The 144179-nt window shown below is 43.2% G+C and overlaps 2 protein-coding genes, 1 long non-coding RNA gene and 2 pseudogenes across 20 annotated transcripts in view; 1 reads left to right on the top strand and 4 right to left on the bottom strand.

Moving 5' to 3' along the window:
* Positions 1 to 4612, bottom strand: part of LOC110490231 (transcription elongation factor A protein 3) — a 21288-nt gene extending 16676 nt beyond the window's left edge. For 3 of the 15 annotated variants that reach the window (XM_021563510.2, XM_036949199.1, XM_036949207.1), the window contains exons 1-2: positions 4171 to 4611; positions 268 to 330 (exon numbers count right to left, since the gene is read on the bottom strand). In XM_021563510.2, the coding sequence (XP_021419185.2) occupies positions 268 to 330; positions 4171 to 4239 (132 nt within the window). In that variant the 5' untranslated portion in view covers positions 4240 to 4611. Of the gene's footprint in view, positions 1 to 267; positions 331 to 4170 lie in introns of all 15 variants that reach the window. The other 12 variants (XM_021563525.2, XM_021563517.2, XM_021563502.2 and 9 more) reach the window with 11 other exon arrangements.
* A 22244-nt stretch (positions 4613 to 26856) lies between these two features.
* LOC110490218 lies at positions 26857 to 30868 on the top strand. The gene is made up of 2 exons (XR_002468679.2): positions 26857 to 27195; positions 29417 to 30868. It is a non-coding gene; the product is annotated as an uncharacterized LOC110490218 (long non-coding RNA).
* A 4781-nt stretch (positions 30869 to 35649) lies between these two features.
* On the bottom strand, positions 35650 to 37763 carry LOC110501593 (annotated as a pseudogene).
* A 954-nt stretch (positions 37764 to 38717) lies between these two features.
* On the bottom strand, positions 38718 to 64787 carry LOC110490199 (AT-rich interactive domain-containing protein 1A). Of its 4 annotated transcripts, none has more exons than XM_021563468.2 (20): positions 63022 to 64787; positions 56122 to 56340; positions 55352 to 55975; positions 55032 to 55139; positions 54076 to 54316; positions 52058 to 52147; positions 51561 to 51734; positions 50657 to 50975; positions 48220 to 48365; positions 47599 to 47705; positions 47270 to 47485; positions 46019 to 46223; positions 45060 to 45189; positions 44698 to 44885; positions 44447 to 44606; positions 44091 to 44216; positions 43766 to 43862; positions 42700 to 43564; positions 42366 to 42496; positions 38718 to 41911 (listed from the first exon to the last, which is right to left on the bottom strand). In XM_021563468.2, the coding sequence occupies exons 1-20, from the start codon at positions 63934 to 63936 to the stop codon at positions 39989 to 39991; spliced, it is 6984 nt and encodes a 2327-aa protein (XP_021419143.2). In that variant the 5' UTR covers positions 63937 to 64787; the 3' UTR covers positions 38718 to 39988. The 4 variants fall into 4 exon arrangements, with proteins under 4 accessions (XP_021419143.2, XP_021419126.2, XP_021419152.2 ...); XM_021563451.2 differs by having other exon boundaries at positions 55005 to 55139; positions 63022 to 64786; XM_021563477.2 differs by having other exon boundaries at positions 47276 to 47485; positions 63022 to 64785.
* Positions 64788 to 76139: 11352 nt separating this feature from the next.
* Positions 76140 to 83495, bottom strand: LOC110501584 (annotated as a pseudogene).
* Positions 83496 to 144179: the final 60684 nt, after the last annotated feature.

Below are 144179 nucleotides of genomic sequence, written 5' to 3'. Positions count from 1 at the left end.
CTATTCAGCGGAGAGAATGGTTTGTTGCATGTGATCCTTGAAATAATGAGTTTACACTTTTATAACGAGTTCACACTTATCATTTGGAGTAGGCATAACTATATAATTAATTCCCTGTTTGTGTGAAATTGCACTGACTGCACTGTATTCCCCATGCATTTGATAATATCTAATGTTGAATGTAGAAGTAGCCTAAAATATTAAACTTCTGTACACCTAAATAATACATAACAGGTGAGTGGGATATTCCTGTTGCAGGTCCTCTACCTGCAGAAGTTTCAGTGTCATGTTGAAGCTCTTCAGTTCATTCAGCAGGTCCAGGGCACCCTCCTATTTACACAAACATGGAAATGATGGTATTGGAAGTTGTAGCCAACAGGGAGAGGAGCAGAATTATTTATTTTCATTACATATATAGTACCAGGGGTGCAACTTTCACTGGGTATGGGGGGTCATTACCCCCCTCATTCTGAAATTGCATTTTTGTTACCCCCCAGTTTTATCATTTCATTCTGATACAAAAAGCGACATCGGTGTGCTTTAGGACCATGCGGACGAGTCGGAGTTGTCGGGTAGGCTGTTTGGAGGTTTTAACCAGCTGGATTTAGGACCGTGCGGAGACAACAGAGCATGCGAACAGAGGCAGCTGTTGTATGTGTGTGTTGTGCTTTTTTTCGTAGGTGTAAAAGCAAGCAGAAACTGGCTACTCTTTATTTGACTGATGTAGCTGGCAAGGTAACTGCTGTTTGACTTAACAGAATAAAAGTATTTATTCCCAGAGCTGAGCTAGAACTGTAACTGACATGTAATGTTAGCTAATGTTTAATCCCCTCTCGACTAAAGTTCTGTCTGAAGTGAATGAACTAACTTAGCTAGCTTGCTAGCTATCTAGCTAGCTAGTAGCTACCACAGCCAGTTCAGCCTAGCTACCTGTCAAGTAGCAATATCTGACAGCTGTTGTGCAGAAATATTTTGTAGCTTTTGTTTTGTCTCGTTTCAACAGAAGTAAATTAACTTGGCTCGTTTTCGCCAGTTGATGTACCATTAGAGCCAGCCAAAAGTTGGCTAACGTTAATTAAGATATTATTTTTTCCCCCAACAGTCAGTATACAGCAGCAATGAAACATTAATGATCTGTCAGCAACTCCCTACTTTTCACACTGACAATAATAAACAGCTCTAGAAGCTTCACTGTCATGGTGCACAGTTAGTACACAACACTATTCTCATCATGTCTTAGCAGTATCAGATGGTGACAGATGTCCCAGCAGGGTCAGACAACCAGGGAAGACCAGTCTACGGAGCTCAGATTAATTTTGTAGTATATTATAACAATCAATGAATGGATACAAAGTTCCATCTTGAGTTCATGGGTAGTCTACAATCTGGGATCTGGGAATAATGATCATTTCAATTATTGAACCATTGATTCTATTCTTGGATAATATAATGTATGAATGTACACCAAAGTAATTGTTTGTCATGCCTCATCTGAGCAGTATCAAAATGGTGACAGGGGTCTCAGCAAAGTCAGGCAACCAGGGAAGACCAGTCTGTGATGGCACTGAAGTGAACCTTTGCAGATGCAAATTTAATTTTACAAAAAGGTACAAGAACAAATGTACCTACTTCGGACATCCCCCAAAATATATTTTACTAACAAATTCCAAGAATCCTTAAAAACAAATTTCTGCAGCATTAGAAAAGATGTGATCAATACATGTTGATGATTTCATTCCTGTGCTGTTGTAGATTGACTGAACCGGAACCAGGTTGCATGCACTGGTTACAGTTTGAAGCTTTTTCTTCAGTGGGCAGCTGTATTGTTGTCTATCACTTGTTTTCTTTGGTGCAAATGAATTAAACTAAAACATAAACGTATTATCTCTGTGCAGCAAACACTTGACAAGCCAGAAGCTTCAAGTTGTAAAACACAGAAGGAAACATATTTCAATATGTTATGCTCTGTGAAGACTGGCTGAATTCTGGCATAGAGTATGTTCTTTTATGTCTACAGATTCGACCTTCTCCCTGTTTTTGTTGGCTTGGAAATGTTGATAATTGAGACTTATCAGAAGAAACTGTGTAACCTAGCATTTATAGTGGCTAAGAAATGCATTGCCATTAAGTTATGTATCACTAGATTTACATTTTTTACAAGATTAAGGCTATACTGTGAACTTTTTTTAAGGTCTGGATGCCTTATATGGAATACTGTATGACAAAAGGAGTCTGTATTGAAAACATGCCCACATCAGGGGAGATACCTATTTAGGCAATCCCCAGCTACTGGGCTGCTCAGTCCTGGCCCTGGGAGTCTGCCGTACTGTTTGTTAATAATTAATTTTTCACTAAGATCTAAAGCTGAGTGGGGTGTGTTGGGTTGGGGCTCTGCAGAGCCGTGGACCCCTAGGGGCATTAGGGAGCGATCCAGCTATATTGTGTGCAAGTAAAAAGAGCTCTACATACTATTAGGCCATGATATGAATTATAGTGCCCTCAGTAATTATTGGGACTGAACAATTTTTTCTCCTTTTGAGTCTAGACTCAGAAAGTTTGGATTTAAAATTAAACAATGACTACGAAGTTAAAGTGCAGACTGACAGCTTCCATTTTAGGTTATTTTCATCCATATGGGGGGAACCGTTTATAAATTTACAGCACTTTTTGTACATATCTCCCCCCCCCCCATTTTGGAGGAGCAAAAGTATTGGGACAAATCCCCTTATATGTGTATTAAAGTAGTAAAAAGTTTGGTCCCACATTCATAGCATGCAATGACGACATCAAGCTTGTGACTCCACACATTTGTTGGATGCATTTGCTGTTTATTTTGGTTGTGTCTCAGATTATTTTGTGCCCAATAGAAATTAATGGTAAATAATGTATTGTGCCATTTGAGTCACTTTTATTTAAATAGGAATATGTTTCTAAACACTTCTGCGTGAATGCTGCCATGATTATGGATAATCCTGAATGAATTGTGAATAATGATGCATGAGAAAGTTAGACGCACAAATAGCATACCCCCAAGACATGCCCCTCTTACTATATTTTTGGGGGGGTATGATATTTGTGCATCTATAACTTTCATCATTATTCCCTATTCAATTAGGATTATCCATAGTCATGGTAGCATCCACGTTCATGTAGAAGTGTTTAAAAATATATTAGATTCTTAAAATGAAAGTGACCGCAAAAGGGATATATTAGATTGTGTAGAAATGCAGGAAATGAGCTCTAGATGCCCAAAACATTCTGAGGGAGAACCCCCAGACCCCCACCGGGTTATGTCCCCCTACTTCTAAAACCAAAGTTGCACCCCTGTGATGGTGGGAGCATAGTATTCTTTCATTCATGCTGCAAGCAGGGTTTGTACTGTTGTTAGTAGGTCTACTGTAGCTGCTGCACATGTTTCTACAGTCTGTTTTTAAGGAGCATAGTATTATTGAATTCATGCTGCAGGCAGAATTTTGTATTGTAATTAGTAGGCCTATTGTAGCAGCTGCACACTTAAAATTACAATTGACGTGTAATCAATGTAATCAATTGTATTAATCATAATTACAATCGATAACAAACTGTGATATAATAACTACGTAAAAATATTGTAATAGTAATGTAGCCTAATTGTCAAAATAGTTGTGTTTGTGTAGTCTACAGCAGGCGCTGTTAATAAGGAAATTAATTCAAATGTATCAGTGAACGACTTGCATTCTACAATCCGCAAAAACAGCACTTCACAATTGGCCCATACTAACAACAAACAGCCACTGTCACGACCTTGCGTTGTTTATGTTCGGTTCCATGCACGGAGTTGTCGAATACCAGCATGCTTTAAAGTCTCACACTTTTGCATTAGTAGTTTTATTCAGTGTGTGTGTATACCACACGGTCTTGCTTAATAGGCTAAATCTTGACAATTCTGTGCCAAACACCTGTTCAGCATTTGCTACTTGAACAAACTGTTCCTCTCGGGACAGTGCACAACTTTTTAAAGCACAAACCTCGAAATGTAAAACTTTGTATTAATGTAGGTAACTATAAAATGGAATACGTCGTTGCAAATTCAAAATAAAGCATGCATCTACACAGGATTTCATACATTTGACTGCACGAGGTAACAGAAAAACATGCGACATAAAGAAAGGTGTCAAAATAGATTCTCACCGTGTTATTTCTAGACACCATCTTGTCCAGCTTTTTTGCAATCCGAATTAACTCCTCTTCTCGCGTCATAGTTTATGCATGGATTAAACGTACAATAATATATAGTATGTAAAATGCTGTATAATAAAAAATACGAAATGTAAATGTTCATCCTACATAGATATAACTTTACGTTATGGCGCGATCCATGCCATTCGGCGAAGGGGCGTGTCCTCAAGTTACAGGCAGAAGGACAGTTGTCGGATCGTCTGACCAACAGGTCAAAATGCCCATGAGACACATGGCAACAGCTAAATATAGACGTTGCTATGGGTTTGACACTAATATCGTCTTTACATGAAAAATATTGAATAACTTCAAAACGTACTTTAATACAGTGGGCTATGCAGACTGTTTCAGAGGACTTTGGAGAGAACCCAAATGTAAATGGGCCTTGCGCAATAGAGCTCACCAGTTTGTAGTCCTAAACACCTGAAATTAGTTACTCTGGTTCGTTCAGCAATTCTTATATGGGAAATTAATTGGGAAATAATGGGTATTTTGGGATAAACGTCAAAAATAAGGTCTGAGGTTAACACATCTTATATGTTTTGTTCTATGAGATAAAGTACATAAAGCCTTCATAATTCATGAAGGTCATGATATTATGTGCTTGTGTTGATTACATATATGCTTAAAAATTCACCGGAAGTGACGTTAGCTGATGATATTATCTCACAGAACAAAACGTATATGATCTCTTAAGTCTGTGTTAACAACATACCTTTTTCTGGCGTTTATCCCCAAAAACATTCATGTTCCCATTACTATTGCTCTCTATAGTTGCATATCCAACCACACAGTAAAATACCCCACTCTGTGTGTCTACACTTTAGTTTGAAGATATAATAAATAATTGTTGTATGATATACCTTAGTAGTAAACTATGTAGCCTAATGTTTGATTAATACAGTGAAATATGGCAATCATTTACATATGTACTTGATGACAGACAGGGGGCGCTGTTTTGAAGCCACCGCGCCTCCATCTTGGCAATACCCCCCAACCAGGGACGTCACTAGATATTCATGAATAGGGGGGTCTGGAATACCCCCTGTCCGTTTATTGTTAGCTAGCAGTCTCAAGCCACAGAAGTAACTAACATTAACTGAAATGTTAGCTACAAGTAGGCCTAACGGTGCATGTATACTAGATAGTGGTAAATTGCCGTGTGCCGCTTAGGCCGCCCATTGTGACTCGTTTGTGGGGGTGCTGGCAGCATATAGCAGCTCTTCGATTGTACGTCAAGAATTCAGCATAGCAAGTTTGTATGAAGTTCTGGTTATTACATGGGTACATAGCTCAATAGTAATATCCTCTAAAACGCTCTGGTGACAAACACACTTTGCTGCCCTGTTTCCAATTGTCCACATGGCTGGGAGAACCACTTCAAGTAAGTAAATACATTTCAAAAATGTTTTTTTTTAAACGACGTATTATTAGCTAACTAGCTACAGTGCAGGCTAACTCAAACGAGCTGCTAAATGAACTAGCTAGTTGGCTAGCTATCCAGCCAACGTCACATACTGAATAGATAGCTAGCCAAGTGAATTAAATATCAACAGCTACCTAACCTCATATTAGCTCGGTATCTTGATGTATTTATCACTGTAAAAAACTAACTCAATGCATTTGTTGGTAGCTAGCTAACAACTATGGAGGGTGAAGGGATAGCAGCCCCAACTGTCAAAGTGAGAGAGTAGGCTATTCTGGATAGGGCAGGTACTTTTGTGTAGTTCCTGTCCCTAGAAGTGAGGACAGAGATAATAGTAACATAATATTCAGTACGGTATAATTTGACTTTAATGAAGTCTGTTTCTTGTGAGGTTTTCTGTCCTCAGATAAAGAGAGTTATGAAAGCCTGTCTACATAGCTTCAAGTGGTATTTATGTATTCATTTATTCATTCTTTGATATGATCCTGTTATTGTCACATGCTATACATGCACATGTGTGCCCATGCATCTTGATATCCAATGTTTTCATGAGTTGTTATAAAGGATATTATACTTTAGTAATCCACAATGACCTGGTGATGTAAAAGTCTAATAATTACATTGTCTTCCATATTACTACAGATACCTAGTAACTGGAGATTCCTTCAAAAAGATTGCCTACAGTTAACATAGGGCACTGCAAGGTTGGGTGACCAGGGCCATCTGGGACTGCCTCATGGGGGAATTCAGGTGTGTGAAGGCTACCTGTGTCCTGCATAACTTAATGAGGATGGACTCGAGGACCAGGAGAGGATCTGCAGCTTGCCGCCGTGTGCCAGAGTCTGCTGCTCTGCGGGATGTTAAGGATTGGGTCCAACAACGCAACAAGAGAGGCAATCCATGTGCGGGAGATCTTCACCTCCTAATTCTTCGAAGAGGGTGCTGTTCCCTGGCAACACCATAGACTATACTATGCACAACCAACGGCTCTTTTAAGAGCCATTCACATTGCAATGAGAGTATTCTTCCATTTACTTAGCTATGTCAATTGCAGTTATTGAATTCACAGTTTCTCTCCCTTTTGATTTCTACTTCTCAGGTGAGGGTGCTGTTTAGCTACGGGTATGATGTCTGTACAAAAACAAAACAGGCTATTTTAAATCACCCATATTTTTTTATTTTTAACAATTAGACACCCTATAACCCCCACACTCATGTATCAATCTGATTGATGGATGGTGTTGTGCAGTAAGCAGACTCGGGTGTATAACTGTTGCTTCTTCCACATTCAAAGAATAGGCAAGAGGGCCAACCATGGAGAATAGTAAGACACTTCATTATTTCTATAACTACGCTAGATTGTTTGTACTCGTGTGTCCGTTCATGTTTTTCAGCATATAGTTCTCTGCAGCCACTTAGTGTGGTGTGGACACCAGGTGAGGCCACACCAGGATTCCTGTTGAAAACTGTCGCTTTTATCTACCTTATTTTCTCAATGAGTCACTCTCCTTCACTTCACTTCATCCCTTTCTCTTCTTCTCCCTAAATCCTCTAGGTTATATCAGCTGTGTCGGTGAACCCCTCCTGCATCTGAACTGGCTACATGGAGGGCTCAGCATGATCAGATGTGAGTGGTCACTTGGTCAGATTAACAGGAAGTGTTGTTAAAGAGATGCTTTACATTGATATATAGATAAAGTAGTCCCAGAGTTAATGATCCAAGGTCAGTTTTGCATTTCACCTCCTGATTGATGACTAACAACGTTAGAATAAAAACAAGGCTTAAACATGCTCTCTCTCCATCTGTCTCTCGGCTGCAGTTATGTTTTGATGTGAGAGAGGATGCCAATCCCCAGTCCTATCATCGCCATCTCACCCGCTTTTAAGATGAGTATCTCTCGACAGCCCAAAGGTTATGTAATTGTGATGAACTGAGAATATTTAGGTAGCACTGTGATTCATTAATCATATGCTGCCTTCCCTGCTCTTATGTTTGACCTCTTTCCCTTTGTCTTTTACACCTCTCCCGCCACCTCTTTCTTCCTCTGTTTTTATAATGCACAACAGATGTGCATTGAAGTACAGATTGAACTTGTATTTATAATATTACAATTATACTATTTATAATGCATGTATTTATAACACTTGGATAATGAGCTTTTCAATAAAGCATTTTACATTCTCTACTAGTTGAAATTGTGTCTAGTTTGATGAAATACTACACCTATCCTGTGTTTATCAGATCAATGCAGATGAAGGGCATTAGATATTGAGATGAACCTGTTTTAGACTATTTACATGATGCATAGGAAGTGTAGTGTACTGTTTTTCTGTATATATAAATTACAAATCAGCCTTTAACTATTTAAAACCTGTTTCTAGTCTACTAGTTTCAATGTGTAACCATTGATGTCCCAGAACCCAAATCAAATTTATTTATATAGCCCTTCGTACATCAGCTGATATCTCAAAGTGCTGTACAGAAACCCAGCCTAAAACCCCAAACAGCAAGCAATGCAGGTGTAGAAGCACGGTGGCTAGGAAAAACTCCCTAGAAAGGCCAAAACCTAGGAAGAAACCTAGAGAGGAACCAGGCTATGTGGGGTGGCCAGTCCTCTTCTGGCTGTGCCGGGTGGCGATTATAACAGAACATGGCCAAGATGTTCAAATGTTCATAAATGACCAGCATGGTCGAATAATAATAAGGCAGAACAGTTGAAACTGGAGCACCAGCACGGTCAGGTGGACTGGGGACAGCAAGGAGTCATCATGTCAGGTAGTCCTGGGGCATGGTCCTAGGGCTCAAGTCAGTTGAAACTGGAGCAGCAGCACGGCCAGGTGGACTGGGGACAGCAAGGAGTCATCATGTCAGGTAGTCCTGGGGCATGGTCCTAGGGCTCAGGTCCTCCGAGAGAGAGAAAGAAAGAGAGAAGGAGAGAATTAGAGAACGCACACTTAGATTCACACAGGACACCGAATAGGACAGGAGAAGTACTCCAGATATAACAAACTGACCCTAGCCCCCCGACACATAAACTACTGCAGCATAAATACTGGAGGCTGAGACAGGAGGGGTCAGGAGACACTGTGGCCCCATCCGAGGACACCCCCGGACAGGGCCAAACAGGAAGGATATAACCCCACCCACTTTGCCAAAGCACAGCCCCCACACCACTAGAGGGATATCTTCAACCACCAACTTACCATCCTGAGACAAGGCTGAGTATAGCCCACAAAGACCTCCGCCACGGCACAACCCAAGGGGGGGGGGGGGGGGGGGCGCCAACCCAGACAGGATGACCACATCAGTGAATCAACCCACTCAGGTGACGCACCCTCTCCAGGGACGGCATGAGAGAGCCCCAGTAAGCCAGTGACTCAGCCCCTGTAATAGGGTTAGAGGCAGAGAATCCCAGTGGAGAGAGGGGAACCGGCCAGGCAGAGACAGCAAGGGTGGTTCGTTGCTCCAGAGCCTTTCCGTTCACCTTCCCACTCCTGGGCCAGACTACACTCAATCATATGACCCACTGAAGAGATGAGTCTTCAGTAAAGACTTAAAGGTTGAGACCGAGTTTGCGTCTCTGACATGGGTAGGCAGACCGTTCCATAAAAATGGAGCTCTATAGGAGAAAGCCCTGCCTCCAGCTGTTTGCTTAGAAATTCTAGGGACAATTAGGAGGCCTGCGTCTTGTGACCGTAGCGTACGTGTAGGCATGTACGGCAGGACCAAATCAGAGAGATAGGTAGGAGCAAGCCCATGTAATGCTTTGTAGGTTAGCAGTAAAACCTTGAAATCAGCCCTTGCTTTGACAGGAAGCCAGTGTAGAGAGGCTAGCACTGGAGTAATATGATCACATTTTTTGGTTCTAGTCAGGATTCTAGCAGCCGTATTTAGCACTAACTGAAGTTTATTTAGTGTTTTATCCGGGTAGCCGGAAAGTAGAGCATTGCAGTAGTCTAACCTAGAAGTAACAAAAGCATGGATTAATTTTTCTGCATCATTTTTGGACAGAAAGTTTCTGATTTTTGCAATGTTACGTAGATGGAAAAAAGCTGTCCTTGAAATGGTCTTGATATGTTCTTCAAAAGAGAGATCAGGGTCCAGAGTAACGCCGAGGTCCTTCACAGTTTTATTTGAGACGACTGTACAACCATTAAGATTAATTGTCAGATTCAACAGAAGATCTCTTTGTTTCTTGGGACCTAGAACAAGCATCACTGTTTTGTCCGAGTTTAAAAGTAGAAAGTTTGCAGCCATCCACTTCCTTATGTCTGAAACACATGCTTCTAGCAAGCGCAATTTTGGGGCTTCACCATGTTTCATTGAAATGTACAGCTGTGTGTCAGTAGTTTAGTTGGAATAGGGTCCAGTATGCAGCTTGAAGGTTTAGAGGCCATGATTATTTTCATCATTGTGTCAAGAGATATAGTACTAAAACACTTGAGCGTCTCTCTTGATCCTAGGTCCTGGCAGAGTTGTGCAGACTCAGGACAACTGAGCTTTGAAGGAATACACAGATTTAAAGAGGAGTCTGTAATTTGCTTTCTAATAATCATAATCTTTTCCTCAAAGAAGTTCATGAATTTATCACTGCTAAAGTGAAAGTCATCCTCTCTTGGGGAATGCTGCTTTTTAGTTAGCTTTGCGACAGTATCAAAAAGGAATTTCGGATTGTTCTTATTTTCCTCAATTAAGTTAGAAAAATAGGATGATCGAGCAGCAGTAAGGGCTCTTCAGTACTGCACAGTACTGTCTTTCCAAGCTAGTCGGAAGACTTCCAGTTTGGTGTGGCGCCATTTCCGTTCCAATTTTCTGGAAGCTTGCTTCAGAGCTCGGGTATTTTCTGTGTACCAGGGAGCTAGTTTCTTATGAGAAATTTTTTTAATTTTTAGGGGTGCAACTGCATCTAGGGTATTGCGCAAGGTTAAATTGAGTTCCTCAGTTAGGTGGTTAACTGATTTTTGTCCTCTGGCGTCCTTGGGTAGACAGAGGGAATCTGGAAGGACATCAAGGAATCTTTGTGTTGTCTGTGAATTTATAGCACGACTTTTGATGTTCCTTGGTTGGGGTCTGAGCAGATTATTTGTTGCAATTGCAAACGTAATAAAATGGTGGTCCAATAGTCCAGGATTATGAGGAAAAACATTAAGATCCACAACATTTATTCCATGGGACAAAACTAGGTCCAGCGTATGACTGTGACAGTGAGTTGGTCCAGAGACATGTTGGACAAAACCCACTGAGTTGATGATGGCTCCGAAAGCCTTTTGGAGTGGGTCTGTGGACTTTTCCATGTGAATATTAAAGTCACCAAAGATTAGAATATTATCTGCTATGACTACAAGGTCCGATAGGAATTCGGGGAACTCAATGAGGAACGCTGTATATGGCCCAGGAGGCCTGTAAACAGTAGCTATAAAAAGTGATTGAGTAGGCTGCATAGATTTCATGACTAGAAGCTCAAAAGACGAAAACGTCTTTTTTTTTTTTGTAAATTGAAATTTGCTATCGTAAATGTTAGCAACACCTCCGCCTTTGCGAGATGCACGGGGGATATGGTCACTAGTGTAGCCAGGAGGTGAGGCCTCATTTAACACAGTAAATTCATCAGGCTTAAGCCATGTTTCAGTCAGGCCAATCACATCAAGATTATGATCAGTGATTAGTTCATTGACTATAATTGCCTTTGAAGTAAGGGATCTAACATTAAGTAGCCCTATTTTGAGATGTGAGGTATCATGATCTCTTTCAATAATGACAGGAATGGAGGTGGTCTTTATCCTAGTGAGATTGCTAAGGCGAACACCGCCATGTTTAGTTTTGCCCAACCTAGGTCGAGGCACAGACACGGTCTCAATGGTGATAGCTGAGCTGACTACACTGACTGTGCTAGTGGCAGACTCCACTATGCTGGCAGGCTGGCTAACAGCCTGCTGCCTGGCCTGCACCCTATTTCCAAGATTGGTAAACCCTGTTGAAGTGTATAATTGTAATACATACATGCAGACACAGAGTCATTCAAAGACTGGTAGTTGATACTCCTGGTATTGGATATGACTGAAAACTAATCTCAAAGACATTCATACCTGAACTGCACATTTATTTGCCAAGGTAGAGTACATGATCAGTGAATTTATTAAAATGTACAGGCTACAATGTGGGGATCTCATGTATGGTAATAACATGTATATACGACTTGCATCCTTGGCACAAAGTTTTATATTATATTCTACTCAATCCATAGGTTTCATTGATGTCATTCAGACTGTTTTGAAGTTGATACAACTGGCTATGATAGCTGAGGTTCATAGCTAGGTTCTGAACTAATATGTATACCAAACGTTTGGGTCAATACACAGATCGACTAGATAGTTAGTTACACATCCATAGGCATACAGGTATTTGTATCCTCCAGTGCACAATAAGCAAGAACATAGCTAGCTACGTTATTTAATCTATCTGCATGGCATATCAGCAAGGCAAGCTTACAAAATTGTACATTCAATTTGCAATAAATACTTAACAAGCTAGCTAGATTCTATACATTAAGGTGACCAGATTTCTGAAATTACAACCGGGGACATTTCCAGTTCGGCGGTCAATATATCATTAAAATATCCAATGTTATTATCTATGAAATAAAAAAGGGGGACAATTCCGGTCTAACAGGCACACTGATAGAGAAAACAACTATATTACAGAAACACTACAGACAAGACAGAACTGTCTGATCTGAACAGTCATTCAGTGGTCCTGGTAGTCTGGGTAGAATAAGAGCAGAAGAGAAGTGAAAATTTAAAAAAGACAAGTCTATGTGAAATACTTAACATAATAAAGAAATAAAATGAGATTATATTATGTAGTTACCACCTATACCAACCTAATCTGTATATTTCTCAGAAGAATGTATCTTATTCAGCATTGCTTTGTCTTGGCCAGCATCTCCATGAATTCCTGGCAGGGGAGGTTGAAGTTTGTCTTCACAATAAGCATGGCCTTGATGGTAGGAACAGTGAACCTATTTCTTGCTGATGTCCATATATCATTCATTTTGGAGAACACGCTCTCGACTGGTGCATTACTTCCAGGTAAACACATGACAACAGATGCTAATCTAGCCAGGTTAGCGTGTGGGATGTCGTTCTCTTTGAAGTGGGTAACCACCGTGCTCCATCTCTGACTAAGCGGTGTCTCCGATGTTTTCCATTCTTCAATCGATTTCTCCCCCCCCCCCCCCCCCCCCCCCCCCTTAGGAACTCTTGCAAGCCAGTAACCTCGTCACACAATGCATCCTCATTGATGGTCACATTGGGGCACTTTTCCTGCAGTGTGGCTGCTACCTTCTGGATCTCTTCACGCTGAGGTTGCCTTTTTAAAAGGAGACAATGTAAATATTTGAGATTATCTGTGTGCTTTCCCCAATGCCTGCAAGTAGTTCACAGCCGAAGTGAAGAATGATTGGGATGGTTTGAGAAAGCTCTCTTTAGACATTGCACCATTTCCCTCTAGCTCTCTCAGAAGTCCTCTGACCAAAACTGGAATGAAGTTGTCATCACGTCTTGCAGTCAATTTTGCCTCTGTTTCTCAGAATTGCAGCTGACTCCACAGCACAGTGGTCCTGGCCTTCAAGCATCTTGATCGTGTCACTGAATACGGTCAAGTTTCCATGGACAAAGTCCAGCTAAAGTTCAGTCAGTGGATCTTCGAACATTGTTCGCAGGACAACAGGGCATTTGTCTACAGAAAGAAAAAAGGATTTCAATGGCACATTCCTTTTCAGCACTCTTTCTAGAGCAGGATGCATGGACAGCCAGTAAACATTGCTGTGTCCTAAAATGTTATGGTACTCCTGGCCAACAAACGCTCTTTCTTTCTACTCTGACGGTGAAAATATGAAAATATCTTTGTGAGCAGGTACTCAACATCAAGGGGAATCATATCCAAAGCTGTTCTGGCCGTGTTATGAATGATGTGGGCAGGACAACCTAAGCCAATCACCTCCCGCTGCAGAGCATTTTTAACTTTGGTATGGACATTGACCCTCCCCAGCCTATTCAGTCCTCCAAAGTTGGTATTTGTGTTGTCGGCAGAGAATGCCACGACTTTGTTTTGCAAGTTACATTCTGCTAAACTTTAGGAACCCATACTCAAGGATAAACCAGACTTGTGGAGGTCTACCATTGTTTTTCTGAGGTCTTGGCTGATTTCTTTTGATTTTCCCATGATGTCAAGCAAAGAGGCACTGAGTTTGAAGGTAGGCCTTGAAATGTATCCACAGGTACACCTCCAATTGCGTCAAATTATGTCAATAGCCTATCAGAAAATTCTAAAGCCATGACATTTTCTGAATTTTTCCAAGCTGTTTAAAGGCACAGTCAGCTTAGTGTATGTAAACGTCTGACCCACTACAATTGTGATACAGTGAATGATTAGTGAAATAATCTGTTTGTAAACAATTGTTGGAAAATTAAATGACTTGTGTCATGCACAAAGTAGATGCCCTAACTGACTTCCCAAACTATAGTTTGTTAACAATACATTTGTGGAGTTGTTGAAAAATGAGTTTTATCCAACCTAAGTGTATGTAAACTTCTGACTTCCACGGTATTTATATGTACATATTCTTATTAATTCCTTTACACTGTAGCTACTCTCGCATTAACATCTGCTAACCACGTGTATGTGACGAATACAATTTAATGTGGGAGGCCCGGGTGCACAACTGAGCAAGAGGACAAGCACATTAGAGTGTCTAGTTTGAGAAACAGACGCCTCACAAGTTCTCAACTGGCAGCTTTATTAAATAGTACCCGAAAAACACCAGTCTCAATGTCAACAGTGAAGAGGCGACTCTGGGATGCATGCTGGTCTTCTCGTCAGAGTTGCAAAGAAAAGGCCATATCTCACATTGGCTAATAAAAAGAAAATATTAATATGGGCAAAATTAACACAGACACTGGACAGAGGAAGATTGGAAAAATGTGTTATGGACAAGCTAACATAAGTTTGAGGTGTTCGGATGACAAAGAAGAACATTTGTGAGACGCAGAAAAAAATGTAAAGATGCTGGAGGAGTGCTTGGAGGAGTGCTGTCAAGCATGGTGGAGGTAATGTGATGGTCTGGGGGTGCTTTGGTGGTGGTAAAGTGGGAGATTTGTACAGGGTAAAAGGGATCTGTGGACGGTGCTTAATTGGAGCCAATTTCCTCCTACAACAGCTCCAAACTATGCAATAACTATTTAGGGAAGAAGCAGTCAGCTGGTATTCTTTCTATAATGGGTGTGGCCAGCACAGTCACCGGATCTCAACACTATTGAGCTGTTGTAGGAACAGCTTTACTGTATGGTATGTAAGAAGTGCCCATCAAGCCAATCCAACAAATTGAGAACTAGAATGTCTGCAAGGCTGTAATTGCTGCAAATTATTCTTTGACAAAAGCTAAGTTTGATGGACACAATTATTGTCTTTGCTATATATCCTATTCATTTTTCAACACATTTCATGAATGTTTTCATGGAAAACAAGGACATTTCTAAGTGACCCTAAACTTTTGAACGGTAGTGTCTATACAGTGGCATGAAAAAGTATGTGAACCCTTTGGAATTACCTGGATTTCTGCATAAATTGGTCATAAAATTCAATCTGACAACAATAAACACAAACAGTGTGCTTAAACTAATAACACACAAATGAATGTATTTTTCTTACCTATATTGAATACATAATTTAAAAATTCACAGTGTAGGTTGGAAAATGTATGTGAACCCTTAGGCTAATGACTTCTCCAAAAGCTAATTGGAGTCAGGAGTCAGCTAACCTGGAGTCCAATCAATGATATGAGATTAGAGATGTTGGTTAGAGTTGCCCTGCCCTATGCAAAACACTCACAAAATTTGAGTTTGCTATTCACAAGAAGCATTGCCTGATGTGAACCATGCATCGAACAAAAGCGATCTCAGAAGACCTAAGATTAAGAATTGCTGAGTTGCATAAAAGCTTGATGTTCATCAGTCCACGGTAAGACAAATTGTCTAAAAAGAAAGTTCAGCACTGTTGCTTCTCTCCCTATGACTGGCCATCCTGCAACAATGACTGCAAGAGCACAGCGCATAATGCTAAATGAGGTTAAGAAGAATCCTAGAGTGTCAGCTAAAGACTTATAGAAATCTCTGGAACATCTCTGTTGACGAGTCTACGATACGTAAAATACTAAACAAGAGTGGTGTGCATGGGAGGACACCACATCTGAAGTTCGCAAAAGAGCACCTGGATGTTACACAGCGCTACTGGCAAAATATTCTGTGTACAGATTAAACTAAAGTTGAGTTGTTTGGAAAGAACACACAACACTGTGTGGAGAAAAGAAGGCAGAGCACAGCACACCAACATCAAAACCTCATCCCAACTGTAATGTATGGTGGAGGGAGCATCATGGTTTGGGGCTGCTTTGCTGCCTCAGGGCCTGGACAGCTTGCTATAATCGACGGAAAAATGAATTCCCAAGTTTATCAAGACTTTTTGCAGAAGAATGTAAGGTTATCTGTCCGCCAATTGAAGGTCAACAGAAGCTGGGTGATGCAACAGGACAACGACCCAAAACACTGAAGTAAATGGCTTCAACCTATGACAATACGCCTTCTGGAGTGGCCTAGTCAGAGTCCTGACCTCAACCCGATTGAGATACAGTGGAATGACCTCGAGAGCGGTTCACACCAGATATCACAAGAATATTGCAGAACTGAAAGAGTTTTGTAAACAGGAATGGCCCAATATTCCTCCTGACCGTTGTGTAGGTCTACAGAACTACACAACTACAGAAAATGTTTAGTTGAGGTTATTGCGTCCAAAGGAGGGTCAACCAGTTATTACATCCAAGGGTTCACATACTTTTTCACCCTGCACTGTGAATGTTTACACTCTGTGTTAAATAAAGACATAAATGTATAATTGTTTGTGTATAATTAGTTTAAGCAGACTGTGTTTGTCTACTGTTAACTTAGATGAAGATCAAATTGTTGATCCATCCTCAGTTTTCTCCTACCACTGCCAATAAACACTGTAATTGTTTTAAAGTCAGTATTGGCCTCATGGTGAAATCCCTGAGGGGTTTCCTTCCTCTCCTGCAACTGAATTAGGAAGGACGCCTGTAGCTTTATAGCGACTGGCTGTATTGATACAGGGAGAACTAACAGAGTAGAAAGCTAATGACTTTTAAATGAGCAATGGTGTAGTTCCTCCATTTAATCCTCACAGGAATGATCTACAGAATACAAAACCAAATCAAACAGCCCATAATAGTACAAGCACAGCTTGTCATACATAATAAGTTGTAGGAGCGCTGAACATCTTTGATACAACTGACCTAGCTATACGCAGTTTCAAATGAATAAATACATAAATGGTTGACTACCAAAAAGCGGTTCTCCACAACTATACACACGGTTAATTTCAGTATATTGAAGGAAAAGTAGGCATCAATGGACCTACCCCAATTCCTCTACGAGCTATAAAAGGTATCTAGAATGTACTAATGGTGTTATGTGGAAGTAGATAACACCCCCTTGTGGCCAACAGCATTACCTTCAGTGTAATGTCATGTTACAGATTAGTAGTAGTCTATGATAAACGACCAGTCCAAGGGATATATGGTTTCATGCCACTAGTAGCACAGGCAAAGGTCACTTCAAGGCAAAATTACAACTTGCATTGCCTACAAGCGGTATCATCTTACACTTCTAGAAGTTCTGTGCTTCAAACATAATGTAAACCCTTACATATCACATTAATCTGTACCTTACTTCTCTATGACAAAAACATAATGTGACATTACAGTAAATATACATGAGGAAAAAGAGGGAACCAGGCATCACATTTCAAAATGTGTTAATATGTATTAACTGGCCTCAAACACAGAAGAAACTCAGCAGGCAGTAGTGAATTTGTATTCGTGCTTAAATGAGAATAAATGTAAAAGGAACATTCAAAGGCCAATCAAAAATGCAAGCTCACGATGAACTCTTTTCTTAAAGCACATGCTTATTTAGCTTGGAAAGTCAAAGTCTAGTGCCAGTCAGTTCAAACAGAATACCATAACAAATTCTCTCTGCCTCACTGACACTCTCTCTTAAACATAGTGAGAAATAAATATACAAAAGCAAGTCTGAGTTTAAATCCAACAATCAATCTGAACACTTTTTGAGCCTAAGAAGAAGAAGAAAAAAAAGAGGTCCAACAGATTACGATGTCTGTAGTGGGAAACAATAGCTCTTGTCCCATCCAATCAAAATGAGTCACTGTCTCAACTGCAGTCAATGACTAAAAAAAATATAACAATATCCACGACATGGCCGATCCAAAAGCCAATTGAGCAGAATGGGGGGTGGAAAGTAACTTCAAAGAGCACTTTACACTGGGAGACCCTGGGTGTTTTCACTACAGCTAAGACCAAGAGCATATGAAGCTAGTTTGCCCAAAACCCTACTTATCCACTAACAAAAGCCCTCTCACACACCCCTATTCTGCCATAGGTGTATGAATTATTTGCATAAGAGGTAATACAACAGAGTACATAAAAGGCAAAGAGACTTCTTCCTTAGTTATTATGCTGGAACACCAGCCATGCAATTAAGTGCATATGGCTTGAAGCTTTGTGAAACAAATGTTCTATGAATCAGTGTTTATAAGAACTTTTATCAAATAGTTGTGCTTGTCAGTGTTACCAAGTTTAACTTGCTACCAGCAGGAGATCTTTCCTTTGAGGAATAAAACAGTCTATGAAAATAAATGTTTGCCAGCTAATTCATCACCAACAATACAGGGGGAAAAACTGGCTTAAGTCTGGCTTAAGTTTAGAAGAAGACGCAGTAAGTGCCATGAAAAAGTTAATGGTTAATAAAAAAGCACTTGCAAAGGTTCATGGCAGTGTAGCCACTGTAATGTGTTCCAGGGATCTGTGTGGAAGGGGAATGTTCTCTGAAGCAGTCCTACTGGAGCCACTGCGTGCGCTCAGTGCAGTGGGATGAAGCCCATGTCAGGAGCGTCTCCCAGGATGATGGTATTGTGGGGGAAGGAGGGTGAGGGGCAGGCCAGATGGAAGGCCGGCTTGTTGGAGTGCAGTGAGGGTCTCTTGCTGCTGCTCACAGGGGGACAGTCCATGGACGGGGCCTGGCGCCCTGAGCACTCTGTGGGGGGAGGCCCATTGGCAGACCCAGAGCAGCCCGTGGGAGGAAACCCAGAGCAGCCGGTGGGGGGATGCACATCAGCAGACCCTGAGCAGCTCAAAGGGGGAGCCCAAGCGAAGGAAGAGGGGGCTGGGGACCTGAACTCGGGTATAGCTCTCAACGCCTGGCCAGGGGCAGTCTTGGGGGTGCCAGGGGGCCACAGGCCCTGGAGCTCAGAAGAGCGGATCACCCTCGCCAGAAGGTCCTTAGTCTTCGGTGTGCACTGTGTGAAGAAAGGAGGAATGCAGAGAAGTCAAGAAAAAGGGAAATGTGAGAAAAGGAAAAAACGAGGGGATATGAGGAAGTGAGACGGACAGCAATGGTATGGCAGAACATGGTTAATGAAGGGAAATGCACAGGAGCTGAAACAAGCATTCGTTTGGAGCAGCACAAGTGAGATTGATGTGAGCGCAATAGCTAGGTTAGGTGTGACAGCATGGCATTGTGGAGAAAGAGTGAGTAACCCATCCAGTTAGCATAGGACAGGGAGAAACAAAGACAAAAGAGACAATTCGACACAAAGCTTGGGGAAGCTTCCCTTCCCTCTTCTGTTAGGGGAATGAGGATATGTAGGACAGGACAAGGTGTATGGTTGATAGGATAATTATGTTCTCCAGGTACAATTAAATTATATTACTCTGTCTGCAAACCAGAATTTGTCCTGGTCGAATGAAACAGACGGAGGCCCAGTCTACCACAGTTAAATGTTTATTCACGGGAACGTTCTGGAGTCAAGAATACAAACAATTCATTTTATACTGACTTCTCACGCCCACACATACACACAAACATACGCACACACGTCCTGCTACGCACACACTGTCTGTCTCACTTCCCAGCCGACAGAGATAGTGACTTTGTCCTTGAAACATACTCCCCGTTCTCTCCCAAATCTCTAGTCAGGTCGGCACCAAGCTCAGACAGTCTGTGTTTAAAATACCATAAAGGCATATTGTTTTACCCTAATTCTAACTAGGACTACACATTTATTGATTATAATTTCATACATTCTAATCAATTCCATACAATTATACGTTTCAGGGCGGAATATTCTAATCATTCAATTAACAGACAATTTTCACCTATCAATGGTTCCCCTTGGGTCACCGGGGTTGACAAGATGGGCTTGTTTATACCAGGGAAAGTATCCATTATTAGCACCAGCAAGGAAGGCAATACTGAGGATACCAGTATCCCAACACAGATATTTCTCACAAATTGTGATGTCATTTCACAGTTACTTATGATAGCAGCCACACATGATGAACATGCAAACGGCACAGATGACAGCAAAAATAAATGTGTGGTGATGGGTTGGAGCTTGAGCCCTACTCTTACCATCGACCCTCTACATGTGAAAGTTAACCGTTAGGCTGTGCAGGACAGAGCAAAACCTATAGTGAGGTGGAAGGGACACATCACAAAACTGGGAGTTACACACAGTGGATCACAGAGATCTGTCAGTTTAGTCCTTGTATAAAAGGAGAATCACTCAAATATTAAAAAGCTACTATGGGAGAAAAGGCATCAGGACTGCAGGATAAACTGATGGTAATATGGAGTTACTGAAACACATCTTTTTTTAAATAAAAAAAATCAATGAATAAAACAGATAAAGATCATTACTAAGCCAAGATGAAGGAAACTTACACCAGAGGACAACCTTAAAAATACATATTTATTTAAGATAAGAACAATTCAAAAGTATGCCTCTACAATGCTCCATATTACAGGAAAAAATATAGCATTCAGTAGGGTGTCCACCCACTCTGCTCAGAGTGGGTGAAAACACTTTGGTTATGACATTTCACTTCCTTATGTTATAAAATCAATTTTACCAATATGATTTGTCATGTTCTGAATCATTCAGTGGCGTCTTTCTCTAACGTATTATGAACATTATATCTAAAAAGTCTGATTTTGTAAGCTAATGCATCTGATAATAAGCACTGAGGTCAGTTGACAGAGCAGTGCAGCTTTCGACAAAACTTAAGGATTTTACATTTTTTGGTCGTTGTCTTATAAGTTGTTTCCGCGGGCTGCAAATAGCTAAAATAGCATCACACGAGCTGAATTAAATGTAAAAGACTGAAAATAAAGAGCTTGCAGAATGCTCAGTGCTCCATTGACATTTCACAGAGTCTTTGAAACGAACAGGAACTTTGCAATAATATGAAAATACTACATCATGTCTCAAAATCTATATATATATACATAAAAATCCAATTAACTTCACAGATCTTCATTGTAAAGGGTTTCAACACTGTTTCCCATGCTTGTTCAATGAACCATAAACAATTAATGAAAATGCACCTGTGGAACGGTCGTTAAGACACTAACAGCTTACAGATGGTAGGCAATTAAGATCACAGTTCTGAAAACGTAAGACACTAAAGAGGCCTTTCTACTGACTGAAAAATACCAAAAGAAAGATGCCCAGGGTCCCTGCTCATCTGCGTAAACATGCCTTAAGCATGCTGCAAGGAGGCAAGAGGACTGCAGATGTGGCAAGGCAATAAATTGCAATGTCAGTACTGTGAGACGCCTAAGACAGCACTACAGGGAGACAGGACAGACAGCTGATCGTCCTCGCAGTGGCAGACCACGTGTAACAACACCTGCACAGGATCGGTACATCCGAACATTACACCTGCGGGACAGGTACAGGATGGCAACAACAACTGCCTGAGATACACCAGGAACGAACAATCCTTCCATCAGTGCTCAGACTGTCCGCAATAGGCTGAGAGAGGCTGGACTGAGGGCTTGAAGGCCTGTTACAAGGCAAGTCCTCACTAGACATCACCGGCAACAACGTTGCCTATGGGCATAAACCCACCGTCGCTGGACCAGACAGGACTGGCAAAAAGTGCTCTTCTCTGATGAGTCGCGGTTTTGTCTCACCAGGGGTGAAGGTGAGATTCACGTTTATCGTTGAAGGAATGAGCGTTACACCGAGGGCTGTACTCTGGAGCGGGATCGATTTGGAGGTGGAGGGTCCGACATGGTCTGGTGCGGTGTGTCACAGCATCATCGGACTGAGCCTGTTGTCATTGCAGGCAATCTCAACGCTGTGCGTTACAGAGAAGACATCCTCCTCCCTCATGTGGTACCCTTCCTTGCAGGCTCATCCTGACATGACCCTCCAGCACAATGCCACCAGCCATACTGCTCGTTCTGTGCGTGATTTCCTGCAAGACAGGAATGTCAGTGTTCTGCCATGACCAGCGAAGAGCCCGGATCTCAATCCCATTGAGCACATCTGGGACCTGTTGAATCGGAGGGAGATGGCTAGGGCCATTCCCCCGAGAAATGTACGGGAACTTGCAGGTGCCTTGGTGGAAGAGTGGGTTAACATCTCACAGCAAGAACTGACAAATCTGGGGCAGTCCATGAGGAGGAGATGCACTGCAGTACTTAATGCAGCTGGTGGCCACACCAGATACAGACTGTTACTTTTGATTTTGACCCCCCTTTGTTCAGGGACACATTATTCCATTTCTGTTTGTCACATGTCTGTGGAACTTGTTCAGTTTGTCTTAATTGAATCTTGTTATGTTCATACAAATATTTACACATGTTAAGTTTGCTGAAAATAAACGCAGTTGACAGTGAGAGGACTATTCTTTTTTTGCTGAGTTTACATATATGGACGAGCGATGTCAGAGCAGACCTGACTAAGATACAGTAGTATAGAATACAGTATATACATATGAGATGAGTAATGCAAGATATGTAAACATTAAGTGACAATCGATCCATTCCTTAAAGTGGCCAGTGATTTCTAGCCTATGCCTATAGGCAGCAGCCTCTGTGCTAGTAATGGCTGTTTAACAGTCTGATGGCCTTGATAGAAGCTGTTTTTCTGTCTCTCTGTCCCAGCTTTGATGCACCTGTACTGACCTCGCCTTCTGGGTGATAGCGGGGTAAACTGGCAGTGGCTCGGGTGGTTGATGTCCTTGATGATCTTTTTGGCCTTCCTGTGACATCGGGTGCTGTAGGTGTCCTGGAGGGCAGGTAGTTTACCCCCGGTAATGAGTTGGGAAGACCCTCTGGAGAGCATTTTTTTTTAACCTTTATTTAACTAGGCAAGTCAGTTAAGAACAAATTCTTATTTACAATCTATTGGGGCGGTAGGCAAATTGAAGTGGGTCTAGGGTTTCCGGGATGATGCTGTTGATGTGAGCCATGACAAGCCTTTTCAAGCACTTCATGGCTACTAACGTGAGTGCTACGGGGCGGTAGTCATTTAGGCAGGTTACCTTTGCATTCTTGGGCACAGAGACTATGGTGATCTGTATGAAACGTGGGTATTACAGACTCGGTCAGGGAGAGGTTGAAAATGTTAGTGAAGACAGTTGTCAGTTGGTCCGCACATGCTCTGAGAACACGCCCTGGTAATCCTTCTGGCCCCGCGGCCTTGTGAATGTTGACCTGTTTAAAGGTCTTGCTCACGTGGCCTACGGAGAGCGTGATCACACAATCGTCTAGAACAGCTGGTGCTCTCATGCATGCTTTAGTGTTGCTTGTCTCGAAGCGAGCATGAAAAGCATTTGGCTCATCTGGTAGGCTCGCGTTACTGGGCAGCTCGCCATATCCAACAAATGTCAGAGCCGGTGTCGTTCGTAGGATTCAATCTTAGTCCAGTTTTGACACTATGCCTGTTTGATGGTTCGTCTGAGGGCATAGCAGGATTTCTTATAAGCGTCCAAATTAGTCTCCTGCTCCTTGAAAGCGGCAGCTCTAGCCTTTATCTTGTTGTGGATGTTGCCTGTAATCCATGGCTTCTGGTTGGGATATGTACGTACAGCCACTGTGGGGATGACGTCCTCAATGCACTTATTGATGAAGCCGGTGACTGAGGTGGTATACTCCTTAATGCCATTGGATGAATCACGGAACACATTCCAGTCTGTGCTAGCAAAGCAGTCCTGTGGCATAGCAGTCGCGTCATCGGACCACTTCAGTACTGAGTGTATCACTGGTACTTCCTGTTTTAGTTTTTGCTTGTAAGCAGGAATTGGGAGGGTAGAGTTATGGACAGATTTGCCAAATGGAGGGTGAGGGAAAACTTTGAATGCAGGTGGTCTAGAGTTTTTATTTATATATATATTTTTTTTTATTATGTTTTTCCCTTCACACCCTCTGGTTGCACATGGTGGTTTGGATCATAACCTATAAAATGTACAATTTATTTCCTCTAATTGAAATTGTGCGATTGCAAGCTTTGCTAGCAAACAGTACGTCACTGTTGCCAAAAATACAGGACCTGTTCAGCAGTAGTAGTTAAATGTTTTCTGTAGACGGAATCGTGTCAGGTCTGTGCAATAATCAAACACTTCAGAATTGAACAGTAACATGCAGATGAAGTATGATCATTTCCAGCTAATAAAGTTTGTAGCAATATTGTAGTAGTTTAGAGACCTGAGAATTCTTCATTACGGAACCAAATATTAATGTAAAGAAATTCTACTAACGCTGACTGCAAACTAACTTTGATAGTACACACGTAATAATATTGAAAAACAATATTAACTGTGTATCAGAACAATTGTAGTGTCATGGATCGAGGCACACCTTGTTGTCCTCCCTGGTCTCATTGCATATTGACAGGCTACATGTCTGTTTATGAACTGATGAGCATTTATGAAATATTTTTCAAAAACCTTTTTTGTAGAAAAGATTGGTAGAGCATGGCAGTTGCAACGTCAGGGTTGTGGTCAAGTACGAGAAAAAAAAAATGACGCACTGCAAGTCACTCTAGATAAGTGTCTGCTAAATGACTTAAATTAAATAATTACAGAGTGGCTGCGGTTCGGAATTCTCTGGGACAGGTATTTTCTGGACTAAAGATGCTGAGATTTCTGCGCATGTGCAGGAACCGCTACCACTTCCCTTTGAGTCTTTTTAGCTACTGCTCAGTGCTTACACCCTCCATGACTCTGCTGCCTCTTGTACATGAAAGACTGTTTGAACAAATTGTCATTCTTTGTCTGTTGTAACAGCAGTCTATTTGCAAACATAAGCAAAGCAATATCTACAGTACCAGTCAAAAGTTTGGACACCTACTCTTCCAGGGTTTTTCTTTATTTTTTACTATTTTCTATATTGTATAATAATACTGTATAGCCAAAAAAAGTGTTCAACAAATCAAAATATATTTGAGGTTCTTCAAAGTAGTCACCCTTAGCCTTGACGGCTTTGCACACTCTTGGCATTCTCTCATCCAGCTTCATGGAGTAATCACCTGGGATGCATTTCAATGAACAGGTGTACCTTAAGTTAATTTGTGGAATTTCTTTCCTTAATGCGTTTTGTGCCAATCAGTTGTTGTGACAAGGTAGGGGTGGTTTACAGAAGATTGTCCTATTTGGTAAAAGACCAAATAAGTAAAGGGTAACAACAGTCGATTATTACTTTAAGACATGAAGGTCAGTCAATACGGATAATTTCAAGAACGTTGAAAGTTTCTTCAAGTGCAGTCCCAAAAACCATCAAGCACTATGATGAAACTAGCTCTGAGGACCGCCAATGGAAAGGAAGACCCAGAGTTACCTCTGCTCCAGAGGATAAGTTAACTGTACCTCAGATTGCATCCCAAATAAATGCTTCAGAGTTCAAGTAACAGACACATCTCAACATTCACTGTTGAGAGGAGACTGCATGAATCAGGCCGTCATGGTCGAATTGCTGTAAAAAAAAATTTTTAAAAACACTACTAAAGGACACCATTAAGAAGAGACTTTCTTGGGCCAAGAAACATAAGAAGAGACTTTCTTGGGCCAAGAAACACGAGCAATGTACATTAGACAGGTGGAAAACTGTCCTTTTGGTCTGATGAGTTTGGAGATTTTTGGATCCAACCGTTGTGTCTTTGAGAGAAGCAGAGTAGGTGAATGGATAATCTCTGCATGTGTAGTTCCCACGTGAAGAATGGAGGAGGAAGTGTGGGGGTGCCTTGCTAGTGACACTGTCATTTATTTAGAATTCAAGGCACACTTAACCAGCAAGGCTACCACAGCATTCTGCATTGATACGCCATCCCATCTGGTTTGGGCTTAGTGGGACTATCATTTGTTTTCAACGGGACAATGACCCAACACACCTCCAGGCTGTGCAAGGGCTATTTGACCAAGAAGGAGAGTGATGGAGTGCTGCATCAGATGACCTGGCCTCCACAATCACCCGACCTCAACCAAATTGAGATGGTTTGGGATGAGTTGGACCGCAGAGTGAAGGAAAAGATCCCAACAAGTGCTCAGCATATGTGGGAACTCCTTCAAGACTGTTAGAAAAGCATTCCTCAGGAAGCTGGTTGAGAGAATGCCAAGAATGTGCAAAGCTGTCATCAAGGCAAAGGGTGGCTACTTTGAAGAATCTAAAATAAAAACATATATTTTTGTTTAACACTTTTTTTGGTTAATACATGATTCCATATGCATATTTCATAGTGTTGTCTTCACTATTATTCTACAATGTAGAATATAGTCAAATAAAGAAAAACCCTTGAATGAGTAGGTATCAACTTTTGACTGGTACTGTATGTACACAGCATATCAAAAAAGCTAGACACAGCTTTAATGTGCAAACATTGGCTATTGGGAGGCAGAGTTATTTTTTTCAGCAACTCTGGCTATATGACAGCATAACTATAAAGATTACCTCACACAAAACGCGGATAGTTTTGCCCCCATTCTTCCGCTATTGCAATATCAGTTACAACAGACAGCTTTCATAATACAATTTTGGAATGTTACTTAAAATCGCCACCATTTTTATTTCTGCTGAAAAAGGAATCAGAGACATAAGCTACATCATTATGGCCGCATTTAACACAGGCATCCCAATTCTGATATTTTCTTCACTAATTGGTATTTGGACCAATCACATCAGATATTTTTCAGAGTTGATCTGATTGGTCAAAAGACCAACTAGTGAAAATAAAAATCAGAATTGGGCTGGCTATACAGTGAGGGGAAAAAAGTATTTGATCTTCTGCTGATTTTGTACGTTTGCCCACTGACAAAGAAATGACCAGTCTATAATTTTAATGGTAGGTTTATTTGAACAGTGAGAGACAGAATAACAAAAAAATCCAGAAAAATGCATTTCACGACAATTTGCCCTCACAAACTAGATTATTGATTCTGTCTGCGGAGCTTTCCAGTGAGGGTCTGCGAGGAAAAACCAGTGGCACATTTTATGAAGGGTGAGGGAAATTCCCGTCTGACCATAAGACGACGAGGACCTGCCCAGACCCTTAATGTGAGCTGCCCAGGACGAGACACATCATCTGCAAACAATTGAGGAACACGGCGACTGAATTTTCAGTAAGTCAATTTAAATGAATTTGTATAAAAATACAAGTAAAGATGCTGAGGGACTACAGATGCTATAGGGACTGTAGACGAATGATCTGTTTTCATTATGGGGAACAATGAAAGGCCCACAAAGTAGATTGCAGGCTGAGTTTATTTTATGTTAAAGGGACAGTGTACGTTTATCACAGTTGTGTGTGTCTAATGGCAGGGTGTTTAAGAAGTATTTTGGGGAGACAATTTGGAGAAACACGAATGTAAGACATGAAACATCGAGGAAATTTAAAACGAATTATTTGAGTTTGAGGGGATTATCATAATTATTAGGTTTTGTTTTTGTAGTAAACGTTTGGGTTAAGGGGATTTCCATGTTCCCAGAGACATGATATCTTAAAGGGGTACACTCACATATGAAATATTAGAAGTTTTTATTTTCTGAGTCTTAATTAAATAGGTGAAATCTTTTGATAAAGGAATGTTGTTTAATATAGTAAGAAACACTTCTTTGGAGGGGTGGTATGACTTATGACCTCCATTGTAACTTTCCTTTGTGGTCTGATCAGCCTCATTGGATGAAGAATCTAGGGTAATTTGTAATACTGATATTAAGGTAATTTAATACAAAAAGGCAGTGAAATTTACATTATAGTGTCAATATATTTTCGCTGATGAATGTGGTGTGAAAATGAGCTAGGATAAGTTTTAATTATGGTAGACTCATGTTAAGTATTTGGGACATATTTTGAACCAACAGGGCAGGGAAGAAATTGAGATATTGGTGTTTGGTTTTGACACCTGTGTACAGGAGTGCCAGTGTACCTGTGTAATGGGGGAGGGTGTCCGTATGGGGATTACATGATAACCAATTTGGGACTGTTCTGGGATTGGAGAAGAGGGTATCCTTATAGCATAGGGGATCCCACAAAGGTGGATAGGTTTTCCATGATATGGGGAAATCCTGGGAGCACTGTTGAACTTTGTAAAGGTGATGAAATCCTACTAACCATCAAAACTATTAAAGCTCTCTGATGCAGGCACTTACACCCTCGGACTACAAAGGACTGGGACAGATACGATGGGTGTGTTTTCTATTAAGGTGCTGCCAAAACCACAGAGGTCCCAGACGAACCAGAGCCAGACACACTCCTCTACCAGCCCTGGACCGCACCTGCCACCTACCACCACTGTGTCAAATCCCATTCAGGTAATTAACGTTAGAGACTATTCAGCTATTGATCAATTAGGCACAGAGACTGGTTTTGATGGTAGTGACAATTTGTGGCAGTCCTATATGAGGTATACGTATAAGAACCTGAAACCTGTTAAGGCATATGGGGGCAACCACAGTTGCATCACGGGTACAGGTAATGGCATTGATTATGGGAGATTGCCTGAAGCTGATTGCAGTAGTAACATAACCATTAATGCCACTTGGCCAGTTGCAGGCCTAAACCAAACTAGTGGTCTGGCTGATGTGTGGTGGATCTGTGGACCCAAAAATAGTACTGAGACCCATTCTTAGAGGAGACTGGCAAGGTACGTGTGCTCTGACCAGTTTGATAATTCCACTGACCATTGTTGATGTTACTGCTGAGCAGCTGTTGGGTTCTGTATCCAGGGGACCTGAAAACATTCCATCCGATGAAAGACAGACGTAGTGCTCCATGGACGGAGGATGGAGTTGACATACACACTAATCTGTTGGGGGTGCTTGTTGGGGTTCCTCATGAATGTCAGGCATTAGGTAGGAACGATGGACTCTGGCACTTACTACCTATTATGGGTCCAGCCATAGTGGATGCTAGACAGACTGCATGGATTAATTATATCTACTATAATTAACAGCGTTTTGTGAATTACTCCCGTGATGCACTCACTGGTATGTCTGAACAGCTTGAGGCCACATCTAGGGTTGCCAGACAGAATAGACTTGCTTTAGATATGCTTCTTGCCAGTCAGGAGGGTGTCTGCAAGATGTTCGGTGAACAATGTTGCACGTATATTCCTAATAACACCAGTACAGATGGTAGTATATCTAAGGCCCTTAGTGGGCTTGATGCACTATTTGCTGAGATGAGGACCATGGCGGGGGTGGAGGAGTCTGGACTGTTCTCTTGGTTGGGAGCCTGGTTTGGTAAGTACACTAGTATGGTGGTTACTGGATTTCTGACCCTAATTCTTGTATTTTTTATTATTGATGTGTTGTGCTGCTTGCATCATACCGTGTTTTAAGAAGTCTGTTACAGATGTGGTGAAGGCTTCAGGCATGATGCCTTTGCTTGATGCTCCAGTTGGAGATGCTGATACTGAATCAAGCTTTCAGGGGAGGATGGGACTGACTGAGGATGACCCATGGTATGCTGTGGGTGAGGTAGTAGAATAAATATTACACCACCACAGTTCCTTCTTTTACATTTTTGTTATATGTTAAGTTCTTTCCAGTATGTTTGTTCTCTCTGTTGTGAAGGTTTGGAGTCCCTGGGTGGCATGGTGCCCACCTGGTGCAGGATAAGAGTAGCTGAGAGGACCAGATGGTTTATAATAATGCTTTGCTCTGCTTTACTCTGTTTTCCATGACCAAAGTTTTATCCTACATCTTACATGTCAATAAACAATAAAGTTGTATCCTGTTTTTGTCAAAAGGGGGAGACAAAAGCATATATCACTTGTTGATTTTTTTTTCTATTTTTCTGTAAAAAAAAAATAAAAAATTAAGTTAATAAACTTTTTATTATTTTCATGAAATGCTATTAACATATTACTATGTTGGGACCGCTGACAAAAAAGGCTAATGAGTGACACCCTAGCGGGTGTCAAAAGGGGGACTTAAATTTAACACTATTTTCTTTTATTCTGTTTTTAAATGAGCTGTTGTTCTCTTTTGACATGAGGGTTTTAAGTTCTTAGGTGGCTGGTAGCCAATCTAGTACATAGTGGGATCGAATGGAGGACATGAAGGTATTTTAAACTTTGTAACTGTTATATGATTCATTGCTGAATTTTTATTCACACCCTTTGGGGTGTGAAAAAGGGGGATTGTGGGATTCTGTGTTTTACATTATAGCCATTACCATATATATGATTAAATATTATCTTATGTTGGTTGTGTGAGGTATCTGCATTTGTGCACTGGAGCATCATTATGAGATTAAACAACTGCTTGTTTAACATGAGTAACATGGTGTGACCTGCATGTTGCAAAACTGTAGATAACAGCCCAGCAGATGCTTTGTCCTTGTGTTTGTATGTAACAATATTGAGCACATGGTGTGACTTGCTGTATCTTACAAAGTTGTGATAGGGAGGGGTGGTCATCGAGGTTTAACTGAGATGGAAAAATACTGAACAACACAATAGCAGGAACTGAGCAACTGTTATAACTAGGCTGCGATACCAGAACAGTAAGAATCTATACATCGACGGAGGGAGGACTCCAAGAAGCTCCAAGAGGCGGGGACCCGGCTGAGTGCCTGCGATAGGCTGAGCAAGTTTAATCCACGCCCAGCCTCTACTGTGATAGGCCAACAGACGGGTTGGACCGATGTCCATCACAGTATAAGAACACTGTTTACATACATCCTGTCAGTTCTCTGTTCTGCCCTGCGTGGTATTACAGTGAGCCCTTATATACGAAAGTTTCATTTGCCATTTATTACTTCGCTAATAAAAAATACATAGTATACAATCGGTGACTCATTGTTATATTTATCCTGATACCAGATTCGAATTTACGCAACTCTAACACTAGATGACATCACAGCACCAATTTACCCTGCTTTGGTCCCCGACATAGTGGTTTTGGCCCCTCTCCCGCCGCACCCCACTCCCCTTGTGCACCATTTATGTGATTTATGTTGCAGACAGATTCTCCTTTGGCTACTTCCCCCCCTCAATTCTGCCACAAATGAAACCATGGGTGTCAACACTCCCTAAGGGTAGCTTGAAACGTAGCTGAATGTCACTATAATCTTTTACCCCCCCACCCCAAAAATAGCTGAAGGGGTCTGAACTCACTAAATAGGCTATAGGGGGCTTGCATTTGTGTCACAAATCATCTAGCAACTGCGCCAGGCGCCATGTTGGAAGACCAGAGTCAGTGTGTTCGATGCCTCCAATGGTCCACTTGACTAGCTGCGTTCTGCTACCACTGTAAACTTCGGGAAGATAGAAAAAATGTGCAAAGGACCCAGAAAACTGAGGCAGTGGGAGAACCTAGAAAATTATCAAAAATTATGTATTATTAGCTAGCTTTGGCTACCGTAGTTAGCTAACTTTACATACTGTATGACTAGCTAAGTGAATTAAATATCACCAGCTTGTTAACTTTATATTAGCTAGTTAGCTAGCTATCTTAATGTATTTATCGTTGTAACTAAATGCATTTGTAGCTAGGTAGGTAGCTAGCTAGCTAACAACCATGGAATAGGATGAAGGGATTAGCTAGCAGTTCCAGCTGTCATAGAAGGGAGAGTAGGCTACTCTGGATAGGGCAGGTGAGAGGACATTGTAAAAATATTCTCCAGTTCCTAGAGAGAAAAACTGAGGACAGAGTGAGATAGCAACATACTATTCAGGGCTGTCTAATTTTAGTATAATGCTGCCTGATTCTTTGTGATGTTTTCTGTCCTCAGAGAGTTGTCTGCAGAGGTCCCAATGAATGTCCCAAGAGAATAAGGGTACATCCTTGTATACCATGGATTATATGTGTACCTATGTTGGCAAATTTTGTTTACAAAAAAAAAAGTTTCAAAGTCACACACAATGTATAAATCTATTACAACTGGAGCCGGCCAACCCTGCTGGGTGTGCACGCTTCAGTTTCAGCCCAGCACTAACACGCCTGGTTCAATATATCAAACTTAATAATCAAGTGTGCTATTGCTGGGCTGGAATGGAAGTCTGCTCACCAGGAGATCAGGGATCAGTGGCGCGAGGTTGGTCACCTCTGGTATTGACTTCTTGGGTATGATGCTACAAGCATGGCACACCTGTATTTGGGGAGTTGCTCCCATTCTTCTCTGCAGATCCTCTCAAGCTCTGTCAGATTGGATGGTTAGCGTCGCTGCACAGCTATTTTCAGGTCCCTCCAGGTAAGTCCAGGCTCTGGCTGGGCCACTTAAGGACATTGAGACTTGTCCCGAAGCCACTCCTGCGTTGTCTTGGCTGTGTGCTTAAGGTCATTGTCCTGTTGGAAGGTGAACCTCTGCCCCCAGTCTGAGGTCCTGAGCGCTCTGGAGAAGGTTTTCATCAAGGATCTCTCTGTACTTTGCTCTGTTCATCTTTCCCTCGATCCTGACTAGTCTCCCAGTCCCTGCCGCTGAAAAACATTCCCACAGCATGATGCTGCCACCACCATGCTTCCCTGTAGGGATGGTGCCAGGTTTCCTCCAGACGTGACGCTTGGCATTCAGGCCAAAGAGTTCAATCTTGGTCCGTGCTGGGGCCTATCCTGTTTTTAACTGACATGCTCCCTCTCGGGCCAAATCCTCAGACTATAACAACTGCTATGCTAACAATACCCAGGTTTACATTAACACCAAACTGGACACCATCTCTGCTCCAGTAAAACTCAGCAGCTGCCTAGGGCATGGATGAGAGAGAACTACCTCCAGTTGAACAGTAGCAAGACTGAGGCTTTGCTTATTGGGACACCCAAGCAGGTCACCAGTGTTGGAAACATTTGCCCTTTAATCAACAGCCAGGCCATCTACAGTGCCTTGCGAAAGTATTCGGCCCCCTTGAACTTTGCAACCTTTTGCCACATTTCAGGCTTCAAACATAAAGATATAAAACTGTATTTTTTTGTGAAGAATCAACAACAAGTGGGACACAATCATGAAGTGGAACGACATTTATTGGATATTTCAAACTTTTTAACAAATCAAAAACGGAAAAATTGGGCGTGCAAAATTATTCAGCCCCCTTAAGTTAATACTTTGTAGCGCCACCTTTTGCTGCGATTACAGCTGTAAGTCGCTTGGGGTATGTCTCTATCAGTTTTGCACATCGAGAGACTGAAATTTTTTCCCATTCCTCCTTGCAAAACAGCTCGAGCTCAGTGAGGTTGGATGGAGAGCATTTGTGAACAGCAGTTTTCAGTTCTTTCCACAGATTCTCGATTGGATTCAGGTCTGGACTTTGACTTGGCCATTCTAACACCTGGATATGTTTATTTTTGAACCATTCCATTGTAGATTTTGCTTTATGTTTTGGATCGTCTTGTTGGAAGACAAATCTCCGTCCCAGTCTCAGGTCTTTTGCAGACTCCATCAGGTTTTCTTCCAGAATGGTCCTGTATTTGGCTCCATCCATCTTTCCATCAATTTTAACCATCTTCCCTGTCCCTGCTGAAGAAAAGCAGGCCCAAACCATGATGCTGCCACCACCATGTTTGACAGTGGGGATGGTGTGTTCAGCTGTGTTGCTTTTATGCCAAACATAACGTTTTGCATTGTTGCCAAAAAGTTCAATTTTGGTTTCATCTGACCAGAGCACCTTCTTCCACATGTTTGGTGTGTCTCCCAGGTGGCTTGTGGCAAACTTTAAACGACACTTTTTATGGATATCTTTAAGAAATGGCTTTCTTCTTGCCACTCTTCCATAAAGGCCAGATTTGTGCAATATACGACTGATTGTTGTCCTATGGACAGAGTCTCCCACCTCAGCTGTAGATCTCTGCAGTTCATCCAGAGTGATCATGGGCCTCTTGGCTGCATCTCTGATCAGTCTTCTCCTTGTATGAGCTGAAAGTTTAGAGGGACGGCCAGGTCTTGGTAGATTTGCAGTGGTCTGATACTCCTTCCATTTCAATATTATCGCTTGCACAGTGCTCCTTGGGATGTTTAAAGCTTGGGAAATCATTTTGTATCCAAATCCGGCTTTAAACTTCTTCACAACAGTATCCCGGACCTGCCTGGTGTGTTCCTTGTTCTTCATGATGCTCTCTGCGCTTTTAACGGACCTCTGAGACTATCACAGTGCAGGTGCATTTATACGGAGACTTGATTACACACAGGTGGATTGTATTTATCATCATTAGTCATTTAGGTCAACATTGGATCATTCAGGGATCCTCACTGAACTTCTGGAGAGAGTTTGCTGCACTGAAAGTAAAGGGGCTGAATAATTTTGCACGCCCAATTTTTCAGTTTTTGATTTGTTAAAAAAGTTTGAAATATCCAATAAATGTCGTTCCACTTCATGATTGTGTCCCACTTGTTGATTCTTCACAAAAAAATACAGTTTTATATCTTTATGTTTGAAGCCTGAAATGTGGCAAAAGATCGCAAAGTTCAAGGGGGCCGAATACTTTCGCAAGGCACTGTATATGTCCTCTCATCTCCAACCTGGGAGTCAAGTTTGAGCCTTTCCTGTCTTTCGATGACCACATCAAAAAATATGTAAAGTATAATTTTTCCTTCGAAAAAACATTGCCCGGGTCATCACTCTCCCAGCCAGATGTATAGAAACTCATCCACGCCTTTATCATCTCTCAGAACGACTAAGGCTTGTATTTAAAGCCTTGAACGGATTGAGCCCCACCTACATCACCTCATCGAGCCACCTTGCACTCTCCGCTCCAGCCAATCCCTACTGCTTCAAGTCCCCAAGACACGTCTCCGAACTATGGAGAGCAGAGCCTTCTGCTCCCTTAACCCTCACCTTCGGAATACTCTCCCTGTCCATCTGAACTTTTAAAACAGGCCTTAAAGCCAAATTCTACAGACTCTTTCTCATAGTCCTAGTCCCAATCTGCAATGTATTTAGTGCCATCCCACTATTGCAATTTTACTTGGCTCAATTCTAAATGTGTTTTATTGGGGAATGGCCGTGGATGTCCGGCCTTTTCTGTACCTCCTTGGGGACCAATGGGATGCTGGAGCCTCAGGCACCCTCGAGGCCTGATGCGAGAGGGAGCCCAGGGTTAGAGGCCTGTGGTAGAAACCCCCTGAGCTGGACCCTCAGGAGACAGGGTAGATGATGGAGCAGGAATCTCTGGAAGCAGGTGGGCGAAATGGTTGGTCAGCAGCTCAGACATATTCCTCAATAAGCTGAGTTTCCACATTGGAAATTTGGCCAGTCAATTTTATCCCGGGACTGTGCAAAATAGGTGCAGCTCCTACATGGGATGAAATGTTCACCGTAGCCTCGGAAGGTGGTAGCCGCCAATCTGGAAAAAAACAGCACGATCATTGCACAGGTGCACCTTGTGCTGGGGATGGGCAGTTTTGACAACGTTTTATTCATGGCAATTTGAATGCAGAGGCCCATTATTGTGCCATTCATCTGCCATCACCTCATGTTTCAGAAAGATAATGCACGGCCTGCGTACTCACCAGACAGCTACCACTTCCAATTCAAATGAGCTCGAAAAAAAGTGAATGACATTTTTATTTTGTGTGATAATAGAGACACGTTCTAATTGAGCGATGTGTCAAAGCGGACAACCCACCCGCCCGGCTTCAGTTGGGTCATTATAATTCAAAACAATACATTCTAAAATAAACCTTGCACACTCTCCTTTGAGTTTAGACCGTTTGTTTTTAGACTATCCATAGTTATGTGCACTGCTCCCCTTTTCAAGTTTCAATGTCATTTGCTAGTAATGTTCTAGAGTAATGATGCAAGTTTTATCAGAAGGTCAACTACAGTAGCTAGACATGCGTGGTCTGTATTAAATTCAGTAAGCTCGCTAGCTAGCTTCATTTACTTTTGATTTTCACTTTCTAGGCGTTTCAACTAGAAAGGCTTGCTGTCTCTGGTACTGAAATCAATGGCTGAAATGCTGCAAGCAGAATCTATCAACAAAAAACGCAAATTATTTGTGATGCTTTATTACACAATATCTCTTTAGTAAACAAAAAATGTCATTAACATCTGCACTCAAAAGCACAAACTGCACCCTGTACTTTTTCCAGATACAATTTGATAGAATGGAACTTTCAAGTGAATGGAATAATTAGTGCATCAATGCTGGATTGCAAATCCGGGGGGGGGTAATATTAAAATAGGCAATTTTCTGAAAGTGAGATGGAGTGCAAATAAAACGCTTGAACCTTATTGCCTAACACTAACAGAGGTGAGTAGCCAATTGCTATCTAAAATGGCACTGTCTATTTATGAAGCGGGCAGAAAATATGGACACGCTTCAGAGCTATTATTATTGCCCTCAAATAGTATTTTGGGCACACATCAGGTCTTCAATAGAAAGTGTCAGGTCAAGTCCACTGTAAGAAGTTACAGGCCCATAAGCCAATAGGAGATGAAGTACCCTAGAATCCAACACGTGGGGATAGAGCATGTCTTCCAGCAGGACAGTAAATGAACAATGGGGTATTGGGATAAGTACAAGAAGACATTCTTGTGTAACCTGTTAAAATCCCCTTACATAAATATTTTCCACTGATTCGTTCCTTACCTGCACATGCATGCAGAATGTTCCAAATCCCAGGATCATTGTAGCATGCACCACATATAAAAACACCCTGGGGCTGTAAAATCCAGGTGTGGGTTTGTCTGGCCGTTTGTTTGCCCCTCTGTCCCACAGCCCCAGTCTCAGACACCTGGCTGGGTTATCCCTATAGTACATGTAGGCTGCCACCATGTCCAGAGTTGCCATGGGCAGCGCCAGCAGGAAGTTGGGTATCTCCTTAAGCTGGAAGTAGAGCAGGAAGCCCACATCCCAATACACATCCTGGATATGAGAGTAGAGCAGGGGGAGGGGTCGCAGGCACCAGAGGGGTGGGGGTGCGTTTTCGCCAGGGACCCTGTAGCCTTTATCCTCAGCAAGCTGGATGAGGGCAGGGGAAATCTGCTCCAAGGAGAGGGAGGGTGTACAGAACGCCCTGTACCCATACTACTGGAAGACCAAGAAGGGGAGGGCAATAACTGCTGTGCCCAATGCAGCCGTGAACAGGAGACGAGCGATGATCCAGGTGTAGTGTAGGCATTTGTTGTATCCTTATTGTCCTTACGCAGTCCCCAGTACTTGTAGAGCACCTGTTGCAGGGGCAGATACAGCAAGAATCCTACATTCACAAGTCCATTGGCTCGTGCAGCAGTGGCTATACTCAGAGCCAGGCAGGCTCGGAGGGTGTATCCTCTCTAGGAGAAAGAGGCCCCCCAAAGGTCAGTGCAGCAAACAGGCTCTCTTAGTAACCATCCATCATGAAGACATTGGCAGGGGTGAGACAGTAGAGCAAACTGGAGACTAGAGCAAGACGGCAGTCCTGCAGTACCACACGGCCGAGTCCATAGAGTGCTATCACACTCAGCAGGAAGAGGGCGCTGTTACCCAAGGCAACAGCCAGTAGCAGGCGTCCACGCAGTGTAAGACAGCCACTGAGGGGCAGCCCCCACAGTATTACAGGGAACAGGGGGAAGGAGGCATAGTTGTGCTCACACAGGTAGCCCCTCTCAGCAATGAAGAGGAAATGCTCTGCATCCCAGTGGGAAAGGCCCCCTAGAAACCATTGCACTGCAGGGTCCAGAAGCAGAGGCTCCTCCTCTGCGCATGGAGTGAATGCATCAGCTTCGTGATCTGGGATTGCAGCATTTAGGAGAGCCTGAAAGGGAGGCATAGCAAACATGAGATAAGCACATACCAATGATACTTTTCTAATTGACTAACATCCAAGTCTTTCAGTCTGTGGATGCCATGCTGTAGATAACCAGCAACTATTGTAAATAAATAATTATTACTGACCTGTATTAGTAGTGACAAGCCTCTTGTGGTTGCGGGGAATTGCAGAACCGTCTTTCACGTCCATCTGTCATTACTATGAACAGCCTTACCCATAACTATCTAGCGCGAGCTAGCTTGGTGTGGATGGAATGAAGGCAACACAATTTAAACTCTACAAATACTCAAAATAAACGGTGGCAAATGACAAAACGTTGACATTCATTTACACAGGGCTATTTTTCGCTTATTTATTTTTTTAACGTTACACATATTTACCTTTTTGATTAGAGAAGCCAGGTCAGAACCATAGACCATAAGGTCAGAAACCTTCCCAATCTATTGTCGGAACCAGTTGGTCCGCAAAATGTTACTTCCGGGGGAATTCTCGATTTCAAAATAAAAGTTGGAGTGAAAAAGTGATCGTCTCAAGCTGTTAAACAGAGGGGAATAATATTAGCTTTGAATGATGTTCAGTTATCATTACTGCATAATGAAATTCTACAATAACTTATGACCTTTCATAAATCAACTAATTATGATACCATATAAAGTATAGATTTATAATTGATCAACAATGGACTAGTTTGTCTTGATTCAAATCCTAGAAACTAGTCATAACCAAGGAAGCTGAGAAAGGGGGATTGCACACAAGTGTGCAGGATTTTATCCCAGCCCAGTACTAACATAATAACCTGATTCAGCTTATCAATTAGTTGAACCAAGTGTTATAGTACTGGGCTGGAATAAAAAAAATACATGTACACCCAGTACGTTCATAGAGCCAGGGATTGTAGAAAAATGGTACATCTGAGAAAGACACTGCAAGTGCAGTGGAACAAAACCAAACATCTTACGAAGATTTAATGTACATTTATTCTTACCACGTGGAACATATAGTATAAAGATTTCATACTGAATAAATGATATTCATTGAACCAAAAAAAAGGGGATAGGAGGAATTTACATGTTTTTAGCTACAGTCTGAAATACAAATATCCATATCACTGGAGAAAAGAATTGTCAAATGTGTGTTTCTTCATCTAGAGTTTTTTTTTGTACCAGGAGAACAGATTTGATCCGAGTCTGCCGTACTAAGGAGCCGTGGAGTGAGAGGCCGGAGGAGAGAGGGTCTATCAGCAGGGACTGGATGACAGGAACCAAACTCATGGGTCACCTTCCTTTCCTCATCAACAAAAAGTGTGTGAATAGTGACACAGACAGAGACAGAGAAAGGAAGTGTAATGTACAACATCATATATATACACCACAGCAAAGCTGCATCTTTAGTTGAAAACCAGTCCTAAGAGGTGATTTATTTTACACGGGTCAATTCATACAATCAAGGGCTAAAGAGAGGAGGTAAGGGTGTTGTAGTAGGTTCTCGGTACTTTGGGGAAAGCCTTTTAGCTTTTAACGTCAAAACTAAAATTACCTTTTAAAACTCTAGTAGAGCTGCATTGTCAACGTTTTTCTGTATGAAACTTGTTTACAGAATGCCTGACAATAAAGAGCAGTACGGTACAGAAAATGCCCTACAATCTACTGCACAGGCCTCCCAGTGAAGGTGTCTCAACAGCCAACTGAGTTGTAGGCTGACTGGTAAGCATCCAATTACAGACACTATACCATCAGATCAAGCTGTTCCTCAGTCTGCTTTACCTCCAAACATGAACCAGAGTCTGACTCACTCACTGTGCTCTCGAGAGAGCAAGGGCACACATTATGCCCAAACTTACTGTAAACAAGACAGCAACTTTGGTTACAGTTTGTTTTTCAGCTATTTATTCATCTTTATTAAAAATACACCCCCCCCAAACGTGTGTAACACTCCTAAACCCGGGTTCCCGCACTATGTCATCTAGTTGGCATTAATGTTACAAGTTGTGTCAGTTTGTGGAGTCTCTGGTTTGTAAATCCACCACTGCAGCTTTGTGACGTCCCTTCTCCTTGAGTGAGAACAGCGAGAGAAGGCTCAGAGAATGGAATCTGAAGGGTTTGCATAAATTAAAAACAGTCACTTGAACTTTCCCTGTCCCCTACACACATACAAGCCAGGTTGTAACCAGGGGGTGAGGGGGGGACGAAACCAAGAGGAGGTGGAGCCGAAGCTCCCTACAGCTGTCATGACTGGCCAATCAGAAAGAGTACATCGCAGATGACGTGAGACACCACCGAGTTCATGAGAGGTGACACTGAGAGGTCAAGGAGGCGTGACTCGTAGAGTGTGAACTCTGAGTGGTTCTCCTCCACCTTGGCCAAGGCGTGCAGGGCCCGGGCTGCCCGCCGCATCATGTCATTACTGGTGGGCTCAAAGTGCATCCCCTGCAGGTGCAGCAGAGAGCTCTGGCTCTGCTGTAGCTGGGTGGCCGCCAGGCTGTCCTCCAAGAAGCCCAGGAGGTTACCCACGCTTCCCTTCTGCACGGCAATGGCGCGCGCTGCCATGCTGTCTCCCTGGGCCAGGTTGGCCAACAGCACCACCGACATCTCCCTGCAGACGGCCACCTTTCTCTCCCCAACCAGCCGCACCAAGGTCCCATACAGCTTCTCTAACCGACCCAACGGTGGCGTGGCTAGGACCAGGTCCACATTGTTGTCTTGGATGCTCAGCTTGCTGAGAGTCTCCAGGACCAGTCTCTGGGGTGACATTGCGCTGTGGGGCCCCAACGTGGGGAAGGGGTCCTGGGCCTCAGCCGAAGGGCACACGGCCCAGTGGAGGAGGCCGTCCAGCAGCGGAAGGCAGATGCTCTCAGGGTAGATGGAGAGGTCCAGCTGGCCAGAGATGTTGGCAAGAGTGACCAGGCAGTTCTCCCTCAACAGCGACAGGCAGTCCCACCACCATTCGTCCCTCTGTCCAAGGCAGTCATCAGACTCCTCCTCCTTCTCGTAGGTGAGCGGGGCCTGCTTCCTCTCAGGGTGGCGGTGGTGCAGCAGCACTAGGCGACCCAGCAGCAGCATGAGGCCAGGGTGTTTGGACATCTCCTGGTCATTGCCAGGCACGAAGGAGAGGCTGCGCACGATGTTGGAGACGCAGACGCAGCGGCGGGCTAGAGCATCCTGCCAGTTGGCCAGTGTAAGCAGTGGGCCCTCGTCCTTGCTGTGAGGCTCGTCCTCCACCACACGCTGGGGGACTTGTTGATGAGGAGGGCCGCTCGGTTTGTCGTTCTCCTGCTGGCTCTGGGGCTCTTCCGTCTGTGACGTTTCCTCGGTCTCAGCGTCCGAGTGCTCGGACTTCCCCTCCTTACCGTCGGCTGAGGTGTTGGTTGTTGTTGAGGCCTTCTCTGTAGATGATGGCTGGGAGGGCCTCTGATCTCCCCCACCTTTCTGCTTATCTTTCTCTGTGGGGGTAGCATTGTCCTTGTCTCCCACCATCTCGGTTTCTAGCCTTTTCCTCTTGGCTGTTGGGACGACCAGCACTCGTTCTCGTGGGACCAGAAATTCCTCCCTCCTCTCAAAGTGGGTCTGGATGTGTTCTGTGCTGTCTCCCCCGCCGGCGCTCCAGTGGAGCAGCCCACTGTCAAACACCTGCACTTTTCCTCTCTGGCTTGCCCTGCCTGCCGGAAACGGGTCCTTCTTCCGTACCATCTTCAGGGGGACCTTGTCGAACTTGCTAGCCTGTTTGGGTCTCTCCTGGGGGGTAGCCGGGCCCAGGGCAGGAGTGTCCGATGAAGAGCTGGGCTGCTCAACGTTAGAGAAGCTCTTCTCCTCATCTTCAGCGTCCTTCTCTTTCAGAGTGTCCCGTTCTGAGCACGACTCCTGCTCATCCTCTTGCTTCACCGGAGCCTGTCCCTCGATTGTCGTCCCGGCCGGCTGTTTTGAAGGTTGCACCACCACCTCTTCTTCCTCATCGTCGTCATCCTCCTCTCCCTCTATGTCCTCCACCCCTGATTCCCCATCATCCGTGCAGCTCCAGTCTCTGTCCAGGGCGTCAGGGTCCAGTAGAGTCCTCTGGCCGGGGTCGCCCACCTCGTACTCGCGCAGGATGCCGAAGATCTCGATGAGGCAGCGCCGGAAGTACTCCACCACCAGCTCCAGCAGGCCAGGCAGCTGAGGAGGAGGAAATGTAGGAGAAGATCAAAAGTTTGCATTGTATGACAGAAAATATGGAAAAGGTTTTGGGAATAGGTGAAATTGTATAATTTGTGAAAGGATAAATGTAAAAACAAAAGAAGCCCTAAATAAGAAAATATTACACTTCTGATTGTATAGGTTTACCATGCAGGTGGTTTTTTTTTTTATTTTTTTTTTTATAAAACCTCTATCCCACATTGTGGCCAGTGTAATAATAATTTGGTGGGTGCTTATTTGTCCTATTTCACACATGTACAAGTGTGTAAATTGTTAAGCGTTTTGCATATCCGACTCTCCCAAAGACACCGTCAGAGAGTAGGGTCACAGCTAGGGTCTGGCAAAATTAGGTTTAAGCACCTTGCTCGGGGATTCGAACTAGCGACCTTTTGGTTACTGGCCCAAATCTCTAACTGCTGTCTTGTTAGCTCACCAAATTGAGGTTGAAGGTGGAGATGCTGTTGTCGTCATACAGGAGGATGTTGATGGTGTCGAGGGCCCACGTGCTCTCAGCCAACAGTCCAGACTTGAGGGACATCATCACCCTCCAAGCCTCTGGGGTCCCTATGGAGATAAACAAATACAGTATTTTAACTCATGCTGATACCCTTCACAGTACTGATGGACCACACAATACAAACACTTTCATATAGGGCTGAAGCAACAATTGTAGTGTCCAAATGGGATCATTAAATAGTTAATATTGTATACTGCATGTATAATAATATTGTGATTATGGGTGGAGTTCTGGGTTGTGATAGCCATACCGATATCTTTCGTGGTGAGGCGTCGGCGTGGTTTTAGGATAGGGTGGGTGGCCTCCACTGAGCCTGGGGGAAAGGGCATATCTCTACGGATCAGAGGGGACTGCACAGACTGGGGCACTATGTGAGAGGCAGGGACCGGGGGCCCTGCCTTTTGCATCTTGACGCCACTGTGCATGTAGGGAGATTTACTGGGCGAAGTCCGGCTCTCCATGGGGCCCCCACGGGGCATGGGGGAGGGACTGGACACCTGTGGAATGTGGTTCTGCATGGCCTGAGCTGATTGGTAGTTGGACTGCAGGGTGCGGGTCATGGGCGGGGCCGTCCCTCCAGGAACGTAGGGGGGCTGCCGAGGACCCATCTGACCTGGCCCCCATTGGCCCTCGTGGTTCATGCGTTGCTCCGATGACATAATTTCCTCCGAACCGCGGTTCATGCCAAGGTGTCCGGGTCCCTGGGCCGAGCCCCCTGGGGGGCCACCCTGCCGGTTGGGGTAATTGCCAGGATAGTTCATCTCCCCGCGGCCCTGCCATGCGCCACCCTGGGGGCCGTCAGGGCTTGGCTGCATCATCTGAGGGGGCATGGAGGGCTGGGCGTTGGGCCCAGTGGTGGCCTGCATGCGCTCTCTGTTGAAGGGGAAGGGGAACTGGCCCTGGGGACCAGGCAGGCGGCGGTCAGTGCCGGGGAAGGAGCCGCTGCTGTACTGTAGTTGGTACATCTCTGGCTGGCCAGCAGGGGGTGCAGAGGCCGCCCCTGGCTGCTGCTGGGGTTGTTGCTGCTGCAGCCCTGCACTGAAGGGCCCGCTGTACATCTCCCCCTCGTGTCGCTTCGCTGGTGGGTAGCCCCCTTCCACAGGACGCTTGTAGTTCTGTACAGAGCAAAGACGTTTAGGTAGGCGGTGCCATTACATTGCATCAAATGAATGTTGATGACTATTACTTTCCCCCTATGGCTATTACTCATCTATACAGTAAGTACTACTTTTTGGGGTAATAACACATGGCTAGTGGTTACCACTTTACAGTGACGTCACACTTCCAGTGCATACACAGTGAGTTGGAGCCATCACCTGTTGTTGCTGTGGGTACATTCCTGGCTGTTGATTGGGATAGGAACCACCAGGGGGAGTACCATGGCCAGGATATTGATTACCATAGGAATCATTCCTGTAAACAACCACAACACATCAGCAAGACATTCCACATAAGCCGAGTGTCTAATATTGCTACAGTATACTGCTAGTGTACCAATAAACCCTCATTGTGAAATAAACCCTCACTGTAAAAACAACCTTTACAATATTGCAGGACTATAAATGCTGGGACAGTCGGTGCATGGTGTCTGTCTGCACCAGACCGCACCTGAGATAGAGGGGTACTGGGTGGTGAACTGACCGTGGCTGCTGCTGTGATGGGTAGCGGTTTGGCGAGTACATCCCTGAGTCGGCGTTAGCGGGCATCAGGTTTGGCTGCGGTGCACCAGATCCCATGCTGCCCTCTGGGCCCATCCCCTGCTCTGGCCTGGTAAACACCACCACATAGGACAATGTTGGTTGACCACACTTAGTACAATTATTTCCATGAAAAAAAGGAAATGAGCAGACTGCTACACAGTCATGATGGTGTCTATAGCAATAGAATTATACTCAATATGGCCGCCAGTCCACCCATCGTAGACACATTGACTTGCATGTGGATGTCCTTTCTAGTAATTATATTTCTATGGCCTATAAGCGTGTGTAGGGTCTTACCTCCTCTCGTAGCCTTGTCCGTAAGGGCCTGGTCCATACTGCTGTCTCTGAGCCATCGACATGTTCCCCATAGCACCTGGTGGAGGCCCACGGTTAAACTGTTGCTGCTCAGCCATCCCACTGTTAGGACCCTGACTGGCAGGCAAGAACTGCTCCCCAACTGGAAAGAAATACAAACTACGTCAGCAAGGGACCCAGCTTCCCAGCACCATCAGTTTCTAGGGATCTTTCTTGTAGCCTCTTCTACCCACCTTTCCGCATGGCACCAAAGGGGTCTTTGTTAGGCCCTGGACCCTCATAGGGCCCTGGACCCATGCGACCTGGCATCTCTGGGGTGCTCATGCCAGACTGGTAGCCAGAGTTAGAGGTCATGGAGTTCCTTCTGGGGAAAGTAGGGTCACTACCATCAGCAAATGGGTCCTGCAGGGCCACATTGCTCCTAAAAGATAGAGGGACGTTTAGTGAGTAAATAGGGATTTATCAAAGCGTATATCAGAGTTGGGGTGAATTCCATTGAAATTCAATAAGTAAATTAAACATCCAATTGAAGAATTGAATCTCCTGAATGCAATTGATAACTCAAAGAGGATGAGATTGAAGCGCTGCGACCCACCTGGCCCCGGGTGGCATCTGGATGGGGTGTGGGGTGGAGGCAGGTGTGGGGGGCTTGAGGTCGCTGCCCTCGGCCATAGAGCTGCTGGTGGACTGGGGGGTCTGAGGGCCCTGGAGAGAACCTGATCCAGCTACCGGAAAAAAAGAGGGACATTTCAGTTAGAGTTGACTTTCATCGGGTGGTTCGAGCCCTTGGATGCTGATTGTCTGAAAGCCGTGGTATGTCAAACTATATACCACAGGTATGACAATAATTACTATTTACAGGTCTAATTACATTGGTAACCAGTTTATAATATCAATAAGGCACCTAGGGGGTTTGTGCTATATGGCCAAAATACTAAGGCTACGCGTTGCGTCGTGCCTAAGAACAGCCCTTTAACCGTGGTATATTGGCCATATACCACACCTTATTGCTTAATTATACAGGTCATTCAATCGACATTTCTACCAATACTAGACTGTGGCGACATTATCTATATGAATGCAGCTGCCACTTCATTAAAGCCGTTAGATACATTTAACATAGTGCACTTAGTTTTTATTATGGCATCAGGTTCAGTACACGTCACTGCATTCTTTACCAGATAGTAAGCTGGTCCTCTGAATTCAAGTAGGTCGATTCATTGCTTTATTTTGATTTATAAAGTTCTCTTACAAAAATACCGTCTCAAGGATGGCTAACTCTGGAAATCTCTTCAGTCTCCTCAGAGTTAGGTAAATCTACAGAGTTCCCTACAACTGGATGTTCTGGTGCCTCTCAGGCAGTTCAAAATGTTGACTGGGGACCTCTTTGCTGATGAATGTGATTATTTACAAAAATATGTTTTTATATTGTATTTTGTAAATTATACGTATGCAGGGCTCCCTTGTGAAAGAGATCTTGGTCCCAATGGGTTTCTAACGTTTGATGCCTAATAATTACGACCCAGCATAGTGTGGATAACCATCTGCACTGACCTGGGGAGGGTGGCTGGACCTTGGCCTGGTTGGCCTTCTTGTTGTCAGTGATGATCTCAGGAGGGGGGTCCTCCCCGCGTTCAATCTTGCACTCGAAGGCGTACAGACACTGGATGTACTGCTTCTTCAGGGAGCTGGCGGCGCTGCTTGACGTGCCAACGTTCAGGTTGGTGGACAGCTCACGCCACTTCTTGTTCTTGTTCACCTGGACATAGAGCATGAAGACCGGGACATTAAAACAGAGACCAGAGAGAAGGGGATGAGCAAATAATAACCAAGAGATTGTGCATGGTGTGTTTATACGTGTTTTAAGGTGTGTTTGTGCATGTGTTATACTTATTTATTGAACCTACTCTACCGTTCAGAAGTTTGGGGTCAGTTAGAAATGTCCTTGTTTTTGAAAGAAAAGCTAATTTTTTTGTCCATTAAAATAACATCAAATTGATCAGAAATACATTGTAGACATGGTTAATTTTGTACTAATGTACTTTTCCTCTTGCTCAGTTATGCACCAGGGCCTCCCACTCCTCTTTCTATTCTGGTTAGAGCCAGTTTGCGCTGTTCTGTGAAGGGAGTAGTACACAGCATTGTACAAGAACTTCAGTTTCTTGGCAATTTCTCACATGGACTAGCCTTCATTTCTCAGAACAAGAATAGACTGACAAGTTTCAGAAGAAAGTTATTTGTTTCTAGCCATTTTGAGCCTCTAATCGAACCCGCAAAATCTGATGCTCCAGATACTCAACTAGTCTAAAGGACGACAGTTTTATTGCTTCTTTAATCAATACAACAGTTTTCAGCTGTGCCAACATAATTGCAAAAGGGTTTTCTAATGACCAATTAGCCTTTTAAAATTATAAACTTGGATTAGCTAACAACGTGCCATTGCAACACAGGATTGACAGTTGCTGATAATGGGCCTCTGTACACCTATGTAGATATTTGATAAAAAAAATAAAATGATCTGCCGTTTCCAGCTACAATAGTCATTAACAATGTCTACACTGTAGACATTGTTAATGATCAATTTATTAATGATCAAGTTGATGTTATTTTAATACCCCAAAAATTAGCTTTTCTTTCAAAAACAAAGACATTTCTAACGGTTGTGTATATTTATCCAGGAATTCCCATTGAGGTCAGAAGACCTCTTTTATAAAAGGGAAACCTGGCCAAGAGGGCACCTCAATAGGGAAATAAATAGATCAAACACACTACAGTGCATGCATGCATAGTACAGCACAAACCTACACTGACCTGTGCGAAGCCTCCAATCTCCTTGACCGAGACGTAGAGTCTGAAGAGGTCTAGGGGTTTGCGGCCCACAGCAGGCAGGTTGGTCATGCCCATGGCTTTTTCCTCGATAAAGCCCAGGTAGCGGTCCACCCACATCTTCCTCTCGAGCTCGGGGCCCAACTCGTACAGACGGGTGATCTTCTCGTTGGTTGTCGTGGAAGAGCTCGACTTCTGGAAGGCGGCAAGAGAGAGTTTAAAAACAATATGGTTTATAACGTAGTTTCTTTTAACGTACACACAAGCCCTTAAACAAAATTGGACAGACAAAGCCATTATCTTATCACCTTGGATTTAGTCGGTTCCGCTTTCGGTGTTCCGTCCACTTTGTTGTTCATCTTCTGGCCCTGGTTCATTTTTCCATCCATACCAAACTCTGGACTTGGGGCCAAACCTAGGTACAAGGGTACATTGTGGGGTTGAGCACTGTTCAACAGCTTTTGAACAACAATTCTCGGGATCGGGACATATAACAAACAACTGCTGAACGACCAGAGGCAGCTGACATTTTAATGTATTCTAATTTCAGACATTACAGACTAACAAAGATTCCCCTATAGAACTTATTCATACCGCGGCCATTGTTCATTGACCAACGTTATCTTCAAACAGGATAGGAAGTGCTCTGGTGAAACCAATGCAAAAACTTTCCTCAAGTGTGACTTAGATTAACAACGACTGCACTAAAACAATATTTGTTTTGGAAAACTCATCCGTCTATGCTAGAACTTTCAGATTAGGAAAAAGGTCTAGTGTGAAAACACTGCAGACAAATTGCATCAGGCCTTACTTACTGGCCACCCCAAAGCAAACCTATGCCACTGACCACTGTCCCAACCAAAGTCATCCTGACATATCAGAAATACTTGGGGCACCATGGAGCAACAGTATTGGACAACAGTACTCACCACTGGAGTTATTGGCCATGTTGGGCCCCATAGGGAAAGGCGAGCCGCCCTGCGCGTTCATCATGCCAGGCATGTTGTTCATGGGAGGGCCATAGGGGGCGCCAGGGCCCATCATGCCAGGGGGCAAGTTGGGGTAGCCAGGCATCCTGAACGATGAGGGACAACCACACTTTTAGCATGTAGCATGATTTCAGAGTGAAAAACATTCCTCTCCTGCTGAAAAACAATCAGTTATGCAACAATATCACTAAATAAGAAAGACTTATGAGTGTCATTGCAAGGGGGAATTCCTTGTTCTTGATCTCTTGTGACTTTGTACACCTGTGAAGACCGTAAAGCCTAAAGAGAGAGAAAATATGCTGCATCTGAACTTTCCAATGTTTTTAATGTGTTTGGATGTAATGTGAGTCAGGTATTCCTCGTAGTGACGGGCTGGAGAACATCTCGTCTGCCTCTGCCTGTCTACCTCTCAGTGAGTCTGTCTTCATCTCATCTGCTCTCTCCTCTGTTCTTTATTTCCTGCTGCTCTAATCACTCCTCCTCTCACTGCCTTCACAGGACCTTCAAAGTATAGGAAAATCTACTAGTTAGGGCCAGATATCACATACTCAACACATTAACAATTATTTAAAAATAACATATTGGGTGGAGGCACACACCTGTCTATATAAGGTCCTACAGTTGACAGTGCATGTCAAAGCAAAAACCAAGCCATGAGATCGAAGGAATTGTCCGTAGAGCCCAGAGACAGGATTGTGTCGAGGCACAGATCTGGTGAAGGGTACCAAAAAAAGTCTGCAGCATTGAAGGTCTCCAAGAACACAGTGGCCTCCATCATTCTTAAATGAAAGAAGTTTGGAACCACAAAGACTATTCCTAAAGCTTGCAGCCCGGCCAAACTGAACAATCGAGGGAGAACGGCCTTGGTCAGGGAGGTGACCGAGAACCCGATGGTCACTCTAATAGAGCTCCAGAGTTCCTCTGAAGATGGGAGAACCTTCCAGAAGGACAACCTTCTCTGCAGAACTCCACCAATCAGGCCTTTCTGGTACAGTGGCCAGACAGAAGACACTCCTCAGTAAAAGGCAAAACAGTCTGCTTGGAGTTTGCCAGAAGGCACCTAAATGATTCTCAGACCATATGAAACAAAGATTGAACTCTTTGCCCTGAATGCCAAGCGTCACGTCTGGAGGAAACCTGGTGGTGGCAGCAGCATGCTATGGGGACGTTTTTCAGTGGCGGGGACTGGGAGGCTAGTCAGGATCGAGGGAAAGATGAACGGAGCAAAGTACAGATAGATCCTTGATGAAAACCTGCTCCAGAGTGCTCAGGACCTCAGACTGGGGACGAAGGTTTTATCTTCCAACAGGACAACGACTAAGCACACAGCCAAGACAATGCGGGAGTGGCTTCGGCACAAGTCTCGGAATGTCCTTGAGTGGTTCAGCCAGAGCCCGGACTTGAACATCTCTGGCAAAACCTAAAAATAGCTATGCAGCGATGCACCCCATCCAACCAACAGAACTTGAGAGGATCTGCAGAGAAGAATGGGAGAAACTTCCCAAATACAGGTGTGCCAAGCTTGTAGCGTCATACCTAAGAAGACTCGAGGCTGTAATCGCTGCCGAAGGTGCTTCAACAAAGTACTGAGTAGAGGGTCTGAATACTTATGTAAATGTGATATTTCAGTTCTTATTTATAATAAATAATCAAACATTTCAAAAAAACTGTTTTTGCTTTGTCATTATTGGGTTGTGTAGCTTGATTAGGAAAAAACAACAATTTAATAAATTTTAGAATAACATGCTGACCACGCAAGCATTGCAAAATTAATATACATATTATACATGTTATTCAAATCATTGAATCCAGACTGCTCGCACATGTCTGCATAGCCAGACACTAAAATAGAACTTGGTTCTATTTATGACGCACTGCAAGTCCTTCCTCTCCCATCTCCTCATTGGTTTATAGGAGCATATAACCACATGGGTGGTCCAGTCCAGTTGGTAATGGTAATGCACCTTAAAGTTGGTTGCCAACCACCATATACAGTCTAAAGAAGAAGCCTGAAGGAGGAGAGATTACTAGAAAAAAAAACTTGTTTTACCCTTTTATCTGTGGATTAATTGTCGGAGTAGAGGACCTTGTGCATTTCAGGTAAAATAACAACCCAATGTTTATATCCCAGGACAAATTTTTATCCTTTTCTTTTATCCTGTCCCCAAATGAATATTCTTGGTTCATTTTGATATTTTAACCTGCGTGTCCTGATAGCGTGTAGTGTGGGTGGACAAAATCAACATGCGTGCGAGTAAGCTGTCTGGTCAGCCTGTAAGGCTGTAACGTAACAAAATGTGGAAAAAGTAAAGGGCTCTGAATACTTTCCGAATGCACTGTACATGTGTAATATGGTTTAGTAAAAAGTATAGTGTACCTGCTGTGTATGGAGTTGGTAGCAGCGTGTTGCATGACTACAGCTGCAGCCTCCTGGGCCTTCCGGTTGAGGCCGGGGGGAGGGCACATCCCTGAGCCCACCTGAGGTGGCATGTTACCCATGTTGGGTGGCATGTTGGGCCCCATGTTGGGGCCATAGGGACGCACTCCCACCTGGCCCGGAGGCATTCTACCAGGGGGGATGCCTGCAAATGGCAGCCCCCCTTGCCCAGACATGGGGTTGCCAGGGTTCATGGGGTTGCCCATGCCAGGGTAGTTGGCATTGGGCATGTTGTTGTATCCAGGTTGCCGGGGATAACCTGTAATAGAATGGACAAAAACAATGTGTGTAAAAAATGTACGTTAAAAAATAAAAATAAACACTGCTCTGGTGACATTGGGAAGATAAGTTATATGGGCAAAACAACAAACTAAATATTTAATCAACTTGGGGTTCTATTGTGAAAGGTGTACATGACTGCTAATGTCTGTTGAAGCTATGCAAGGCACTATTCCGAGCTGACAGTGGATTTGTGCACACTGAGCTATGAGCCCGCCATCATAGTGGCAGCTCTACTGACAGGGGGGCTCTGCTATGTCAGCTGACTGTTCTCCATGGCTAAAAATAGCTGCGCTAGGCTCAGAGAGGGAGGGATGAGCTGATAGGAGGGAATTCCTATGAGGCAAAAATACATATTCCATGGATTTGGCTGGGGGAACAAACAAGAAGCAACTTGACAGGATGGTGAGATAATTAAGTGGGAAGCATTTATACATTGGCAGTCAAAATGATTAAAAGTCTATTTGGTATATCAACTGAGTTGTTATTTTTCAAGTGCACCAAATGTTGATATTTTGCCACCAGCCCCTTTCCTTTGTTGCACAGTGTAACCCACAGAACTCACCTTGTGGGCCATACTGCCCACCCTGAGGTCCGTAGCCCCCCATGGAGTTGTTCTGCTGCTGATAAGGTCCCATCCCAGGGTGCATCTGGCCTCCAGAGGACTGTCGGGGTGACAGGGGAGAGGCAGACTGTGGTGAGCCGTAGGGGGGCATCTGGGGGTTTCTCTGCATGAACCCTGGCAGGGTCAGAGAAGAGAGGGTGAAAGAGATGTTAATCCTCCAACAAAACACTGGAAATCTCTCATAAGACACACCAGAAGGCTTCGGTACAGAAATGTGCCAGTATTTACTTAGAACGTACATGGTAAAAAATGGCAATTACATGTAATATTATTTGAAGTACCAGAAAGTACCTATTGTTACCATACAATTTTCTGGTAACTACCAGGTACCATAAAAGAAAGTGCAGCCAAAGTTGCATTAAAACAGAACACTGTCAATGATCCCTGCAGAGCGGGGTAGTACTGTGTGAGGGGATTCTCAGTTAGGGTGAACTCACCTCTGTCCTGGGCCATGGGAGACTGGCTCATGGCGGGGTGCAGACTCCCGTCAGACTGAACACTCGATGGTCTAGGGGGCATCTGGGTCCCTAAACAACAGAAGGGTCGTCTCAGTATGTACAGTGCCTTGCGAAAGTATTCGGCCCCCTTGAACTTTGCGACCTTTTGCCACATTTCGGGCTTCAAACATAAAGATATAAAACTGTATTTTTTTGTGAAGAATCAACAACAAGTGGGACACAATCATGAAGTGGAACGACATTTATTGGATATTTCAAACATTTTTTAACAAATCAAAAACGGAAAAATTGGGCGTGCAAAATTATTCAGCCCCTTTAATTTCAGTGCAGCGAACTCTCTCCAGAAATTCAGTGAGGATCTCTGAATGATCCAATGTTGACCTAAATGACTAATGATGATAAATACAATCCACCTGTGTGTAATCAAGTCTCCGTATAAATGCACCTGCACTGTGATAGTCTCAGAGGTCCGTTAAAAGCGCAGAGAGCATCATGAAGAACAAGGAACACACCAGGCAGGTCCGAGATACTGTTGTGAAGAAGTTTAAAGCCGGATTTGGATACAAAAAGATTTCCCAAGCTTTAAACATCCCAAGGAGCACTGTGCAAGCGATAATATTGAAATGGAAGGAGTATCAGACCACTGCAAATCTACCAAGACCTGGCCATCCCTCTAAACTTTCAGCTCATACAAGGAGAAGACTGATCAGAGATGCAGCCAAGAGGCCCATGATCACTCTGGATGAACTGCAGAGATCTACAGCTGAGGTGGGAGACTCTGTCCATAGGACAACAATCAGTCGTATATTGCACAAATCTGGTCTTTATGGAAGAGTGGCAAGAAGAAAGCCATTTCTTAAAGATATCCATAAAAAGTGTCGTTTAAAGTTTGCCACAAGCCACCTGGGAGACACACCAAACATATGGAAGAAGGTGCTCTGGTCAGATGAAACCAAAATGGAACTTTTTGGCAACAATGCAAAACGTTATGTTTGGCGTAAAAGCAACACAGCTGAACACACCATCCCCACTGTCAAACATGGTGGTGGCAGCATCATGGTTTGGACCTGCTTTTCTTCAGCAGGGACAGGGAAGATGGTTAAAATTGAGGGGAAGATGGATGGAGCCAAATACAGGACCATTCTGGAAGAAAGCCTGATGGAGTCTGCAAAAAAGACCTGAGACTGGGACGGAGATTTGTCTTCCAACAAGACAATGATCCAAAACATAAAGCAAAATCTACAATGGAATGGTTCAAAAATAAACATATCCAGGTGTTAGAATGGCCAAAGTCCAGACCTGAATCCAATCGAGAATCTGTGGAAAGAACTGAAAACTGCTGTTCACAAATGCTCTCCATCCAACCTCACTGAGCTCGAGCTGTTTTGCAAGGAGGAATGGGAAAAAAATTCAGTCTCTCGATGTGCAAAACTGATAGAGACATACCCCAAGCGACTTACAGCTGTAATCACAGCAAAAGGTGGCGCTACAAAGTATTAACTTAAGGGGGCTGAATAATTTTGCACGCCCAATTTTTCAGTTTTTGATTTGTTAAAAAAGTTTGAAATATCCAATAAATGTCGTTCCACTTCATGATTGTGTCCCACTTGTTGTTGATTTTTCACAAAAAAATACAGTTTTATATCTTTATATTTGAAGCCTGAAATGTGGCAAAAGGTCGCAAAGTTCAAGGGGGCCGAATACTTTCGCAAGGCACTGTAAATAAGAAGTCTGAGTAGGAACAAGGCCACAAATGTCACTACTTAAATATTGTTAACTAAGGGACACTCAAATTAATCCAACAAAATTACCATAGATTGAAACAGTGGAGCAACTGCAGCCAAGCACGGTATCGTTTTAAAAGATTATTGGCTGCAGTAGCTCCACTGTTTCAATCTATGGTCATTTTGTTGTCATCGTGTATATGTATAACAAATTGCTTGTGTCCTAGTACATGTCAGAAAAACCCATGTATGTGTGCGCACTCGTGTGTTCACCTGGCATTGTGGCGGGTGAGAGGGGTCCCGTGCGGGAGGTGGTGGCACTGGCAGGGGAGCCGGCGGGCGACGGCGAGGGCCCTCGGATGCCTGGCAGATGGGGAGAGGTGTGGGGCGAGAAGGGCGACTGGGCCAGGTTGCTCTGCTCACCCTGGCTGCTTGAAACACCTGAAGTGCTCACGCCAGGACTCAGAGCGCCATCCGTGCCCGTGGGCAGGTCATCGATGGAGCCTGAGAGATCCTGCAGACACACAAGACAGGAGAGAACGGGGCCTATGGTGAGGAGACGCTGTGGAAAAACGCCGGTCTGATGGAATCGACATGACAGCCATTAGCTGACTGTACAGTTAGCAGTGAGACGTCTTGATAACGACTCCATGCACTTCCTGTAGCTTCTGCACAACAGAAACACATACAGGATGCAAGCACAATTTAATCTCCTCAGTCTTGGAAAGCATGGCAGCACACTTTCTACTAGGTTTGGAGACATGTGACACACATCGTTATGGTTATTGATCTTGTCGAGGAAAAGAGAGAGCATATTAGAGCAGAGGGTTGTCATGGTTACGATGGATGTCTGCCGACTCAGCACGGAGCAGCCCCGCCATGTAAATTTGATACAATCTATACCGTCGCTTTCGCTCTCATTTTATCCAGGCCCGAGCTCTGCTCAAATGTACTAATATTCATCTCCCAGACTGCCACACAACATTTCTGCAAGTTCGCTACGCATGCCCAATGACATCTACAGACACACACACTCAAATGCCATACAAAATAAACACGGGTAGCATTAATTAACCACAACACCACACACACCGGTTTGACTATGTTAAGACTAAAATGGGTCATGGAATCACGCAAACATGTTTCAATGCATTATGATTTCAGAACAATGTAATAATTAGATTTATAGGCGTATAGTATACCTTTGCACAGGTTGGGTGAGGACTCACCGGTAGGCTGGACGGCCGGCCTTGTACGCTGACGTCCTCCGAGCCACTTTTGGGCTGGTTGGAGGGAGGGGCGCTAGACTGGGAACTGAACGAGTCCTGGGATATCTCCTGGGGGAGAGAACGAGACAATCGGAATTGAAGAGCATTCACATACACATATATGCGTACATGAGAATACACAGTGACCATACCAATGCCTTCCATCTGCTGAGCAAGTATGGCAACCGGTACTGCACGTTCAATGACGATATCAAAGGTACCTCAATCATAAAACATCAATTGTGTGCGTGCACACACATACACACCAAATTCAGTTGTACCTGCTGTGGTGGAGGAGGGAAGCGTTGGTAAGGTGACTGCTGTGACTGTTGCTGTTGTTGCTGTGGAGGATTCTGGGAGTAGGATGCAGGCTGGACCTGTGGATGCTGGCTGTGACCTGGTGGTTGCTGAGGGGGTTGAGCGGGTGTCTGGGGTTGCTGCTGCTGTGTGGAGAGCTGCTGTGGGCCCTGCGTGGGTGGATAGCTAAGCTGGGGCTGCGACCCTGCTGGGACCTGGGAGCTGGCCTGCTGTGGTGGCTGGCTGGGAGGCCCCTGCTGCTGGGGGTAAGGAGGCTGACCAGACTGGGTCTGAGCCGGGACAGGGCCCTGGGAGTAGGGAGTTAGAGACTGTGGGGGCCCTTGGGATGGACCTGGCTGCGGGCCCTGGGACTGGGGGGGCATATGGGGCTGCGGATAGGGCGGCCCACCCTGGGCATGTGAGGATGACGTCTGGGAAGGGTGGGGCTGCTGAGGGTAGGGTGTTTGACCACCCTGCTGTCCTGGAGATGCTTGGGGGTAGGGCCCTTGCTGCTGGCCTGGGTGTGAAGCCTGGCCCTGTTGGCTGTAGTAGGGCCCTTGGCCCGGAGGCCCATAGCCTCCTGGTCCCTGCTGTCCATAAGATTGCATCTACACACAAATACATACCAAAGTTAGAAATCAAACAAATGGGTAGGCATATGATAAGCAAGCCATATAGTAGTGTGTGAAGAGAAGGAGGGCTGATTTCGGTGTGAGAGAATGTAGGATCAAGTCAGCTTGATGACACCACTGACCTGCTGCCCGTAATGCATGCCTCCCATAGCCCCAGGGGTGCGGCCCTGAATGGCCACCGGGTATCTCTGGGAGCTAAGTGGACCGTAGCCTTGGCCCGGGTATGCATGACCCTGCTGGGCTCCTGGGGGAGGCCCCTGCCCAGGCTGTTGGGAGTATGGACTGCCCCCAACATACGGCTGGCCTCTCATTTTAGCTATCGGATCCATTGCACCTGGGGGCTGTGGAGCAGAAGATCAAATACATGAACAACACTTCATAACATGAACACTATAAAAAATTATGAGAGGTGCGGGTGACAGGATGTACCATAGATCACAAAAGACTTGGATACGGGCAGATGACTACACTATAGTTTATAGGCACTTTAATTATCTAGCAGGGGTCTCTCATGCAAGCCAACTCACACATTTCAAGTTTCCCAACACAGCAAGAGCTATAGGGATGCATTTTCCCATCCGGATAGGTACAAAAGCAGAAAATATGACAGAAGGCAAGTCATTAGAACACGTGAATGCATTACAAGAGCCAAGGGAACGAGGGGAGTTTTATTTATTACATTTTTCCCACGATCATTAATCTTTTTTGTGCCATAGTTATGGAGCAATATATATATATATATATGGCCAATACGGAGCTATATATATATATCAAATTGTGTTAAACTATAGTTTTGGCAAGTCGGTTAGGACATCTACTTTGTGCATGACAAGTCATTTTTCCAACAATTGTTTACAGACAGATTATTTCACTTATAATTCACTGTATCACAATTCCAGTGAGTCAGAAGTTTACATACACTAAGTTGACTATGTCTTTAACAGTGTGGAAAATTCCAGAAAATGATGTCATGGCCTTAGAAGCTTCTGATAGGCTAATTGACATAATGTGTCAATTGGAGGTGTACCTTTGGATGTATTTCAAGGCCTACCTTCAAATTCAGTGCCTCTTTGCTTGGCATCGGAAAACCAAAAGAAATCAGCCAAGACCTCAGGAAAAAAAATTGTTGACCTCCACAAGTCTGGTGCATCCTTGGGAGCAATTTCCAAACACCTGAAGGTACTACGTTCATCTGTACAAACAATAGTACGCAAGTATAAACACTATGGGACCACGCAGCCGTCATACCGCTCAGGAAGGAGACACGTTCTGTCTCCTAGAGATGAACGTACTTGTGCGAAAAGTGCAAATCAATCCCAGAACAACCGCAAAAGACCTCATGAAGATGCTGGAAAAAAACGGTACAAGAGTATCTATATCCACAGTAAAACGAGTCCTATATCGACATAACCTGAAAGGCCGCTCAGCATGGAAGAAGCCACTGCTCCAAAACCGCCATAAAAAAAGCCAGACTACAGTTAGCAACTACACATGGGGACAAAGATCATACTTTTTGGAGAAATGTCCTCCGGTCTGATGAAACAAAAATAGAACTGTTTGGACATAACTACCATCGTTATGTTTGGAGGAAAAAGGGGGAGGCTTGCAAGCCGAAGAACACCATCCCAAATGTAAAGCAAAGGGGTGGCAGCATCATGTTGTGGGGGTGCTTTGCTGCAGGAGGGACTGGTGCACTTCACAAAATAGATGGCATCACGAGGCAGGAAAATGATTTGGATATATTGAAGCAACATCTCAAGACATCAGTCAGGAAGTTAAAGCTTGGTTGCAAATGTGTCTTCCAAATGGACAATGACCCCAAGCATACTTCCAAAGTTGTGGAAAAATGGCTTAAGGACAACAAAGTCAAGGTATTGGAGTGGCCATCACAAAGCCCTGACCTCAATCCCATAGAAAATTTGTGGGCAGAACTGAAAAAGCGTGTGCGAGCAAGGAAGTCTACAAACCTGACTAAGTTACACCAGCTTTGTCAGGAGCAATGGGCCAAAATTCACCCAACCTATTGTGGGAAGCTTGTGGAAGGCTACCCGAAACATTTGACCCAAGTTAAACAATTTAAAGGCAATACTACCAAATACTAATTAAGTGTATGTAAACCTCTGACCCACTGGGAATGTGATGAAAGAAATAAAAGCTGAAATAAATCATTCTGTCTACTATTATTCGGACATTTCACATTCTTAAAATAAAGTGGTGATCCTAACTGACCTAAGACAGAATTTTTACTAGAATTAAATGTCACAAATTGTGAAAAACTGACAATAAATGTATATGGCTATGGTGTATGTAAACTTCCGACTACATGTATGTATGTATGTATGTATGTATGTATGTATGTATATACACATACACAGTGGTGCAAAAAAAGTATTTAGTCAGCCACCTGTGCAAGTTCTCCCACTTAAAAAGATGAGGCCTGTAATTTTCATCATAGGTACACTTCAACTATGACAGAGAAAATTAGAAAAAAAAATCCAGAAAATCACATTGTAGGATTTTTAATGAATTTATTTGCAAATTATGGTGGAAAATAAGTATTTAGTCAATAACAAAAGTTTCTCAATACTTTGATATATACCCTTTGTTGGCAATGACAGAGGTCAAACGTTTTCTGTAAGTCTTCACAAGGTTTTCACACACTGTTGCTGGTATTTTGGCCCATTCTTCCATGCAGATCTCCTCTAGAACAGTGATGTTTTGGGGCTGTTGCTGGGCAACACAGACTTTCAACTCCCTCCAAAGATTTTCTATGGGGTTGAGATCTGGAGACTGGCTAGGCCACTAGGCCTTGAAATGCTTCTTATGAAGCCACTCCTTCGTTGCCCGGGCAGTGTGTTTGGGGTCATTGTCATACTGAAAGACCCAGCCACGTTACATCTTCAATGCCCTTGCTGATGGGAGGTTTTCACTCAAAATCTCACGATACATGGCCCCATTCATTCTTTCCTTTACACGGATCAGTCGTCCTGGTCCCTTTGCAGAAAAACAGCCCCAAAGCATGTTTCCACCCCCATGCTTCACAGTAGGTATGGTGTTCTTTGGATGCAACTCAGCATTCTTTATCCTCCAAACACGACGAGTTGAGTTTTTACCAAAAAGTTATATTTTGGTTTCATCTGACCATATGACATTCTCCCAATCTTCTTCTGGATCATTCAAATGCTCTCCAGCAAACTTCAGACGGGCCTGGACATGTACTGGCTTAAGCAGGGGGACACGTCTGGCACTGCAGGATTTGAGTCCCTGGCGGCGTAGTGTGTTACTGATGGTAGGCTTTGTTACTTTGGTCCCAGCTCTCTGCAGGTCATTCACTAGGTCCCCCCGTGTGGTTCTGGGATTTTTGCTCACCGTTCTTGTGATCATTTTGGGGCGTGGAGCCCCAGATCGAGGGAGATTATCAGTGGTCTTGTATGTCTTCCAGTTCCTAATAATTGCTCCCACAGTTGATTTCTTCAAACCAAGCTGCTTACCTATTGCAGATTCAGTCTTCCCAGCCTGATGCAGGTCTACAATTTTGTTTCTGGTATCCTTTGACAGCTCTTTGGTCTTGGCCATAGTGGAGTTTAAAGTGTGACTGTTTGAGGTTGTGGGCAGGTGTTTTTTGTACTGATAAGTTCAAACAGGTGCCATTAATACAGGTAACGAGTGGAGGACAGAGGAGCCTCTTAAAGAAGAAGTTACAGGTCTGTGAGAGCCAGAAATCTTGCTTGTTTATAGGTGACCAAATACTTATTTTCCACCATAATTTGCAAATAAATTCATTAAAAATCCTACAATGCGATTTTCTGGATTTTTTTTCTCATTTTGTCTGTCATAGTTGAAGTGTACCTATGATGAAAATTACAGGCCTCTCCTATTTTTAAGTGGGAGAACTTGCACAATTGGTGACTGACTAAATACTTATATATATATATATATATAATAATAATAATAATAATCTAAAATGGAGGGCAGTCTGCCCAATCTTAAATAAAAACATCCTTAGCTGTGCTTCTGTTTGGTTCGGGGCCAAGCCGGTTTCCCATTTTGGAGGGGGGGGGGGGGGGGGGGGCAATTCTGGCTCTGAATGAATGACATCATAAATGGAGGGAGAAGTAGCCTACTCACTGTTCTCTGTTATGATGCGAACACAACTATGAGTCAGGTGTCGTCTCAATGGAGAAAGTTTTCTTAAATCTCTAGGCCTCCATCTCCTCAACGTTATAATTTCACTCTGTAAATCGCTAACCTTAGGCCTATCCGTTTAACTTGCTCAACTCAAAACAACCTAAACAAGGGTCATCAAAAGATTCCATGTCGATAACAACATAAAAAACAACAAATGGACAAGCTAATTAAAACATAAGCATTCATTTACCACAGTCGATTCTTATGGGCTTGGATTCTTTATCTGTACCCTTGTCAATGCACACTGCTAAACAAAGGCCTTTAGAAATGGAGGGCAAAAAGCGTTTCTTGACATTTCCCATCTTCCAGATAATTAATTGAAATAAATAAAAGCAGCACATGGCTAATCTGCATAAGACAGAGTGGAGACTCCCTAGGCGGGGGAGAGGCGGCTGGATGGTCTCTGTGATTGGCCAAGGGGGTTAGAAGGAATTCTTAGTCACACAGAGACAGAGTGGCACATGAGATACAGCAGCTACTCATGCCACACACACGGCTCATGTTCACCTCACTATGCAGTGTCAACACAGGAATGTCATTGATAGATAAACCCATCAAATGGGACATAGTGGATGATGTCTCCCTAACATGTTAACATTGGCATGCATTACCATTACCAACCTAACAAAGATCCTATTGATGACCAAAACATTGTCAGGTAGAAGTAAAGGTGAGTGAGTATTACTGCTTTAATATGCTAGTGAGTTATGGCATGTAACCAAAGACAACTGGGCATCCATCAGATTGGCCACACTGTAGTTTCGAAGCATGTATATATATACACATATTTCATGACAGTTGGTTAGTTCTGGGCGATATTCATGCGTAGATAAATCTGCTCTGACGACCTCAGCTTTCTATGATATATAAAGTGGTCACGCCCAAATATGATTGCGCCAGATTGGGTTCTCAGGTACTGCAGCAAGTTCTTGTTGTAGCCTACATATGGGTTCCCCAAACTTGGTCCTAGGCCCCCCACCGGGTGCACGTTTTGGTTTTTGCCCTAGCACTACACAGCTGATTCAAATAACCAACTCACCATCAAGCTTAGTATTTGAAATCTGCTGTATAGTAAAAGAGCAAAAATCAAAACGTGCACCGAGGGATGCCCCATGACCGAGTTGAGGAAACTCTAGCCTACAGTGGATCAAATTCAGTTGCTTCCAAATGTGAAAAATCCTGTCAAAATGGTCTGCGAACCTGACCTTGTCAAATAATGTTATTTTAGCAATGTCTTTATTTCATTCATATCACACCCAGTCTTTGATCCTTCAAATTGTTGTGTTAAATGTTTAAATGTGTATGATGGATTGCTCATCATCTGGCATCTAGTGTACACATCTCAACCACTAAGAAAAATTCCTTCGTTTCAAATTTGTAGCTCATAAATGCATGGTGCAGATACAAAAACTATTTAAAAGGACTGTAATAATACATTATTAACTTGAGCGATTTACCTTGTCACTTTACTTTGATCCAAAATGAGAGGAGATAGTGGATGCTTAACAATGAGGGTCAAGATACTATAGCCATTTTCATCTGCCTTTTTTTATAGGATGGTGCAAATACGGTTAGGAACTTATACGTGAAGGCTACAAAGTTCCGTAAACTCTTCTATTTGCCATGTTGGTCACGGTTGCAGTTTTGTTTATGAATCTAGAAATTCAACAGGTATGGGTTAGGCTATAGCATGTAAAATAAAATAAAAAAACAGTGCCACAGAAAATGGCACACAATATCAAACTGGATTGACAAAAGTTAAATGTAATTAACTTGATCAATGGGCCAAACTCTGATCATCTCTCATAGAATGCATGTGGAATAGTGCAAACAGGCGTGTCATACGTGTGGGAAACAGATGATTGCAAAGTAGTAATTTAGAGAAATTGTCAAAAATGCGTTAAGTATGAGCACTCATGGATTTGTGCAGTGTGGAGGAGTGCACTTATCAGGATTTTTTTTGCTTTACAGCATATGCAATTATAAATGGCCAAGAGCACAGGATGAGGAGCCAATCAGATCTCAGCTAGCATGTCAAACCAAGACCAACTGTCTACTGGGTTTGACAGCAGGATTTTTACCTCCACAATTCAAAACCCAAAGCAAAGCAACCTGCAGTCAGTCACTCAAATCACTAGGCCAATGTTTACATGCAGAATGCAGTGGTGGAAGCAGTTCCTGACAACAGAGGCGCCAAATGACACTCATAAATAGGCCAGTGTGTGTTGATTAAAATGTAACATTTGACATAATTGAGTTACTCGTACGGTCCACTTAAAATCACTTTCAAACACTTGAGTCTAGGCAAAATCTGTGTTCTGGGCTTGCTAATGCTGTGCATTGACTTCACAATTTCCATAATGATCAAAACAGACTCGTGGACATAAAAATGTATAGTCTATTCATAAACATTAAACTGTATTCCAAAACGACTGACGTTAGCATTGCAAACGATAAGAAATACACTATTAAGGAATAACTGTTTAATTACGTTATATACCGTCCTGCCGAGAAACAAGTCTGAGTAATGAATATAGGCCTTTGGAGCTTTTTCACCTCTTTCAAGATTCGGGCCTCACTTCTCTCAACGTTCTAAGTTCAATCTCATAAGGAGGATTGCCGAAGAAGAGTTGCCTGAAAGTGATAGAATTCATACCAACTAAATAAATACTGTTTAATGTGATGGTGTAGGAAAAACGAGAGGCAGCCATTTTAGAGTGTCTTTGCAAGCGAACTGGCTTGCAACAATGGCTGGCCTGTTACGTTGTGAATTACATACATAAGATTACACCAAATGTACAGTAAAAAATATTCGTTAGAACATGGGCCTTTACCTGGCTTCTACCTAGGGGTTGCCCTGTACTTCCAGGGCTCATAGGCGGCGGATGATGGGTCCTTTGTTGCCAACCCGGATTTCCCCCTCCATACTGACCGCTACTGCCCGTGTCTGTTGGTCCCTTACTAGCTCCTTCCTGATTACTATATTCACTAGATGGGTAATTTGGATATACCCGCGTGGAGCTCGGAGAGGTTAGGAGCTGGTTGAGGGTTGGGGTAGATGTTGGCTGTGGATTCCCCATATTATATCTCTGATTGTTGTAAGATGCAGCCATTGCTGTGGGTCCTCCTGCTGGTTGCTGCTTAACGTTAGCTGGCTGTCCCCCAGCAGCCGGAGCCTGGGTATTACGCGAGGGGTTCATGCCGTATCCTTGGCCAGAATAGGGAGTTCTGTTCGGGAATGGATTGTAATTGTTAAACTGGTGGTTAGAAAAGCCATGGTCGTGCGAATTGGGTTGATATGGGTCCATCATATTGCTCGACTGCACGGCTGGACCTGCAGCAGCTGCCATGCCAGGGCTTTGTTGTCCGCCATGTTGATGAAAAGGGGCCCGGCCGTAGTGTTGACTGTATCCATAAGAAGGTGGAGGAAAACCGGACCCATGGTGGTGTACCATCCCGGGATGGTTATTCCCCTCGGATCCGATGGAATCATTCTGATTATTAATAGTCCTGGACGGGTTCCCGTTCCCGTTCTTCATCTCAGGTTCCCCTCCTCCCCCTGCATTTCCAACATCGGCCCCGTCCTGCAGATCCCCCCGGCCCGGAGATCCGCGCTCTAATCCCGAATGCTTGTTTTCCTGCTGCTTTTCCCCCAGTATAGAATCCTCATTTGGGTCTCGATCCGGCTTCTTTAGTTCGGAAGGCGGGCTTGTGTTGAGAGTGGCGGCGCTGGCGACCTGAGCGGCCATAATACCCCCCTCTCTCGGCGAGTCAGTCACAATCAAACGCTAGCATTGAATATAAATAATTGTTTATAACCATTTATCCTTGTCCCGATTCATTCCCACCCCTTTCACCGGACCGAATCCGGTTGTCTCCTGATTCCGATGTGAAAATAATTGGACACGTAATAATAAACCTCAAGGATGCATAAACAGACATATATTCTGGGGGTTCTATTACTGAGCGAGAGTAGACGCAAGGAACGGAGCGAACCAGCACGAGGCTCCGCGAGATACAGCCATTTTACTGAGCCGTACAGGCAGAAGTAAAGTACGGATTGCGCACAGTGGGAACACGGAGTGGATTCGTTCATTTTACAATTGCATACGGGCACAAGAGTGGTTGCATTTGTAAAGTAATGTTTGGGTTTTAAATGTAACTATTCTCAAAACATGCATAATTTCTTTGTTCCATTCTATCGACAGTTTTTTAACAATTCAACATGCGACAGGCCAAGCAGGCACCTGATGATTGAGTGATTATGTTTCATGATTTGGAAGTCTGAATAATAATTACTATTAAATACATTGTTTCATTATGATGTATCCACGTTCAAGGAATATCGTTTGGTTGAAAGACTCCTGCTCTGGGCAAGGACTGAGGGGGTAGCATTTCACCAGTGTCGATGTGTCATCGTGTGCGAACTACGGAGCGCATACTATGGGATGAGGTCGCAAGAATGAATGAGGAAGTGAAAACAATTAATAAGATAGTCACACAAATCAGCTACAATCTGGTCACAGCATGTTCTAAATATCAAAATTCAGTTGAGCCTAAAATTAATATTAGCTCGGAATTTTAGAGGGAAAACCTTGCCTGAACGAGACTAATGCACCCTCTCACTAATTCCACGCCCTCTCCTTACCCACCCCCTCTCTCTCTCTCTCTCTCTCTCTCTCTCTCCTAACGGCAGCCGCGCAAGCAGAAACACTCCTCTTGTGAGTGTGGGGGATGGGCAGTGAACACAGCTTTCTCAGCCGCCAACATTGAACTACGCTGGCCAACCCTGACCTTGCCCTGAGGTGGGGAATCCCACTCACAACAAGAGTTAGTCATTTTTTAAATTAGCATTTTGCAGCTTGTTCTTTGAGCGTATCAAAATTCCTTGAGGGGTGGGGGGTGAATTGGGTTGTTGCATTTAAGCCATATTCTGATCAATGTGAGGTTAATCTACAGTCCCCCCATGTACACACACACACACAGTTGTAAAGGGAGAGCTAATGAAAAAGGCAGTAAGTGGCAGTCAGGAGGCACAATCACATGTATAAACATTGACAACGACAACACACTTCATGAATGATGGACTTTGCCCAGTACTCTAAAATTAACAAAATCCCTTGAGCAAGGCACTTAACCCTAATTTGCTCCAGGGTTGGCGTGCTACTATGGCTGATCCTGTAAAACAGTACATGTCGGTGCACCTATTCTGTCTATGTGAAAATAAAACATCTTATAGATTTGTATACCAGACAAGCAAAGTTACTTCTATGCTTGCTTCGAGGCAAGTAACACTGAAACATGCATGCTGTTCCGGACAACAGTGATCAAATCAAAAACTTTATTTGTCATATGCGCCGAATACAACAAGTGTTGACCTTACCGTGAAATGCTTACTTACAAGCCCTTAACCAACAGTGCAGTTCAAGAAGAGTTTACCAAATAAACTAAAGTAAAAAATAATAATAGAAAGTAACCATAAAAATAACGAGGCTATATACAGGAGGTACCGGTACCGAGTCAGTGTGAAGGTGACAGGTTAGTTGAGGTAATTTGTACATGTAGGTGGGGGTGAAGTGAATATGCATAGATAATCAACAACTAGTAGAAGCAGTGTACATGGGAGGGGGGGGGGGGGGGGGGGGGGGGGGTGTAAATAGTCCGATGCCGATTTTATTACTTGTTCAGCAGTCTTATGGCTTGGGGGTAAAAGCTGTTGAGGAGCCTTTTGGTCCGAGACTTGGCGCTCCGGTACCGCTTGTCGTGTGGTAGCAGAGAAAAGGGTGACTTGAGTCTCTGACAATTTTATGGGCTTTTCTCTGACACCGCCTATTATATAGGTCCTGGATGGCAAGAAGTTTGGCTCCAGTGGTGTACTGGGCCATACGCAGTACCCTCTGTAGCACCTTACGGTCAGATGCAGAGCAGTTGCCATAGCAGGCGGTGATGCAACTGTTCAGTATGCTCTCGATGGTGCAGCTGTAGAACCTTTTGAGGATCTGGGGACCCATGCCAAATCTTTTAAGTCTCCTGAGGGGGAAAAGGTTTTGTCGTGCCCTCTTCACGACTGTCTTGGTATGTTTGGACCATGATAGTTTGATGGTGATGTGGACACCAAGGAACTTGAAACTCTCAACCTGCTCCACTACACTGAGCTGTAGTCAATGAACAGCATTCTCACATAGGTGTTCCTTTTGTCCAGGTGGAAAAGGGTATTGTGGAGTGCGATTGCGTCATCTGTGGATCTGTTGGGGAGGTATGCAAATTTGAGTGGGTCTAGGGTGTCCGGGAGGATGCTGTTGATGTGAGCCATGACCAGCCTTTCAAAGCATTTCATGGCTACAGATGTGAGTGCTACGGGCGGTAATCATTTAGGCAGTTTACCTTCACTTCCTTGGCACAGGGACTATGGTGGTCTGCTTGAAACATGTAGGTATTACAGACTCTGTCAGGGAGAGGATTAAAATGTCAGTGAAGACACTTGTCAGTTGGTCCGCACATGCTTTGGGTACACGTCCTGGCAATCCATCTGGCCCAGCGGCTTTGTGAATGTTGACCTGTTTAAAGGTAAAGGTTTTGTTCACATTGGCTACTGAGAGCGTTATCACAGTCATCCAGAACAGCTGGTGCTCTCATGCATGCTTCAGTGTTGCTTGCCTTGAAGTGAGCATAAAAGGCATTTAGCTCAGCTGGTAGGCTCGCTGTCACTGGGCAGCTCGCGTCTGGGTTTCCCTTTGTAGTCCGTAATAGTTTTCAAGCCCTGCCACATCCGACGAGAGTCAGAGCCGGTGTAGTAGATACAATCTTAATCCTGTATTGATGCTTAGCTTGTTTGATGGTTTGTCTGGGGGTAAAGCTGGACTTCTTATAAGCATCCGGATTAGTCTCCCGCTCCTTGAAAGCGGCAGCTCTAGCCTTTAGCTCAATGCGGATGTTGCCTGTAATACATGGCTTCTGGTTGGGATATGTACAGTGCCTTGCGAAAGTATTCGGCCCCCTTGAACTTTGCGACCTTTTGCCACATTTCAGGCTTCAAACATAAAGATATAAAACTGTATTTTTTTGTGAAGAATCAACAACAAGTGGGACACAATCATGAAGTGGAACGACATTTATTGGATATTTCAAACTTTTTTAACAAATCAAAAACTGAAAAATTGGGCGTGCAAAATTATTCAGCCCCCTTAAGTTAATACTTTGTAGCGCCACCTTTTGCTGCGATTACAGCTGTAAGTCGCTTGGGGTATGTCTCTATCAGTTTTGCACATCGAGAGACTGACATTTTTTCCCATTCCTCCTTGCAAAACAGCTCGAGCTCAGTGAGGTTGGATGGAGAGCATTTGTGAACAGCAGTTTTCAGTTCTTTCCACAGATTCTCGATTGGATTCAGGTCTGGACTTTGACTTGGCCATTCTAACACCTGGATATGTTTATTTTTGAACCATTCCATTGTAGATTTTGCTTTATGTTTTGGATCATTGTCTTGTTGGAAGACAAATCTCCGTCCCAGTCTCAGGTCTTTTGCAGACTCCATCAGGTTTTCTTCCAGAATGGTCCTGTATTTGGCTCCATCCATCTTCCCCTCAATTTTAACCACCTTCCCTGTCCCTGCTGAAGAAAAGCAGGCCCAAACCATGATGCTGCCACCACCATGTTTGACAGTGGGGATGGTGTGTTCAGCTGTGTTGCTTTTACGCCAAACATAACGTTTTGCATTGTTGCCAAAAAGTTCAATTTTGGTTTCATCTGACCAGAGCACCTTCTTCCACATGTTTGGTGTGTCTCCCAGGTGGCTTGTGGCAAACTTTAAACAACACTTTTTATGGATATCTTTAAGAAATGGCTTTCTTCTTGCCACTCTTCCATAAAGGCCAGATTTGTGCAATATACGACTGATTGTTGTCCTATGGACAGAGTCTCCCACTTCAGCTGTAGATCTCTGCAGTTCATCCAGAGTGATCATGGGCCTCTTGGCTGCATCTCTGATCAGTCTTCTCCTTGTATGAGCTGAAAGTTCAGAGGGACGGCCAGGTCTTGGTAGATTTGCAGTGGTCTGATACTCCTTCCATTTCAATATTATCGCTTGCACAGTGCTCCTTGGGATGTTTAAAGCTTGGGAAATCTTTTTGTATCCAAATCCGGCTTTAAACTTCTTCACAAGAGTATCTCGGACCTGCCTGGTGTGTTCCTTGTTCTTCATGATGCTCTCTGCGCTTTTAACGGACCTCTGAGACTATCACAGTGCAGGTGCATTTATACGGAGACTTGATTACACACAGGTGGATTGTATTTATCATCATTAGTCATTTAGGTCAACATTGGATCATTCAGAGATCCTCACTGAACTTCTGGAGAGAGTTTGCTGCACTGAAAGTAAAGGGGCTGAATAATTTTGCACGCCCAATTTTTAAGTTTTTGTTTGTTAAAAAAGTTTGAAATATCCAATAAATGTCGTTCCACTTCATAATTGTGTCCCACTTGTTGTTGATTCTTCACAAAAAAATACAGTTTTATATCTTTATGTTTGAAGCCTGAAATGTGGCTAAAGGTCGCAAAGTTCAAGGGGGCCGAATACTTTCGCAAGGCACTGTATGTAAAGTCACTGTGGGGACGACGTCGTCGATGTACTTATTGATGAAGCAGATGACTGAGGTGGTGTACTCTTCAATGCCATTGGATGAATCCCGGGAAACATATTCCAGTCTGTGCTAGCAAAACAGTCCTGTAGTGTAAGCATCCGTGTTATCTGACCACTTCCGTATTGAGCGAGTCATTGGTACTTCCTGCTTTAGTTTTTGTTTGTAAGCAGGAATCAGGAGGATATAATTATGGTCAGATTTGACAAATAGAGGGCGGGGGAGAGCTTTGTATGCATCTTTGTGTGTGGAGTAAAGGTGGTCTAGGATTTTTTTCCCTCTGTTTGCACATGTGACATGCTGGTAAAAATTTGGTAAAACCGATTTAAGTTGGCCTGCATCAAAGTCCCCGGCCACTAGGAGTGCCGCTTCTGGGTGTACATTTTCTTCATTGCTTATGGCCTTATGGAGTTGGTTCAGTGCGTTCTTAGTGCCAGCTTCATTCTGTGGTGGTAAATAGACAGCTACGAATAATATAGATGAGAACTGTCTTGGTAGATAGAGTACCTTATAATATGCTGTAGACCACACTACCTCAGGCAAGCAAGGCGAGGGTCTATTCCAGTAAAGCAGTATATCCTACTCGTCGGACTCATTAAAGGAAAAAAAGTTTCTTGCAGCCCGCGGTGAGTAATTGCTTTTCTGATGTCTAGAAGTTATTTTCGGTCATCACGCTCCCCGCAGCCAATGTGAGTAAGACCATTCAAATAGGTCAATATTCACAAGGCCGCAGGGCCAGACAGATTACAGGATGTGTACTCCGTGCATGCGCTGACCTGACATTTTTAACCTCTCCCTTTCTGAGTCTGTAATACCTACATGTTTCAAGCAGACCACCATAGTCCCTGTGCCCAAGAACACTAAGGTAACCTGCCTAAATGACTACTGACCCGTAGCACTCACATCTGTAGCAATGAAGTGCTTTGAAAGGCTGGTCATGGCTCACACCAACACCATTATCCCAGAAACCCTAGACCCACTCCAATTTGCATACCGCTTCAACAGGTCCACAGATGATGCAATCTCTATTGCACTCCACACTGCCCTTTCCCACCTGGACAAAAGGAACACCTATGTGAGAATGCTATTAATTGACAACAACTCAGCGTTCAACATCATAGTGCCCTCAAAGTTCACTAAGCTAAGGACCCTGGGACTGAACACCTCCCTCTGCAACTGGATCCTGGAATTCCTGATGGGCCGCCCCCAGGTGGTAAGGGTAGGTAACAACACATCCGCCACACTGATCCTCAACATGTGGGCCCCCTCAGGGGTGCGTGCTCAGTCCCCTCCTGTACTCCCTGTTCACTCATGACTGCACGGCCAGGCATGACTCCAACATCATCATTAAGTTTGCTGATGACACAACAGTGGTAGGCCTGATCACCGACAACGACGATACAGCCTATATGGAAGAGGTCAGAAACCTAACCGTGTGGTGCCGGGACAACAACCTCTTCCTCAACGTGATCAAGACAAAGGAGATGATTATGGACTACAGGAAAAGGAGCACGCCCCCATTCTCATTGACAGGGCTGTAGTGGAACAGGTTGAGAGCTTCAAGTTCCTTGGTGTCCACATCAACAAACTAACATGGTCCAAGCACACCAAGACAGTCATAAAGAGGACACGACAAAACCTATTCCCCCTCAGGAGACTGAAAATATTTGGCATGGGTCCTCAGATCCTCAAAAGGTTCTACAGCTGCACCATTGAGAGTATCCTGACAGGTTGCATCACTGCATGGTATGGCAACTGCTCGGCCTCCGTTCGCAAGGCACTACAAAGGGTAGTGCGTACGGCCCAGTACATCACTGGAGCCAAGCTTCCTGCCATCCAGGACCTCTATAGCAGGCGGTGTCAGAGGAAGGCCCTAAGAATTGTCAAAGACTCCAGCCACCCTAGTCATAGACTGTTCTCTCTGCTACCGCACGGCAGGAGGTACCAGAGTGCAAAGTCTAGATCCAAGAGGCTTCTAAACAGCTTCTACCCCCAAGCCATAAGATCTAATCAAATGGCTACACAGCCTATTTGCACTGCCCCCCCCCCCCCCCCCCCCCCCCCCCCCCCCCCCCCCCCCCCCCCCCCCCCCCCCTCCCTTACGCCGCTGCTACTCTCTGTTATTATCTATGCATAGTCACTTTAATAACTCTACCTACATGTACATATTACTTAAGACTAACCGGTGCCCCCTCTATATAGTCTCGCTATTGTTATTTTACTGCTGCTCTTGAATTATTTGTTACTTTTATTTCTTATATTTTGAGGTATTTTTCTTAAAACTGCATTGTTGGTTAAGGGCTTATAAGTAAGCATTTCACTATTGTATTCGGCGCATGTAACAAATAACATTTGATTTGATTATATTGGCAGTCGGGATATGACCTTTCAAGGTACTACAGTCTGCCATTATTTTCCCAATGTTAGCACCATCTGTGTCTACATCCCCAACTGACATGAGAAGAGGCATCTATATAGGAGGTCCATACTAAATATCAATCTTAAACAGCAATTTTTAATACCAGGGAATAATAGCAGAAAAACCTGGAAGGATTTTGACCTTTCACTAAGGACAAAAGGTCTCAGAGGAGAGATGGAAATAATTGTCCACGTTCTCTCAAAGCCACTATACTGTTAATACATAAGACATGCAGGGCCTTCCCATCCAAGAGAACAGACACAGGGCCAGTTGTGCAGAAACACAGATTTACTGTGGCTTCCTCTCCCCTCCTGACTTAGTTTTTTTTGTTACTTTGGCCACCTGTAAAAGCTGGAGTATAATTTTTTAAGGGATCTTGGGAAGGGGATTTGGATACACTGGTGCCATCTCCTGGTCAGAAAGAAACTTAAACCAAATAAGTTTGTACAAATACAGTACCCAAGATCTCCTATTTATACTTAACAAAAATATAAAATGCAACATTTAAAGTGTTGGTTTCATGAGCTGAAATAAAAGATCCCAGAATCTTTCCATACGCACAAAAAAGCTTATTTCTTTCAAATCTTGTGCACAAATTTGTTTACATCCCTGTAAAATAACATTTCTCCTTTGCCAAGATAATCCACCACCTCAACAGGTGTGGCCTAAGCCGATTAAACAGCATGCTCATTACATGGGTGCACTTTGTGCTGGGGACAATAAATGGTCACCCTAAAATGTGCATTTGTCACAACACAATGCCACAGATGTCTCAAGTGTTGAAGGAGTGTGCAATTGGCATGCTGACTACAGGAATATCCACCAGAGCTGTTGCCAGAGAATTTCATGTTCAGTTCTCAACCATAAGCCGCCTCCAACGTTGTTTTAGAGAATTTGGCAGTACGTCCAACCGGCCTCACAAGCACAGACCACGTGTAACCACGCCAACCCAGGACCTCCACATCCGGCTTCTTCACCTACAGGGATCGTCTGAGACCAGCCACCCGGACAGCTGATGCAACTGAGGAGTATTTATGTCCGTAATAAAGCCTGTTTGTGGGGGAAAAAATAATTCCAATTGGCTGGGCCTGGCTTTCAAGTGTGTGGGCAGGCCCACCCATGGCTGCGGCCCTCCCCAGTCATGTGAAATCCATAGATTTGGGCCTAATTAATTTATTTCAATTGACTGATTTCCTTATATGAACTGTAACTCAGTAATATCTTTGAAATTGTTGCATGCTGCCTTTATATTTTTGTTCAGTACACATAACTTTAAATAAAGGTATATTGTCACATTAGGCCAGAGTTATGCTTGGTCCAGTCTCCTTCACCAGCCATGTGTTTTAATCAAATCAAATTTCGGGAAGCTATTTGATTACCTTTTCGGGAATCTTCTGGCTGGGGGTAGAAGCCGGTGCCTTTTGGACCTCGACTTGGTGCTCCAGTACCACTTGCCGTGTGGTAGCAGAGAGACAGTTGCAGAGGGAGGTGTTTAGTCTCAGGGTCCGTCCTTAGTGATGAGCTTTGGGGGCACTATGGTGTTGAATGCTGAACTGTAGTCAATGAATAGCATTCTCACATAGGTGTTCCTTTTGTCCAGGTGGAAAATGGCAATGTGGAGTGCAATTGAGATTGGGGTAGTATGCAAATTGGAGTGGGTCTAGGGTTTCTGGGATAATGGTGTTGATGTGAGCCATGACCAGCCTTTCAAAGCCCTTCATTGCTACAGACGTGAGTGTTACGGGTCGGTAATCATTTAGGCAGGTTACCTTAGTGTTCTTGGGCACAGAGACCATGATGGTCTGCTTTAAACATGTTGGTATTACAGACTAGGTCAGGGACAAGTTGAAAATGTCAGTGAAGACTGCCAGTTGGTCAGCGCATGCTCAGAGTACACGTTCTGGTAATCTATCTGGCCCTGCGGCCTTGTGAATGTTGACCTGTTTAAGAACAGCTGATGCTCTCATACATGCTTCAGTGTTGCTTGCCTCGAAGCACACACAGAAGTTATTTAGCTCGTCTGGTAGGCTTTTGTCACTGGGAAGCTCACGACTGTGCTTCTCTTTGTAGTCCATAATAGTTTGCAAGCCCTGCCACATCCAACAAGCATCAGAGCCGGTGTAGTACGATTCAATCTTAGTCCTGTATTGATGCTTTGCCTGTTTGATGGTTCGTTAGAGGGCATAACGGGATTTCTTATAAGCTTCCGGGTTGGAGTCCCACTCCTTGAAAGTGGCAGCTCTACCCTTTAGCTCAGTGCGGATGTTGCCTGTAATCCATGGTTGGGGTATGTATGTACAGTCACTGTGGTGACAACGTCATCGATGCACTTATTGATGACTCTAAGTAGGGTTAGTTTTGACTGCCAATATCCTGACAGTGTATTGTTTTTACATGGAATAAAGGTTAACAAGAAAGCAATTCTCCATGGATAAAACATATCAACATTAATCTATTTATTGGTTTCCCAACAAGCCTCTGGACACTGCTGTTTTCTGAGCATATGACGGTCAAGATTACTTCTACCTTTCTAGATGTACAGCAGCATTCGTTCCATTTTAGCTACATCTTTGAAAGGTTGGCAGACAACAAATCAGGACAGTGTGACTAATACTTTGGAGATAGAACTCCATTCCATGTTTTGAAAACAGCTCTACTCTATGAGCTAGGTGATTTACCAAGGTGGTTATAAGTGTATATTTGAAACCTCTATCATTTTACATTTTTAAAGCGAGCATCCAAATCAGGACTGGTTAAGAATCTTGCCTACTATGTTGCACACGTCTATTGTTTTAATCCGCCTGTGAGCTTCTTTCTGTTGGCTATCAGCTGCCACCTTTGGAGAACAAAAGGTACCTGAATAGATTCAGGAGAAAAATGAAGGGAACAGCTGCATCCAGGGACCAGTACCTATGCTGCTGATCTGACTCAAGCTCCAATCTGAATTCTCCCTCTGCCTCATCTAAATGTGTCACAGGTCTGGGGTAGATAGGGAGATAATGCTCAGTTTGAGATAGTCCACCTCACCCTCTCCTGGTCTGCACCTATTACACAGAGCTATAGGTCCACACAAACACACAAGAGGGCACATCTGTAAATGTCTGTTGTACATGCATGTAAGACCAACTCTTCAAACTTTATTCATTTAAAAAACACTTATTAACAGTTGATTTTTCTGATCTGCAAAGGGATTCATACCCAATGTACAGACTGAAGGGCTGACCAAACTGCCCTCACACACCAGGGTATTTCTCATTACAAAATGTAAATAACTTTCTGTAGTCCAGAGCTCCTGGATTTGTCCATCTTTTTCACTGGAAGAATAAGAGATGAGCATTTGCATCCAACTAAACAACACACTGTAGTCCGTACTAACACTGGAATTATACAGTGCCGTGCGAAAGTATTCGGCCCCCTTGAACTTTGCGACCTTTTGCCACATTTCAGGCTTCAAACATAAAGATATAAAACTGTATTTTTTTGTGAAGAATCAACAACAAGTGGGACACAATCATGAAGTGGAACGACATTTATTGGATATTTCAAACTTTTTTAACAAATCAAAAACTGAAAAATTGGGCGTGCAAAATTATTCAGCCCCCTTAAGTTAATTTGTAGCGCCACCTTTTGCTGCGATTACAGCTGTAAGTCGCTTGGGGTATGTCTCTATCAGTTTTGCACATCGAGAGACTGACATTTTTTCCCATTCCTCCTTGCAAAACAGCTCGAGCTCAGTGAGGTTGGATAGAGAGCATTTGTGAACAGCAGTTTTCAGTTCTTTCCACAGATTCTCAATTGGATTCAGGTCTGGACTTTGACTTGGCCATTCTAACGCCTGGATATGTTTATTTTTGAACACTTCCATTGTAGATTTTGCTTTATGTTTTGGATCATTGTCTTGTTGGAAGACAAATCTCCGTCCCAGTCTCAGGTCTTTTGCAGACTCCATCAGGTTTTCTTCCAGAATGGTCCTGTATTTGGCTCCATCCATCTTCCCCTCAATTTTAACCACCTTCCCTGTCCCTGCTGAAGAAAAGCAGGCCCAAACCATGATGCTGCCACCACCATGTTTGACAGTGGGGATGGTGTGTTCAGCTGTGTTGCTTTTACGCCAAACATAACGTTTTGCATTGTTGCCAAAAAGTTCAATTTTGGTTTCATCTGACCAGAGCACCTTCTTCCACATGTTTGGTGTGTCTCCCAGGTGGCTTGTGGCAAACTTTAAACAACACTTTTTATGGATATCTTTAAGAAATGGCTTTCTTCTTGCCACTCTTCCATAAAGGCCAGATTTGTGCAATATACGACTGAATGTTGTCCTATGGACAGAGTCTCCCACCTCAGCTGTAGATCTCTGCAGTTCATCCAGAGTGATCATGGGCCTCTTGGCTGCATCTCTGATCAGTCTTCTCCTTGTATGAGCTGAAAGTTTAGAGGGACGGCCAGGTCTTGGTAGATTTGCAGTGGTCTGATACTCCTTCCATTTCAATATTATCGCTTACACAGTGCTCCTTGGGATGTTTAAAGCTTGGGAAATCTTTTTGTATCCAAATCTGGCTTTAAACTTCTTCACAACAGTATCTCGGACCTGCCTGGTGTGTTCCTTGTTCTTCATGATGCTCTCTGCGCTTTTAACGGACCTCTGAGACTATCACAGTGCAGGTGCATTTATACGGAGACTTGATTACACACAGGTGGATTGTATTTATCATCATTAGTAATTTAGGTCAACATTGGATCATTCAGAGATCCTCACTGAACTTCTGGAGAGAGTTTGCTGCACTGAAAGTAAAGGGGCTGAATAATTTTGCACGCCCAATTTTTCAGTTTTTGATTTGTTAAAAAAGTTTGAAATATCCAATAAATGTCGTTCCACTTCATGATTGTGTCCCACTTGTTGTTGATTCTTCACAAAAAAATACAGTTTTATATCTTTATGTTTGAAGCCTGAAATGTGGCAAAAGGTCGCAAAGTTCAAGGGGGCCGAATACTTTCGCACGGCACTGTAACCCAGCCACAAAGCCAAGGATATATCAATTCAAATTCTTAACCCAGACTGATCTAATTCTTGGATTGTGGGGTAAGAAGCAGTTGGTTTGGATTATGTTTGCAGTCTGATGCTTCTAACCCTTTCTCTCCTCTATATAACCAGAACCAGCCATATCAAGCTAAAAGAGTGAACATTTACGTGTTCAGGAAAAGAGGAAAAGAAGAATAGCATTTGCTGCGTTTGACACACCACTTCCACTGGACAAATGTACTGTCAGTCCTTTGCTGGCACAGTGCAAGCAACATGGAGGTCAGCAGCATCCATTGATTGGTGTCTGGTGATTTACAGATCCATCACCACCTCCTCCAGTCTTTTCACCATCTCCAACATACCTCTCTTGCACTCCTAGAGTTCTAGGGGTAAAATTTAAGAAAATCTAATCAAAATTATATTTGTCACATGCACCGTAAACAACAAGTGTAGACTAACAGTGAAATCCTTAGGAGTGTAGACCAGTCATCTATGGTAGGCAACACTCTACAGGCAGATCTGGTAAGAACAGAACACACTATTCAAACCCAAATAATTGTCATCACTTGCTGAGAGACTGCTTAAAAAAATAAGATCCAAATGCAACAGTTAGTATCACAATATAAAATCCTTTCTGGGTAACTATTAAGTACCTTACTGAGATTGTTTATTTTTTTTACAATTTTTAAATAAAAACAAAAATAGATTCTTAGCAAATATCAATTTCTCAAGCAAGAATTTTGCGAGGACTGTCTGGTAGTGGTCTAAGTGGGGAGGGGAAAACGGAAAACTAGCTGCTATTGGCCTATTTAAGTGATAATGCCCGAGAAGCCGGTGTTTGGATTAATGATAATGGTGCCGGAGGAGATGGCTACCTTTTTACGGTCCCCTAACCAATTGTGCCATTGTGTGGGTTTTTTCCCGTTATTTGTCACTTATTTTGTACATCATGTTTCTGCCACCATCTCTTATGACCGAAAAGAGCTTCTAGATTTCAGGACAGCGATTACCCACCCGTACTTCAAGATTTTTTTATTTAACGAGTCGGACGCAACGGATTTACTCCAGACACCCGACAAGGCCCTCATCCCCGTCATTCGCAGGAGAAAGAGACAGAGATATCAGGGACGTAGGTCTGGGTGACTTGGAAGGATCAGACGGCGAGTGGGTAATCTGCCTTTACCATCAATCCTATTAGCCAACATACAAACACTGGATAGTAAAATAGACGAACTACGAGCACGCAGGATAGAACAGCCGCCTCTGGTTAGACAAGGGGTGGCGGTCTATGTACATTTGTAAACAACAGCTGGTGCACGAAATTTAAGGAAATCTGGAGGTTTTGCTCACCTGAAGTAGAGCCTTGTCATAAGCCGTAGACCACACTATTTACCAAGAGAGTTTACATCTATATTTTTCATAGCTGTCTATATACCACCACAAACCAATGCTGGCACTAAGACCGCACTCAATGAGCTGTATATTGCCTTCAGCAAACAGGAAAACGCTCATCCAGAGGCGGAGTCTGGGACTTTAATGCAGGGACACTTAAATCCGTTTTACCTCATTTCTACCAGCATGTTAATGTGCAACCAGAGGTGGAGGGGGACTCTAGACAACCTTTACTCCACACAGAGACGCATACAAAGCTCTCCCTCGCACGCCATTTGGCAAATCTGACCATAATTCTATCCTCCTGATTCATGCTTACAAGCAAAAATTAAAGCAGGATGCACCAGTGACTCGGTCAATAGAAAAGTGGTCAGATGAAGCAGATAATTACCTACAGGACTGTTTTGCTAGCACAGACTGGAATATGTTCCGGGATTCTTCCAATGGCATTGAGGAGTACACCACATCAGTCACTGGTTTCATCAATAAGTGCATCGATGACATTGTCACCACAGTGACTGTATGTACATATCCTAACCAGAAGCCATGCATTACAGGCAACATCCACACTGAGCTAATGAGTACAGCTGCCGCTTTCAAGAAGCTTATAAGAAATCCTGCTATGCCCTCCGACGAACCATCAAACAGGCAAAGTATCAATACAGTACTAAGATTGAATCGTACAGGGCTTGCAAACTATTACAGACTACAAAGGGAAGCACAGCCGCGAGCTGCCCAGTGACACGACCATACCAGACGAGCTAAATTACTTTATGCTCGCTTCGAGGCAAGTAACACTGAAACGTATGAGAGAATCAGCTGTTCCGGACGACTGTGTGATCACGCTCTCGCAGCCAATGTGAGTAAGACCTTTAAACAGGTCAACATTCACAAAGCCGCTGGGCCAGACAGATTACCAGGACGGTAATCTGAGCATGCGAGCATGCAACCTGTGCCTGATTGAGTCTGTAATACCAACATGTTTCAAGCAGACCACCATAGTCCCTGTGCCCAAGAACACTAAGGTAACCTGCCTAAATGACTACCGACACTCACACTCACATCTGTAGCGATGAAGTGCTTTGAAAGGCTGGTCATGGCTCACATCAAACAGATCCACAGATGATGCAATCTATAATGCACTCCACACTGCCCTTTCCCACCTGGACAAAAGGAACACCTATGTGAGAATGATCTTCATTGACTACAGCTCAGCGTTCAACACCAAAGCTCATCAGATCTAAGCTAAGGACCCTGGGACTAAACACCTCCCTCTGCAACTGAATCCTGGACTTCCCGACGGGCCACACCAAGATGGTAAGGGTAGGTAGGTAACAACACATCCGCCACGCTGATCCTCAACATGGGGGCAACTCAGTGGTGCGTGCGCAGTCCCCTCCTGTACTCCCTGTTCGCTCATGACTGCATGGCCAGGCACGACTCCAAGAACATCATTAAGTTTGCTGATGACACAACAGTGGGAGGCCTGATCAATGACGAGACTGACCTCACAGGCTGAGACCTGGCCGTGTGGTGCCAGGACAACAACCTCTCCCTCAACGTGATCAAGACAAAAGGAGATGATTTTGGACTACAAGAAAAGGAGGACCGAGCACGCCCCGATTCTCATCGACAGGGCTATCGTGGAGCAGGTTGAGAGCTTCAAGTTCCTTGGTGTCCACATCACCAAAAAACTATCATGGTCCAAACACACCAAGACAGTCATAAAGAGGGCACGACAAAGCCTATTCCCCTTCAGGAGACTGAAAAGAATTGGCATGGGTCCTCAGATCCTCAAAAAGTTATACAACTGCACCAGTGAGAGAATCACTGCCTGGTATGGCAACTGCTCGGCCTCTGACCGCAAGGCACTACAGAGGATAGTGCATACGGCCAAGTACATCACTGGGGCCACTGCAGAATGCTGTGGTAGCCATGCTGGTTAAGTGTGCCTTGAATTCTAAATAAACCACAGTGTCACCAGCAATGCACCCATTACACCACCATACCTTCTCTTCCATGCTTCATGGTGGGAACCATCCGTTCACCTACTCTGCGTCTCACAAAGACACGGCAGTTGGAACCAAACATCTCAAACCAGACCAAAGGATAGATTTACACCAGTCTAATGTCCATTGCTCGTGTTTCTTGGCCCAAGCAAGGCTCTTCTTATTGATGTCCTTTATTAGTGGTTTCTTTGCAGCAATTCAAACATGAAGGCCTGATTCACGCATTCTCCCCTGAACAGTTGATATTGAGATGTGTCTGTTACTTGAACACTATGAAGCATTTATTTGGGCTGCAATCTGAGGCTGGTAACTCTAATGAACTTATCCTCAGCAGCAGAGGTAACTCTGGGTCTTCGTTTCCTGTGGCAGTCCTCATGAGAGCCAGTTTCATCATATCGCTTTTTTTCCTTTTACCTTTATTTAACTAGGCAAGTCAGTTAAGAACAAATTCTTATTTTCAATGACGGCCTAGGAACAGTGGTGTTTTTTGGTTTTCACGACTGCACTTAAAGAAACTTTCAAAGTTTCTTAATTTTTCAAGATTTACTGACCTTTATGTCTTAAAGTAATGGTGGACTGTCATTTCTCTTTGCTTATTTGAGCAGTTCTTGCCATACTATGGACTTGGCCTTTTACCAAATAGGGCTATCTTCTGTATACCACCCCTACCTTGTCACAACACAACTGATTGGCTCAAATGCATTAAGGGGGGAAGAAATTCCACACATTTACTTTTAACAAGGTACAACTGTTAATTGAAGTGCATTACAGGTGACTACCTCATGAAGCTGGTTGGACCGCAGAGTTAAGGAAAAGCAGCCAAAGTGCTTCAAAACTGTTGGAAAAGAATTCCAGGTGAAGCTGGCTGAGGGAATGCCAAGAGTGTGCAAAGCTGTCATCAAGGCAAAGGGTGGCTACTTTGAAGAATCTCAAATATATTTTGATTTGTTTAACACTTTTTTAGTTACTACATGATTCCATGTGTGTTATTTCATTGTTTGTCATCACTAACATTCTACAATGCAGAAAATAGTAAAAATAAAGGAAAACCCTTGAATGAGTAGGTGTCCAAACTTTTGACTGGTACCGTATGTATGTATATACACTGCTCAAAAAAATAAAGGGAACACTTAAACAACACAATGTAACTCCAAGTCAATCACACTTCTGTGAAATCAAACTGTCCACTTAGGAAGCAACACTGATTGACAATAAATTTCACATGCTGTTGTGCAAATGGAATAGACAACAGGTGGAAATTACAGGCAATTAGCAAGACACCCCCAATAAAGGAGTGGTTCTGCAGGTGGTGACCACAGTGTGTGACAGTGGTCTCAGATCCTATGCTTCCTGGCTGATGTTTTGGTCACTTTTGAATGCTGGCGGTGCATTCACTCTAGTGGTAGCATGAGACGGAGTCTACAACCCACACAAGTGGCTCAGGTAGTGCAGCTCATCCAGGATGGCACATCAATGCGAGCTGTGGCAAGAAGGTTTGCTGTGTCTGACAGCGTAGTGTCCAGAGCATGGAGGCGCTACCAGGAGACAGGCCAGTACATCAGGAGACGTGGAGGAGGCCGTAGGAGGACAACAACCCAGCAGCAGGACCGCTACCTCCGCCTTTGTGCAAGGAGGAGCAGGAGGAGCACTGCCAGAGCCCTGCAAAATGACCTCCAGCAGACCACAAATGTGCATGTGTCTGCTCAAACGGTCAGAAACAGACTCCATGAGGGTGGTAATGAGGGCCCGACGTCCACAGGTGGGGGTTGTGCTTACAGCCCAACACCGTGCAGGACGTTTGGCATTTGCCAGAGAACACCAAGATTGGCAAATTTGCCACTGGCGCCCTTATGCTCTTCACAGATGAAAGCAGGTTCACACTGAGCACATGTGACAGACGTGACAGAGTCTGGAGACGCCGTGGAGAACGTTCTGCTGCCTGCAACATCCAGCATGACCGGTTTGGCGGTGGGTCAGTCATGGTGTGGGGTGGCATTTCTTTGGGGGGCCGCACAGCCCTCCATGTGCTCGCCAGAGGTAGCCTGACTGCCATTAGGTACCGAGATGAGATTCTCAGACCCCTTTGTGAGATCATATGCTGGTGCGGTTGGCCCTGAGTTCCTCCTAATGCAAGACAATGCTAGACCTCATGTGGCTGGAGTATGTCAGCAGTTCCTGCAAGAGGAAGGCATTGATGCTATGGACTGGCCCGCCCGTTCCCCAGACCTGAATCCAATTGAGCACATCTGGGACATCATGTCTTGCTCCATCCACCAACGCCACGTTGCACCAGACTGTCCAGGAGTTGGCAGATGCTTTCCAGGTCTGGAAGGAGATCCCTCAGGAGACCATCTGCCACCTCATCAGGAGCATGCCCAGGCGTTGTAGGGAGGTCATACAGGAACGTGGAGGCCACACACACTACGGAGCCTCATTTTGACTTGTTTTAAGGACATTACATAAAAGTTGGATCAGCCTGTAGTGTGGTTTTCCACTTTAATTTTGAGTGTGACTCCAAATCCAGACCTCCATGGGTTGATAAATTTGATTTCCATTGATAATTTGTGTGATTTTGTTGTCAGCACATTCAACTATGTAAAGAAAAAAGTATTTAATAAGAATATTTCATTCATTCAGATCTAGGATGTGTTATTTTAGTGTTCCCTTTATTTTTTTGAGCAATATATATATATATATATATATATATATATATATATATATATATATATATATATATATAAAATGTAAATAACACGCAGGAATATTTTGTTTTGGACTGAGCTGGGCCTTTAAAACCTTTTACATTTCAAATTGCTTTGTTTCATAGGTTGAGCATGTGAAATAGACTGGTTTAATAACAAACACATAAATCAAAATAGCAGCTGTGAGTAAAGGATACAAGGTGAACTGAAAGTCTGCTGCCACAGTGGCTGACATCATTGCATGCCAGATTCCTCTCCTCCAGGTCTCCGAAGCAGCAGCCGTTGGCTTTGTCCACTGTCCACAGGACCTGCGTCATACTCTCCCTGTCCTGGAGATAGAGCAAAGTGCAGGATGTCAATGGGTTAAGTGGCAAAAAATGTAAACGCAAGCTTCATCCTCCAGTTTGAGACTACAGTGTTTTCCCTTACCTTCTAAAATGGACCAGTATTTATTATGAGTTTAGACAAAGTGTTGTCAAGGTTGTGTTCACTAGTAGGCACGAAGTGGAATAAAAATATCTGAAACGGAGGTACTGAACTTTATGTCCCATAATAAATATGACCCAGAACCAGCAGATGCCCAAGAACCAGTGAACTTCTAAAAGGTAGCAGCAAAGTCTCACCTGCACATTGAGAGGCACAAAAGAGACAAGGCCGTAGTCTTGTATGACAAATGACCCCTGCGAATTTCTCATTTAGTTTGAAGAACTTCCTAAAGAAAGGGTCCGCAGCCAAGTGATCCAGCAGATATGTCAGGTCCATAACATCTGTGTAGAAGTCCAGGTTGAAAGCTATCCCAGAGACAAAGGGCAAAAAATAACTAAATCCCCCAGCTAAAGACAAACTGTCAAATCAAACACTTCGGAGTGAAACTGTGGGAATATAGCCATACAAAGCCCATATTCATCATCACTCAGGACGTCTCATCAAATCAAATGTTATTGGTCACATATGCTAACCATGTGTCTCACCCAGTTTGCTGTACTGCTCGATGAGGTCCATCTTGGAGAGGATGTTGACGTGGGGTAGCTCCACGTGTAGCATGGTGGACAGGTGCACAAGACCTAGATGAACGTAGCTGGGTCAACGCAGTAATGAGAGTCCACAAGGTGTACTGCAGTCAGCTGAGTGTTTAAAGAGGGAGTGTTAGTGAGAGAGTGCAGGGATTCAATTATCTGGCTCAGGTTATCCCGGTGGAACGAGTTTGCACCTGGTGAAATGTGATGACATTCATTTTTGAAACTGGCTGCCCCCTCGGAAGTGCCCTGTTCAAAGCCTAGGCTAGATTATAAAGCATGTGGAGTAATGAGTTGGCTTCTACTTTTATTAAAAGCAAAAGTGATTGATTTTAATAAAAACGCTTTATCTGCCTTCCCAATGAAAACTAGTTTGAAAATTCAAACATATTTTATGGAAAGGGATGCGTTTCTGAACAATGAACCATGCTGTTCGATTTGAGAAGGGCGCTCCTCCCTCACCAATTTTGCCCGTTAATGTCACAGGCCATTGACTGGTGCAATGCTGCTCAAGTTATTAGAACTCGCTCAGTGATATGAGCACAACCTCTAGGCCCTATGACTGAACACTAATAAAGCACAAGCCCATAAAACACCAATACAAATAGCTAGGCCTACTTGTCAACGCCCCAAATTCTCCATCAATACAGCAAACAATACATTTCTTAAATTAGGCTAAATTGTTAGCGGAGTTGAGTTTGGATAACTTTCGCTAGCAACAACAACATCCGCCTCGATTAAAGAGAACGGAGATGAGCGTTCATCAGCTATTATGGGCCAAGCGCAGGGTTTCCCAAACTCGGTCCTCGGGACCCCAAGGAGTGCACGTTTTGGGTTTTGCCATAACACTACACAACTGATTCTAAAAATCAGCAGGCTTTGAAAAAAATATCAACGAATCATCAGGATTTGTATCGGCTGTGTAGTGTTCAAAAACCAAAACGTGCACTCCTTGGGATCCCGACGTGGACTGAGCGGGTATAATATGTGGAATGTTCCAACAACTTCGTAAATAACAAGGTGGCCAACAAACAACGCAAAGTTGTATAGCGGCAGCGTAGAATACCAGGTAGGGAGCGGTAAACTTTGTTGAGTTTTTCCACACACCACGTTTTTTCCAAAAGATGTCGGTCCTCACTGGTAGCCTATGGACAAACAATAATAATAAGTTACGTGGTGAGTTGACGCCTATTCGGCAGCTAGTTAGCTAGGTGGATTGATCATGCTACTTTTGTATGCGTTTGTTGGCATCCTTGTTATATACGAAGTGTTTTAACAGATTCCTGATGGAACGTTCCACAAATTATACCTACCATGGGAAATATAGATACGTGTAAACATATTTTACGGACTAACATCTTTAAATTAATATGCACATTTTTATACATTTGCTAGTTAACACCAGTGGTGGAAAAAAGTACACAATTGTCAAACTTTAATAAAAGTAAAGACACCTTAATAGAAAATGAAGTAACAACGTTACTACTTGAGTAAGTCTTAAAGTATTTGATTTAAATATACTTCAAAAGTGAATTGCTAAAATACTTTATCAAAAGTAATTAAGTTCCGTTTAGTAAACAAACCAGATAGCGCATTGTTTTTTTTTTCTTTAGGAATGTAGTGAAGTAAAACGTGTCAAATCTAAAGTACCGATACCAGCCAAAACTATAAGTAGTACTTTAAAGTAATGTTACTCTATAACACTGTGCATTGAATGCTATTCTAACCAATGTCATGCGTAGTGATGATGCGCTAGCTAGCTATTCATATTGCAGCAAGCTTGCTAATTAGCAGCGTAGTAAAAGTATCAAGATAATAAGCTAAAATAACAAGCAAAGTGCTACTCAAAAGACATAAGAACAAATGTGTTGTAAATGTTACTGCACGAGTGAAATGTACTAACCAGCACTAACTTCGCCACCTGCCGCCGTTAAATTTGGTTATTGGAAAACTTAGACAACACTGCTGTGAAACAAGTAAGAGTAACTACTTTCGGGTCACGGTTTCCGGAATCCTTCAGAATAAAAGTCCCACCCTGTATACTAAGTAAAGGAATAGTTAGGGCCAAAATGAGCACAATTATCGATATCTTTGACTTCTTATCATACAAAGAACTACTTATTTCTATAAGATTATGTAAGAAAAAAATGTTCAAGCCTAAATGGTCAACGTTTTGTGTGTGTATGTGTATCATTAATTGCAACTTTAAAAAAGTGTATTGTAATGACAATTGTTCCTTGTAATGAATGAACAAATGTCCAGAGAGAGGATTGAGTTTACGAATTGACGGTTTATTTATTTATTTATTTTTAATTTTACCCCCCTTTCTCCACAATTTCGTGGTATCCAATTGTTAGTAATTACTATCTTGTCTCATCGCTACTACGGGCTCGGGAGAGACGAAGATCGTAAAAGCCATGCGTCCTCCAAAACAAAACCAAACCAAGCCGCAGTGCTTCTTAACACAGTGCGCCTCCAAACCGGAAGCCAGCCGCACCAATGTGTCGGAGGAAACACAGTGCTACCTTGGTTGGCGCGCACTGCGCCCGGCCCGCCACAGGAGTCGCTGGTGCGCGACGAGACAAGGATATCCCTATAGACAAGGATATCCGGCCAAACCCTCCCTAACCCGGACGACGCTAGGCCAATTGTGCGTCGCCCCACGGACCTCCCGGGTCGTGGCCGGCTGTGACAGAGCCTGGGCGCGAACCCACTGCGCCACCTGGGTGGCCCGAATTGACGGTTTATTAACCCAACTTTACACAGGCTACTGTTTGGCCGTAGCCCACGCCAAATAAATGAAAGATACCCTACAAACCAACTGTGACCTTCTCTTGTGAAACCCAGACGTAAGAGAGAACAATGGCTAAACCTGGTCTTAACTTCCAATGCTCCACCCCCCTGCCCAACCCCCCTCCACGCCACTCCGCCAACGAACAGGATGCCCGGCATCAGAACATTCCAGGCATTCACTTGATTGGCAGATAGCAAGTTGATTGGCATGTCAGACCCCGCGAACACTGGGTACTGGTAAGTACAACACAACCAACTAATAGCCTAACACACAGCTGTCTGTACAGGGTCGCTACAATATGTATGTTGTCGCATTAACTCTCAACTTACAATGGCTAGTCCAACATCATAATATTTTTTTCTTGTGCTTTATGCTATTTGCCTCATGAGAACATCACTACTCTGGATGGTTCTGACCTAGAATATGTGGACAACTACAAATACTTAGGTGTCTGGCTAGACTGTAAACTCTCCTTCCAGACTTATATTAAACATCTCCAACCCAAAATCAAACCTAGAATCTATTTCGCAACAAAGCCTCCTTCACTCACGCTGCCAAACTTATCCTAGTAAAACTGACTATCCTACCGATCCTCGACTTTGGCGATGTCATCTACAAAATAGCTTACAATAATCTACTCAGCAAACTGGATGCAGTCTGGATGCAGTCTATCACAGTGCCATCCGTTTTGTTACCAATGCCCCTTGCAAAAATCGCTGAAGCTGGAGACTTATATTTCCCTCACTAACTTTAAACATCAGCTATCTGAGAAACTAACCGATCGCTGCAGCTGTACATAGTCCATCTGTAAATTGTCCACCCAATATACCTACATCATCCCCATATTGTTTTTATTTACTTTTCTGCTCTTTCGCAGACCAGTATCTCTACTTGCACATCATCATCTGCTCATCTATCACTCCAGTGTTAATCTGCTAAATTGTCATTACTTCACTACTATGGCCTATTTATTGCCTTACCTCCTCACGCCATTTGCACACACTGTATATAGACTTTCTTTTTAAAAATGTTGTTATTGGGGTGGCAGCATGCCCTAGAGCATTGGACTAGTAACTGAAAGATTGCAAGATCAAATCCCTGAGCTGACAAGGTACAAATCTGTTGTTCTGCCCCTGAACAAGGCAGTTAACCCACTAGGTCGTCACTTAAAAATAAGAATTTGTTCTTAACTTACTTGCCTGATAAAATGTGTAACTCTGTGTTGTTGTTTATATCGTACTGCTTTGCTTTATCTTGGCCAGGTCGCAGTTGTAAATGACAACCTGTTCTCAACTAGCTTACCTGGTTAAATAAAGGTTAAATAAATGCATTTACCCAACCGTGGGTCAGACTGTTTGTTCCCACACTCGAGACCCTGACTCTCTATTCTAACCACCTCTCGCTGGCTTTGTCTTCATGTTACCTGATGAAATTGCTGTACAGTATGATCTTGTTGCCATCTAATACACATTCAAATGTCATAAATCAACACTGCAGAGCTCTCCCTGTCCTCTGCAGTGCCCTGATTGTATTAGTGCCGATGATATCTGGAAATGTGCATCTACACCCTGGCCCATCTACTGTCGCTAGCCCCAATTATAACCTGTTCTCTGATATCTGCCTCACTGATTTCTGCACGCTAACACTAGAAGCTTAAAATGTATCAATTGAAAGTGTGTGTTCACAGCTCCAGTCCAGATGTGTTGGTCATTACTGAGACGTGGTTTAAGAAAGTGTTTTGAACACTGATGTTAACCTTTTCTGGTTATAATGTTTTTCGGCAAGACGGTGGCAATCTTTACCAATGAACACCTTCAGTGCTCGGTTGTATCAACCATCTCTGTCCCCAAACAGTTTGATTTGCTGGTTTTAAGCATTAAACTTTCAAATAGCTCTTTGTTGACTTACGAACATAGACAACCGAAAGCAATTTACCTACACATTATACTCTGTCCAGCATACATAGCAAGCACACATATACAAGATGTACACCAAATGATCCAAATCTACAATAGCCTATACCTTTGAATTAGTCAAACATTTATTTTCTGACACTTCATTTGTTGTGGTAGCATATAGAAGAACACAGAACACAAAAATACAGAATTTCCATCAACGCAGTGATAAACATTCACCTGGTGAAATGCCCAGTCCACCTAAGTGCCTACCATCGCCACTATCTAGAGGAGATAGAAAGTGGTTTAGTGGTGGGATTAAATATGTTTACAACAATCAGGTGACATCTCACAATAATTAAAATAATGTATAATGGCTACTGTTTCTTTTGTTAGCCAAGAATTGCGTAACCTCTATTAGCAAACAGATGCTCTGACAAAGGTCTCAGGAGCAGTGTTCAATTGGTGGTGTTTTGAGGTAGTGATAATACCTGTGAATGTGAAATTCTCACATTGGGTAGCCATAGCAATTGACATATAAAAACAGAGTATTTGTTTTCCAAAGCCTTCCTTTTGGAGGAAGTATTAATCGATTTTGTCTCAAGGGTATGAGAGAGTGTATGTTGTATGAGTTGACAAAAAACAAAGTACTTAGAAAGTTGGAGCTGAATAATGAATGAAAGCTCTGTACTTTCATATGAATTTAAGATAACTTATTCATTTTGAACGACTTGAACGAAATAAGTCACCTTATGAATTGTTTTTACATAAGTTATTAAAAGCATTTATTTTATTTATTACTAATGAGTTCAAGGAAGTCATGAGTTTGAGGACAATCAAATTTTATGGAATGCCTTTTATGTAATGAATCATGCATAAAATTAATTAAGTCATCTTATCAATTGTATTGGAGGGTTTATTGAAAGAATCTTTATGCACATATTCTGGATTTGAAATGATGATCATCTGTTAAATGTTATATGGTGCATGATTCTCTAAAGTTTCATTTTGTCTTTCAGGAACTGAAAGCCTGGGACATTTTGTGACTCGCCAAGGGCATTTGCTGAAATCAGAAAGAGAACCAAGTGGAAGTTGTTGATCTTTTTGTAAATATAAATATATTGTTTAAATTCATGAGTATTATTTTTAATAAATTAGCCAAAAATTCTAAACTTGTTTTTCAATTTGTCATTATGGGTATTGTGTTTAGATTGAGGAAGAAAATTATTTGAATCCATTTTAGAATAAAGCTGAAAGTAACAAAGTGGAAAAGTCAAGGGGTCTGAATACTTTCCAAATGCACTGTAATTTGTAATTGATGAAATGTCAGTACTTCAGTGTTATGGAATTAGTTGCTTATTAGGCTATATATCGATGTGTGCCTGATACTGCCCTTCATCTCTGATTCTCTGCTGGGCACACAATATCAAGTGCCGTGGGAAGATGTTTGGGGATAGGGGTGCTGCACATTTTTTGGCCCGTGCTATAGACGGCTATGTCGGTCCGCTAATACAGGACTAGTAAAAGCCCAGTGCACTACTTTTGTGAGAGAAAAAAAGCATATATACAGCACCAGTCAAAAGTTTGGACACACCTACTCTTTCAAGGGTTTTTATTTTTTTTACTATTTTCTACATTGTAGAATAATAGTGAAGACATCAACTCTATGAAATAACACATGGATTCATGTAGTAACCAAAAAAGTGTTAAACAAATCAAAATATATTTTATATTTCAGATTCTTCAAAGTAGCCACCCTTTGCCTTGATGACAGGTGTGCACACTCTCGACATTCTCTCAACCAGCTTCATGAGGAATGCTTTTCCAACAATCTTGATGGAGTTCCCACATATGAGCACTTGTTGAGTGCTTTTTCTTCACTCTGCGGTCCAACTCATTCCAAACCATCTCAATTGGGTTGAGGTCGGGTGATTGTGGAGGCCAGGTCATCTGATGCAGCAATCCATCACTCTCCTTGGTCAAATAGTCCTTACACAGCCTGGAGGTGTGTTTTGGGTCATTGTCCTGTTGAAAAACAAATGATAGTCCCACTAAGCGCAAAGCAGATGGGATGGCGTATCGCTGCAGAATTCTGTGGTAGCCACAATGATTAACTGTGCCTTGAATTCTAAATTAATCACTGACAGTGTCATCAGCAAAGCACTACCACCTCCCCCATGCTTTACGGTGGGAACCACACATGCAGAGATCATCGATTCACCTACTCTGCATCTCACAAAGACACGGCGGTTGGAACCAAAAATCTCAAATTTGGACTCATCAGACCAAAGGACAGATTTCCACTGGTCTAATGTCCATTGCTCGTGTTTCTTGGCCCAAGCGAGTCTCTTCTAATTGGTGTCCTTTATTAGTGGTTTCTTTGCAGCAATTCTAACATGAAGTCCTGATTCACGCAGTCTCCCTTGAACTGTTGATGTTGAGATGTGTCTGTTACTTGAACACTATGAAGCATATATTTGGGCTGCAATTTATGAGGCTGGTAACTTTAACGAACTTATCCTCTGCAGCAGAGGTAACTCTGGATCTTCCATTCCTGTGGCGGTCCTCATGAGAGCCAGTTTCATCATAGAGCTTGATGGTTTTTGCGACTGCGCTTGAAGAAACTTCCAAAGTTCTTAAAATTCTCCATATTGACCGACCTTCATGTCTGAAAGTAATGATGGACTGTCATTTATCTTTGCTTATTTGAGCTGTTCTTGCCATAATATGGACTTGGTCTTTTACCAAATAGGGCTTTCTGTATACCTTCTCAACAACTGATTGGCTCAAATGCATTAAGGAAAAAAACACACCTGTTTATTTAAATGCATTCCAGGTGACTACCTCATGAAGCTGGTTGAGAGAATGCCAAGAGTGTGCAAAGCTGTGAAATCTAAAAAATGTTGATTTTTTTAAAACACTTTTGGGCACTACATGATTCCATATGTGTTATTTCATAGATTTGATGTCTTCACTATTATTCTACAATGTAGAAAATTGTACAAAAATAAAAATCCTGGAATGAGTAGGTGTGTCCAAACTTTTGACTGGTACTGTTAGTCCAATATGAAAAACGTATTGCATTGAAGGTGACAGGCCACTTTTTAAGTGCCGCAAGAAGAGCAGTGACACTCCTTGTACACTATGAATTTGGAAACTAGAAGTGCTCCTGATTAGAATTGACCACCATTTTACTGTGACACAATGTTCAGGAAATTGTGTACAGTATGCAGTATGCATACAGTGCAGTATGTCCAATATGAAAAATTTACTGAACATCATGCAAATGTAATAAGTTCATTAACAATGGGATTTAAGTGTTTTCTAAAGTTGATTATAATATTATTAATAGCATTGTCTTATTTGTGTTACTCTTACCATGATATCTAGTAATTTACTTTTAATACTGTTAATGTCATTGCTATTACATGTGCTACACTTATTCCTTCTTTCATATTGTTAAACAAAATTCTAAGTCTGCCAACATTTCCTCATAAAATGTTACAAATTTCGACCATTGGTATAAAACATTTTACCATCATTGCGGGACTTTATTGAAGGAAAATCGCTGAGGTCACGGCCTTATTCTTGCAGGCGGAATGCAGGTCTAGCCAACTACTACTGGCTAAAATAATTACTTCTGGTTCAATCATACTATGGTCAAATTTATAAATGTGTAATTAATTTAGGAGACAAGATAAAATAATTTAAACAAATTCCTTGTATGATAAATGCTTTAATATAAACAAAGCAAGAATTCTAATGGGAAAAAAGGTATCAATAGCAATAAGAAAAATTGTATCAACATGTAAATAGTTGTTGTCATCTTTTTGGTCCAATGCTGCTACCTGGCTGCCAGCCTCTGTACTTCATACTCGTTTTGTGATGGCGTCTCAATAAGGGATCTCCTTGGTCTATGTCTTTGGGTTTATCATACACCGTGGATATGCACAAGTCTGGGTTGGCCTTTTCACAAAGTAGGAGCTCAGCTTCTCTCCATGGTACATGCACAAAACAGTATATTGTAATCAGGGTTTTTATTTGCCTGGTTGTCAACAAGAATAACTTGTAATATCCCTTAACTTTTCGTTACTTTCCTACATATCCAAGTTACAAAGGCCATAGATTTAATTGTTATTGTAATTATTGTGATAGGATAGTAAATGCTGCACTCACCCAAAGCCCCTCTTGCATTTGGGATGCTGTCCTTCATTCTCCAGGGCTTCTGGAATCCCTGCCCGACTATTACCCAGGCCCTTTCCCTCCTTCCAGCCCTGCTTCTCCATCACCTGGCGACCAACGCCCTAGACAACGACAACAACATACAAAGATCAGTACTAGTCCTGGTATCAGACTGTGGAAAAAGGCATTCCTGCTTTTATAAGGAATTCAGACCACGCCAGTTACATTCTGCCCACTAAATGAGAACAGAGTAATAGGTAAATGGGTAGACATTTCAGCAGTACCTGATGCACCTTAAGGTCTCAAAATGGGCCATGGAACATAATGGTTCAACAATGAGCAGATTTGTATTTTTTTACATTTAAAACGCATCTCCTGCAATTCTACACAGTTAACCATGACTTATGTCTCGATGAGAATATAGAGGGGTATTTTCAAAACACAGTATAAGTGGATAGCCCCCTCCCCCCTGAATATTGGACATATTCCCCCTTGGCAACTTCGCCATGCTTCAGACACAGTAAGTGCTGAGTAAAAATGTTTTCAGGCCGAAAATGCAAACATAAGCTTTTCTCGGCAGTGACTTTTCTACCAAAACCAAAGTGTGGATTGCAGTCTCTCCTTAGAGCAGTCTAATCTTGGCTTGCCCAGAAAGTCAGTTTGTCAAATTTCTGCTCTGCTAGAGCTGCCCTTTTTACTGTAAGTGCTGTTATTTAGAAGTCAAAACATCTAGGAGCAACAACGTCTCAATCGCGAAGTGGTAGGCCACACAAGCTCACAGAACGGGACCGGCAAGTGCTGAAGTGCGTACAAATCATCTGTCAGTTGCAACACTCACTACTGAGATCCAAACTGCCTCTGGAAGCAACGTCAGCACAAGAACTGTTCGTCGGAAGATTCATGAAATGGGTTTCCATGGCAGAGCAGCCGCACACAAGCCTAAGATCACCATGCGCAATGCCAAGCATCGGCTGGAGTGGTGTAAAGCTTGCCAACATTGGACTCTGGAGCAGTGAAAACTCGTTCTCTGGAGTGATGAATCACAATTCACCATCTGCCCCAATGCATAGTGCCAACTGTAAAGTTTGGTGGAAGAGGAATAATAGTCTGGGGCTGTTTTTCATGGTTCAGGCCACTTACTTCCAGTGAAAGGAAATATTAACGCTACAGCATACTATGACATTCTAGACAATTTTGTGCTTCCAACTTTGTGGCAACAGTTTGGGGAAGGCCCTTTCCTGTTTCATCATTACAATGCACAAAGCAAAGTCCAAACAGAAATGGTTTGTCGAGATTGGTGTGGAAGAACTTGACTGGCCTGCACAGAGCCCTGACCTCAACTTCATCGAACACCTTTGGGATGAATTGGAATGCCGACTGTGAGCCAGGTCTAATCGCCCAACTTCAGTGCCCGGCCCCACTAATGCTCATGGCTGAATGGAAGCAAGTCCCCACAGCAATGTTCCAACATCTAGGGGTGTCCACATACTTTAGGTTATGTAGTGTAGTTCCTTTAACATCCTGTGTTGCGTGTTTTACCATTGATATGGATCAGGTGCTGCTGGAATGTCTTCCAATGGCATTTCCATTTTTTTTGTGAGAAATTACTGGTCAGTAAATTGCCCACACTTTAGATAAGGCCACTCAAAAAGACTTAACTAATGGTTAGTAAACCTACATTAAACACCTTATCAATTAAGTAATCATTAATAAAATCTGCAAAATTGTAATTATTCGCCTACCTCCTCATGCCTTTTGCACACATTGTATATAGACTCCCCCTTTGTTTTCTACTGTGTTATTGACTTGTTAATTGTTTACTCCATGTGTAACTCTGTGTTGTCTGCTCATACTGCTATGCTTTATCTTGGCCAGGTCGCAGTTGCAAATGAGAACTTGTTCTCAACTAGCCTACCTGGTTAAATAAAGGTGAAATAAAAAAATTAAAATTAAAAAAAAAAAAAATTAACTATTTACTAATCCATTATAAATGCTTTATTAAGTGGATTGGCGCAAGGACTTCCCTACCTTAGAACTTCTCAAAGTTGCCGATTGGCTGATCTTGTCCACGGGAGTCCATGTCACCCCATCTGTGTGGAGAGAGTGGCCCCACGAGAGGTATTCTCTATGTACACCATTACTACCTTTTTGCACTTTGTGCTGTTGTCTGTGCCTGTACCATGTTTGTGCCGCTGCCGTGTTGTGTTGCAACCATGCTATGTTGTCATGTGTTGCTACCATGGGTTGTCGTTTTAATTCTCTTTTTATGTAGTGTTGAGTCTCGTCTTGATGATTTTGAATCCCAACCCCGTCCCTGCAGGAGGCCTTTTACCTCTTGGTAGGCCATCATTGTACATAAGAATTTGTTCTTACATTGGACTTGCATAGTTAAATAAAGGTTAAAAATGTTCCATCAAACCCCGATTTCAAATCAGTCAACCACGTTTCCATCCAGTTTTGCCAGGAAAGTCTCAACAGCTGTGGTGGAAACAGGAAGTTTCGCTACAATTTCATAAAATGCCAAAAGATAATTTGTTCGTTCGACTTGGTGGTTTTGTGTTGGTAAAATTAATTATGTGAGAAATGGCGGTGGAAACGCCTTAATGCGCAAATATTGATCTTGAATTAAACTTGGAGTCACGCGAGGACATGGTGTGTGGTTCTCCCACTACGGTTCAAAACCATGAAGTTTAAATTAGGATACAGATTAAATCAATTCTGATGAACTTCACATGCTGGTGAAAGTGCATGGTATGAGCTTGATGCGCCGCTCCAATAAATGTTGAGGGTCTTATTCCAGTGATGATCGATGCTTGACTGTCATTTTAACAAATCAAAACATTCGCGCTCTAATCTCATCATGTAGACTAGCCTACCCATACTGTATCTGCAAACTGTTGGCTTGTGCCAAGACCCGAGTGCTATTTAACACAACATTTTTGTGACAAAACTATGCGATGGAAAGATATTGAACATTACATTTTTTATTCGGTACATGAAAACTTAACGCACTAATTTGTATCTGCAGTTTGGTGGAAACATGGTAAAATCGCCTCTTAATACATTGTGACCCAATTTTATATACACCATCCCAGCAGCGCAAAAACTCATGAAGATGGTACATTTTCTTAGAAATATTACTTTGGCCTGTGCTTTTTCCGAGCACACTATTCACATAGCCTTTGCCTTTAGCCTATAGTGTAGTCTTTGAATCATTTGATTGAGACTACACTAGGCGCACTTGATATTGTGCACCTAGCAGAGAATCAGGGGGGGGGGGGGGCAGCATCGGGCACACATCAAGATATAACTAATTCTCAAACACTGAGAAATATGACATTTAATCGATTACCTGACCCTCCCCTGGACTAAAAATAAATAAATACTAAACCTTCCCCCTGACTGAAATTGAAAAAGCATTACCCTCCCCCATCTCCTCCGAGTAACAAGGTAAGACCATTAGTCCCCAAACTAGTAGAATGTAAAAATGGCGAAGGGCCATGTTGCACATTTTTGAAGATCAGCACACAGAGGGGCAGTGTTGCTACTGTGATCCTGAGTTCATGGAGTGTCTTGTAAGGGTGAAGGAGATTGTGGTGGAAGGTCAGGATCTCCATCTCCTATGTGGAGGCAATTTAAAAGAGTTGCGAGAACAAGTGATGCTGTATTAGAAGATAAGGTAGTGGAGGCCCCATAGCCCATTGAGAATGTCTGTTGACAGTTAAGAGAACCGGATGGATTTTTTGTGTGGATTTTGTGGCGTTCATTGCCACAGTTCTAAACTATACGGCACAAGTGACAAATAAATAAATAAACTGGTGAGAAAAGTTTCTGGGCCTGCAAGAGTCTTCAGCGGAAGATCTACAAAGTGTACTGGCATCGGAAGATATCCCGCCCTCCAGTAGGGATCGGAGTTTGCTTTTTGATTTTAACGGAAGAAAAATGTTTTTATTTGTTTAGTCTATTTTGGTAGTTTGTATGAAGATACAATTTTACCCACAATGCTCCAGTTTTTGGGGGCTCTTATGTTTTCATCCTGCACAGTAGGTGATGACAATACAATACTTTTTTGGGTTGTCGTCTGCTAATAACCCCCAAAGAAGATGCACGTACCACTGCTGCCACTTGGTGCCACTGTTGTCCTTTTGTAAAGAGGTGCTCTCAACCTTCAGAACTTGATGGGTATGGGGGCTTCAAGGCAGACAAATTTTACTTGTAGCATGATTGCATAAGTATTTGTTCCCTGTTGGTAATGACATTGCATTTTCCACATAAATGTTAAGTTGATCGATTAAGTGGGACATCTCTATGATAAGTTAGATGGCTTTGTGATCGGTAGCACCTCATGGGAGCTAAGTCCTCAATGCTCAGTTTCACAATCCCCACCATTTTACGCGATTCTGTGTTTATTGTTTCAGTTTTGGGCCAAAGCCCTATTGTGCAAGCATTAGTCCGCTTAGCCTACTCCCCAAGTGCACTTGGAGAGTCATTCACTCATGACCAATCCCTGTTTTCAGTTGGAACACACACCTTACAAACAAATGCACATGTATACATATGCAGACCCACGCATTCATTCATACAGACACACACACACGCACACACACACCTCTCAATCTTTCGCCATCTTCCCCCCCTTATACACCCCTAGTCCTCCACTCTAATTTCCTCTTTGTTGTCTGAGTTATGTAAATGGAGAGTGAAATCTTTGTAAACATGAATCCTCAAAGTACTATGAGACAAACATTGACAGCTGCTCACCCCTGACTGTTTATGTGGTTAGGCTGAAATGTGTAACTAAATCGCGAACCAAACCTCTCTGGTGACGCACCCCCTGAAGACAAGTGTTTTGTATAAAGTCTCTCCTCTTCACTGGCTCTTGGAGCTTTATCTTCAGCTTCATCACCCTGGCAGCCAATTCCATAAGCGACATATAACTCTGCAACACATACAGTAATCAAACGGCCACCCGAACTATTACATAGTCACTTTACTTTACCTACATGTACAAATGACCTCGATTAATCTGTACCCCTTCGCATTGACTCGGTACTGTTACTTTATTCTGTTACTTTTTATTGCATTTTTTAAAACTTTTGTTTATTTTGTAAATATTTTCTTAACTCTTGAACATTGTTGGTTAAGGGCTTGTAAGTAAGCATTTCACGGTATTTGGCGCATGTGACAAACAACATTTGATTTGAGTATTTATGATACTGTACATCTAACAGTCGATGTATGACTGTACATACCCACTTGCATGTTTTCATTAAATTAACTCAATCTACCCTTGACTCACAACTGTTCAAAAATCTTGAGTGTAAATAATCGATTATTCATGTTTTGTCATCATCCCCACCTGCCTCAGCTCTCAATGGGGCTGAAGACGGATGGAGTCACTGTATTCCTGTAATACAATGATCTGTTCTGTTTTGAGGAGAGGCCACGGCACGTGTGTTGGCCCTCATCAGGGTAGAGTCCTCAGGGGTTGGCCAATTCCTGTGGCCATTCCTGAAACGCCCTGGATGAGAGTTACAGTATATGCTCTGACTCTTGTTTCTGCTGTAACGGTATGTCACTAAGATCCACTGTGGAGCTCAGGCAGTGATTGCTGTTTACAACTGGAGAGAGGCATGTTGCTGTGGGAGGTTGGCTCTGCTGGAAAGGAAACAGGATGATGAGTGGATGAAAACATCTTAAGGAAATAGTGAGGATAGGGGATGGCTGGATGTATGTGGTATGTTGTAGAGAGTGAGAGGGATGTGTAGATGAGTGCATTGAGTTGTAGAGAGGGGGGATGAGTGTGAGGTAGTGCTGCCACAATTACTGTATAATTGTGTAACCGATAATTATGGATGAAGACCGTCATGAAACTAAAATAAAAGTGAGGTGAGGGGGGAATGAGTGTGTCTTGTGGTAAAGAGGAAGGAGAGAGGTGGATGAATTAATGTGTTGTGTTGGAGCGTGAGGAGAGAGAGAGGGAATTGTCTGTGGGAGACTCGGCCCGTAGCATTCACGAAGGGAGATAAGGTTAAAAGAAATGCTATCACAGGAGAGGTAGAGAAAACAGCCCACAGACACTCTGAAAGCACACACACACACACACAGTAAGAACAAACGGATAGGAGAAGGTCATTATTTTAAACTGAGGTTGTATGCAAGTATATGAGTGAGAATAATAACCCGTATTCTAGCTATGTGAGAGTTTTATGTGTGGATTGTGTATGTGTCTTCTAGTATAGCCATCAAACTGTATAGTCATCAAGCCCAATGAACAAAGGCAACAAAAACAAAATTAAGCTCCATTGAAGGGGAGAGATGAGAGCTGGAGATAGGAGCAGAGAGCTTCCACTGCTATCAAAGACTGTCAGTAGCATCTTATTAGAAGATAAGGTAGTGGAGGCCCCATAGCCCATTGAGAATGTCTGTTGACAGTTAAGAGAACCGGATGGATTTTTTGTGTGGATTTTGTGGCGTTCATTGCCACAGTTCTAAACTATACGGCACAAGTGACAAATAAATAAATAAACCGGTGAGAAAAGTTTCTGGGCCTGCAAGAGTCTTCAGCGGAAGATCTACAAAGTGTATTGGCATCGGAAGATATCCCGCCCTCCAGTAGGGATCGGAGTTTGCTTTTTGATTTTAACAGAAGAAAAATGTTTTTATTTATTTAGTCTATTTTGGTAGTTTGTATGAAGATACAATTTTACCCACAATGCTCCAGTTTTTGGGGGCTCTTATGTTTTCATCCTGCACAGTAGGTGATGACAATACAATACTTTTTTGGGTTGTCGTCTGCCAATAACCCCCAAAGAAGATGCACGTACCACTGCTGCCACTTGGTGCCACTGTTGTCCTTTTGTAAAGAGGTGCTCTCAACCTTCAGAACTTGATGGGTATGGGGGCTTCAAGGCAGACAAATTTTACTTGTAGCATGATTGCATAAGTATTTGTTCCCTGTTGGTAATGACATTGCATTTTCCACATAAATGTTAAGTTGATCGATTAAGTGGGACATCTCTATGATAAGTTAGATGGCTTCGTGATCGGCAGCACCTCATGGGAGCTAAGTCCTCAATGCTCAGTTTCACAATCCCCACCATTTTACGCGATTCTGTGTTTATTGTTTCAGTTTTGGGCCAAAGCCCTATTGTGCAAGCATTAGTCCGCTTAGCCTACTCCCCAAGTGCACTTAGAGAGTCATTCACTCATGACCAATCCCTGTTTTCAGTTGGAACACACACCTTCATGCAGGTGCACTGGGCCAAAGTGTATCAGTTATACTATCACTGTCCTACAATACATTACAGACCTCTTTCCGCTGGCCTCTCATCATTGCTCTCTCTCCTTACTATACTTTTTTACCAGCCCAGTACACATTAGGGCTTACAATTACACCTACTACATGTACATACCACAGCACTATGCAAATAGACAATGCAATAGATGTATAACTTCAGACCTCATATGTAGTGAAATGCTATACATCATGGAACTATGGTTCCCCCATGGCCTTTTCTTGTGTCTAGATTTGGCATTACTTCACTTTCACCCACATGGACATGGAAGATACTGCATGTTTAGTTTCTGTCTCCTTCTCACTCTCTCTTTCTTGTTTTACAGAGGGATTTTGAGTGTTGTTTAAGTGTGTTCCACATGATGATAGAGACTCTACATCTCACTTCTGGATCTTTTAAAATATGTTGAGAAACACTGTAGGAGAGAGGAGTGGAAAAATGGGATGTTGCTGTGAGACAGTTTGTGTTGTACATGCTCTAGCAGTCATTCTCTGTAAACCTGGCTGCCTGACAGGTCCTAAGTAGATATGAGCTGCCAGTTACCACAGCTCAGTAATGGCCTCTGTCTCTGAGGCAGAATATTGGCAGTTGTTGTCGTCATCATCATCATCATCATCATCATCATCATCATCATTACCGTCATATTGTCACAATAAGCCAAAGTACGTCAAGCTCTGAGAGTCACTTTGCACAGGCATAAAAGTTGGAACATTGCATGTTGTCATGGACACTACTACTACCCCTGTTGCATATCAAAATGTGAATCATGGTGTAAAATTAAGTAACTCTTGTGGTTACTGTTTAATCAATTCAGTAATTCAACAGTATTTTGTTTGACCATTTTGACTAGTCACAATGGCTAGGTGACCCATTTTACAGCAGGTCCAGCCTTGCAACTTCTCCCTGCAACTGGAGGCTACAGTATGAGCACATAAATAAGCCTGCAAGCATATACACAAAGAGATATATGTGACCCGTTTCAGGAAACTAGGTATATGCCACAAGTCACGATTTGTCACATTCTTATCCCAGAGCTGTTTGCTTTGCTTAGTTAGAGCCTAATGTTAGATAACATTGAAACTGGTTGGTTAGGTCCCAGCAGATTCATGCAGGATAGTAACAACATGATTTGGCACTATGTTCATTGTTGTTTAACTAGCTAGTTAGCTGGATGCTTTGGTTTTTGCTCTAGAACTACACAACTGATTCAAACAACCAACTCATCATCAAGTTTTGATTACTTTAATCAGCTGTGTAGTGCTACGGTGAAAAACCAAAATGTGCACCCAACAGGGGGCCCCAGGACCGAATTTGGGCATGGATTTTGACATATGGAAACTCAGCCTATCCAGCCTTGACACATAGTGCCCATAAAAACGTTGTATTTAGAAACATAATAATTAAAAAACAGATATGCGATTCGGTTTAATTTGATAAAAAGAACAAGAAGAGCCTCACCTCCTCTTAATGAAGGCAGTTTTTTTGTCCTGCCCAATGCATTCGCCAAATCGACTATTGATAAAAGGGTTATGCACGTGAGACCACTTTTAAATAAATCTTAATCACCAAAGTTTTATTAAAAGTAGCAAAATAGTGAGCGGACATCCACTTTTTATCTACAGTCTGTAGGCTGTTACATTATTTTAGCCAACTCCTGTTGTTATTTTGGATATGCGTTAAATAAAACTCCATGTAGGCTATATGCCCATCATGGAATGAGAGGTGAGTAAATACGGTGACATTTGATTTTTTCCTGTAACAATTGCTTGTTTTCCATTGTATATGATAAAAAAACATCCCTTAGTAGGTTACCCTTACCCCCTTACCCTACTATAATGAAAGCTGGTTCAACAGCAATGACTCTAGTGTCTTTCCTATCCTGACTATGCATTGGCCAAGTAGCCTATCCATAAAATGTTTCTAAATGGTCTACTTGTGAGGCTTTTGCCGACATGCTTTTGCATTATTCAAAATTCACATAGGCCTATCTGCAGTGCATACTCCATTTGGCTTGTAATCCATCCCCGTTTCCAAAGAGCGCCTCTTGTCCGTTTACCTAAGACACACTCCTCCAAACGTATTTCAGTTATTCCGTCCTATAATGCAGTATCAATAGTAGGCCTAGGCTAAATCTTGCTTTTTGAGAACGTGCCTCACGCATACAATACAATTTACTGGAGTCTAATATTTTTTATATTTGAGAAGTGAGATGTGTAAAAGCCTATACTCGTTGAAGCCAATTACAACTATGTTGACTGTCAACACTCCAAACATATTGAGATGTTTTTGTTTGTTACTGTAGCCTACTATTCTATTTAATAAACTGTAGTATCAAACCACAATCGACTAGGAGGAGAATGTTACGTGCCCCCATTCGAATTGGAGTTAATGGCAACGCAAAGACCCTCAACAACCTTCAGAACTTGAAACAAACGCATGCGGTATTAAGCAATGGAACACCTTGATTGGCCAGTGTGGACAAGCTCTCATCACACCTACAACTTGTTTATTCATCAAAACAGGAGCCCTTTCATGCCATTGTGACCTATTGCGTTCATAATAACGGCTGTGAAAATAGCCAAAATATTTCTGACACACCCCTGGCCCTTTAGCGCTACCGCCAGCAATTAGATTTACCATTGCGTTAGGGTTGTTAAAAGTAAAGCCTGATATGTGTGACTGTCCAAGACAGAGGTTGACATGTGTGTATGTGTATGCGCGCGTCTGCATGTGCATGTGTGTAATTCTCACATCAACACCTGCACAGGAAATAGTCTGGAAGCCAAGCCCGGAAATATCAGAAATGGGAGAAAGGGTTTGGCGCAGTAAATATAGTCTGGTTGGCCATGACTGTATTGCAAACAGACAGATGGATGCGTCCATGCACACACATTCGCACACACGCACACACACTCACACACACAGTCATGCCAAAAAGGAACATTGTGCTCTTTATAGTGTTTGTGCAATTAAATAAAAAAGGTCATGCTCTTTGATGCTGTTCAATTATTTTAACAGTGCCCCCAAGCGGAGAGGGTCAGCAGCACATAAACTGCTCAAATCATCCTCAACTCTCACCTGATTCACAGATGTTTCCCCCTTTCTTTCATTCTTTCTTTCTTGCAATTCAATTTCAATTTAATCTCACTCTGTCTCTCTCTCTCTCTCCCTCACACACAAGTACAAAAGTACACACACACACGTAAATGGACAGCTGTTTTCTGTAACACTCCAAGTCTCAGGTGAGGTAACCTTTTTATTTATTTTTATTTTAAGGGGTGGATCAGCTTTAATATTGCGGATAGATTGTAGCTTCCATCAATGTAATTGTCTGCAACATTTCCAATCCCCCATATTTTTGGGGATTAAATGTATTTATATATATATATATACACATACATACTGTACACACATATATAAACATGCATACAAATACACATACATATATATTTATAGATATATATATATATACATTTCTTTTAAAAATATATTTTTCTTTATTATTTCCCACAAACCCTACAACCCCTTCCCTAATTGGAGTAAAACTAATAAACAAGAACACTTAGGCTTCTACTTCCAGCTTAAACATACTATATACATTTTATGGACACAATCTATTTTACAATAATTATATATTGTTTGTTTTTATTCCTGGCCTCCCTCTATTTCTGATGTCCATCCAGTCCATCCATCCAGTTTCTATTTGCCATATATTCTTTAACTGTGCTGTGATGCTTCAAAAAAGTTTGGAACCTTTCTATTCTCAAAGTTTCTACAGATTGTAAATTAAGGATATATTTTTGATCAATTGACTATGATTTTTCAAATCACACAGTATTGCTATCTGCAGCGTTAGCTCCAGGAAAATGTTGCAATTCTTCAGTCATTCCTGGACCTGTAACCAAAAATGAGCTACATATGAACAGTACCAAAATAAATGATCTAATGACTCTGCCTCCTCGCAGAAAAATCTGCAGAGCTGGGAAGGTTGTATCCCCCATATATATAACATTCTATTGGTTGGAAGAATTTTGTATAATAATTTTCTTTTTTAAATTCTAAGTTTTGAATCCGGCGTAGTTTTGCATGTCAATTCATAAACCTTGTGTCATGGAATCGGTACATCAAAAAATCTCTTCCCAACTATTTTGCAATCTATATGGCACAGCTGTACTTTTTTGGTCCTTAAATGAAACTGGTATATATTTTTATTCCCCACAATTTTCTTTAACCAATTTTGGTATTTTATGAAGGGCCGACAGACAAGCTCTTTACTTTATTCCCCTTCCAACTTGCCTCTTCCATTTTTGTGGTAATACTGCAAATAGTTGGTTGTAATTTTGGGTAGAGCAGACATTGCAACCAACTTTCTATGGCTTGTTTAAAAAATAACAATATTTTGGAGATTATTTCGTTTTCAAATAACCGAAAGTGAGCAGTTGTTATCTGAATGAAGGGAAAAAGGCCATTATTTAACATGAGGTGAGACATTCTTACTAATTTGCTAGAGAACCAGTTTGGATTTAAGTATAACCTTTGTATGCCTGACACCTTTAGGGAAAGGTCTAATGATTGAATTTTTTATAATTTCTGCCCTCCAAATTCATATTCATTATAGAAATAGGCCCTTTTCATTTTGGCTGGCTTGCCATTCCAAATAAAATTGAATATTTTTTGCTTATATAATTCAAAAAACAGGTCGCTAGGTGTTGGCAAAACAATAAGCAAATAGGTCAACTGGGATATGACTACAGAGTGAATCAGGGTGATTTTTCCACAAATAGACAGGTATTTTCCTTTCCACGGTAGCAAGATCTTATCTATATTTGCTAACTTTCTATAAAACAAAATTGGGAGTGAGATATTTTTTTTATTTTTTTTATTTCAGGATATGTATACCAAGTATGCCCACATCCTTGTCAGACCATTTTATTGGTAAACTACACAGTAATGTAACATTTTATTAAATACATTTTTTTGTGATCCAATACGTAATATCAGAATTTGGTTTTAATCCAGAGAGTTTAGAAAAAGTATCTAGAGCCTCTATGAGGCTGTGGAGGGATTCTAATTGTGGATTTAAAATATGAAAATATCAGTGTACAATGACACCTTTGTTTTTAAGCCCTGGATTTCTAATCTGATCTGATTTTAACAGATAACATTTCGATGGCAATAATAAATAGATATGCTCATAGTGGACAACCTTGTTTTACTCCTCTTGACAGTTTAACTTTCTGAGATGTAACCATTTTTTACAATTTTACACCTAGGGTTACTATATGTGACCCGATTCAGGAAACTAGGCATATGTTGTAAGTCACGACTTCACAGGAGAGCCGTTTGAACGTAAAAAAGTTTTTAAAAATGGGCAGAATTGCCTTCTCGAACATGTGAACTTTCATATGCCTTAATATCAAACATGTATGCCATCTGTAAATACAAATAAAATTGCTAAATTACGGGCCTAGTTGGTTTAGCCACAGAAAAAGGTAGCAACCTTCCTGCTAGCCATGATTGGCTGAGATAATGAGTGGGCTGGATATGCCGAGAGATTAGTTTGGATTGGTCTGCCATATAGCACTCGTCTGTCTGTTGGAGCTGGTCAGTATGTCTCGGTAATCGTGGCGAACGCGGCTTTAAAAAAAATGTATTGCGTAGTAAAACTGCATAAACCTAATGTCAAGTTAAAGTGTACTGTTAGCTACCTAACGTTATGTGTATGCTCTCCACTTTCTGGAGGACCGAGTTTTGAAATCAGTAGAATTTGAGTATGATAGCTAAGGAGATGAAGAAAACACCAGTCTGGATAACAGCTTCAAACTAAGGGCAACCGTGCATGGCGTCAGACAGGAGACGCGTCCAACTATGATGTAAGATAATCTAGCTAGCTACATTTTCAGATATTACACATTTCTAATTTTGACAGAAAGTGGTTTCATTTTAAGTGCACTGGTAGCTAGCTAACGTTGGACATTGGACATTTGCATGATCTTATTCTTCATATATCAGACACATTTGCTTGACTAGTTATAGCCATATAACTGGTTGGGTAAGCTACCTGCAGATTCATGCAGGGCAGTAACATCATGAGTTGTGATTATGGTCCATTGTTTAGCTAGCTAGCTACATGTCTTAACAAAAGACTCCACTATGCAAGTATCCATTTCAATAGAATGTCACTGCAACTGTTGATAGACTTACTAGCTGGTAAATTCGCTCTGGTTATCTACTCCAATTTCAGACCACGGGTAAGATAGTCTAGCTAGCTACATTTTCAGATATTACCCGTTTCTAATTTTGACAAAGTATTTTAATTTCAAGATGAAGTGTACTGTTAGCTAGCTAACGTTAGCTGGCTGGCTTGCTAAATAACATTACGTCATGTGTTGTGATTTATTGTTTACCTAGCTAGCTATCTTGCTACATTTCTTAACCTCTCTGGGATATGTGGGACGCTAGCACCTGGACAAAAGTCAGGGAAAATGCAGAGCGCCAAATTCAAATAAATTAATATAAAAATCAAACTTTTATTAAATCACACATGGAATATAACAAATTAAAGCTACACTTGTTGTGAATCCAGCCAACATGTCAGATTTCAAAAAGCTTTTCGGCGAAAGCAAACGAAGCTACTATCTGAGGATAGCACCTCCGTAAACAAAGAGAGAAACCATATTTCAACCCTGCAGAGCACAGAGTGGCAAATATAATTCATGCCTTACCTTTGACGAGCTTCTTTTGTTGGCACTCCAATATGTCCCATAAACATCACAAATGTTCGATTAATTCCATCAATATATATCCAAAATGTCCATTTATTTGGCGAGTTTGATCCAGAAAAATACCGGTTCCAACTTGCTCAACGTGACTACAACATATTTCAAAAGTTACCTGTAAACTTTGCCAAAACATTTCAAACTACTTTTGTAATACAACTTTAGGTATTTTTTAACGTAAATAATCGATAAAATTGAAGACGGGGTGATCTGTGTTCAATACAGGAAGAAAACAAACTGAAGCTTGCTTTCTGGTCATGCGCCTCTATCTAACAGTACACTTCAAGTGACCCTCGTTCAAGATGGCCATACTTCTTCATTACACAAAGGAATAACCTCAACCAATTTCTAAAGACTGTTGACATCCTGTGGAAGCGACAGGAACTGCAAGAAGTTCCCTTAGAAATCTGGATTCCCAATGAAAACCCATTGAAAAGAGAGTGACCCCCCCCAAAAAAAATCTGAATGGTTTGTCCTCTGGGTTTCGCCTGCTAAATAAGTTAATGTTATACTCACAGACATGATTCAAACAGTTTTAGAAACTTCAGAGTCTTTTCTATCCAAATTACTACTAATCATATGCATATCTTATCTTCTGGGGATGAGTAGCAGGCAGTAGCAGGCAGTTGAATTTGGGCATGCATTTCATCCGGACGTCACCAAGAAGTTAGTGTGCCAGAGCGCAGAATAACTGAGTAATGTTTGAACGCTCAGCACCTGTTGAATATGTCCGGTGTCAGACCCCTTGACTTTTTCTATATTTTGTTAGGTTACAGCGTTATTCTATAATAGATTAAATAAAACAATATCCTCAGCAATCTACACACAATACCCCATAATGACTAAGTAAAAGGATTTTAAAAAATGGTTGCAAATGAATAAAAAACATAAATACGTTATTTACATAAGTATTCAGACCCTTTTCAATGACTTGAAATGAAGCTCAGGTGCATCCTCTTTCCATTGATTATCCTTGAGCTGTTTCTACAACTTGATTGGCGTATACCTGTGACAAATTCAATTGATTGGACATGATTTAGAAAGGGACACACCTGTGTATACAGTTGAAGTTGGAAGTTTACATACACCTCAGCCATATACATTTAAACTCAGTTTTTCCACAATTCCTGACATTTAATCACAGTAAAAATTCCCTGTCTTAGGTCAGTTTATCACCACTTTATTTTAAGAATGTGAAATGTCAGAACAATAGTAGAGAGAATCATTTATTTCAGCTTTCATTTCTTTCATCACATTCCCAGTGTGTCAGAAGTTTACATACACTCAATTAGTATTTGGTAGCATTGCCTTTAAATTGTTTAACTTGGGTCAAACGTTTCGGGTAGTCTTCCACAAGCTTCCCACAATAAGTTGGGTGAATTTTGGCCCATTCCTCCTGACAGAGCTGGTGTAACTAAATCAGGTTGCAGGCCTCCTTGCTCGCACATGCTTTTTCAGTTCTGCCCACACATTTTCTATAGGATTGAGGTCAGGGCTCTGTGATGGCAAATCCAATACCTTGACTTTGTTGGCCTTAAGTCATTTTGCCACAACTTTGGAAGTATGCTTGGGGTCATTGTCAATTTCGAAGACCCGTTTGCGACCAAGCTTTTAACTGATGTCTTGAGATGTTGCTTCAATATATCCACATAATTTTATTTCCTCATGATGCCATCTATTTTGTGAAGTGCACCAGTCCTCCTGCAGCAAAGCACCCCCACAACATGATGCTGCCACCCCTGTCCTTCACGGTTGGGATGGTGTTCTTTGTATAGCAAACCTCCCCCTTTTTCCTCCAAACATAATGATGGTCATTATGGCAGTGGCTTCTTCCTTGCTGAGCGGCCTTTCAGGTTATGTCGATATTGGACTCGTTTTACTGTGGATATAGATACTTTTGTACCTATTTCCTCCAGCATCTTCACAAGGTCCTTTGCTGTTATTCTGGGATTGATTTTAACTTTTCACACCACAGTGCGTAAATCTTTACCAGACAGAACGCGTCTCCTTCCTGATCGGTATGACGGCTGCGTGGTCCCATAGTGTTTTTACTTGCGTACTATTGTTTGCACCGATGAACGTGGTACCTTCAGGCGTTTGGAAATTGCTCCCAATGAAGAACCAGACTTGTGGAGGTCTACAATTTTTTTTCAGAGGTCTTGGATGATTTATTTTGATTTTCCCATGATGTCAAGCAATGAGGCACTGAGTTTGAAGGTAGGCCTTGAAATAAATCCACAGGTACACCTCCAATTGACTCAATTTATGACAATTAGCCTATCAGAAGCTTCTAAAGCCATGACATAATTTTCTGGAATTTTCCAAGCTGTTTAAAGGCACAGTCAACTTGGTGTATGTAAACTTCTGACCTACTGGATTTGTGATACAGTGAATTAATTATTCTTAAGGTAAATAATCTGTCTGTAAACAATTGTTGGAAAAACTACTTGTATCATGCACAAAGTAGATAGTCCTAACCGTCTTGCCAAAACTATAGTATGTTAACAAGAAATTTGTGGAGCAGTTGAAAAACGAGTTTTAATGACTCCAAGCAAATAGTTTTGTTTGTTGGTTCATAGCCAAACACGATCAGAGTTAACTTGCACTTTAATTACTTTCTGCCTTTGTAATACACTGCAAAAAAAATAAAGGGAACACTAAAATAACATATCCTAGATCTGAATGAATGAAATATTCTTATTAAATACTTTTTTCTTTACATAGTTGAATGTGCTGACAACAAAATCACACAAAAATTATCAATGGAATTCAAATTTATCAACCCATGGAGGTCTGGATTTGGAGTCACACTCAAAATTAAAGTGGAAAACTACACTACAGGCTGATCCAACTTTGATGTAATGTCCTTAAAACAAGTCAAAATGAGGCTCAGTAATGTGTGTGGCCTCCACGTGCCTGTATGACCTCCCTACAACGCCTGGGCATGCTCCTGATGAGGTGGCGGATGGTCTCCTGAGGGATCTCCTTCCAGACCTGGACTAAAGCATCCGCCAACACCTGGACAGTCTGTTGGTGGATGGAGCGAGACATGATGTCCCAGATGTGCTCAATTGGATTCAGGTCTGGGGAACGGGCGGGCCAGTCCATAGCATCAATGCCTTCCTCTTGCAGGAACTGCTGACACACTCCAGCCACATGAGGTCTAGCATTGTCTTGCATTAGGAGGAACCCAGGGCCAACCGCACCAGCATATGGTCTCACAAGGGGTCTGAGGATCTCATCTCGGTACCTAATGGCAGTCAGGCTACCTCTGGCGAGCACATGGAGGGCTGTGCGGCCCCCCAAAGAAATTCCACACCATGACTGACCCACCGCCAAACCGGTCATGCTGGATGTTGCAGGCAGCAGAACGTTCTCCACGGCGTCTCCAGACTCTGTCACGTCTGTCACATGTGCTCAGTGTGAACATGCTTTCATCTGTGAAGAGCACAGAGTGGCAAATTTGCCAATCTTGGTGTTCTTTGGCAAATGCCAAAAGTCCTGCACGGTAAGCACAACCCCCACCTGTGGACGCCGGGACCTCATACCACCCTCATGGAGTCTGTTTCTGACCATTTGAGCAGACACATGCACATTTGTGGTCTGCTGGAGGTCATTTTGCAGGGCTCTGGCAGAGCTCCTCCTGCTCCTCCTTGCACAAAGGCGGAGGTAGCGGTCCTGCTGCTGGGTTGTTGCCCTCCTACGGCCTCCTCCACGTCTCCTGATGTACTGGCCTGTCTCCTGGTAGCGCCTCCATGCTCTGGACACTACTCTGACAGACACAGCAAACCTTCTTACCACAGCTCGCATTGATGTGCCATCCTGGATGAGCTGCACTACCTGAGCCACTTGTGTGGGTTGTAGACTCCGTCTCATACTACCACTAGAGTGAAAGCACCGCCAGCATTCAAAAGTGACCAAAACATCAGCCAGGAAGCATAGGAACTGAGAAGTGGCCTGTGGTCACCACCTGCAGAACCACTCCTTTATTGGGGGTGTCTTTCTAATTGCCTATAATTTACACCTGTTGTCTGTTCCATTTGCACAACAGCATGTGACATTTATTGTCAATCAGTGTTGCTTCCTAAGTGGACAGTTTGATTTCACAGAAGTGTGATTGACTTGGAGTTGCATTGTGGTTTTTAAGTGTTTGCTTTCTTTTTTTGAGCAGGGTAGTATATATTTCTTGATTAAGATAAGTATTTCTCAGATATAATTCTGCTTTTGGGATTGTGTTTGGAGGGCAAGTGAAAATCAAATGGCCATGTAGCTAACTAGCTTTGGCTAACCCAGAATTAGTTTTTAGCTCCTCATATGTGACCCGTTTCAGGAAACTAGGCGTATGTCGTGGGTCTCTACTTCACAGGAACACTCAACTCCCATTGAAAATGGCCGATGTCAGAAAATGTCTGCAAAAAAGCATAAGTCAATCGTTGCCAGCAGCACAATTCGATTCACCAATGCTCTGGATAACATGAAAACAGCCTAATCAGCTCTGCTAGGGCAAGAAAAATGGTCAGAGTGGGGTGTTCTCTCATTATGTGTCTGGAAGTAGCTAGCCAATGTTAGCCAGTTAGCTTGGGTGCTTGACTGCCATTGCTTTTGTGTGGTCAGAACATTCGGATCAACCCTACTCATCGGCCAGAGCGTCCAGTGTGCGCTATGAATGTTCCGAGAGTGAAACGCTCTGAATTTACGACCTGACAATCTGACAGCACAGTTGCAGTCACCTAAGCTCTGGATAACATAACAGCCTAACCAGCTCTGCTAGGGCGAGTAATGTTCAATGAGCTGTTCTCTCATTTGTGTCTGGCAGTAGCTTGGGTGTTTGACTACTGTTGTTTGTATAGAACGCTCAGATCAACCCTTAAAGAGATGGGTGGGACTAAAAATGAAGAGGGTGTGAACGATGCTGAATGGGTGTAGACAAAGAAGGACTCTCCAGTAGTAGTACCAAAACATTCAAGGGTCATTTTCTCAAAAGTGAGTTTACAAGTTTATCAACTTTCAAAGCACAATTACTTTCCCATTGTTCTTCAGCTGAAGTGTATGATATACCATTTTTGTTTAGCTCTGAGTCTCCTTTTATCCAACGTGAAAAACAATTAAAAATGTTACAACATAAGAACGATTTGAGCCGATCTGTCACATATGATCTCTGCTTGTTGGGTAACTAGCCACCTTGCATAAAGACTAAACAGATGAATCATATGTGTGTGGCAATAGCTAACTATCTATCACATTAGGTTGTCACTAAGCTACAGTGTCAACCATGTAGCTAGCTAACTTTAACTAGATCAACCTGTCAGTCTAGTGCAGCATCCTCCCACTCCATTGCTCTTTCTCACTCGGTGTGTGTGTAAATGTCATTGTCACGTGTGCTCCCTCTCCTGCCTCTAGGTCACTAGGCTGGGTTATCGAGCACACCTGTCATCATCTTTATGCACATCTGCGCATAATGACACTCACCTGGACTCCATCCCCTCCTTGATTATCTGTCCTGTATATGTCCCTTCCTTTGGTTCCTTCCCCAGGCGTCATTGTTTCGGTTCCAGTTTCATGTCTGTGCGTTGTTCGTGATTCTTGTTTTGTATTATGTTTCGTTCATTTATTAAATTATTCACTCCCTGAACTTGCTTCCCGACTCCCAGCGCACAGGTTACGGTCATTCTGTTTTTATGACAAGGCCTATAAGCATATCTCTCATACAGTCAGTGCATCATCTCAGTAAGCTTTTTGTGCCATATACTATAAATCATTTGTGTGTGTGTGTGTCTTTTTATTTACATCTTGTAGTGGCACAACCGAGGGGGAGGAGAATGGGCTAGCCAAGAAAAAGAAAATACCCTTCCAAGTGGAAAAGAGAGGTTCGGAAGAGAAGGAGGACGGAGGGTAAAACCTACCTTGGCAGGGAAAAGATGATTGCGTTGACTATGGCAATTCATATCTGCACTGTTTGATTATTTATTACTTACATGATTCTTACCTGAATAACTACCTTGATGTTTAATTCCATGCTGAAATGTGTCTGATTTGCATACTAGTAGCATGACTGATAGTGAAATGTCAATATCGATTGTTGTTTGACTGTTGTAACACTTACCTGATCCTCTTTGATATTTCATTCTGAGTGAAAAATTAAACATCATACTTGTTGTAAATCGTCTTAGCACACATTCATTATCACATGTACTCGAAATTATATTGTGAAATACGTTTTCATTAATGCTATTGAAATTGTACAATTTTTGTTTGCTGTCACAGTTTACTGTCAGGTATAAAAAAATACTAAACTAAATATGTAACTAGTAATGTAATAGTTTTCTGACTTTCTGACTTGTGTTTTACTGTTACTTGAGTAGTTTCTTAAGAAGGATACTTTTACTTGAGTAAATTACAATCTAAGTTACTTTTATTAAGTACTCTACCCACCTCTGCAAATTATACATATTTTTCACACCTTTCATTATGTGACAATGGATAGGCTAACGGATGGGAAGCCTACAAGTGTATTCACTGACATTTTCAACCTCTCCCTGTCCGAGTCTGTAATACCAACATGTTTTAAGAAGACCACCATAGTGCCTGTGCCCAAGAACACTAAGGTAACCTGTCGAAATGACTACCAACCCGTAGCACTCACGTATGTAGCACTCACCCGCAGCACTCACGGCCCCTCAGGGGTGCGTGCTAAGTCCCCTCCTGTACTCCCTGTTCACTCATGACTGCACGGCCAGGCACGACTCCAACACCATCATTCAATTTGCCGATGGCACAACAGTGGTAGGCCTGATCACCGACAACGATGAGACAGCCTATAGGGAGGAGGCCAGAGACCTGGCCGTGTGGTGCCAGGACAACAACCTCTCCCTCAGCATGATCAAGTAAAAGAAGGAGATGATTGTAGACAATAGAAAAAAGAGGACGCCCCCATTCTCATCGACGGGGCTGCAGTGGAGGTTGAGCGCTTCAGTTCCTTGGTATCCACATCACCAACAAACTAACATGGTCCAAGCACACCAAGATAGTCGTGAAGAGGGCACGACAAAACCTATTTCCCCCTCAGGAGATTGAAAAGATTTGGCATGGGTCCTCAGATCCTCAAAAGGTTCTACAGCTGCACCATTGAGAGTATCCTGACTGGTTGCATCACTGCCTGCTATGGCAACTGCTCAGCCTCCAACCGCCTTGCACTACAGAGGGTAGTGCGTACGGCCCAGTACATAACTGGGGCCAACCTTCCTGCCATCCAGGACCTCTATAACAGGCGGTGTCAGAGGAAGGCCCTAAAAATGGTCAAAGACTCCAGCCTGGTCATAGACTGTTCTCCAGACTATTTGCATTGCCCCCCCCCCCCCCACTCTTTTACACCAGTGCTACTCTCTGTTGTTATCACCTATGCATAGTCACTTTAATAACGCTACCTAAATGTACATATTACTTCAACTAACCAGTGCCACAGCACATTGACTCTGTACCTGTATACCCCGTATATAGTCTCGCTATTGTTATTTTACTGCTGGTCTTTAATTACTTGTTACTTTATTTCTTATTCTTATCCATATTTTTTTAAACTGCATTGTTGATCTCCATTATTGGTCTCCCCATTACCTCGCCCCTTAAAAATGATGCCGGTGTTACCTTATTCAGAGAGCTGTATATAATGACGAAATGCTCATGTCTCCGTCCTAACAATAGGAGTCGTTGTCCTAAATGCAAGAAGGCTTAGGTCTGCATAGCGAGAGTGAGCCCTCTCACTTCGCCTCTTCCTCTCTGCCTTGGTCCTGCCTGCAACCAAAGTCTTTAAAGACATGTTCACCCTCTGGTTGGTATTGTCATCAGAACAAGTCCTTTTTTAACAGACTAAGGGTGATTTATCTATTTGACAAGCATTCCGTACAATAGAAATAAAGTATTTCCTTTTTACCACTGCAAATCTACTGTGGCAATTTATCCAACACTGTATGTAAGGAAACTAATGTTGGTGTTACTGTTATTTTATTCATTTCCATTTTATGATATCCAAAAGTGTCTGGTATAGTCATTTTCTTACCAAGATGTATATTTATATTTAAAATTTGTAACTAAATCAAGGGGATCTAGATATTTGTGCCAGAAGGGCATAAGCCGGAATCGAACCCACGTCGACACAGCAGGCCTATAAATGCACGCTGAAGGTAGCAGCCCTAACAACCACTAAACCAACCCAGGCCACAATTTAACTAACTTTTGACAGTTAATTTGTAACCTTAGGAAACACTCCACACTTGTATGTCGTAGCCTACTGGAGACCAATATCTATCTGGTGTTATCAAGCTATACAAAACAACAGTTGTTGATGTGTATGGCTGCATTTCAGATACATTTTGTACATTTGAATGTTGCAGTAATAGGATGTAGGCCTAATGTTTGCGTGAGAGAGAGAGAATATTGTTTTGATAGCAGGCCTGATCCCAATGACTCGACTGCCCCCGCACGGAAAGAAAGAGACATGCTCATTTTCAAGGAATCACGAGGCTCATTTGAATTTCAGGTTGCAACAGGAAAATTCTCTGCGACAAAAGAGTGATGCATGTATGTGTGGTGTGTGCTTGTGTTTGGACAATACTTCAGAGGTCTCAATGGAAGAGTTAAATGAGAACAAATAAACAATGGAGGGAATCAGGCTTTAGCTTAGTGTCATCACTATCTATCTATCTATCTATCTATCTATCTATCTATCTATCTATCTATCTATCTTATCTCTACTGTGTTGCAACACAGCGAAGTGGTCACACAACTGCAGTGTGAGAAAGACACATCAGAGTATAATAGAGCCTAAGGACTCAGTCAGAGTGATCAATCATATCATCTGTCCAATGGCCATGCCACTGCACATAGAAGAAAGTCTGATAGAAAAACACAATAAAATCTTCAAACATACAATAACCAGGTTGTGAGCTGTAGCAGAGCAATGGAAGAATAGAACAGTGGTTCCCAACTCCGGTCATCAAGTACCCCAAACAGTACACCCTTTTAATTGTATCCCCAGACAAGCACGCCTGAATCAACTTGTCAACTATTCATTCGGCCCTCAATGAGTTGAATCAGGTATGTTTGTCTACAACAAAAATAGCCTCAGACAAGATTAGAACATTGGCAAATGCCACTGGATAGTGTTTGCCCATGGTTGGGAGTGTGTGTGTGCGCAAGTGTGTATTTGTATTTGTGTGTGTACATGTGTGTTTGTTTACTTGTGTGTGGTCACGGTTCGTAACTGAGGGACGATGAGAGAAGCATGACAGGAGCACGTGTTGTCATCACCTGGTGTCCTATTCCACACAACCCTCATGTGAGATGACCTCGTTGTCCCTGTGACTCTTTGTCCCCTCCATGTGACACGTTACAACAAAACAAAGTAAAAAACTGTGTAAGACATGTACCCCTATTGGTTACATTTTGTATTACATGTATTACATGTATTACATAGGCCTTATATCAGAGTAACAACTGTGTTATGAGCTCATCTAGTGCTCACCTTTGCATCAGGGGGGACCAAGTCCATGTTATGGTAATAAAAGCTCAGATAAGCAAAGAGAAACTACAGTCCATCATTACTTTAAGATATTACTTTAAGCCATATTTGGCTCCTGAGTGCGCAGTTGTCTAAGACGCTGCATCTCAGTGCTAGATGTGTCACTACAGACCCTGGTTTGATTCCAGGCTGTATCACAATCGACCGTGATTGGGAGTCCCATAGCACAGCGTTGTTGTCATCGGCTGAAGTTGGTCCTTCTTTGTTCGGCGGTCGACGTCACCGGCTTTCTATACACCACCGATCTATCTTTTGTCTTGGTTTCCATTCCATTAATTATGTTCCTTATTTAACCCTCTGAATACGCTCTCTGTTTTGTGCGTTATTGTTTGTCATGTGGGTTCTCGTTGTTCGTGCTTGGAATTATTTTATTTTGTTCCGTGTTGGAATCTTACTTATTTTGGAGTACATTTTGGATGATTACTCAGAACTGTGTCCTGCGCCTGACTTACCAACGTCCTCACAGAATAACGTACCATCAAATGGAGTCAGCAGGTACAGCCAGCCCTCCTCTCCCAATGGAGGAGCGTGTTCAGCAGCACGCGACCATGTTACAGAGTCTCGGTACAGCCATGGATCGCGTGCTGCAAACCATGGACCGATGGGAGAGAGGGGGTTTCCCGGTTCACCCATCAGCACCTTCCCAGCTCCCACATCAATCGATCCAGAGATCCACACTTCCTTCATCAGAATCCAGTGGGACTCGACTGTGATGGAACGGCTGCCGGGTGCCAGTGGTTCCTACTCCAGCTGGAGCTCTACCTGGCAGCAGTTCAGCCAGCCCCCTCAGGACGCGAGAGAGTGAGCGCCCTCATCTCTTGTCTGACTGGAAAAGCACTGGTCTGGGCCAACGCCATCTGGGGAAAAGAAGGCCCAACGTTGGACAATTACGAAGATTTCACCCGTCGCTTCCGGGCGGTTTTCGATCATCCTCCTGAGGGGAGGAGACAAGGGATGAGGAACGCTCAAGAGTTCGCTCTGGATTTTAGAACTCTGGCCGCCGGCGCAGGATGGAATGAGCGGGCCCTGGTTGACCACTACAGGTGTAGTTTACGCGAGGACGTTCGTAGGGAGTTAGCCTGCAGGGACACCACCCTTAATCTGGACCAGCTGGTGGACCTATCCATCCGGCTGGATAACCTGTTGGCATCCCGCGGACGTCCAGATCGGGGTCCGTCAGTTCCATCCCCCAGCACCTCTGATCCTACCCCTACGGAGCTGGCAGATGCTGCTATGAGGGAGACCGGAGGGGGGACCGTTCCCTGCACCAACTGTGGCCGCAGAGGACACACTGCTGGTCGTGCTGGGGAGGTTTCCCAGGTAATCGAGGTGGCAGGCGGAGCACTGGTGGATCATCTCAGGTGAGTAGGCACACACCTCACCTAGAGCTCCCTCTTGCACACATGTGGTTGTATGTAGCCTTTCCTGAGTTTTCCCAGCATTCCCAGAATAAGGCGCTAGTAGATTCAGGCGCAGCTGGAACTTTATTGACCGTACCTTTGCACTTAGTTTAGGGATTCCTATTGTTCCTGTTGATGTACATGCCTTAGATAGTCGTCCGTTGGGTTCAGGGCTAATCAGAGAGGTCACAGCTCCACTCCGTATGATAACGCAGGAGAATCATGAGGAGAGAATTAGTCTCTTTCTGATCAACTCTGCGTTTCCTATTGTGTTGGGCCTTCCCTGGTTGGCCTCTCATGATCCTATTATTTCGTGGCAACAGAGGGCTCTCAAGGGATGGTCTCGTCAGTGCTCAGGGAGATGTGTAGGTGTTTCCTTAGGTGCCACTACGGTGGAGAGTCCAAACCAGGTATCCACCATGCACATTCCCCCCGAATATGCCGATTTGGCACTCGCCTTCTGTAAAGAGAAGGCAGGGGATTGTGCGATAAATCTTCTGGTAGATGCTGCACTTCCCAGGAGTCACGTGTATCCTCTGTCACAGGAGGAGACGGTGGCTATGGAAACATATGTCACTGAATCTCTGGGACAGGGATACATTTGGCCTTCCATTTCACCTGTCTCCTCGAGTTTATTTTTTGTGAAGAAGAAGGTTGGAGGTTTGCGCCCGTGTATTGACTATCGAGGTTTGAATCAGATCACAATAAAATACAGTTACCCACTACCTCTCATAGCCAGTATGACAGAGTCATTGCACTGGGCACGCTTCTTCACAAAATTGGACCTCAGGAGCGCTTACAACCTGGTGCGTATCAAGGGAGGGGATGAGTGGAAGACGGCATTTAGCACTACATCTGGGCAATATGAATATCTAGTCATGCCGTATGGGTTAATTAATGAGATTTTCAGGGACCTGCACGGGCAGGGTGTTGTGGTGTATATAGATGACATTCTAATATACTCCGCTACACGCGCCGAGCATGTGTCTCTGGTGCGCAAGGTGCTTGGTCGACTGTTGGAGCATGACCTGTACTTCAAAGCTGAGAAATGTCTGTTCTTCCAATATTCTGTCTCCTTTCTAGGGTACCGCATTTCAGCTGTGCGTAATTGGCCGACGGTAAAGGAGGTGCAGCGGTTTTTAGGGTTTGCCAACTACTACCGGTGGTCAGCGGAGGCGGACAGGGCTTTTTGTCAACTGAAGGCTCTGTTTACCTCGGCTCCCGTGCTGGCTCATCCTGATTCCTCCTTAGCGTTCATAGTTGAGGTGGATGCGTCCGAGGCTGGGTAGGGGCTGTGCTGTCTCAGCGCTCGGGTACACCACTAAAGCTCCGCCCCTGCACTTTCTTTTCTAAGAGGCTCAGCCCGGTGGAGCGAAACTATGATGTGGGGGACCGGGAGCTTTTGGCTGTTGTCAGGGCTCTGAAAGCGTGGAGACATTGTCTTGAGGGGGCTAAACACCCTTTCCTCATTTGGACTGACCACTGTAATCTGGAGTACATTCAGGCAGCTAGGAGACTAAACCCTCGGCAGGCGAGGTGGGCCATGTTTTTCACCCGCTTAGTTTTCACTCCCCCACAGTGTCCAGTTGGGCATCTGTATGTTCCGTTTGATGTCCGCAATCGTTTGATCTGTTGGGCCCACACGTCACCCTCCTCGGGTCATCCTGGCATCGGTCGGACAGTGCGCTGTCTTGCTGGGAAGTACTGGTGGCCCACTTTAGCTAAGTATGTGAGGGTTTATGTTTCCTCCTGTTCGGTGTGCGCACAGTGCAAAGCACCTAGACACCTGCCCAGAGGGAAATTACAGCCTCTTCCCATTCCACAACGACTGTGGTCACACCTATCGGTGTATTTCGTGACGGATCTTCCCCGTCACGGGGTAATAGCACGATCCTAGTCGTTGTGAATCGGTTTTCTAAGTCCTGCCATCTCCTTCCTTTGCCCGGTCTCTCTGGAGTCTGGAGGGCATTTATGGAACGCCAGTGGGTCTCGGTTAGCCTCACCTCAGGTTTTCACCCAGAGAGTAACGGCCAGGTGGAGAGAGTAAACCAGAATGTGGGTAGGTTTATGTGGTCCTATTGCCAGGACCTGCCAGGGGAGTGGTCAATTTTCATCCCCTGGGCGGAAATGGCCCAAAACTCCCTTCGCCACCCTTCCACTAACCTATCTCCTTTCCAGTGTGTGCTAGGTTATCAGCCGGTCCTGGCACCTTGGCATCAGAGCCAGATCGAGGCTCCTGTGGTGGGTGAATGGTTTCGTCACTCGGAGGCGACATGGGACACTGCTCATGTGCATTTACAACGGGCCATCAGGCCACAGAAGGCGAGTGCCGACTGCCACCGCAGTGAGGTGTATGCACCGGGGGATCGGGTCTGGCTCTCGACCCGAAACCTGCCCCTTCTTCTGCCCTGCCGGAAGCTAGGTCCGCGGTTTGTGGGGCTATTTAAAGTCCTGAGGAGATTGAACGAGGTTTGTTATAGGTTGCAACTTCCCCCTGATTACCGTATTTACCCCTCATTCCATGTGTCTCTCCTCAGGTGGCAGGTCCGCTCCAGCAGTCTGAGGTGCGGGAGGTTCGTCCGCCCCCTCTGGACATCGAGGGGGCCCTGGCGTATACTGTGCGAGCCATCATGGACTCAAGACGTCGGGCGAGAGTCCTTCAGTACCTCGTGGAGTGGGAGGGTTATGGTCCGGAGGAGAGATGCTGGGTGTTGGTGGAGGACATCCTGGATCCATCGTTACTGCAGGAATTTCACCGCCTCCATCCGGATCGCCCTGAACCTCGTCCTCCGGGTCGTCCCCGAGGCCGGTGTCGGCGCGCGTCAAGGGGGGTACGGTCACGACTTCGGCCGAAGTTGGTCCCTCTCCTTCTTCGGGCGGCGTTCGGCGGTCGACGTCACCGGCTTTCTAGACACCACCGATCTATGTTTCATTTTTGTTTTGTTTTGTCTTGATCATACACACCTGGTTTCGATTCCATTAATTATGTTCCTTATTTAACCCTCTGAATACGCTCTCTGTTTTGTGCGTTATTGTTTGTCATGTGGGTTCTCGTTGTTCGTGCTTGGAATTATTGTATTTTGTTCCTTGTTGGAATCTTACTTATTTATTTTGGAGTAAATTTTGAATGATTACTCAGAACTGTGTCCTGAGCCTGACTTTTCATTTTACCAACGTCCTCACAGTTGTTAGGGTTTGGACTTGGTAGGCCGTCGTTTTAAATGAGAATTTGTACTTAAATGACTTGATAAAATGAAGGTCAGTCAGTCAATCAGGAAAAGGAAGGAAAGACAGGAAAGGAAGGACAGGAAAGGAAGACCCAGAGTTACCTCTGCTGCAGAGTATAAATTCATTAGAGTTACCAGCCTCAGATTGCAGCCCAAATAAATTCTTCACAGAGTTCAAGTAACAGACACATCTCAAGATCAACTGTTCAGAGGAGAATGCGTGAATCAGTCCTTCATGTTTGAATTGCTGCAAAAAAATCACTACTAAAGGACACCAATAAGAATAAGAGACTTGCTTGGGCCAAGAAACACGAGAAATTAACATTAGACTGGTGGAAATTTGTCCTTTGGTTGATGAGTCCAAATGAATATAAAATATATTTAGATTTGTTTAACACTTTTTTGGTTAATACATGATTCCATATGTGTTATTTCATAGTTTTGATGTCTTCACTATTATTCTACATTGTAGAAAATAGTCAAATAAAGAAAAACCCTTGAATGAGTTAGTGTGTATAAATGTATGACTGGTACTGTAAGAGCTTTAGTAAACTTATAAAATAGCTGTCTTGTGTTGTTCTAACCTACTGTGCTAAAAAAACTAAAAAGTAATGTATTTTCAGTTGTAGTTATCAGTACCTTGTACCCTACATGTTGTGTAGCCTCTATACAACAGAGTATTCGACTAGAGAGATTGGCAGGACGTCTTAACATGTGCCTGCACAGCAGTATGCAGGTGTCTATATGTGAACAGACTCCATCTGTGCAATGGAGAATGCATCATCACACACACACACACACACACACACACACACACACACACACACACACACACACACACACACACACACACTTACATATCCATGTTGTGACAGGTAGAGGCAATGCCACCTCTGTCTCAGTCATCTGTGTGTTGATGGAGCTGATGGAAAGATGTCTGCCTTTGCCACGCTCAGGGTCAAGGGTCAGAGATGAGAGGGAGAGTGGCTGAGGGTGGGTGGAGGAATGTACACACCAGCTCCACAGAAAGAAACAAACACTCCTTAATGAGTGTTGAGAGACTTTGATTCCGGACGGTAGAAGAGTGTGAATTGCGACTCCACCCTCTGCTGCCTCGATATTCAATACACTCGGCATCTTCAATTGTATTTCATCAAATTACCATTAAAAGCCTCTCCAACACTGGCCAGTCTAAAGTCTAATTCACAGATGCATAGACAGCTAATGTGCACAAATCTATCAAACAAAAGGATTCTGTCTATAGGCTGTTAACTGTTGTAATCCGACATGGAGATGAGTAATATCCTATGCAAATAAAATAGCCGCTGAAATAAACCAGATATACACTCGAGATGCTGACAATGGGGGAAAGGGTTTAATCTCTATGTTAAAACTATTAGCTGTTGTTTGTGCAGTATGTCTTTCAACAGCCAGCCTTCCAACAGCCAGTCTTACAAAACACAGTAGCTTTTGTTTTGTATTCAGAGCTCTATCTTTCATTCAGAAAACGAATGGATCATTACCGGATTCTTAGGGAGCAATAAGCAGGCAAAGTTGGCCAGGCAAACACATTCACTCCAGACTAACTGAAGATTCTGCTAGCTCGGTATGATTTAGACACCAATAGGCTACAGTGATGAGTCCAAAATGTAGCATTTACTAATTTGTCTTTTACCAAAATTGTAAATGAGCACATTGCTTCATTGATCCAGTTGTAATCGTACAACACGGGAGCTTTCTCAACATTGTTGGTGTTTGGAGAAAGGTCACGAAAGTACTGATGATAGACTAAAAACACACAAGTGAATTGAACACATGGCCATATCCGTGTATTTATTGTTGCATATCTCTGTACAGTATGTGTGTTTTTCCATTGTGTAGGGTTGGTATGAGTAGTGGGGGTCTCATTCATCAGATGTGCATGCAGTTCATAGATCTGAAATCCTGCTTGGATCTAGAGGCCTGGGCCTTAAGTGGAAGATGGTTGCGCAACAACAGAATCTCTTTGAAAAATGTTTGCCTTCTTTTGAGAACAGCTGTATCAGTGGCCACATCGCCCGGAGATAGGCATCTGGCCCCTGTGTGTATGCAGTGCTCACTGCTGTGAATGCTGGGTTGGCTCTAATGGACACATTTACCTGCCTTCCCCAGACAGCCAACACAATCTAGTTTAAATGCAGGGGCGGGTATTTTGACCAAATCCTTTCAAACGGTGCTGTGGAAGAATGTCTGGAGTGATGGAAGTCGATAGCCATGCAGAAGGGAAGGAAGGGAGATTGTGGTACTTCGGGGGAATAAAAATTAAGCCCTGCAGAAAGAGAGATGGGATGGGGAGGGCCAGGGTGGTGATGGGGTTTTGAGCTCAGTGGGTTAATGAGTTAGCTAATTCACTAAATCACCCAAACTACTCAGAGGACATGTTTGAGAGGTTCCATGCTGTGAGAGTTTTCTGCTCTTGGTAGTTTGAGGGAGTCATTTTGTCTTATACTGAACATTCCTCCTTTCCTATGTTTTTTTCTGGACCTTGTGGCTTCTTGACAAATTCCTCCCTTAAAATTCTCTGGGGATAGTTTTACATTAGAAAAAGGCTGCTCAAACATGACAGAAGTCAGAGTTGGTCTAGACATGGGTGCAGAGACAACAAAGACAGGGAGAGCCATGGGAAGCTGTGATGGCGCCAGAGGGGAAGGCTGACGTCTTATCGGCTCTTAACCAACCAGATTTTTAATTTTTTTTGCGTTGTTTGTAACTTGTTTTGTACTTAATGTTGCTGCTACCGTCTCTTATAATGGAAAATAGCTTCTGGACATCAGAACTACGATTGCTCATCTCAAACTGGATTAAGAGTTCTTCATCAATGAGTCGGACAGTAGAGATATAATACAGACACCCAACCAGGCCCAGATCCCCCTCAGCACGTTTATCCTACGAACGGGACATCAAAAACTGTAATATCTTATGTTTCATAGAGTCGTGGCTGAACGACGACATTAAGAACATACAGCTGGCGGGTTATACACTCTATCGGCAGGACAGAACAGCAGCCTCTGGTAAAACACTGGGCGGGGGCCTATATGCATTTATGTAAACAACAGTTGGTGCAAGATATCTAAGAAAGTCTCTAGGTTTTGCTCACCTGAGGTAGGGTATCTCATGATAAGCTGAAGAACTACCTGGAGAGATTTCCTCTGTATTTTTTGTAGCTATCTACATACCACCACAGACCGATGCTGGCACTAAAACCGCACTCAATGAGCTGTATACCGCCATAAGGAAACAGGAAAACGCTCATGCAGAGGCGGCGCTCCTAGTGGCCGAGGACTTTAATGCAGGGAATCTTAAATAAGTTTTACCTCATTTCTATCAGCATGTTAAATGTGCAACCAGAGGTATAACACTTCTAGACCACCTTTGCTCCACACACAGAGATGCGTACAAAGCTCTCCATCACCCTCCTTTTGGCAAATCTGACCATAATTCTATCTCCTGATTCCTGCTTACAAGCAAAAATTAAAGCATGAAGCACCAGTGACTCAGTCTATAAAAATGGGGTCAGATGAAGCAGATGCTAAACTACAGGACTATTTTTCTAGCACAGACTGGAATATGTTCTGGGATTATTCTGATGGCATTGAGGAGTACACCACATCAGTCACTGGCTTTATCAATAAAGTGTATCGAGGATGTCATCCCCACAGTGAATGTACATACATACCCCAACCAGAAGCCATGGATTTACAGGCAACATTCGCGCTGTGCTAAAAGGTAGAGCTGCCGCTTTCAAGGAACAGGGCTCTAACCTGGAAGCTTATAAGAAATCCCGCTATGCCCTTCAACGAATCATCAAACAGGCAAAGCATCAATACTGGACTAAAATCTAATCGTACTACACCGGCTCCGACACTTGCAAGATGTGACAGGGCTTGCAAACTATTACAGACTACAAAGGGAAGCACAACCGAGAGATGCCCAGTGACACAAGCCTTTCAGACGCGCTAAATAACTGCTATGCTCGCTTCGAGGCAAGTAACACTGAAACATGCATGAGAGCATCAGCTGTTCCGGACAACTGCGTGATCACGCTCTCCGCAACACATGTGAGTAAGACCTTTAAACAGGTCAACATTCACAAGGCCGCAGGGCCAGACGGATTACCAGGACGTGCACTCTGAGCATATGCTGACCAACTGGCAAATGTTTTCACTGACATTTTTGACCTCTCCCTGTCTGAGTCTGTAATACCAACATGTTTCAAGCAGACCACCATAGTCCCTGTGCCCAATATCACTAAGGTAACCTGCCTAAATGACTACCGACCCGTAGCACTCACGTCTGTAGCCATGAAATGCTTTGAAAGTCTGGTCATTGCTCACATCAACACCAACACCAGAAACCCTAGACCCATTCCAATTTGCATACTGCACCTGCAGATCCGTAGATGATGCAATCTCTATTGCACTCCACACTGCCCTTTAACACCAGGACAAAAGGAACACCTATGTGAGAATGCTATTGATTACAGCTCAGCGTTCAACACCATAGTGCCCTCAAAGCTCATCACTAAGCTAAGGACCCTGGGACAAAACACCTCCCTCTGCAACTGGATCCTGGACTTCCTGACGGGTCGCCCCCAGGTGGTAAGGGTAGGTAACAACACATCTGCAACGCTGATCCTCAACACAGGGGCCCCCCAGGGGTGCGTCAAACACAACATAGCAGCCAAGTAGCCTACTATCTATTTTGGTGAAACTAACAGCCCTCTCTCCAAGGTGCTAATTAATTCAAAGCATTTTAGACATCACTGCAGTAAGCCCACATACTTGAGTATAGCTGTGGGACTTACACAAGTACAAATTTCTTATAGTCTAATTTTCAAGGCATCAATGTACAGCATTATTTTGAGACGTGGATGTCCTCTTTAGCCTTGTCTACAAGGCTTTCTGCCACCAAATGCACCTTGGTTCAGGCATGTTCAAAAACCTGAGGCCATTTGTAGTTTTTTTAATTTTTTTAATTTTTTACATCTGATGCATAAGATGTTAATAATTTACTATACATTCTATACATTACAGCTTTTAAATATTATTATTTTTTTTACATCTGATGCATAAGATGTTCATAATTTACTCTACATTCTATACATTACAGCTTTTTTTTATACATCTGATGCATAAGATGTTAATAATTTACTATACATTCTATACATTACAGCTTTTTTATTTTTATTTTTTACATCCGATGCATTCACCCACTCTAGTTAAATCCCTCCAGTAATTTCTCGACCCAAGCTCCTTACCTTTTTTGCATGTTTTACAGCCCAACTTTGAATTCTGAATGACAAGCCAGGGGTTATATGTTTGCTTGTTCTTGAACTGCAAATTACACCTGCTCTGAGCACTTCGTCAGTGGATGCGCTGACCCCCTCTGCCCCCAGCTCCCCATCTCCCTCTTCCGCTGAGCCTGACTCGCTAGTAGGTCTACTAGCTAGAGGAAGTGCCGGTGGTGATGCTGAACTGGCAGTGCTGCTAGCTAAGGTATCGCCATCAGGAACAGTTTGCCCCTCAGTCCTCTCCTCTGGCACTTATGGTTCTCTGGCTCCTTCTGGGTTTGATTCACCATCTGTCTCTGGATTTTTGGAATTGAAAAATGACAAACTCAATTGCCTTTTCTTATCTGTTTTTTATTTGGCTTTCCCTCACGATTCAATTCAGTAGGGAGACGACTAGACTAGGCTATGTGACATGATTACTTAGGGACATCTTCACTAGCTGACCGCCACTATCAAGACCTGTGTCAAGATCAGTACTTACCCCACTGGCCCTCCCCATAACCTCTATGTACAAATAAGAGAGCTGGTCTGGAATCAGTGTGGCAGGATAGGATGATTACACACAACGATCACCGCGCTTTTACATGATGGTCTTTACTGGGGGGCTGGAGAAATAACAAGGAGGCAACTCAATTTAAAGCTGATCGCTTTTATTAGAATGTCTACAGTGCAAACAGGGAAATAATTAATAAATCATGCCGCGAGTGGTACCGAATCCGGGAAAATAGGTGCCGGAACAACAAAGTCAAATCTGAGAGGTACCGGGTTCCTGTTCCGGCAGGATCCGGCTCAAATTAAGCACTGGTTATACAATATATACTATTCTCCAATATGTTCTCCAAATGAGTCCCTCTACATCACAAGGGTAATTATAATAATTGTATAACAGTTCACCAATACATTGACCTCTGACCAAAGGCTACAGTGTACATGTCTAGCCTCCAGAGTTGTGAAGTCCCCATCTTAAAATGGAACAAAACAAACGAGTTGGTCACAACTCAATCGACCCAAAAAAAGGGGGACTTTTATAGTTTAGGATTCATTTGAGCACTCTTTCACTCTTTTTGAGTTCACATGAACACATTTACATAGAAAGCAGCCAATGAGGTCACCTTTCTGCTTGTAAATCTGTCCTGTACATTACTGTGCTGTGGCCCCCTGGGCCCCCGGTCCACAACATCCCTTTGATTTCTGACTCGTAGTGAAACCCAGACTTGTTGAAGAGCAGGATCACCTTCTGCAGAACAACACAATGCCTTCAAACAAGATCAGGTGTCAGAAAAAACCTTGAAGGAGACATCAGCTCTCTGTGAAAACATCATGGGTTGATTTCTCTCTCACATGCAATCAGAAATGTTTGTATGGTGTATTGATATTTTGATTGTTTTATGTCTCCCCCTCTTTGGAATTTGAGAATAAAATCTACAATTTCCAAAATACGGTCTGTTTCACTTAGAGTGCGGGAAGTTTCAGAAAGAACAAGACAGCTAAAGAATGAACAAGTGGGACTTGTCAACGTTGACCTGAATGGGGGATAGTAAAGGGGCAGTAAAACATTTACATGTTTTATTAATAGACTATGACAATAGAGTGAGGCCACTGTTCAATGAAATGCAAATAGGCTGCTTTTCCAATCTTTGCATCAATGAAAAAAGTAGATTACTGTAGCCCCTGTGACAAAGCATGCATTGTTCCCATGCCCGCTCCCTCTTTTTACGCACATTAGCAGTCACATTTCCTGAAAGAATCCCCCAAAACGTGGTTTAAAGTGTCTGGCCATCCTCTCACGCTATTCTCACGCTCTGATATTCAACTGAAACATGGAGCTAGACAAACAGGGCCCACGACTGGGGGTGGAGGAGAAATTGGATGACATTTCTGTCTCATGAAAAGAGGGGCCCTGATATTTCAATGTGAGTGAGAGGAACAATGTGAGTATGTTGGTTCTAATATCACAGTGAGAAGGGACGGGGAATGCGTGAGGTTAGGGTCTTGCCTCGCCCTGTCTCACCCTGCCTTGCGTGGACTAACAGTGTTAGGACATGTAACAAAATGTAACAACATATTTGGGGCATGTTAGGATATGTTTGGGACGTGTAGGAACATGTTTGGGACATGTAAGTTGCTATTTGGTCTGATCATAACTCCAACCTGATCTGCTACTAGGATGATGTCTCATGGTCAACTCAAACAAACCCTGTAGACTAAGACAGGTGCTTCGGACCTAGGAACTTTTATTTGTATCTCACTGCACTGAACACTCAATGATGTGCTTTGGTTAAATTGACTGTGTGCATGGAAATCAAGTAGATGCGACTGCTTGGATCACTCCTGAAAGCCTCCCTTCTTGTAAAATGAGGTAGAACTAGCCTTTAGGCCAAGTGAAAGATCCACTTCCTAGACCAGAAAATCCCTTTTGAGTCCCTTTCTCATCAACTCAAATTCAGCTCGACTCAAATTGAAGATGAAAATATCAACAATCAGCTTTCATGCCCCTCCTGTGACGTGATCTGGACAGGCTGCTGTGTGCCAGCGACGTAAGACTTCACCCCATGAGAGCTGTAGGCTGGTCACAAGAAAGAGCCATCGATTTCAGACATTTGGAAAGGCCCTGAGGACCACTGCGCCACGGCATTTCACAATTCTCTAGCAAGCAGGGAGAGGACTTGATGATTCTTAATGAAAACAGTGCATTGTTTTTTTTGTTTTTTTCCTTCCCCAAACCATAGCCTTAACCACTCTGAAATAATATCTCAACTTAACCCATTGAGTTGTTTCTGTTTTAACCCTGTAACCACACAGAATTAACCCCACTAAATCCTATTACGGAAAATTTTGAAGTGGAACTATGAGATCAGCCCAGGGAGCAGAGAGCTGTGCCAACCAGAACCCTGTTTCCCCTGCACCCAGTACCCCTCGCCCCCCTCCTCTGGAATGGTTGACAGGCAGAGAGCAGGGGCCTACGTGCAGACTGGCAGCATCTCTTCTCAGCCCGTCCTCTCTCTATTAGAATCCGCATCACTCCCTCTCTCTCCCTCTCCCCTCCCAGTGTGTGTCAACATCACCCCATATTACCCCCTTCACACCATTGTCCCCATGTAACAGTGGCAAACACAGGCACAATGGCATGCTAGTTAAAACACACACAAGCTGAAAAGGCACTCTCACACACACACACACACACACACACACACACACACACACACACACACACACACACACACACACACACACACACACACACACACACACACACACACACACACACACACACACACACAAACTCAGTGCATCCTGCATACGATTACCACATTAATGGTAATCGTATGCAGGGTGCATCACTGGCAACATAATAGTCCATAAGGGCCCTTATAGTTCCCATTCAAATGTGTTTGACAACATTCCCGGTTTCCCCCAATTTAGCTTTTATTGTTTTACTTTTGTTGGTTATTGTTTTATTCTTACGGACTGAGAGACCACCTGAATCTCTGATACAATCAAATCACATTACCAAAGAACTGTTGTCTAACTGTTGCTTGCTGACTGTGGACAGTCATTTATTTCCCCCTACTTTTCCCAATTATTTTACACCACACATTATTACTCAGTAATCCTGGGGGTTTTGGGTATTCGTTGCTTTTCCACTTTGTGCTCTAATGGCAGGGTTGTACAATGGGAGTGCTTAGGGTGACCAAAATAATTTCATCAAGTACATTTCATGGAACATTAAAGTGGCTAACAACCCTGTGAAACGTAAGAGGGTGTTGACACATTTAAATGCTTTGAACGCAAATTTAGCATTTCCACAAGAGACTCACTTGAGGACTGATGAGTACTTTAGGATTTGCAAGGACTGGGTTGGTCAACTGTTTCACTCTAACCTTTGTAGTAAATCAAGAGGTGCTGCCATTTTGGTTGATAAATCTACTCCCTTGTAGCTTCTGAGGTTATTGCTGATCCTAAGGGACGATGCATCATAGTAACTGGTAAACTGTTCTCTACCCCTCTTGTTTTGGCTAATGTTTATGCTCCCAATTGGGATGACACAAGTTTCATTTCCTTTTTATCTGCTATACCCAATTTAGATTCCCATTCATTGAATTTAGGGGGGATTTCAACTATAACTACAATATCCCCAGTTCTTGACAAGTCCTCACAAAGAACTACAGGCTCATCTAAATGTGCCCTTCTTTTTCAATATTTTCTTCAGAAATATGTTATGTGCGAGGCCTGGTGTTTCCTACACCCTACAGAAAGACAGTATTCCTTTTTTCTCATGTTCATCAAACATACTCCCGCACTGATTACTTATTTTTGGACCAAAAATTTCTGCCTAACCTTTGGAGGTGTACTTATGAAAGTATTGTTATTTCTGACCATTCACCATTAGTGCTTGAGCTAGAGTTTCACCAGCACCTTCCTATGTGTTATCAATGGCATCTTATCTCCATTTTACTCTCAGATAGTAGTTTGTCAATTAAATTAATTCTGAAATCATGTTATTCCTATAATTTAATTCAACCCCAGGTATGTCATGCTCTTCCATATGGGAGTCCCTCAAAGCAAACTTACATGTACAAATTATTTATTATGCAGCCAACAAAAACAAAGCTCGCTCTCAGCATCTTCGAGACCTGAACAAAGCCATAGCTACATTGGATGAGAAGTATGCTACATATCCTTCCTCTGATCTATATAAAGAACGCCAACTACTCCAATCTGAATATGACGACCTCTCTTCCAGACAAGCTGAACAATTACTCTTACGAGCTCGATACAGAGTGTATGAGCAAGGCGACAAGGCCAGTAAACTCCTTGCACATCAGATCCGTAAATCTGAGGCCTCGCGTTTAACTGCTACCACAGATATACATAAAGAGATCAATTATCAATTCAAACCATTTTACTCTGCGCTGTACACATCCGAATCTCCTCAAGACCCTTTGTTGATTGATTAATTCTTCGATGGTCTGAATATACCTTCAATTGATACAGACTCCATGACGGTTTAGAAGACAAATTTACACCTGAGGAGATTGCAACTGCAGTGTCTGCAATGAAAAGTTGTAAATCACCGGGTCCGAATGTTTTTCCAAACAAATTTTACAGAATGTTTTCCAGTCTGCTTTGCCCATTCCTGTCTCTATTATTTGCGTAGAGTGCCTGAATACATCAAAGCTACCGCCTAGTCTTCATCAGGCTACGATTACAGAAAAACAAGGACCCCTGGAATGTGGTTCTTATTGCCAAATCTCGCTTTTAAACTGTGATTACAAAATCCGAGCCAAGCTCTTAGACATCCATATGGAAGGCTCGCTGCACCAAGTAATACACTCTGACCAGACCGGCTTTATGAGAAATATGCATTTGTTTTTAAATATTAGATGCCTTATGAATATACTGTACTCCCCAGCATCGGGGGACCCAGAGTTGGTGGTCTTGCTGGGACTACCTAACAATGGGACTACCTAACAGCCGCCCTTTATAAATTTGGCTTTGGTCCCAAATTCATTGCGTGGATAAAGATTATTTATTTCTCTCCCATGCTTCGGTATGGACTAACAACTATTTTCCTTTGCACCGGGGATCCATACGGGGTTTTCCACTCTTACCCTTGTTGTTTGCTTTGACAAAAGAGCCCTTCGCCGTCGCACTGCGCTCTAATGGGCTCGATTGCCAAAGCAAACAAGGTTGAGAGTGGACAACCCTGTCTGCATCCGCAGTGCAAAGGAAAATGGTCAGAGGACAAGTTGTTAGTCCACACCGAAGCCATGGGAGGGAAATATAGAATCTTTATCCATTTTAACAAATACAATTTGAGAACATGCCTACCTAAATTCTATCAGCATATTGACTAGTACTCATGATGGTAAAACTCTGGACACTGTTACTCAATACATACAAGGCCCTCCCCCACCTTCCTTTTGGCAAATCTGACCATTACTACATTTTGCTCCTCCCTTCATATAGGCAGAAACTCAAACAGGATGCACCTGTGTTAAGAGCTATTCAACGCTGGTCTGACCAATCGGAATCCACGCTTCAAGATTGTTTTGATCACGCGGACTGGGACATGTTCTGGGTAGCCTCAGAGAATAATATTGATGTGTACGCTGATTCGATGAGTGAGTTTATAAGGAAGTGCATAGGAGATGTTATTCTCACTGTGACTATTAAAACCTACCCTAACCAGAAACCGTCGTAAGATGGCGGCATTCGCGAACCACTGAACCACTGCATTTAACAATGGAAAGGTGACTGGGATTATGGCCAGTGTAGTTTGGGATTGCAAACAGTGTAGTTATTCCCTCTGCAAGGCAATCAAAGAAGATAAATGTCAGTATAGAGACAAAGTGGAGTCGCAATTCAATGGTTCAGACATGAGACGCATGTGGCAGGGTCTACAGAAAATTTTAGACTACAAAAAGACACCTACGGACACCTTGCTTCCAGACAAACTAAACACCTTCCTTGCCCACTTTGAGGATAATAAAGTGCCACCGACGCAGCCCGCTACCAAGGACTGTGGGCTCTGCTTCTTCATGGCCGACACGAGTAAGACATTTAAACGTGTTAACCCTCTCAAGGTGGCCCAGACAGCATGCTTTGAGAGGCTAGTCAAGGATCATATCACCTTACCTGTCACCCTAGACTCACTTCAATTTGCTTACCGCCCCAATAGGTCCACAGATGATGCAATCACCATAACGCTGCATACTGCCTTATCCCATCTGGAGAAGAGGAATACCTATATAAGAATGCTGTTCATTGACTATAGTTCAGCATTCAACACCAAAGTATCCTCCAAGCTCATCATTAAGCTAAAGGCCATGGGTCTCAACCCCACCCTGTGCAATTGGGTCCTGGACTTCTTGATGGGCTGCCCCCAGGTGGTGAAGGTAAGAAACAACATCTCCACTTTGCTGATCCTCAACACTGGGGCACCACAAGGGTGCGTGCTCAGCCCCGTCCTGTACTCCTGTACATAACTGTGTGGCCATACACGCCTCTAACTCAATCATCAAGTTTGCAGACGACACAACACTAGTAGGCTTGATTACCAACAACGACGAAACAGCCTACAGGGAGGAGGTGAGGGCACTCGGAGTGTGGTGTCAGGAAAACCTCTCACTCAATGTCAACAAAACAAAGGAGATGATCGTGGACTTCAGGAAACAGCAGAGGGAGCAACCCCCTATCCACATCGATGGGACAGCAGTGGAGAAGGTGTAAAGTTTTAAGTTCCTCGTGCGTACACATCACGGACAAACTGAAATGGTCCCCCCACACAGAAAGTGTGGTAAAGAAGGCGCAATTGCATCTCTTCAACCTCCGGAGGCTGAATAAATGTTGCTTGTCACCTAAAACCCTCACAAACATTTACAGATGCTCAATTGAGTGCATCCTGTCGTGCTGTATCACCGCCTGGTACAGAAACTGCACCGCTCACAACCATAGGGCTCTCCAGAGTGTGGTGCGGTCTGCACAACGCTTCACTGGGAGCAAACTCCCTGCTCTCAAGGACACCTACAGCACCCGATGTCAGAGGAAGGTCAAAAAGATCATCAAGGGCAACAACCACGCAAGTCACTGCCTGTTCACCCCACTACCATCCAGAAGGTGTGGTCTGTACAGGTGCATCAACACAGCTTCTATCTCAAGGCCATCAGACTGTTAAACAGCCATCACTAACACTGACAGGCTGCTGCCTACATACAGACTTGAAATCATTGGCCACTTTAATAAATGGAATCCTAGTCACTTTAATAATGGCACTTTAATAACATTTACATTTCTCATCTCATATTCTGTATTTTATACCATCTATTTCATCTTGCCTTTGCCGCTCTGTCATTGCTCATCCATATATTTATATTTATATATTCTTATTCCATTCCTTTACTTAGATTTGTGTGTATTAGGTAGTTGTTGTGGAATTGTTATATTACTTTTTAGATATTGCTGCACTGTCGAAACTAGAAGCACAAGCATTTCGCTACACTCACAATAACATCTGCTAACCATGTGTATGTGACCAATAAGATTTAATGATGCTATTCCAGGTACAGTGCCTTGCGAAAGTATTCGGCCCCCTTGAACTTTGCGACCTTTTGCCACATTTCAGGCTTCAAACATAAAGATATAAAACTGTATTTTTTTGTGAAGAATCAACAACAAGTGGGACACAATCATGAAGTGGAACGACATTATTGGATATTTCAAACTTTTTTAACAAATCAAAAACTGAAAAATTGGGCGTGCAAAATGATTCAGCCCCTTTACTTTCAGTGCAGCAAACTCTCTCCAGGAGTTCAGTGAGGATCTCTGAATGATCCAATGTTGACCTAAATGACTAATGATGATAAATACAATCCACCTGTGTGTAATCAAGTCTCCGTATAAATGCACCTGCACTGTGATATTCTCAGAGGTCCGTTAAAAGCGCAGAGAGCATCATGAAGAACAAGGAACACACCAGGCAGGTCCGAGATACTGTTGTGAAGAAGTTTAAAGCCGGATTTGGATACAAAAAGATTTCCCAAGCTTTAAACATCCCAAGGAGCACTGTGCAAGCGATAATATTGAAATGGAAGGAGTATCAGACCACTGCAAATCTACCAAGACCTGGCCGTCCCTCTAAACTTTCAGCTCATACAAGGAGAAGACTGATCAGAGATGCAGCCAAGAGGCCCATGATCACTCTGGATGAACTGCAGACATCTACAGCTGAGGTGGGAGACTCTGTCCATAGGACAACAATCAGTCGTATATTGCACAAATCTGGCCTTTATGGAAGAGTGGCAAGAAGAAAGCCATTTCTTAAAGATATCCATCAAAAGTGTCGTTTAAAGTTTGCCACAAGCGACCTGGGAGACACACCAAACATGTGGAAGAAGGTGCTCTGGTCAGATGAAACCAAAATTGAACTTTTTGCCAACAATGCAAAACGTTATGTTTGGCGTAAAAGCAACACAGCTCATCACCCTGAACACACCATCCCCACTGTCAAACATGGTGGTGGCAGCATCATGGTTTGGGCCTGCTTTTCTTCAGCAGGGACAGGGAAGATGGTTAAAATTGATGGGAAGATGGATGGAGCCAAATACAGGACCATTCTGGAAGAAAACCTGATGGAGTCTCCAAAAGACCTGAGACTGGGACGGAGATTTGTCTTCCAACAAGACAATGATCCAAAACATAAAGCAAAATCTACATTGGAATGTTTCAAAAATAAACATATCCAGGTGTTAGAATGGCCAAGTCAAAGTCCAGACCTGAATCCAATCGAGAATCTGTGGAAAGAACTGAAAACTGCTGTTCACAAATGCTCTCCATCCAACCTCACTGAGCTCGAGCTGTTTTGCAAGGAGGAATGGGAAAAAATGTCAGTCTCTTGATGTGCAAAACTGATAGAGACATACCCCAAGCGACTTACAGCTGTAATCGCAGCAAAAGGTGGCACTACAAGTATTAACTTAAGGGGGCTGAATCATTTTGCACACCCAATTTTTCAGTTTTTGATTTGTTAAAAAAGTTTGAAATATCCAATAAATGTCGTTCCACTTCATGATTGTGTCCCACTTGTTGTTGATTCTTCACAAAAAAATACAGTTTTATATCTTTATGTTTGAAGCCTGAAATGTGGCAAAAGGTCGCAAAGTTCAAGGGGGCCGAATACTTTCGCAAGGCACTGTATACTCATGGCGGACTTAGAACAGAATGTCTCAATATATGCGGATGACTTCCTTTTGTTTATCTCCAACCCTGAGACCCTGACCACATGCCTTATCAATCTCAGGGTACAAGCTGAATATAGGCAAGAATGAGATTTTTCCTGTAAATCAGGCTGCTTTAAAGTGCTCTTTTACAAGCTTTCAGTTTAGGATTGTTCGGGATCAATTCACCTACTTGGGAGTTAAAGTTAAAGGAAATATTCAGATTTGATTAAGGAAAACATTGTTTCTCTGGAGGACACTTTTTCTACCTCTTTCTCTTATTTGGAAGGGTTCATATCATTAAATTGAATGTGTTGCCCAAAATATTTATATTTATTTCAATGTTTACCCATATTTATTCCAAAATCTTTTTTTAATTCACTGGATCAAACTTTCATGTATTTTATTTGGGACGGCAAGGTACCACGATTGGTAGAAAATCTTTAGGTACCCCGCTGCCCAAAGGTATCCCGCTGTCAAGAATTCAGTTGGACACTGTTGCTTATACAACGGCTAATACTCCAGAACTGGAAGATGGCAGTTCCTCCATCTTATAAATATTGGGTGGGAGATGTGCTGTGCTCTTTGAAATTATTCTCCAAACTGTTTTATGATGCTTGGGCTCCATTCCGGTCTTACTTTGAACAGTCCGCCCTCTGATGGCTTTCTTATTAAAACAAAAATAAGTCTGTATTTGACACCCCTGTGATTTACTGGTTGGAGGAGCATTGCTTTGTGGCTTTTTTTCTGAGCACATTGAGGTTGGTGGTGTGCATATCGAGTCTTAGTGAATGTGACGTGTAGATGTCTTATTCCTCTTGCCCTGTCAGAGGCTAAAATGTGAGCTTGTTTTGCCCAATTTTTTTTTTCTTTACTCTTACGTTGTATTTTTTTTAAAATAAAAAAGCATTGTAAACTATATTGTTGGTCCTATGGACAGTCAGTCTGTGGCCATGACTGTCTGTGAGTGTGAGTGGTTAAATTTCTCCACCCCTATCCCTCGTTTGTTTACAGGAACAATGGTGAGATGACCGCTCTGTTCCTGTATTAACTACAGCTTGCCTTTGAACCTTTCTACCCTTCTGCCCAGTGTGTTTAAATTGTCCAAAGTACAGTATCTTTAGTTATTATAATTTTTTCTAGTTGAGAATATTATTTATATTGTTTATTGTGTTGTCTTATGTGTGTTAAACTGAATAAACAGTTTTCAAAATAAATGTCTGACACAAATCTTAGGCTTAGGTCGTCAACTGTAGAGTTTTAAATAATAAGTTTTCCTTTTGCTCATGCAAATGAGGTGTAACGAAGTTACTCTTAGAACCATACTTACTGTAATATGCAAATATATGGGACATACTGTACAGACAAACAATAGTTTTGATTAAGGTTAATACGTTTATAAATCCCAGGGGATTCGATAAGGAAGTGTGTGACGTCACTGTTTTCATTCTGTCAGTGTTGTCAGGCTTATTGGCCTCTGTTGTATTGCGCCTCACTTCCTGTGTGTTACCATGGCACCCAAAGAGTCCTCTCTTGGCCCTTATTCCACCTCCTCGGATCACCAGGACAGGAACACACACAATGTGCTTATACAAAACAAAACATGACCTCACAATTCCTTCCTGATCATGAATATTTATCAAGCACCATATTAAATACTGAGTGTCAAACACCAATAGTAGATTACAGTAACCAACATTTAAAGCAGAGTGAAGAGAAGTGGTTATGAAAGTCAGGGTTGATTGTGACTACACAGTGCAACCTGTCTGGACACAAAGACAGACAGACAGCAGGTGGCCAGCAGGACTGATTCAGAGAGCAACTGAAGTGAGCGTCCTAATCATGAAGACTGCAGCTGGGAACCCCCCGAGGAGGGGTAAGTGATGAAGAATGGGAATGACCTATGGATGAAAATAGTCTCATTAGTTTAAGGCTTTGGTACCAACTGTCTGGGAAGAAATGTGCTTCCCTTGACAGGTTTATCACATGCAGATAATGTGAAGAAAGTAGACTTGGGTTTGTTGCTTGGTCTTGTAGGACCGATTTTTTCATGAAATTAGAGATTCATGGGATTGAGGATTCATTTTTCTGCATATCATCACAATACTTTTTATCGTCCCTGTGCAGTTACGATTAAATCAAGATGAGATTGGACGATGTTGACAGTAAAACTGAATTATGACCATGGATTTGCTTATGGGTGTTGGTCGCTCTACTACGTCTTTGTGTTAGTTCGTAGGAGGAGTGTGCCAAGGTGAGGACGTGGTGTACCATTACACATTACACATTACATGTACAAAATACATCTAAGAGAGGCCCAACATTTGAGCCTTCATGGACTCTGAAATCTGAGAAGTTTTCACATTTGCCATCAATACATTTCAAAAAATGGTTTGTAATGTTTGTTTTTGCAAATTTTAATGTGAAGGCAGAATGATACGGTAAGGATCATCAGTTTTTTTCTCAGATGGATGTCAATTGTATGACTTTGATGATGTCATAATGTGTGAGTATGGTTGCTGAGCCAGGCCTGGTGCTAGTACCTGGTGGCTGATATATTTATATTTTAGTCATTTATCATACGCTCTTATCCAGAGCAACTAGGGTTAGGTGCTTTGCTCAAAGGAACATCGACAGATTTTTCACCTAGTTGGCTCGGGCATTCGAAACAGTGACCTTTCGGTTACTGATCCAATGCTCTTAACCGCTAGACTACCTGCCGCCCTGAACGTTGTTCCCCAGCCTAAGTTAAATAGTGTCTCTAATCACAGGCACAGTTTTATGAGGAAGGTGGGATACTTTTCTCTTACTGAACCTTGGGGAAATGTGTGCTCTAGTGAACATGGTCTGCTCAGAATTATGTCCACGTTAGTTTATTATTATTATTTTTTTTGAAGATTGTACCTTATCCACTAACCCACACACACACATACACACACAGATACACACACGCACTTGTACTCAGACATGCACACAAATGCAAGGACACACATACACACACACACACACACACACACACACACACACACACACACACACACACACACACACACACACACACACAGCTGGTAGCACAGCATCTCACCAGGCCTTGCTTGCAAGGGCTGTTTGATTAAGAAAGGAGAGCAGCAGGATGGAGTTAACTGAATTTCCTCTGGGAGTTTATAGCAGCTGTTAGTTCTCCCATGTGTAAATGAACATGAGTGAAAACAGCTGCTTCACATTTAGCTTTTTCTTTCACAAGACATCCACAGAGATATACGCAAATAACCCTCTGTGGCACTGCATCCATCCTCTGTCATGCATCTCTCCTTCTGTCCATTTGTCCATTAAATCTTGCCTCACTTCACTAGCAGTCCGTAATCACAGTCATCACACACGGAGAGGTTGATGATCAGAAAACCTCAGTCTTTTACACACCTCGTTAACTTCAGAGATTTTATTACATTTAAATGACTTTGCGTCCTTGAAAGCACTATATAAGTTCCATGTATTAATATTTATTATTATTACATTGCCACTTTTATACAGTAGTTTGGGTTTTGAGAAGGCTCTTTCTCTCATGATGGAAGTCTCTGCAGAGGCTCTTCATAGTTTGCCAGCCATGAGCCGTCCGTGTGGTGCTCATGCCAAGATTACAGGGGGACGTTGGAGGGGCGGGGGGCATTGCCAGGGGGCAACGGGGGACACCCCTCAGCTGGAGGGGGAGAGGAGAAAGTTCTTTGTGTGACATCATCACTTCACAACTCACTGCTTCGGGGGACTGGCATGGGGACATGGTGATTGCAACCCTACTGACCCAAAAGGAAAGCAGGGGCCTGGATCTCTCTGGGGTGCCCCAGCAGACCACCCCAACACATGCTCTGTATCTCTGTTGACATCATGGGCTGGTAGACTACGTATCCTTCCTAATGTCAAAGCTGTCGGAGGTGAACTGCTAATATTGATTGGGCACTCACTACGTGCCTCTTTGATAGTGCAGGGAAGAGACAATTTGTGTTTCTACTGTGACAATGTATGCCTATACTGACTGTGCGGGGGTGGGAAGTATTGGTTGAGTGGAAAACTTCACGTGTATTCAATGTTTGGGCAGAAAGGAATGGCGTAACAATATGGATGGTGAGGGATTGAGCATAAAATGCATGTGTATCTATTGTGACACAAGAGGTTTTGTGTTGGTGTGTGTGTGTGTGTGTGCATGCATGCAGCAATCCTACAGATAATTTGGTGTTCTCTAGGAGTGATGAAAAGGTTGTGCACTTGCAGTGGGCCACACGCTCGGTAGGGGGCACTCTTGCTGCAGCAACAACAGCTGTCTCTTGGGTGGAGAAATAGGTCACTTGCCCTGTCCAGCCACAGTCTCACTGGCCAGGGCACATCCTGGTGTCCTGCCAACTGCTGTAACCTTACTGTCTATGGATACTGCATAACTGCAGTAAAAATACTGCAGTAAAAATACTGCAGTAAAAATATCTGGTTTAGTGCACTGTCACGGCAGTCCCAAGCCGTTCCATTTCTAAGGAGTTGACTGTATGCTTAGGGCAATATTCTTCAACCTTGGTGAAAATGAAGACTTGATGAATACTAGCGCTAATCATAACCCTAAACCTATTGCCTATGAAAGAGTTAACGTACACTAAACTGTCTCAAATCCTGTAACTGTTTGGGAGTTGAAAGGGTAAACTTCATTCCTGACCATGTCCCTAATCCCTAACCCAACTTTTTATGTATAACTGCCCAGTGCTTCTCTGAAAAAAATCCTGTCCTATAAGTTCAGTGGAAATGAGTCCCTGTGCATGTGGTAGTAGAATGGGTTAACTGTATAAGCTATATGGTGGGATAAGAACTGAGATTTACTGTCTGTGGGAACCCAAGGCTGAGGAAGGTTTTCAACCAGACAGGAAGCAGCTGCCCCGTCATGAGTGTTTGGGGATGACTTACCGTCGACTGAAGGCAATCGCTCACACAGCAAAGTCTCCCCAGATCTTTACTCAACCATTCTCTATATGGTGGCAATGAAAAGGAGTGCTTGATGTTGTTTTAAATGGACAGATATGGTGGACACCATGGACAGCTCAATAGAGTGTTCCTGATATCACTAAATCTTGTTCTGAGGGTGCTCTGCCTTCAGGGTGAAAGAAATGTAATTGGTTGGACGATATGTACAGTATGTATCAGCCATGATGGGTGACATTTTCATGATGCAAAAGAGCACAGTCTGTGTTTTGCATTGGGAGTGGGGCTTTGTTGGGTCAAATGTAGTTTAATGTAGACGCAGGGCATCAGGAAGCAGGTGCAGATGGTGAATTTAATAATAATGAACATGGCGAGTACAAAACAAGAGAAGTGTCTGGACATGGAAACTGAACCAATGCTAGGGAGTGCTAGATAAAGCGGGAGTAATCAGGGTGGTGATGGAGTCCAGGTGTGCCTCATGATGGGGCCCAGGTGTGCATAATGAGTGTTGCCAGGTGCGAATAAGGATGGGTTGCCAGGACCAGTGGTTAGTAGACCTGCGACGTCAAGCGTTGAGAGTACGTAAATGTGACAGTACCTCCCCCCTCCAACGCTGCAGTGTGACACTGGCCAGGAGGACGTCCTGAGGGCGAGGAGCAGGCCGGTCCTGACAGCGAAGGTTGAATTCTTGAATGTCGCCCACCAGAACCCAGCACTGCTCCTCTGGACCGTACCCCTTCCAGTCCACCAGGTACTGGAATCGACCCCCACGACGTCGGGAGTCCAGGAATGATCTGAGGGCATAGGCGGGGCTCCCCTAAATATCCAAGGGAGGCAGAGGGGTGTCGTGGTGGACGGCATTAGCCAGGGAACCACCGGCCTGAGGAGGGAAACATGAAAAGATGAGATCCGGTAGTTAGTGGGGAGTTGTAATCTGTAACTTACCAGGTTGACCCTTCGGCGGACCTTGAACGGCCCCACGAACCAGGGACTCAGCTTCTTCCAGAGCAGGAGGTTCCTTGTAGAGAGCCAGACGCGATCTCCAGGATGGAACACGGGAGCCTCACTGTGGTGGCGATCAGACTGCTCCTTTCTGACGGCAGAAGGCGTGCTGGAGTCTCACGTGGGTATCGTTCCATACCTCTTCTGCACGCCTGAACCACTCATCCATCACAGGAACTTCAGTCTGGCTGGGAGTCCATGGAGCCAGGGTCGGCTGATAACCCAGAACACACTGAAAGGGAGTCAGCCCGGTGGAGGAGTGTCACAATGCATTCTGGGCGTATTCAGCTCAAGGAAGGAATCGAGCCCACTCCCCCTGCTGGTCCTGGCAGTAACTCCTCAGGAACCTCCCCAGCATCTGGTTCATCCTCTCCACCTGTCCGTTAGATTGAGGCCGGTACCCGGATGTGAGGCTGACCGTCACACCGCACTTCTCCATGAAAGCCTCACATGTGATGTGGATTAGGGTCCACGATCAGAGCCGATATCCTCCGGATGGCCATAGTGCCAGAAGACCTGCTGGAACATTGCCTCAGCGACCTGGAGAGCGGTGGGGAGACCAAAGAGAAGGATGAAACAGCATTATTTTGAGAATGACCTCAACAAAAATGGTGGTGAAACCATCAGAGGGGCGATCAGTGACAAAATCAAGGGACAGATGAGACCACGGACGCTGAGGCATGGGAAAGGGAAAGATTTACCTGCTGGAGCGTGCCAGGGAGATTTAGATTGAGTACATACTGAACATGAGTTGACATAGTGTGCAACGTCTTGCACCAAAGTGGGCCACCAGTAATTCTCAGAAAAGGATTGAGTGGTGAGGGTGATACCTGGGTGGCCAACAGCAAGGAATGTGTGTGTCCAGGTCAGCAACTCATCTCTGACCCCTGTGTGGATGTAGATGTGCTCCGGAGGGCAGGTGGCAGGAGCAGGTTCCCTCTCCAGAGCCTGGCAGATGTCAACGGACAGCCAAAGGAGGGAGGTGAGTGGTAAAGTGGACACCAACACTCCTGAAGAAGGTTATCTGGAACTCCTCGCGCAGTCCACTGCAGAATAGAGTGCAGAGCACCGGCTCACTCCATCCACTGGAGGGTACCATACTCCGCAGCGGTCTGTGCACCCTGCTGGAGTTGAAAGTCGTTCACCTCCCTCTCTGCCCTCTGGAGGATGGTTGAAGACCACCCAGAACAGAGCCATGAACCTCTCATAGGAACCCAATTCATGTTCTCCTCTCTCCCAGACTGATAGGCGAAATAGAGGGAGCACTGGAGTAAGAAGCCACAGCATTTCAATGGAGTACTGCCATACTTCTCCGGAAGGGAAAGGCGGGCAACGCTGACCTGGGTGGACGGCTGGGTAGGCTCGGGGACTGGCTTACTGTGACGACCCATGGTAGGAGGCCCTCTGTCAGAGGATTGGAGAACCTCGCAGGTGGTGTCGAGGTGGTGGAGAACATGGTAGAGCCAGCTGGTCGTGGTGTTGGTCGAGTAGATGACCCTGTTCCTCGACCGTCTGGAAGATGGTGTAATCATCTGCTGCTTCCATAATTTCTGAGGCAGTATTCTGAAACGTAGACGCAGGGCATCAGGAAGCAGGTGCAGATAGTGAGCTTAATAACAATGGCAAGTACAAACCAAAAGCAGCGTCTGGACATGGAAACTGAAACAAAACTGCCTGAAGAGTGATGCTAGAGAGTGCTAGATAATCAGGGTAGTGATGGAGTCACTGTAGAGGTGAGCGGCGTAGACCTGACATGAAGCCTCTATATCATTCTCTTTTTTTGTGTTTGTTGAATGTGTTCAAATACAACACAACCTTAGAATGAGGGCAGGTTGCTTCCTAGAATCAAAATACAATAGTGGATATTTGAGTTACCCCCCCCACCCCTCCCCATCTCTAGCCTGCAGCCCAGGGCTGTGTATGTTACTAATTCAATTTGGTGGTTGCATTGCTAAGGACCCACTGTTCCAGGATCACACGTGACACTCATGTTAGACCAACACGTGCTGCAGAGGTTCACACCAGAAATCAAATTTACTCTCTACACCTCCTGGGGTAAACGCAAAATTCAGATCAATATGAAACATGTTATGATTACATTATATTCTCTCTCTGTTCACGTGCCCCCATTGATTTATCCGGATATTTCCACTGATTCTATGTGTTTGTTTTCTGTAGAATTTTGTCAAGGTTCCCTGTTTGAGAGAAATGCTTGACTTTGGAAAAGACCCAACTTACTTTTTTACCTGTTTATGTTCACACAGATGCTTTATACAGTTTATTCTCTCTCTCACCCTTCACCTCCGCTCTCTATCTCTGTCTTGCAAATGCACACACACACTTAGGAACGCATACACACCCTCTGAAAGGTCAGTCTACCACAGCCTGTGTGTGTGTGACACTAACAGGAGGTGGTGAATCTTTGAAGGGCCTGACAGACGGTGTATATTTCATGCTATTGTATTTATGTGCTTATTGTCAGGGTGTCTTTACCATCCGGCCGATGACGCAGCAGCACCAGGATCAGATGTTGAGCAGCACATTTCCTCTGCTGTCTGGCTCACTGCGCTGCGAGACATCACATGATCTATGTAAAAGGAAATCATAACCAACCTTGGATGGCTTTCAGAGGCCCTACATTTAAAA

The sequence above is a fragment of the Oncorhynchus mykiss genome, chromosome 2 (assembly GCF_013265735.2).
Source record: "Oncorhynchus mykiss isolate Arlee chromosome 2, USDA_OmykA_1.1, whole genome shotgun sequence".
NCBI lineage: Eukaryota > Metazoa > Chordata > Actinopteri > Salmoniformes > Salmonidae > Oncorhynchus > Oncorhynchus mykiss.
The sequence above is the reverse complement of the archived record's forward strand: the minus strand, read 5'-3'. Positions and strand labels throughout refer to the sequence as shown.

Bases quoted from the DNA above. Each gene is read 5' to 3' on its own strand.
- LOC110490199 (XM_021563451.2), bottom strand. From the start codon at position 63,936: ATGGCCGCTCAGGTCGCCAGCGCCGCCACTCTCAACACAAGCCCGCCT. The intron at 54,317-55,004 runs GTATACTATACG...GTGTGTCTGCAG, and splicing joins CTCACCCAACCTGTGCAAAG to GATCTCTCAGGCTCCATCGA. The intron at 42,497-42,699 runs GTATGGCTATCA...TTATCTCCATAG, and splicing joins CCTCACCACGAAAGATATCG to GGACCCCAGAGGCTTGGAGG.